At 32.9% G+C, this 126,967-nt stretch overlaps 1 protein-coding gene across 1 annotated transcript; it reads right to left on the reverse strand.

Annotated features, from left to right (window-relative positions):
- Window positions 1-48,790: 48,790 nt before the first annotated feature.
- On the reverse strand, window positions 48,791-106,521 carry LOC129218508 (runt-related transcription factor 1-like). Its single transcript, XM_054852798.1, has 6 exons — window positions 106,146-106,521; window positions 98,411-98,521; window positions 68,815-68,843; window positions 66,394-66,568; window positions 50,339-50,485; window positions 48,791-49,614 (listed from the first exon to the last, which is right to left on the reverse strand). The coding sequence occupies exons 1-6, from the start codon at window positions 106,519-106,521 to the stop codon at window positions 48,791-48,793; spliced, it is 1,662 nt and encodes a 553-aa protein (XP_054708773.1).
- Window positions 106,522-126,967: the final 20,446 nt, after the last annotated feature.

Below are 126,967 nucleotides of genomic sequence, written 5' to 3' on the forward strand. Positions count from 1 at the left end.
CTGCTTAAAACCGTTATAACTTAGATGGCAGCACGTGTTCATCATTTAACAGCACGGTTAAAATACAAAATAAATTGAACTATGCTTTCGAATGTAGTAAAAATGTGACAAGCTATTTGTTTTTTAGCAAAAAGAAGAAAAAATATATATTTACACCCCTTCATATTGAGATAGTATTTTATTTATTTGTACAAAAGAGTAAAAAACTCATTAGAAGAATATATATTTCAATATACGATTTATTATTTTTTTCTGAACAAAAACAATTCTATTGTAGTCTGAAATCTTAAACCTTTTACTTATATTTTCGCTTACCAATATGCTTTAATTTTCTTTCCAGAGCCAAAGCTTCAAAACCAAAACCCAAAAAAAAAAAAAACACCGTGCAATTTCGAAGTAATTTAGCACAAAATCACTGAGTGTTTTCATATCAGCAAGGAGCATTTCCTTCTCATAGTTGTTATCCATTTAATTCAGTGTTCATGTAATGCGCGATATTTCTCTAATTTTTTTTGTTGCAGATTGTCCGGACGTGGGCCCGAACACGTAATCTCCTGGTTAGGAAGAGAACGCTCTGCCGATCAAGCTACTCAGCTCTGTCGGTCATAGCGCAAATTAAATTTATAAGTTTGACCGAAAAACTTATTCCGGTTCTTTAAAACAGGTTTTTTCGGCTAAAAGAAACAATTTTCAGACCTTGGGTCTATTTTTCGTCAGTAGCCAGCACCATAAGCTATAAAATAAGCCGTAAATCAAAGAAATCGATCAAGAATTGAAGGAAATTTGGCGTAGAAACCAAAAACAGGCTACAGGAATAATATATAAGGATATTTAGTATGCATTCCCTTGTTCTGATGAGCATTTTAAGTCTTTTTGACATACTCTTCACAAGGTTTACACCATTTCTTAACTTTTAAAAAAGGAGGTAAAAAATTGTTTATACTCACTATTATATATACTCACATACACATACTCATTAATTACCTAAAACTAACTTTAAATATAACAGAACACACTAATAAAAATAACTAGTGGACTGTTAAGCTGATTGAGGTTATGTTCCTGGTAGGTAGATAAACAAAGAACTAAACAAAGCAGACAGTGCTGCCACCTGCAAGCATTAATTATGCTAAAAAAAACGTAATAATCAGTGTACAGTATGTACTGTACTTTAACAATAAAAATAAATAGTATTTTAGAGCAAATAGTGTACAAAAAACAAACAAAAAGAACCTCTTTAGTCTAATAATTTGGCCAGTACTGTAAATAGCTTTTCGTGTATGTGTGTGTGTGTGTGTGTGTGTGTGTGTGTGTGTGTGTGTGTGTGTGTGTGCTATAATTTGATCTTTTGATTTCCAATGTCTAAGATTAACTTGGTTGGATATACAGATGAAATTAACTATCAGTTCCAATCAACAAAGCTCTTGTGTATCCCTTCTTTTCGTGAAAACATACTTCGTCACATGTAATAGATACGTTGCGCGATTTTATATTTTAATTGGAGTTGAAGTCCCGCTTTCTCTTTTGTGTCATGGGGCGCTTGTGAACTGTAAATTTGGTGTTATTACAATAGGCTGAAAATTGCCGGTAAAGAGGCAGTCAGGTGCACGATCAAATAACATTTTTAAAACAGTTGATTAGTAAGTAGATAGGCATTTTTGCTGTGTTGCAATATGTAATTTGATTTTCAATGTCTTAAATTAACCTGGTCAGATGAAGATGTAAAAATAACATTTTTTATCCATTCAAAAGAGCTCTTGTGTATCTCTTTCCATGAAAACATGTTAATTCACTTGTAATAAATACTTTGAATGGTTTTATATTGTAACTGGTGTTGAATTCCTGTTTTCCTCTTGGTGTCATGGGACGTTTTGATGAACTGTAAATTTGGATTCATTACAGTAGGATGAACATTACCGGTAAAGAGACAGACGCTTGCTCAAATAACATTGTTAAGAGTTGACCAGCAGATAAACAGCTATTTTTATTGCGTTACAATGTGTAATTTCATTTTATATGTGTTAAATTAACCTGATCGGATGAACAGATGAAAATAAAAATCAGTTCCAATCAAAAGAGCTGTTCTGTATTTCTTTCAAATGAAACTACTAAACATATTTCTTTTTAAACATGGATACTTTGTAATGGATACTAAATGCATTTCTTTTGTATTAGATAATACATAAACATGTAATGGATAACGAATAAATACCTTTGTGCTTTAAAATTAAATGAATGAATTTCCAACGTTTAATGCACAAAAAATGCAAATTACTGCAGACATGTGTTTCGAGGTTACAATTAACCCTTTTTTCAATGCAAAGAAGTGTGAGCTTTTGGATGAAAAAATAATCCGAGGAAAGATATTTCCTCGAATGTCTCAGTCAAACTTTTTGAGCAATGAGCCATTTTATGCTTATGTGGTGACAACGTCTTTGTTGTAGCAGACATTGTATTATTATTGACTATTATCATTGTCTCTTTCATTTGAATACATATTCTAAAGTAACTAATAAGCTAAGACTTATTACAAAGCATTATATAATAATTCAAGAAAATTTATGACAATATTTGTATTTTTTTAATTGAATTCAGAATTCTTTATTTTTGCACGTTAGTTCTAACATAGATGATGGGGCACTTGTGAAAACAACGTCTAGAGGCATATGTGAACTGTTCCCATATCTTCGCCGTAATGTTAATATAATGTAGGAGATGTTAAAAAGTGTACAAATATTTACAATTGTATTTTTTCAGCAATTAGTTTGTAAATTTATTGATAATTATTATTATTAAAAAATTGTGAAATATTTATTTATTTATTATTATTATTATTATTATTATTAAATAATTTATTTATTTGTTATTATTAATATTATAATGAAATATTCATTTATTTATTTATTTATTATTATTATTATTATTATTATTATTATTATTATTATTATTATGAAATATTTATCTATTATTTATTATTATTATTGTTATTATCAATTTATTTGTAACTAAATAGTTGGTCGACAATTTAATGTTCTATAATACTTACGGAAAATAAAACGGCATAAAATATTTTCATTTAACTAAAAACTAATGTTTAAAATCATTTTAAAATACATAATCATATTCTGTATGAAACTTAAAAGCAGCATGTAATAAGAAGGTCTTTACATCGGAAAAATTTCTTTGTACTATGTAGTTTTATGCGTTTTTTTTTTTCTTTTTCTTTTTTCCTTTTCTATTTAGTGATCGGAACAGGAACCTTTCAAAGAAATTGTTAGATGCGTTTATGTTCATGATTTTTCTTTCAATTGCGATGCTTGTCTGACATTTATTAATTCTGTTCACTTCCCGGACTTTTTCACACGTGTACTCCTCTCGGGGCATATGTAAACAATTGAAAACATTTTTTTTTTAAATACTTACCATTAAGTAAAGAATTTTGTTTTAAATCTCAAAAACTTCAATGGCGCAAAAAAAGACTTTTCAATCATGGGGACATTTTGTACTCTGAGAAATTGATAAGATCTTTTGAAAAATAAAGAAATGAAAAGAAAAAAAATCACATGTGCCTCCTTTCCGGATGGTTATTCCTCACTTAATTTTGGTGTCATGAAACGCTTTGCGAACTGTAAATTAGGCTTCATTACAGTAAGACTCGAACTGCCGGTAAAAACGCATACAGGTTTGCGTTCCAATAACAATGTAACCGTTGACTCTAGTAAGTAGATTTTTTCTTGCAGTTCCTCAGCAAGCAAAAAAAAAAAAAAAAAAAAAAAAAAACTTAAATTATATTAACTTAGAAATTATATTTCATTAAGTTCATTCGAAATAATTTAACTGCTTAGATATTTTCTTTTACATGAAAGAGATGCTTTCCATTTTAATCGGAATTTATTTCTCATTCCTCTTTTACAGTTACTGAACCTGAGGCACCCCGAACTTAAATTTTTGAAGTGAAACTTTTTATTGCGAGGGCTTTGAAGCTCTGATCAGCAACATTTTTCGTGTGACGGAAGTGACGTAGTTGTTTTTTAATTGTTGCCAAAAACAATGAAAAATAATAGTAATTATTATAAAGTTCAAATGCTTCTGCTTTTTAATTGTTGCCGAAAATAATGAAAAAAAATAGTAGTAATTATGAAGTTAGTTTGTTAAACAAATTAATTTCAAGACTGAACTTAAGCAGGCACATATTTGTGGAATTAAAATTTTCAAATACACCCAAACCTGTTTTTATGCTGTGGATAGGGATCGCATAAAAAAAATCGTGCGCAAAAAGAAAGTTTGAAACTTTACGAATAGCTTTAAAAAGTTGTTTTCGCAACACAGTTAAAAATTATTTTTTTTTTTATGCTGTGGATAGAGATTGCATAAAAAAAGTCTCACATAGAAAATAATCGAAAAACTTACAAAACAATCTTTAAATGAAATCAAAATAAACCAAGTGTTGATAATTTTTGCCAAGTAGTCGGACAAAATTTCCCGAATAAGGAAATTTTTGGGAGGTCACAGTGACTTCCCATCCGGGTGCCTATGTCGCCACTTGAAGATACTACCTCGCACTCGTTTGAAAAATAATTTCGTCAATTGAATCCCAATCTGATTGAATTTTAATATACCGCCCAAAAAAAAACCTCATGAAAAAAGTCGCATAAAAAAAGACTGCGTAAAAACAGGTTTGGGTGGGGGTGTAATGCAGGCTTTTCTTTTTATTCATACCAAAGCATCAGTTTAAAAACGTAATCCACATTGCTTAAGTTCAACCTTGAAATTAGTTTGTTATTAACAACATTAACTTTATAATTACCGTCAACTTTCATTGTTTTTTAGCAACAATTAAAGATCAGAATTCGAGTGTTGTTTAGTTTTCTCGTTATTTATAACCTATTTTTTTCATTACAATAAACAATTTTTTGTGAATATACTAAAATCAGAGCGTAGCATGAGAGAAAACGTGTGGGGGAAGCAACAGTTCAGAATGTAAAAAAAAAAGATAAGGAAAAAAATTCACTTCTATCGTACATTGCTGGAAAAAAAAATTGCATCACCCTTGCATTTTCGCAACAATGGGATTATGTGAGACGTTTTGGTTGACCGATTAACGGAGAATGTATGTGAAATTCTGTAAAACTTATTAAATAAACAATTAACAGCAGGAATCCGATAATTGTTTACGTAGATCGGGGCTGTTTCCGGGCCAAGGCAAACTGCGGACCCCTTGCTCATTTTTCCTTTTCTGAACCTGCGTGTGAGTTTGGAGAAAAAAATTACTTAACATGTCAATTCAAGTCTAATGGCAGGATAAAGGTTTCAAAATTATTACTTACCAGTTTTGCCCTATGGCACAGAGCAGAATCATAGTGGAAAATGACGTTCGGAACTGAATTAAAGTGATCCCGGATAGTAGGAAGCAATTTCTCCTCCAAAATGCCAACATACACCTGAGTGTTTACTGTTCCTTGCACAAAGTGAAACCGACCAACTCCTTGATCAGAAATACATCCCCAAATCATATGGGATACGAGATGCTTGACTGTGTGTTGAATGCAGTCGGGATGATATTCATCTCCTTTGCGGCGCAGGTGATGCAATTTTTTTTACCACCACTGTAAGTCTTTACGACGCACAATTTCAGTTTTTTTTGAGGGGGGGGTGCTTAAACTTTAAATTTGTCGATGGAAAAATAAGCAAGCATATCTAATGAAAAGATACATTAAGCATCGTTGTAAATCCTTTTTTTAACAAATTGCAATTTCGCAATCATGTCACCAAATTGATGAATGGTCTCTATTTACTAAATTTTGTCGTCAGAAAAAATTTACCAAATAGGAACTTTGGGAGGTCACAGTGACCTCCTGTGACCCTCCATCGAAGCTCCTCTGCATGGAACGCTTGCAAACTAATTTTGGCTTTATTACATTAGGATAGAATTTGCCGGTAAAAACGTACTCAGGCGTGCCGTCAAATAACATAGTTGAAAGTTGACCACAAATAGATTTTCCCTGGAAAGCTTATAACGCTTTAACGACACTGTCGTACTTCAATTTTAAAGTCCCATCTTTATCTATTTTAAACTTTGAAGGCCCATCTTGACGGATTGCTACTAGTTAAAACTAAAACTCATCTACACCAATATTTTATTAGTCAATTTCCAATCACGAAAGAACTCTCGGGTTTAAACTGAAAAATACCTCTCAGCACACATTCTTTACTGCGACAGGGGGAAAAAATCCTCGCAAAGTCAAAAAGTTTGTGCACTTCAAGGCAAACGAAATTATGATTTCGGTGTTCCCGCCGGAACGGAGTTTTAAAAGTCCGCTAACGTGATTAACAACGATTTCGCCGGAACGAAGATGTTGTCAGTTTGAAGGGGGAAGGGGAAAAAAACAACAGAATTTCAGGAAACAGATAAAAACCAAAAGAAAAGAGCAGTCTTTAAAAGGTGCCGCTGACTTAAATGAATGTGTGTCCGCTCCTGGGCCGGACTCCATTTCCTCCTCTGATCCGATTAAGAAGGGCACCTTCCGGAGATCATCCATCTGCGAGTGGAACGCGTTTTTTCCTCCTCTTCTTCTTGCTCCTAGTCTTCCTTTTAAAAATGACTTTCGCTCAAAGCCGGTCTGAAAAGATCTCCAGAATTGCGTAGGTAGAGTTGGAACGTCTAAAATAGGAAGCTTATATATAGAAATAAGTCAAATGTGTCGGAGAGTTTTTACGTTTGGTCCTTTATTGAATTAATACTTGGAAAATATAGAATCAACTATTACAATTTTACACAAATACCGTCGATAGTTTTCAATACATCCTTAAAAAACGTTTTTTTGGAGTTATGTGAGTCCGAAAAGAGAGAGCCATTCGGGCTACTTTCTAAGTTGAAAATAAGCTAAAGATCTATGCACTATACTACAGGTTTAGTCATAATCAAATTAAGTATTCCTATGGAGTATGAAATTAGTTTTCGATATCTTATAGCCCAAGTTAATTCAACTTTTTTATTTCAAACCAAGTGGTGTGGATAACAACGCGGTACATAAGTTTGTCAAACTGGATAACAAATGAGGTAGCGAGAAGCAAAGTAGTGTAAGTGCCAAAATTAAAATTTTTTCAAAGTGCATTTGGCAGGGGAACCTCTTCTTTGTCTTGGGTCAAGAGATAGTACTTGTATCCCTGGTAGCTGCTGCTATACAGCATGATTTTTAAAACATTTCAATGAAAGCATACTTAGGATTTAGATTTTAAACCAGGGTTGCCAGGTTTGGCTAATATATTAGCCATTTTGGCTATTTTTTTTAAATCACAATTGGATAAAAAAATCGAAAGCATTAGCCTTACTGATCTACATTTTGCTTAATATTTCTCACACATAACAGGATCAAGAAATGTAAAATTTATTGATTAGAAGATCAAAAGGAATACCATGTTAAAGTATGGTGAGAACTTGGGAGAGAACTTTTGGTAATTTTCCTAAATACTCACCAGGTTACCCTGCTTTAAACAAAACTTTTTTTTAAATTAGAAACTTTAAAACGTCCTCTTATATCCATTTTCTTCTCACTGCCTCAAAAAGTATTATATTTCAGGTATTTTTAGCTTAAGAGGTCACAGGGTTCATGGGCCTTTTTACCACGATGATTGAAGTCATGTGGTACTTGTATGAAATTTTTGTATCAAGAAATTGAATCGTGCGCAAATTCTCAAATGTTCAAGGAAGGAAAATTTGATTCTACCTCAGAGATCTGAGTTTCTTTCCGAATATCAACGTAGAAGCTTTCCTGATCACGATCACTTAACCATTTGAAAAGATAAACAGTCAAGTAATTTTCAACAATGGCGTTTCTCGCAAATTTTCTTAACTAGGTACTTTAATTTCACCATGATAGTGAGCAGTGACGTATCCAGAAATTAATTTAAGGGGGGGGGGTCATATTGTCACCGTCATGAAAGAGTCATTTTTTTAGTTTCAGATTACCACTCGGTACAAACTATATAAAAAAAAATACTTCATCCATTTTATTTCTCCTGTTAAAAACAGTTCCAGGGCGGATTTTTTTTTTCCTTAAGGAAGTCTTAAAAAATTTTAGGATAAAGATCTTATAAGAAAAGTTGTTATTTTTATGTGATTTTTTTTGTTTGCACTTATTCCTAATTGTAAAAAAAAAAAAAAAATCTAATTTAACAATAAAGTAAGAAATAACGAAAACATCGGAGAAAATACATCCGACAAAAGTCATCCCTTGTCGGATGTCTTTTCATCCGTAAGCTCATTTCTTTTGCATTGAAAAAGGCGTTCCTTGTAACGCCGAAACAAGTGTCTGCAGTAATCTGCAGTTTGCTTTTTGACGTCGTTATTTCTTACTTTACTTTTCAGCACAAAGGTATTTATTTATCAAATTTAACAATGCTTGACAGTGTAGCATATTTTCATCTTTTCAACTCCTCCGCCCTGCATTTTACATTTGAGTTATCACCCTCCAAGTTCCAATAGCAGTGTGAACTCCATTTTGAAAAAAAAAAAAAAATCTTGGCGGCTGCATACACCAGTTTTGGATACACTACTGATGGTGAGAAAGATGCTACACATGTACATATGGAGCCTCCTTACATCTTAAATACAATATCTCCCTTTTTCTTGACCTCCGTTTTATACTTTGCCAGCAATGGAATATGGACTCTTGCGCAAGGCTGTTATTTCTCCAATTACAGCCATTTAATTGTCAACATTAATATCATTCTGCTGACCAGAATTTGAATTAATCAAAAAACAAGTAAAAAAAAATCGAATCAAAGACACAATTTTAACATAGGGAGCAATGTAAAATTTAAGGGAACTAAAAATTAGCTCTAATTAACCAACAATTATTTTCAAGTTCGAATCGGAAAGAGTGTGCTTAATATATACGCACTGTATGTATGAGTACATGTATTGACTTTTGCATATCTGACGTGTTTCCTGCATCGCCGTTTCCATAAAATTGGTTATTTAAGTAGTCCTCCTCAGGCCGGGTGAAAGTCTGCGACACGTGACATTCTGGCACGTTTCTGGATTTCCGACCTGCCCACACAAAAGAACTGAAAGAGAAGGGATCCGAAACGCACTTTTCTTCTATCCTCTCGACGCAACAGTTGACTTGTGTCCGCGCGTGCGGTAATCCGCAAATGGAGACGCAATCCTTCTCCGGAGAGGCGTGACTGGAACTCGGTCGCCGGGATCCGCATCCGATCGAGAGCCTGTGATTCCTCCCACCTGCGGAACCGACTCTTTAAACCGCGAGACGAGAGCAAAGTGTGAGGAATCAGTCTTAGGGCTTCACGCGCTGGTTGGGAGTAAAGGCTCTTAAGACTTTTTTTTTTGTTCATCTTGTGCATGTGGCTGCAATTAATACATGGAAACGTTCTTTCGAGAGGAGGTGCAGAATTCGTTATTCATTATGATATTCGATTTCATTTTCGAAAGAAAAATCTATTCCGTTAAAAAAAGTTGTTCGTGAGAATGCTGGTTTATTTATTTTTTGTTCAGGATTAAAAGCAAAAAAAAATTAACCACTATTAGCACTTCAGCTATAGTTTTATTGTAAATAAAAGAAAATGTACTTCCTCTTGAACCATTTCATGGCAGAAGCCTCTTATTTTCAGTGATTTTAAATTAAAATTTAATAGATATTTTAGATTTTTTTTTATAGATTTCCTTTTTTAAATCAATACAGCACTATGCTTTAGTTTAAATACTTATTTTTGTGATTCCTCCACATGCGGAACCAACTCTTTTAACCACAAAAAGAGAGCAAATTATGAGGATTGAGTCTTTTGGATTTCACACGTTGTTTGGGAGTAAAGGCCTTTTTTTCCCTCTGTTCTTCTTGTGCATGTGGTTGCAACTAATAGATTGAAACATTCTTTCGAAAGGGGGTGCAGAATTCGGTTTTCATTACGATATTCAATATCATTTTCGAAAGAAAAGCCTTTTCCGTAAAAAAAAATTGTTCATTAGCCCGCTGATTTATTTGTCATTTATTCAGGATTAAAAGTAAAAAATTTAACCCTTATTAACGACGTTTCAAGCACTTCAGCTATAATATTATTATAAATAAAAGAAAATCTACTTTCTCTTGAACCATTGAACATGGGAGAACCTTTCTTTTTTCAGTCAGTGCACTTAAAATTTTAATTGATATTTTATATTTTTTCTATAGTTTTTCTTTTTCTAATCAATACGGCACTACGCTTTAGTTTAAATACTTTTTTGTGATTTTTTCACCTGCAGAACCGACTCTTTAAACCGCGAGAAGAGAGCAAATTGTGAGAGTTGAGTCTAAGGGCTTCACAAGTTGTTTAGAAGTAAAGACTTTTAAAACTCTTTTTTTCCCTAACTTGTGTAGTGCATGTGACTTCATTAACCGACGGAAATAGTTTTTTCGAGACGTGAGTTAGAATAATTTGGTTTCTATTATTATATTCAATAGTCTTTTCGAAATTAAAGTCTCTTTCGTTAAAAAAGTGCTCATTTATAACGATGACGATGATTTTCGTGAAATAACTCCTCACTTGTAGGCGTTATTAATTCATGATTAAGAAATTATTTATTCAAGATTAAAAGCAAAATTTTTAACTATAATGAAAGAAGTTTCAAGCATTTCTACTACAGTTTTGCTGCAAATAAAAGTAAATCTTTCTTCTTTTGAACCATTACAAAAAAACATTTTTTTGTTCTTCATTACTCTTTTTGACCTTCAATTTCAGCATATATTTCATGTTCTTTCTCTACTCATTCATTTTTTTCAGCCAGTGAAGCGCTATACTGTAACTTAATTTCTTTTTTGCAACTAAAAATTTAAAGCTTGAAGAAAAAACATTTAGAATCTGTACGAATAAAATGATTCAGATAACTTAGAAGTTTAACATTCACGAACTGAAGTATTTTCAAAAAAAATATCAAATAGCTGCAAAATAAGAAAAATGTTTTTATTTGGCGTTCCCTCCCCCCTATTAACAGATTTATAAATCCTCAACGTGATTACCCCACGTATAAAAAAAAAACAACAGTTAAAATTATCAAAAATGAAACCAATTGACTCACTTTATTGTTCACCTTTACTCCCTTCTTTCCCTAGCCCCCTTCGCACTTTTGCAATCACATAATATTGCGAATAGATTCCGATGACCTCTTGATACATACTCTCTTGATGCAGCATTATTCCCCATATTCATATGTTATCACTATTAGCAGAAATTTTGCCTCGTAGCAAATATTTTGTTTCTTCAATAACAGATGGAAAAAAAATTCCATTGATGGAAAATTGAAAATTGTTAAAATGATCATGTCCTTCAGACGTTTTAACCTCTTATGAAGCAACTCAGTTGGTGAATCTTGTGCACAAAATGGAAGCACCCAAAACCTAGCGAATCTCTAATACTCCTTGGAAACCAATCTACTGTTTTTTATTGACTTGTTTGTCATACCATATATGCAAGGGGTTTAATCCCTGCTTTGGGCACGTATTGAGCCCTTACTCGCTCAAACTACCGCTAAAAAGGCCAACTACTAAAAACTGAACATCACTCCTTAATTGATAAATGTAATATTTTCAACAAGGAAAAATATTTATCATCTACAGAGGAAACCAATTTACTGTTTTTTTCTGACTTGTTTGTCATACCATATATGCAAGGGGTTTTATCCCTGCTTTGGGCACGTATTTAACCCTTACTCGCTCAAACTACCGCTAAAAAGGCCAACTACTAAAAACTGAACATCACTCCGTAATTGATAAATGTATTATTTTCAACAAGGAAAAATATTTATCGTCTACAGAGGATCACACTTCAAGCATTGTTTTCAATTCATTCTCAGAAATGAATCCTCTAATTTCACGAAATTTTTGTCGTATCCGACAAAATGGCTTCATGAAGAATACTCCGTTGAAACCTTTCGTCCAATTGAGTAAGCGTTTCGTCAAACTGACGAAAATTTCATTAGTTTTGAATATCAGTTTCTGACTGAGCGAGGAATGAACTGGCGTAATGACGAAAGTTGTCTAACGATTGAAGAATCCTCGAAATTGAGCGATTTATTTATTTCAGAGAATTTTCGGTTCAAAAATAGTCTCACCAGTTTGGTTTGAAATAAAAATTTTCCGATTGGAAAATTTCTGAATATGAAGAATAGTTGCGATTTCTCAAGCAGATATTTGATATAAAAAAACATTTAAAATAACCTACGAACAGGAATTTACTGATACTTTGAATTCATATTGACTGACTTTTCTTGTAGTGTTTTTTTTTTTTTTGATTTATGAGTTCAAGCTTTTGCGTTACTTATTATTTGAGCAGTTGTCTGTACAGTTTAGTTGACAAACAGTGATGAACTATCTCAAAAACGCTTGCATTAAACATACGAACGAAAAAAAAATCTTTTAGCTTGGTGCCTGGATTTTTAATACTTGCTCCAGATTATGTGTGCTGGTTTTCAAATGTGAAAACAGATTTTCTCTATGAGTTCTACTTTATGAGATTTCTCTTCTTAAAATCATAGTTTTTGCTTCATAAGTCAAAGTTAAGAGCATTTGCGCACAATTCAATGGAACAGTAAAAAAACACTCTAGTTATAAAAGTTTTTCTAAACTCTTCGTATAATTGTCACATTATTTCTTGGTTATGCGTTTTCAGTGCTATTTTGCTGTTACGCTTTAATGAAATCCAACAGCTGTAACAAAAGTAAAGAGGCAATATTTGCACAATCTGCCCTTACAGGGTCGGAGAGATTGCGCACATGGATTGGGGAGATTACTGTAAATAATAACTGCACATTCAATTTTTAGCAACACTAATTACACTTAAAATGACATCATTATAAAGTGTTTGCATACAACCTTTATTATAGTGGAAATAAATGTTTTAAACCTAGCCACATAAATGACTCAGAAAAGGCACAATTTTTAGAAAAGACTCAGAAATTTACGAAAAAAATTAAAGATACAAAACAAGGACCGTCATAAAATTTACAAAATCTTACTAAGTTTCGTGGTAACTTGGTTAACTTAAAAGTTGTCCACTTTCGTTTTTACAGTACAAAGTTAGCCATAAGCCTTATTTAACATGCTAACATTAAAAGCGCAACTGCCGTATTTTTTAAACAAAACTAGATGGGCACAAACTAAAGCTATACTGGTTTTAGCGCATAAAATAATTATAAAATCAGCTTGATAAAATCCTGCCCCAAAATGTGTGCTCTCCTGTGTCATCAACCTTCCAAAGCTGACATCCAATTGTCTCATGGGACAGCTGGTTAAATTAACCAGTTAAAGCACACATGTATGAAACTATGTAAAAGTTTGAAAACTTGTTCATTGGTGGCAAAATGTCTAAGAACATAATTAATACTAATTTTATTTTCTCTGTGATGTTTTAATCTTATGCGGAAAAATAACCTTACACAAAGAAGAAAATACAAAGCCATAAGGGGTTTTGCCGTTTAATACATTTTCTCGTCAACTCAACTCGATAACGATTTCTTGATGGACTGCTCAGCTTACTTCATTAAATACTGCACTAATAGCAACTTAGTTTATTAAAATCAACCTTAAAACCCATCGCCACTTAAAAAGAAGAAAAACGCGCATTAACACTGACGAAGGGTGAACATTTTCCCGAAAAAGAGCTCACGCATCGTTAACCGTTCAGCGTTGGAACATTTTTTTCAGAAAATTGAAAGAGGGAGAGAGAGGAAAAAAAGGGAGGTGTGAAAAGTAAAGAAAAAAAAACTAGCACTTTAGTAAAAAGTGAACGAGGATTTGACCGAAGAATTTCAGTTATAAAAGTAAGAAAAGTTTTGTAATGTTGATAAAACAAACACATGATGAACAAGAAAAAAAAGGGAAAAAATCAGAGTTAATGATTTTCTTTTTATTATTTCTATCAGCAAAAGTGAAGGGGAAAGGGTATAAAGATTTGGGTAATTCTGATGAAAACAGAACAAATCACGTGTAACACTTTTGAATTTTATTGATCAAAATTTATTATTTCCACCTACTAATAACTTTTCTTATTGATTCTCCATCAACTCGTACTCAATAAAGTATCTATGATTTGAAGATTATGAATTATTTTTAAATGTTTTTTTTTTCTTTCTAAAAGGTTGAGTTAGAAACAGAACCTTTGCAGACCTAGTGTGATCCCCCGATATAGCATCCATTCTTTCATGTGGCACCAATGTTGGCGGATGCCACTACCACAAGAATTTTGAAATAAAGTTTTCCCACTAGATGGAGACACCTATGATCTATTCGATGTGAAACTGCACAAGAAATATGATCTTTCTAAGAGCACTCACTCTTAGTCAAACGAGTACTCGAGGATCTTTTGCATGCCGCAGATTTTTCTGCCATGGACACTGTCGATTTTTTATACCTTGAAAATCTATCGACTGGAGCCAGGTTCAAATCTGTGACTTTGGGCGTAAGATACTAGCGTCTGACAGCTATACCACTCTGTCGGATAAAATGTTTAAGTATTTCAACAACTCCATTCAACAGTGTGGACAAAAAGTTCTAACCACAAATTTAAGTAACAACACCAGAATAAGCACGAAATGAAAGAATGGTTCCAAACTTATTCTATGCGAAAATTCAAGATTTTTTTATAAAAAAAATCATTAGAAATGTAATAGCGTGGACATTCAACTGCTCAAGTTAACTGTCCAAGAAGAAATATTTAGACTCAATTTGTTTGTTAACAGTAGACTTCAAAGTTGCTTACTAAGCAGAAAAGTTATACTACTTAAGTCTTCTGCAATAGGTACAATAAAATTATTTATTTTATTTTCGAAATAACTGTAACTGAGTGGACAGTGGGAAACACACAAAATATCGAGACGTTAATAAAAAAGCATTTTTATCAGAGATTTTTTCTCTCCCAAGCTGTACTACAGCTTGATTTTTACGTAAAAGATATGAAAGTACTGACAATGTTTATTGTTTTAGCACACTCTTAAAATAATTTATAAATTACTAATGTAAACAGTTGATACTTGATTACACAACTAAATAGAGAATCAATGTAAAAAGAAATATTAATTGGTATTAAAAAATCCAAAGTCTGATAAACGTTTTATGAAGTAAAGTTATTTAAAACTTATTTTACTGCAACACTGACCTAACATACAAGGATTATGATATTGCTTTTCCTTTAATACCTCTTTTGAGATCAAAACGTTTTTTTATTTTTAATAACTTAACATTATTTTCAATGACTTAATTTTATTTTCAATGTGCCTCTGACTAGAGGTAACAGTTTCTTCAAAACGGACAAAAAAAAAGAAAAGTTGAGTTACCTATTCATTCAAAACCAAAACGTGTAAATATTTAGTTTGAAAAAAATATTATTAAATAAAAACAAAAAACTCGACTGCGTTAAAAAATAAATAAAAAAAAAAACCCTAAAACCCCAGTAGTTTAGAATGTTATTAAATTCTACTGAATAACTACACCATTGAAATATTTTTGTAATCGATACACACATAAGGTGAATCATAGTCTCAAAAGCAGAATGGAAGGATCAACAGTCGGGGCCCATTCATTTTTGACCACTCAAGGAACCCCGTAAAATTTGAATGGCCCTCGACTTTTGATCCTTCTATTCTATTTTTGAATTTATGATTTGTCTTATGTGTATCCATTGTAAAACTATTTCAATGGTATAGCTATTCAATAGTACTTAATAATATTCTAAACTACTTGGCTTATATTTCGTTCTTTTCAGTTTTTTTTTTTTTTTTTTTGGTTTTTACTGAGTCGGTTTTTTTTATTTTTATTTAATAATTATTTTCTATTTTCCACTTTTTAGTTAATTTTTATTGATTCATATTATGATAATTATAAGACGGTAAATTTCGCGATCTTGTTATTTTATTTGAAGAGTTTATATCGTGATGATTATTAATTAACTTGCGTTGCTCTAAACTACTGATTACTAGTCTCTCTAGGGACCTAACTCGGCTTAAAGCTACATATGCTTGACCTTTAGTGAAATGTGCGAACTTAAGTCAACCACAGCTATGTAAACAGCCTGCATATAACGGAAGTTTGGAAACGTCGTCAGTCAAATCTTTCTCGCAGAACCAAAAAAGCCCGTCAAGAAAGTACACGTAGCGAAGCTCAGTCCCTTAAACCACAACAAAAGCAAATGCATCATTTTAGAGATGAAAATTGAATTAGCATACTATGTAAACAAATAACTCAGGTAGTGAAAACGCTTCCTGAATTTGTTGCAAGCTGTGTCGAACGCAGGTAGCGTGCGACACGATCCTGAACTGACAATATGGCAACTGGTTGTTGATATGCAGAATTTTGATTACTGACATGTGTTTAGTAACACTCCCAAGGTTAAGACAAATCGATTAATGTAAGAGTCATCAAAATTGGCCAAGGCGTTTAGCCTCTACAACGCCAGATAGGAACAAACAAACATACATACATACATACACACATACATACACACATAGAAGTATAAACAAATTACCCTCCTTTGCGTTGCGCACGCGCAGTCGGGCAAAAAGTTCCTAACATTATTTCTTTTGACTATTCTACTTTCCTTTCCTTCCAAACTATTCTCCCTCTAATTGCTCTTTTAACTATTCATTAAAAACAGATGTGAAATTTTGTTCCATGAAATGCATTGTCCTTCGTAGAGTTTACGTCGTGAGCAATGGGAATAACCTAGACTCAAAAACAATAATTATTGTATTACAGTAAATTTTGCTGTTTGTGTTGCAGTATAGTGTCTGAGTTCGATATTAAATAGAGCAATACCCCTTTCACTTCCACAGCGGTTCAGTCACTCGGGGCTAATTCCGCTCCCTTCCAAGGTGTGTTCTGCCATTCAGACCGATTCAACTTTCCGCAGCTTCAACGGTTCGAAAATTCGAAAACTGAGCCCACACGTGAGAAAATATAAAACCTGTAGGAAAAAGAAACTCCGCCGTCTGAAAAGAAAGTGCCGAAAAACACCGCTTGATCAGCTTTCGAACTTTTAGTTGGCCGATGGGCATCGAACGAACGTGCTCGAAAGGCTCCTTCCTTGCGAGAGGCTGCAGGGGGTTCGGCGCAATCATATAAAAAACTGCGAACGATTTTTATTCGGTTGAATGAAACTTGTTTAGGCGCTCTCTGATTTCAGAAAATGCTGTAAACTCGGGAAAACTCTATCAAACTATGCTACTTTCAAACAAGTTTAGACTTCCAGTCGGGTTAATTGATCTAATATTTCAGAGTGAAAGAATGTGTCTATTTTCATTTATTTATTTTTGATAATCATGGCAGTAGACGCATATCAATTTCACCCAAGAGTCCAGCTTCTGTTAGTACTTAGGAAAAGGCTACTGTAAGTATGAGAAAAGCTACTACAAGTATTTGGGGGGGGGGGGAGGAAATGACACTCACTCATAACTAAATATTGATTCTCAGTTCTTTGAGAAGACTTTATTGACCACCAAGAGTTGAACATCAAAGTATGATACAATCGCTTGTGGCCGAAATTTGACCACTTGTGCTAAGTGTCTAGCTATCGCTTTGCATTTCAATCCGAAACATAAGTATTCTTCTCGGAAGCATAAGACAAGCATACATATTTTCCACCGACGTAAGTTTTTACTTGTTTACTTTTAAAACTAGTTTTTAAACTGTATTTTACTAAATGAAAAAATTCAAAGCTTGCAAAGGTTTTGCAAACTTACTTGCGATTGGACCTTACTTGTTGGTTTCTTTTTTTCTGCAAATGAATCCTATTGCAATTATAAATGCGAAAATCATAAACTGAATTCTAGATGTCAAAATTCAAATTGTATGTACTGATTACAGAGGCTACTAGATATAGGGCAGAGGTCATTAAATATATCCCAATGATCACTGAATATGCAGTTCAGAGGTCATTGGATGTAGCTCAGAAGCCCTTCGATACTGTCCAGAGGAGTTTGTATTATTAAGCGTAGGATAATAACAAACTGATCCGAAATTCTCTTACGGTCAAGTGAGAACAGTTATTCGTGATTTCTGAAAAATGAAGAAAATATGTTTTTAGCATACATTAACTTAACTGCTAATGTTTATGAACAATGTTCTTAAAGAAAAATGTCTTAGATGTTTTTCTGCAGTTTACGATTGTCCCCTCTTAACCGACTGAAGTAATATGTTTTGTAAAACCAAAGATTGAGGAACCACTGCGTGTACTGACAATGCAAAACATCCACTGTGGAAACATTGCTTCAAAAAGAAAGTTATGTCGAATCTGAAATTTCACAAAAAAAAAAGAGAGAAAGAAAAGAAAAGAAGAGTGTTGCAGCTATAATAAAGCAATTAAGTAATTGTGTTTATTAATCTAATTTGCTACATAAATAGTTAATTAAGCATTTTTTCTTAGTATGTATAAAACATGATGCACATTATATGTTATAAAATACTTAGCGCACAATTTTAAACACTTTCTGCAATATGTATTAACCTTTGATTAGAAAGCTGTAAAATGAACGAATATTGTTGCCACTAGCGTGACAGAATTTAATTTCGGAGGAGAAGAGGGAGTCATAGGTCCTTACATATAAAATTCCATGTTGGGATTGATAAAGTGGGTGAAAAGAAAACTAAAGGTTCTTCGTGAGGGTTGACTCTTAAACCCACCTAACAGCAAACATTAAACATAAATGAATTATTTGACAGACTTGTAAGTTTTTCTGGTAATGCAAAATACTACCACCTCCTCCTCCCCCTCCCCGTTTATGAAATATTTATCAGTGACGCGTTTGTTTTGTGCACGACCTTTCTGTCTTTTCTTTTGAATTGAAGTTGAAGGACGAATAGGAAATTTGGAGGCATATTTTATTTTTATCACTTAAAGGTAAATATGACTATACTGCACATATATGCACATTTTCAACTTATCACTGCTCACATTTGTTTTGCTAGACATGTACCTTTTATCTTTCATATACAGTGCTGGCCAAATTATTAGACTGAAAAGATTTTTTTTTGTACACTATTTGTACTAAAATGCAATTTATTTTACTGTTAAAGTGCAGTACATACTGTACAGTGATTATTACGTTATTTTAGCATAATTTAATGCTTGTAGGTGGCAGCACTGTCTGCTATGTTTATGTTCTTTGTTTATCTACCTACCAGGAAAATAACCTCAATCAGCTTAAACAGTTCACTAGTTCTTTTTATTAGTGTGTTCTGTTATATTTAAAGTTAGTTTTAGGTAATTAGTAAGTATGTGTATGTGAGTATATATAATAGTGAGTATAAACAGTTTTTTAACACTTTTTTTAAAAAATAAGAAATGATGTAAACCTTGTGAAGAGTATGCCAAAAAGACTTAAAATGCTCTTCAAGAACAAGGGAATGCATACTAAGAATTAGATAATTATTTCACTGTTCGTTAATGTGTCTATGGTTATGTAATCAATAAAGAATTTGCTTTTAAAACAATCTTAGTCTAATAATTTGGCCAGCACTGTAGATAGATGTGAGTAAGAAAAAAAAATCCTTGGGGTATTTAATCTGAATTTGTGGATGAACTGCACCCCGCAAAACTTCGGGAGATGCTCAATGTGTTGGTGAGGGTGCCGCGAGGTACTTCGGGTCACTCATTAATTAGCTCCCACAGGTTGGAACCTTTATCAAAGTATCGTTTATCCATAAACTAGGCGATCATGTCTGATCCGCACCACTCCAGAACTATCTGAAATAGTTGCAAAGTTAATGCTAACCGGGAATAAAAGGATCCAATTAAAAGAAATCGAGTTCTCTGTTGGCTCCCGTATTCATCCCCTCAAATCATTCTTATTCGCTGCACCAGATACAAAAAATAAAAAAAAAATAAAAAACCATTTCTCAAGACCTGACGGTTTGAGTGTGTATTTTTCCGATATGCTCCTGCGTCAATTAATTACCAAATTCTTTCCTCACTACTTCCAACTTTTCCCTCAAGAGTTTTTTTTCCCCCCTCTGCATTTTCTTTAAGCCGGCAATTACCGGCTTTAGTTGGAGGAGCGAAGAGCGAAAAAAACGCCTTACATATTTTAAACGCCGAGTTAAAATAATTCTGCGTTAAGTGGCCAGCGATTACAACTCATTATGTTTGTAGCTCTACCCACCTTACTTATCATTTGCTTTGTTAGCTGAGATAACACCCAGCGCCTCATAGCGCCAGAAGTAATTAATTACTACTTTGATTTTTTTTCTCCCCTTTTTAATTGCTTTTTTTCCCTCTAACCGTTGTTAACGTCTTTCCTCGTTTTTTTGGGAATAATTTTTATTCTTTGATGATCCTTTTTTTTTTCCCTCAGCAGGAGATTGTTCAAACGATTAACAGTTAACTACGCATCAGCTTATTAGGGTGGGAGGGAGGCGGGAGAACCCCCCCCCCCTTGTGTTTGAGTTAATGAGTGTTGGTTTTAGTATTATTTCTATTAAGTTCGGCGTTCACGTAAGAGCTCGATGCCTCATTTTTAATGAAGTACGTTAAAACCTCTCATTAACAATGTTTTTCTTCTCCTCTTTTTTCCGGAAGATTCGTGCGATGGCTATTTTTTCAAGATTCCGTCATCTGCCTCATTCTTTTTGCATCACTTTTTCATTTAATTTTTCTCTCTTGAATAAAGCTTTTAATACCTCGATAAGACGGAGCCTAAAATATGAACTGATACACCAACTGCGTAATCACACTCATACATTTTTTTTAATCAAGGACGTTGTTTATCTGAAAAAAAAAAACAAAACTTTTTTTTCTGTCTATTTTTCTTCTATTTTGCTTAGAATACATCAATAGACTGCACTTGCTTTAGAAAATTATACGATCCTATTACGAAGAATTTTCATAAACTCATGCAGTACTTTATCATAAAAGAATTCTATACTCTTAATTCTGAAAAAAAAAAAAAAAAGAGAAAGAAATCATTATTCTTAATATTCTAAACCTGAGCATTTCAAGTCCGTTAAGAAATCTAAAATGTTTTATGAATCATCAGCTTCTGTAAGGGATTCCTTCATTTATTCAATTTTCTTTTTCCTTCTTGAATGAAGCTTTTAATAACTCGATTAGACAGAGCCGATAAAATAACGTAGCCTATAAAATATAAGCTGATGCACCAACTGCTTAGCAAGCCTGACCTACGAGCATTACCTGTTATACTTTCTGCGGCAGCAGGCAACTTAAGGTAAAGATGCTTCTCAAGAAAAAAAAGGGAAAAAATTAATTTGAATTTTGACATCTTGAATTCAAATTATGTTTTTCGCAATCACGAGTGTGTGTATGTAGGCGTGTGTGTGTGGGGTATGTGTGTTTGTGTGCAGGCAGTGCAGGGGATATGTGTATGTGTGCGTAGGCATATGTGTTTGTGTCTGTGTGCAGGCATGAATGTGTGGGTAGTTGTGTGTATGTTTCTGTGTGTGTATGCGTAGGTATGTATGAATGTGTGTATGTGTAGGTGTCTGTATGTATGTGTTTGTGTATGTGTGTGTAGGTGTATGTGGTTGTGTGTGTATGTGTGCGTGTGTGTAGTTGAGTATGTATGCGCGTGTGTGTAGTTGAGTATGTATGCGCGTGTGTGTAGTTGAGTATGTATGCGCGTGTGTGTAGTTGAGTATGTATGCGCGTGTGTGTAGTTGAGTATACGACGTAGATCAGCAGTGGACGGAATTTAAGGATAAACTTGCTAAAACCGTTGGGGACTATGTTCCATTTAGGAGAAAAGGTGTTAGTACCAAAATTTGGCCCATGTGGTTCTCCAGGGAGACTAAAGAAGCTCTTAAGTATAAGCAAGCCACTTTTCGTAAGTTTAAAGAAACTGGTCAGAGTGCGGAGAGGCTCCAGTATGGTAAGGCAAGGCGAAATTTTAAGTATTTGGTACGGATTCAGAAAAGGGAATTGGAGCAAAGGCTGGCAGATGACATTGATGGGAACCCTAAGAGGTTTTTTGCTTACGCTAATTCTGGGAAAGCTCGAAACAGTCAAATTGGGCCTTTGGTTGATGAGTATGGAAATTTAATCCAAAACGATAGGGATATTGCAAATGTTCTAAATAACTTTTTTTCCAGTGTGTTTAACGATAACTGTATCTCAACAGTTGACACTAACATGACACAAGCTATTATACAGCTTGAGGATTTTGTATTTTCCAGGGAGGAGGTCTTATTTCATTTGAAAAAGATTAAAGCAACTAAAGCTCCGGGACCAGATAATATTTATCCAAAAATTTTAGTTGAATGTGCAGATGAATTAGTGGATGTTATTTTGATTATTTTCAATGCTTCTTATAACTCGGGGACGGTGCCAGAGGACTGGAAGCTGGCTAACATAACGCCACTCTTCAAGAAGGGGTCTAAAGGTATTGCTGGGAATTATAGACCTGTAAGTTTGACTTCGGTGATTTGTAAGATTTTCGAAACTTTGATCAAAATTAAGATCATGAAGTTCTTAGAGACTAATAGTCTGTTGACTAGTTTGCAGTATGGTTTCAGGAAAGGTAAATCCTGTACTACTAATTTATTGCATTTCTACGACAAGGTTACCTCAGCTTTAGATCACAAAAAATGTGTGGATGTTGTTTATATTGATTTTCAAAAAGCTTTTGACAAGGTACCGCATGTTGCTCTTCTCAGCAAGTTAGCTGGCATAGGAATAGGAGGAAAAACTTTACTTTGGGTTAGAAATTGGCTCACTGGTAGGAAGCAAAGAGTAGTTGTGAGAGGAAATCATTCTAATTGGAGTGATGTTTTAAGTGGGGTTCCTCAGGGATCAGTTTTAGGGCCTCTTTTGTTTATTATATTTATGAATGACATCAATGAAAATATTTCTGGAAGCATGAATTGTTTTGCTGATGATGTAAAAGTTATGGGGATTGTCGAAAATGAAGAACAAGTAAATCAGCTTCAAGAGGATTTAAATCATATTACGAAATGGGCAGATAAATGGGGTATGGCAGTTAATGTAGGGAAATGTCAAGTGCTACACTTAGGTCATGGAAATAAGCGTATGAGATATCATTTACAGGGTTCAGTCATAAATCAGGCAGAAAATGTTATGGATCTGGGTATCTTAATAAATCAGGACTTCAAGTTTAGTCAACAGTGCAGTATTGCTAGTAACAAAGCCAACAGAATGCTTGGGTTTATCAATAGATCTATTTCAAACAAATCTAAGAAAGTTCTTCTGCCTTTATATAGAAGTTTAGTAAGACCTCATTTGGAGTACGCTGTTCAGTTTTGGTCGCCTTATCTGAAGAAAGATATTTTTGTATTGGAAAGGGTTCAAAGAAGGGTAACTAAATTAGTAAGGGGACTCTCAGATTTAGATTATGATACCAGACTTAATAGGCTTAACATGTATAGCCTGGAGCAAAGGAGAGTCAGAGGGGACATGATTCAGTTATTTAAATTTATCAAAATGAAAGATGTAAATGGATTAAATTTTTGTGGGGAAAGCAGGACAAGGGGTCATTGTTTTAAGCTATTTAAATCTCAGGCTAACTTGGAAATCAGGAAAAACTACTACTTTAGCAGGGTCGTGGGCACTTGGAATAGCTTACCGGAAGAGACGGTAATGAGCAAGGGGGTGGATAGCTTTAAGAGGGCCATTGATCTTCATTGGGGTCTAATTAATTGACTAGGACCAGCCTAGCTGGGCCCAGAGCCTGTTGCTGGTCGTCACATTTGTATTTGTATTTGTATTTGTATGTATGCGCGTGTGTGTAGGACATGCATGCAACCTGTAGACGGCTTTCGCTATAGGAGCAGCATCGTGAGGAACCGGTCGACGGTGATGGTGCGGAGGGTGGCGGTGGGAAAATAAAATGATAGGACGCCAAAAACAGTCAAATGAAAGCAATAAGCAATCGTGATTGCTCAAAAAAACGGTGATTCTAAGAAAGAGACGTATTCAGACAAAACATTTATTTATTCCTCTAAAACAGAAAATCCATTCCATAGCAGATTTTATTAGCAATTTTTAATAACTGAAATAATTAACTCTGAAATATTTTCACTATTTACCATTATTATATGCTTGGATCACCAGTAGACTGAATCAATGCATTTACAGTGTAATTTACTTTACAGAGAAAAAGTCCTTACTTGCACAGAAAGACAGCTTACAAAAAATATGTTATTACTAGCTGCGTGCCCGGCATTGCACGGGCTACTTAAAAAATGAAAGAGATGTCCAATTGATGTTTTTGTATTACTCTGACATCAGTTTCTAAAGCGCTAAGGAATAAATAAATACGTGTAATGCAAGGTTTGCAAAACACCAGTAGAGCATATTTTTGGCAGAAATCTCTTTAACGTTAATCATAGTTATCAATGATACAAGTTAAGAGTATTTTCAATAAGCACAAAAGAAGAAAATATATGCATTATCAACTATAATCTGTACTCACGTTAAAATGAATTACATCTGATAGACTAATTTATGTACAATTACAATCAGCTTTTTGCATAAAATGACACACACTTTTTGGTTGATTACGTGAAACTGAAGCACCAAGACTAAATAAATACCAATAAGCATAAATTTAATACCAAGTCATCAGATTCCAATTTAGCTTTAATTAAAATCCTTAAAAACAATAATTTTTGTTTAACTCTGTTTCACTTAAGGAAATCCAAACAATCTTAATTTAACATGTCCTTTTAACGTTACAAACTGTGTTTCAACAGGAAGGAAAAAGAGATATTACAATTCGAAAACTCACCCATGTGACGGGAAAAAGTCCAACAAAATAAACATAATTAGTCACACATCCTAAATGCATCAAAATATGAGGTCGGTGAATGATAAACTTACACTACAATCAATAAACATAGCTAAAGAAACAACTTTCATATGCTGAAAAGAGTTAAGAACGTTGAATTTAAAAAATAAAAAAAAAAGACAGACGATAAAATAAAAGCTATGTCCGAATAGGGCAACCAATTTTAAACTAATTTAAAATGAAATTCTAGATGGAAACGTTGTTTTAAGATTTGGACAGCAGCCAAAAAAATCTCTTTTAAAAGAATTATTAGAATTTTACTTGCTCACCCATATGCAAAATGGCAACAGGAAAGAAATAAAAATTCCTGAACAACGTTATGTTAATTAACGTTTTAATTACTATCTTCGCTAATGAAAGTCGCACAATTACGAAATTGGTCCTATTGTTTTCTTTGGAAAATTTCGAATTGATCGGTATCTCGTTTGACTCTCGACTCGTAGCGGTTCTCGAGAAGATAGATCTTCAGACAGACAGACAGACAGACGCGAACAGATTTTAATATTATAGTGGATTTTTCGATTCGTCTGCTTAGCACTTCACGCGACGCGTTATCTTCTTTCGGTACGTTAAACCTTACCATTTTAACAGAAGGTAATGAGGTTGTTTCCTTCAGTCAAAAGTACTACTTTTGGTCACTGAAATTGATAAAATGAGTAAAAGAAAAAAAAACATAGACCCAGAAAATACTTTCATTTAACCAGCAGAATTTTTTAAATTAATTTTTTAAAATGTCCGATTTTGAAAACAAGGCGTGGTCTTAATGATGTCACAAATGATGCAATTTGGCGCATCTTTCTATCACGTTTCCACGTTATGATAATCAAGAAGCGAATTAAATATTGCACTCTTCGCTTGCTATCAACCATATCGTTGCCAATACACGTGAGTCAAGATGCGAATTAAATATTTTGTTCTGTGAATGGCAATACTGAATAACATTTCATCATTTGTGACGTCACACGACAGAAATGAAAACAATGAAAACGCACCGATTCAAGTAATTTTTTTCAAATATTAAACTTAAACAAATTATTTGAAAAATGGTCAGATCCTATTTTTAAGCATGCTCTTTCAAAAAAAATACTTTTAAAAATTTGGAAACGACCCCATTGTTCATTGATATTTCAAGTGGGGGGGAGTGATTTAATATTGCGAATTGTGCAATTTGAATGTGCTTTTAATTATTGTGAAAAAAAAAATCTGTTTCGCATTCACTACGGATGAGGAATTAATGTCTTGCATTATTCTGCCGTGAGCAGGTAAGGGGCAGTATCTGCAGAAATGAGTTTTAGAGATATTTGAAGAAACGCGTTTTTGGATTCAATTATTACCATAGAGAAATGATGGAACAAGACGGTTTTTTTCTCACGCTTTTTTTTTCAGCCGAAATCAAAAAGAATAAACATTTGACATGTTTTACATCATTCTTCTTTATATTCATTCCATACATTTGTTAAGGTATCAGATAAAAATACCTATTGTACTTTAAGGCATTATTTATGTCCAATTTTTAACAACAAAACTATTTCTTTGTCAAACAACATGATTTTTTTAGGAGAAAAAAACCTCTAGTATAAAACATTTTTGTAATTTATGTAATATTCATCTATTTTTGTTATATTATGATATAGTTTTGTATGAACTTATTTGCACGAACAAAATTTTTATTATCCGATTACTTTTACACTCAGTTCAAATTATGTAAACGGACCAGTTATTCGAAGTCTATGGCAATGTAAATTGTTTACTGAGTTTTTGTATAAAGTCTTTTAATGTTGGTATTTTACATTGTTCAGTTGTATTTATATTATTTACCTTTATGTGTATTGCCTATTTGTTTGTGTATGGAGTCAAAAGGCAGAACTGTCCACGGGGCTCCAATAAACTGGTAAAGCATTCAGTGATAGATACGAAGGACCCTGGTGTAACATTAACATTGCCTTGTAACAAAAAGCTCAGATATTAATATGAAATTTAAAAAAAAAAACTTTTTCTTTAAGTTGGAATATTTTTCCTTAATTTCGAGTATTATTTAAGTAAATGTATTTAATAGTGTCAATACAAAACTTTTAAATCCAATCTGATGCTTATTCTAAGTTAACCAAGTACTTTATTAGAATATAGTTCAACCAGTTAACGAGCACTTAAAGGGCCGTCCATAAATGATGTGACTTTTTTTCAACTTTTTGATCCCCCTCTGTCAAAAAGCGTCGTACTTCGCCATGCACGTTGTCACATGTCACGCTATTTTTCACAAACATATTCGAAAAAAAAATTGCGTGATGTCACACTTCTTGTTACTACTTCCCTCCCTATTGTCACAAACTGTTACAATTTCACGAACTCCCCCACCCCCCGCTCAAAGCGTGATATAATTTGTGGAGAGACCCTAAGCACAAATTCATTTCAGAATTGAGAACAGTTGATATTGATCACATTATTACTAACTAGGGGTTCGTCTACAGATTGGTTGATTGCAGAAAGAATTGTTTGAGAGTAGTTAATTGCTGTTAGAAACACGGACAGTTTTTCAAAACAAAAATGGTTTATTCCTTGTTATCTGAATAAAATAGAATTCAATCCTAAACTAGTCGATCCAAAGCAACTTTCCTTCAAGTTGAATAACTAAATTATTATGAACATTTTGAGGCAGAAATTTGAAAAATCTAATTACTTTAATCAAAACGATTTTTTTTTTAATTCATTTTCTTCCTATTCAAGTTGCATTTGGGGAAAATTTTTTGCTCATACAGAAAATTTCTAGCCTGGTGGTAAGACTCTATTTACACGTCATCTTCCAAAAACGTTTCCAAGCATCAGATTTGGATATTTTTAGGCTGGACCCCCCCCCCCCCTCTCCTCATTCACATACTCACCCATCGCGCCTCGGAGAATTTATTGCTACATCTCTCAATGCACTGAAAAGTTATATAATAGATCATTTGAAATTTTCGATTGAATTTTTTTGCTGCGGAAAAAGTATTTGAATGTTTTAAAATGAACGCGTGCATCTGAGTTCGCAATCTTCATGCTGTAGAATCAAAAATGATCTACTTACTGCTTCCTAGCTCTTGGAACGTTCAGAGCATGAGGCAGATGGATTCCTTCTTAAAAACGAAAACAAGGAAAAAAAAATCTAAAAAATTGGAGAAATATTCTAAGTTATGGAAGATTAGGTGGCGTCCTCTATCGAGGGTAATTGTAATGAGAAACGATACATCACCGTAACATAAATATGGAGTCCTCTCAACACTTGCTCCCCGCTCCCCCCCCCCTAAAAAAAGGCAGGAGGGAGAGCTATGACGGACATGAGAAGAGCAAATTTTTCACACAAGGTCCTCTGAAAACAAAAGTATGAGGTAATTTAAAAGGATTTATTATGTCAAACACAGAGAGTTTCTTAATTCAAAAGGGGAAATAATTAGACAAGGAATGTGAATTTACTGGTGTACAAAAGACATAGATATCCAGACAAAAAATTTTAAAACAAAGTTTTTTTTTCATCAATGTTTTACAATATTTTACAAAATGTTTTAGTCCATTTTTGTACGAATGTAAAATTTTCCATATATTTTTCCCTTTTCATTTTCTTACCTCTCTTTATATATATATGTATATATATATATATATATATATATATATATATATATATATATATATATATATATATATATATATATATATATATATATATATATATATATATATATATATCATAAAATCCAACAGAATAGAACTCCTAATTTAGGAGTAAGTTACCGCCGCTAAGGCAGAACTACATACAATATACTAGATCGCAGGGTTATCACATCCAGAGACTGCAGTTTCGTTTTTATTAGAAGTGCAGAAGAAGACATTAATTTTTTCTCGGTGGAAAATAGGTTATGAATGAGTAAGTAGTTTTCTGCATTTTGTAGAATGGATTTACAAGTACTCTACTAATCAAGGACAAAACTTGAAAAATTTATTTTTGTTTTAAATAAAAAAAAAAAAACAAAAGATGATTCTTCAGCTATTTTAAATATTAACATGCAAAATACTCCTCTCCACCTCAAAAAAGAAAAAGAAAAACCACACATTTTTTTTTTACAGAGCGTAAAAAGCAGCACACATAATAATCAAGTTGTAATTAATATTATTTTGATTAAAATAGTTCCGACACATATTTTAGCAGTGTCACAATTAAACAATTTGCCTTTTTTTTTTCCACCGTTGAAGTTAACTATTCAGTCATATTCCCATAAACGGTTTTCCATTTTAATTTGAATACCCTTGGTTTATGTTATGTAAACTATTTTACTCGTGCACATTTTTTTCTCACCAAATTTAGTACTAGCTAAGTAAAAGGACACCACAATGGTCATCAAGCAATTGTAACAGTTATGCTATGTAGCAGTAAGCTACTGCCCCTAAACCAGGGCTAGGGCACAACAACATGCAATATACCAGACACCCGGTTATCACATCCAGAGACTGCAGTTTCGTTCTTATTAGAACAATTCAGTCTGGATTAGTGAATAACCCAGCTGGAGGCAGATGTTGTCTCATTAAAGCTGAGAGTGTCAACAATCTGGTAAGAAATTTATCTCCCTTGCAAGAGTTCGTAGACATGGTGCGGTTCGACTGATTTTAAGGCAAAGCATGGTAAAGCAGCAATAAGTTACTGCCCCTAACGGATGAGCTCTAATAAAAACGAAACTGCAGCCTCTGGATGTGATAACCGGGCTGTCTGGTACATTGCATGTAACTCCGAAGTTTTGGAAGCATTTGAAGAAAGAACCATGTCTGCTAAATACCCTGGTTTCTCATTTTAAAAAAAATTACAATTTATTTCATATTTGCATAAAATGTAATACATTGTGTAATAAAGAAAATTTTTTATTTATCTACCTCTGACGAAAGCTTGGTGTCTCTATTTCTTTTGACGTCTTTGACGTCAGTATCCACTTTGAGATTGTCTGTTACGAATCATGTCACACTTCCCAATTTCCGCGAATACGTAATAAGAAAATGAACACACAACGTATTCTCTTTTGTAAAACTTCCTCCGAAATTCTGCTCTATTTTTGACCCTCCCCCCCCCCCCGCTTTTCTTTTTCTTTTCTTTTTTTTTAATTTTACTATTACTACCACTACAAGGATTTTGAAAAATCAACCATTCAACTTAGACACAAGAAACTGCGCTTTTCCTAAAATGTCATTGAAACAAAAAGGTAAATTTTTGTCAACCCCTTCTCACCGTTAAGTCTTCCATTTATTTTCGGGTGTTCAAAAAGTCCACCAACACATTTTAAAAATTCATAGAGACGCAACAAATTGTCATATGAATATGCGATTTGTAAAATAATACTCTCTCCTCACAGGCACAAGAATTTTGTATGACATCGTAAAAAAAAATATGGAAACGGAAAAAAAAGGAAGTTATAAGTAATCGCTGTATCGTCACAGTAGAAAAACAAACATCATGTGAGGTATTCAGTAAGTTGCCGCCCTATAGCCAGAGCTAAGGCAGAAATACATAAAATACACCGCCAGCTCAGTCAATTCCAGCCCGGTATTTCTGCCCCCGCCCTCCATGTATTTCTGCCTTAAGCCAGGCTATAGGGCAAAACTTACTGAATATACTAGCCTTGCCTTCAATATTCGAGTTGAAACGAACCATTGATTCGGTCACTTGTCTGGTCAGTGCTAATTCTTGTATTAGCTACCAGTTTGTTTGGCACTCTAGGCTTCCTTAAGAGGTTTTCCTCCTCCAGCTCGGTCACTTTCCTATGCTGGGCTGATGAGTGCTAATAAGCACGAAACTGCAGTCCTCGGCTGGAATTGACTGAGCTGGCGGTGTATTTCATGTATTTCATGTCATGTGAGGTGTTTCATCATTTTATTAAACAGAAAGCAGTTCCTTAAGTTACTGTAGAATCACGTCCGGGTCACCACTGTAGCTTTAGTGTTGTTGTTGATTCAGTAAACACTATCATCTGACTCCATATTATTTATTAATCTTACAATGATACACACCAAATCAAACGCGTCTGTTCGATCGCCGAATTGTTTTCATTATACTCCTTCTCTCCGCTCGAGTTGAGTTGCTCGCTCGCAGGAATCAGTGACTTCACTTCACTACATTACCATCGAACCACATCTAAACGGTACTCAAGTTCATACCATGCCCACAAACGGTGCATACATTGAACTCTGTAATTAAAGGCATTCCGTTCTGTTATGCAGTTATTTTCAAACGAAATTACACATCCTCATATGTATAATAGTCAAAATCACTGATCGAGTAACGCTCTGACGTCACCAGCAATGAAATTATTTGTAACCATGAATGGTTTTATAATGGAGAATGTTTATTGAGTTTTGTATACATTTTTACGAGAAGACTTCGATAGCTGTGATTCTTGTCTTTCTTTTTTCTTTTTTTTCAAATGTTGCCAATTTTTTGGCACCAAAAACAGTAAATGTACCTTGACCTCGCTAATTTTGCCAGAAATGAACATTGAATTGCCCAAAATTATGCGACCCAAAATTTCAACGATCAAAATATCCCCAAACAGGCAGTTGCTACACTCAAATGAAGAAGCAATTTTCACCCGTCATACCTTGATGGGGTGATCTTCTAGTTCATAATAAGAGTACCCCCCCTTCTTTAAAACTACTTATTAAAATTCTCTTTCATTAAAGAACTTGAGACAAATTAATGTAACTAACATTTGCCAAAAAAATATGCAAATCAAAATTGTACAAAATCTACTTATGGCAATCCACAAACTGAGAATGAATAAAAAATATAAAAAGATACACTAAAATTTATACACTAAAATTTATACAAAATTATAGCTCTTAGAAATACGAAGCTACACTTTATGCACTTGGATGCTAATTGTTACAGAGAAAACTTCTTTATTGACAATATTTGACAAAATTCTCACAAAACTTCACTGCCGAAACTTCCACCAAAAATCTCTGTAAAACTGTTTTTTCTGCATTAGTTCGCAGTTCGGCAGGAGATATTGTACTCTAAATCAGCGTTTCTCAACTTGTTTTGACCCGCAGACCCGCAAAAGCTTTTCACAAAAACTCGCCGACCGGTGATGTTTCTTTCTTTCTTTCTTCTTTTTTTTGTTTCCTTTTTCTTTCTTCCTTTTTTAGATATTTTTGTCAAAATAATAATAAAAAAAAACCTATAGGTTATCGTGAACCGTTAAAAACCTGTGATTTTTTTTTTTTTACAGATCGGTGAGGACTTTTCCCTTTTTTCCCCCTTCCATCTTTTCGTTCAAGAAAGTATTTATGACTCGGGGGCCGTTACAAACTTGTGAAATTTGTTGCCAATGGCAGAGGGTTTTCTTTTTTCTCTCCTTTTTTCCGTAGTAAAATTAAAAATAAATGAGTAAATAAGTATATAAATAAAAGTTTACTAAGTATTAAAGAACTGTTACACAAATATTTAAATGGTAAGATAAGTAAGTGTCGTAAAAAATATACATGTGTAAAAAAATTGCTGAAAATAATAGAAAATTGTAAAATTTAATCCTAAAGTTCACGCAAAGGATGTCGTGTAGGATATTATTATTAGTATTATGGAGGGGTGTTTTTTTCTTAATTTTATTTATTTATTTTATTTCTGTTTGTTTCTTTTTTGTGTAAGTTTTTTTCCTTTTTTTTTTTGTTTGTTGCGTGGACAACCACAAATTTTTGAGGATCGGTCAAATTTTTCTGCAGGTCGTCGGTGCCAGTCCGTTGGACTACCGGTTGAGAATCGCTGCTCAAAGCGAAAGTTATATCCTTATCTAACTGAATTGAAAACTTGTGGATAAAAAAAATGTAACTTAAATACCGAAATATGTGCATTTAAATTATAATTAGCTGCTACTTTCTGAATTTTATTTTATTACTCTTTCAAACTGTTTGCAATTTTGTGTTAAAATTTTGCTTTACTCGTATTGATAGTACATGATCTGATTCTTTTTATCTTAAGAGCTTGTTCATCTTTCGAACCGAAAGTGCCGCACAGTATCTTCATGTATGCGAATTGTTGAGGACATAAAAAAAGTTTGTATCAAAACTTCACAAAACAAATAAAGTACATGAATAAATATAATTAACTAAATTAAATTAATGAAATAAAATAAAATTTAAAAAATAGATGAATTAAATAAGTAAAATAAATTAAATGGATTAAATAAATAAATAGGAATTTTATAATTTTTTTCAAATTGCTACCATAATTACACACGCATTTTTCTTTTTCGTTCTGGTAATATTCCAATGCAGTAGTAGTTCATGTGTTTTCATTCTTCAAAATTTATTCCAGTGACCGAGATATTACTCCAATCAAAGAGCGATTTTTTTTCTTTTGGCAGAAATTCATTCATGAGTAATTTCATGCATTATCGTTTCGTATTAGCATTTGTTATATGTGCAGTTCAATTGTAACGCAGTTTAATAATATCGTAAAATATCTAATTAAATGAAAGTTTACCATAAGTAGCACTTAAAAGTTAAATACTGATTGTGATAAAATATATTCTGAACGTTAAAATAACTATTGCAACTCAGCAATCACAAGAACTCAAAGAGAACATTTTTGAGCCTTATTCACTCTGCGGAATTTAAAATGCCAAGCTTAAACATAAGACTCACTTCACTTTAACCGTACCGTTGGAGCTGATCATGGCTGCGCCAGTCCATTTACACAGACAGAGATAGGGATACAGTCATTCCAACTTTTCCAAGGGAAAGGAAATAAAGGATTTATTCTCGCTTATCGGGTTGTCCCCTCATCATTCAAAAGTCTTATCTCCACCCGACCCCTCTCCGAGGCGTTTAAATAATCGTAACCGTCACCTAATCTTCGTCGCAGCCGAGAAATGTTAAATGCTTTAATTAAGCTACACTCGTGGTGGTTCAATTTTTGTTTTCTCTTCGCTTGTTCTTTTTCTGAGAGTTGCTCACGAGGGCGTAAGACAGTGAAATAAATGGCTGTCAGAGAGTTGAGTTAATTTAGATATCTCGACGTGTGTTTTGTCAGTCCTTTCCGTGGCGTTTTTGGCGAATGTTTGAGAGCGGGTGAGAATTCATTAAAATTCGAACGAGGTTTGGTGGATTGCTGCCAAATGAAATCTTTCCAATCATCTCCCTCTCCAGATAATTTCAAATAAGAAGTTGTAAGCAAGGAAGTGCTGAAGAGTTCTGATTCTTTTGAATTTTACTTAGCAGCTTTTAGAAATTCCAGTAATTATTTTTAAATATCACCAATTGAAATGCTTGGTGCATGGCTTGAGAGATCAAACTCTAAATCAATTAAATAATAAACTAGTTGAAATGTTTGAAATTTTAGTTTATGAATAAAAAAGTTGGAAAAAGCAATTTAATTTGCACAAAAAAAAAAGCTTGAAGTTGACTCGTGTTTCTGGGATCCGGTATGTTTGTCAGTCCATTTGCATTATATTTAGCTTCCTTAATTTTTCATGTACTGATACAAACGCCAAACAGAAAGCTGATGACACTCATGAGCTTGAATTTGAGAACTGATTAAAAAAGTTCCCTTTGATATTTGTTAAAGGTTAAACTTCCGAAACTTATACATAAAACTGAAATTGAGGAGAAAATCGAAATATTCATAGTACTATGAGAAGTTTAAATGACCGAAGAGTAAAGATTAAGATAAGCGGTCACCACCCACCTCGTGGAGACTAAATAAAATAATTGGGAACTAAAAATATTAGCATCATTCTCCACCCAGTCGTATCTTTATCCATGCCTACAATTCATTCGATTCATGGTGGTACCTACATGATTCCATAAAATCACCTATGGTCATGGTTGCTAAGGAGAGAATTCGGTTCCCAGATGGAAAAAATGGCGTTTGGGTTGCATGAGAAAATTTTTTTTAATCCTATTTATTCTGGTATAAACATCAGTTTATAAGGCGATGATACGTTCCGAATTTCCCTGGATAATTCCGAAGTTTTAGTCCTCTTCTCGATTTTTTCTACTTTTTTTTTTGTCTCGAATTTAAGATATTTGTCTCTAAAATTAGTAGTGCTGAGATCAGAGTGGGTCCGGATCCTCAAAAAGGGGCGCAATCAAAATTCTCTGAAGACGCGTGCCAATGGGGTTATGACTGATACATTATATCGAGGAGTAACAAATTAATATAAAGCAAAAAAAAAAAAAAAATATTAAAAAAAAAAACAGAAGAAATGAACTATGATATTTTTTTAAAAAAGATTATAACGAAAAGTGAAATTGTAAATAAAATTTGAATATAAATTGTTATGTATTCGTCATTTGATTAAGTACTTTAACTTTTCGAACGAAAATAGAGGGGCTCCGGGGTTCTAATTTGTAAACTTTGCGAAATTGCAGCTCTAAAAAAGCTGTTTGCGAAGATGTTTGATGATATTAGGGGGAGGAAAAGGCTTCGGAGAGCTTTATTTATTTTATTTTATTTTTTCTTTACTGAAGTCTCTAGAATACACGATTACTGGTTATCTTAGGTAGTGTCAAGAAGAGTATTTTAGGATCTCTTCCTCAATTATCTTCATATTGAAGCTTCAAAACCAAAATTTTAGACACCCTTACATGATGTTACGGAAAGGGAAGTTTGGGGCATACCCCGGAAATTTTCTGGAATAGAAGTTTAAAAAACACATTTGTAACGACCATTTTTGATGACGTAGACGGAATGCGGTTCAGAACTCTCCCTCCCCGAAAATATTTTTGCATCCAAGGTCTAACACAATTTCGACGATTTTTTTGTGATGTTAGTTAGGGGAGACTTTTGTGAACCTCAACTGGATTTTTTTCGAAATTAAAGTTAAAGAAACGCAAATTTTAAAAATTAACAAATGAGCTCACGTTCAATTTCTAATGCCGCCCCGTGGTTTGATTTCGTATCCTCTAGGCGACAGTTTTTTCTTTGGCGACACTGATGTCGCATATTCAATTTGTTAAAATGCACTGCTATATATCTCTGTGAGATTTCTTTTTCTAGTAAGAAATTCGTTAAAAATAAGTAGAGAAACAGATTCACTGGTGAACGCTTTGTCGATTATATTTGAACGGCAACTACTATTGACTCTCCCAACATGAAAAATCTTTTTGATGCAGTTCTAAAAATGCAGATTTAGACGATCTTCGATGATGTTAAGAGAAGAAAAAAAAAAAAAAAAAACATGGACTTGAGGGCTCTTCTCCTTAATTTTTGAAATTGAAGTCCTTAAAAAGCATATGTAAGCCATCTTAAGTGACATAAGGGGAAGGAATGAGATTGAACCTTTTTTCTCTGGACGTTTTTAAAATTGATGTTCCAAAAGCGTAATTTTAGACGATTTTTTGGTCGAAGGTTTGAGAGCCTTATGCTCCTGGCAATTTTTCAAAATTGTAGCCTTAAAAACACGATTGTATGCCATCTTTGATAACATTAGGGGAAGAGATGGGATTTTAGAAATCTTTTATTGCAATTTTTGGAAACTGAAGCCGCAAAAGCAAACTTTCAGACGATTTTCGGAGACATTAGGAAAACCAGGGCTTGGAGGCTCTTCCCTGGAAAATTTTCGAAATTTCAAAATGGAGAAGGGGAGCGAAATTGCTACAGAATCAATTATAAATCTTTCACTGTCAATTTTATTCTCAGTGGAGGCAGCTGTATAGTGTTTCAGTTGACAAGGAGGGTGCACCTGCCCTCGGGCAGTTGGGCAGGCTAGCCAGTCTGAACCTGAGGGCACCTTTGTGACCATTTAGTAATACATTATTTACCCCAATTTAGTACTTACATTATTTACCCCAAAGTATTTTGAAGCGTCACAAGCACTTGGGAATAATTTCATATTTAACAAGTATAGCTTTTTTTTAAGTAAAACAATTGAGGCAGTGAGAAGCAAAGGGATGTAAGTGGACATTTTGAAATTTTGAGTAAAACGCGTATAAAGATAACATCCTAGGTAGGCTTTCATTGATTTTTTTTTTCTAAATCATGCTGTATAGCAGCAACTATCAGGGCTACTAGTACCATCTCTTGTTTTTAAGTAAAACAATTGAGGCAGTGAGAAGCAAAGGGATGTAAGTGGACATTTTCAAGTTTTGAGTAAAACGCGTATAAAGATAACATCCTAGGTAGGCTTTCATTGATTTTTTTTTTAAATCATGCTGTACAGCAGCAACTATCAGGGCTACTAGTACCATCTCTTGCCCCAAGACAGAGAAGGGGCTCACCTATCATGTGTACTGGTTATCTCCAAAATTTTAATTTTGCCACTTACATCCCTTTGCTTCTCACTGCCCAAATTGATTTACTAATGTCTAAACAATGAATACATAAACTAATAGTTACTGCTTGCGCTAAATGATGTTTCGTAAACAATAAAATTTCAATACAAAGTAAAACAAATAATTTTGTACTGATAATTTTGACATTTCTACTTTTCTCATAATTTCTAGTTTTGGCTCCTATATCGGAAAATAAACTAAACAAATGAACCGTGAAAAGTGTTTGCCCCCCCCCCCCCACTTTCCCCCCTCCCCAATTACGACTACTGATTTCATTGTCTTTTCATTTATTCATTCAACCTTTCATTTACTGATTCTATTGATCAAAAATGTTTTATAATCGAATAGAAAATATTTCATTCGAAAAATTTTTTTATTTTTCACTTTGCCCCATAAAAAAGAATTCAAAATTTTCCGCTTTTTTTTTTTTTTTTTTTTGAAGATTCCAATTTACTGCAAAAATAAAGAATACTGTTTCAACAATACAATGTTCTTTTTTTGTGTACTGTAATTTTCAAAACAAATTTCCGATTTTTTCATTTTGAAAAACTCAGTCATCTTAACCAGTTCACTTTGTCCCATATTTGTAGGGTATATTCATCACCAAAATAAATTTTGATGAAAGCTTCGCCGACTTTCTTAAGATCAAAAAATAAAAAGATTTTCAAAGAAAAAGTCATGCATCAAAGAAGTATGAGGCTATTTCTCCAAAATAATTTCCAAAGAATTAAAGTTAAAAACTTATTATCTTGTTATTAAAATATACATGGTTTTTATTTATTCCTTTATTTATAAAAGGAAAAAACATGTATTCCTATCAAAAATTTAAAAAAAATTAAAAAAAAAAAAAAACAAAAGGAATGAATGTTGATTTATTATAAATTTTGCCCAGTGTACCATCTTCATTAAAAACAACAACAATGATAAAAGATTTTATGCGAAAAACAAATAAAATATTAACAATTTGAAAATTTGTGTAAAACGTCCCGAAATTTGAAATTTGATGCTGCCATCTGGTGGGTAAAAGGAAAGACTCAAACAGGTTCCATATGTGTAGGGATATGTGTTGGCAGTTAAAACAACTTACGTGTTTCAAACTGACCAAACTGGAAATTTGTTTTGAAATTTACAGCACATAAAGAAATAAAAATATATTTTTTTAAAAACTTGAATTAAAATATTATTTTTAATTTTTCGCAGTAAATTTGTACCTTTAAAATAAAACAAAAGGTGGAAAATTTTCAACATTTTTCTTTTTTTGTATGGTGCAAAGTGAAAAATAAAATATTATTTTAATGAGATATTTTTTATTTGGTTATTAAAAATATTTTTCATCAAATGAATTTACAAAAAAAAACGAATATGAATTAACAGTGAAGCAATAAACGTATAAATAAAACAACAAATAGATTTATTATTATATGCGAAAAAATAAATGTGTGAACAAGATAGTGATTTAATAATTGAATGAATAAGTAATGGAAATGAACTATTTGACTTTTCCCTAAAACGACTCGACAAATTCTATAGAACATTTAAAATCAAAACATTCCTAATATTAACTGAATAAGTGCTTTAATTGACATCAGAAAATCCCAATTAATATTTAAAATGTTAATAACAACTTTATCATTATATTTTAACACAAATTATTTTTGGTAAACCATAAAATATAAAGATATATGTATCGAATATCGAACATAAATTTCATTTCTATTTTCTTTTATATTCAAAGCAGGTCAAAGCAGGTCAGAAGCAACTATGTGCTTAAGAACATAGTTAAAATATTGCTGTGTAGAAGGCGAAGGACACTGAACATATTTTACCGTTTCACTTTGCCGCTATTTCATTTTACCATACTTTCCTATACCAATAAACTTATGTAATTGTTTGAACTCTTCATTATCATTCTCAAAAGTTGCCAGCCGAAGGTTTGGTTTTGTCTTCTTCTTCTTCGTCTATATTTCTTTTTCTTTTTTTAAGCACAACTGAATAACTTTCACCATTTAACCTTGACCCGCAATTTCATTTTACCCCACGTTCCCCAACTAATAAGGTTTATGCAATTGTTTGAAACCTTCGTTGTCATTCCCAAAAGTTACCAAAATAAAATTTGATTTTTCTTCTTTGTACCTAAGCTGCATTAATTATGAATTCTAGTCACACATTATTTCTGAATTTTTAAGATGAAACCGTTGTCAAATGTAATAATTGAATACCTTTGATTTTGGTTGTTTTCGTATCCTCATATTTAAAAAAAAACTGGAGCAGTAAATGGTTTATGTAGCTCAGTTACTGGGGTTTAGCTCAATTGAGGTGATACCTATCATCAGATTTAAACGTAAATTTTTCTAAACTGTAAGATTTAAAAAAAAAAAAGGTATTCAAATTTAAAAAAATAACTCGTTTTTAAAACTGGCCCTTCCTTTGGAGTCTCTTAGGCATTGCTTGTGCATAATGCACAGCGTATTTGCGATGATAAATAATCTGTTTAAAAGGAATCGGATTCTCTCTATGTATGAAAACTTTTACAGAAAAAGTTTCTTAAAGAAATTGTAAATGGTTTTGTAAAATTTCATAGTGATGCCAAATCAGTGGTAACTGCACGAACAACTAGTGAGCGTGCATGAAGTAGTAGTAGCATTTTAAATCCCATCAGAATGACAAAGATGGACGGGAAAAACGGAACCAACGGAATTAGCTATGTAATTAACTCTGTCAAAGAACTTTGGATACGAATTGTATTCCGTTTTAGTTCTTTTATAGTTTTCAAGCGTCAAGAATCAGTTTTTTTTTTTTTTTTTTTTTGCATATTACATTTTACCGCGTTGTAATTAAGAAACCCATTCTTTTAAAATTTTTAATTTTAAACATTTAGCTTGCTTTCATTTATTTAATTTTCAAAATTTGTTGCCGCATTTTGAATTTACTTTTTACAGATTTCAAAAAATTTTCAACTGTAGTTCATGTAGCTTTACAAAATCTACATTAACGTAATGTTTATTAATTTTTATGTTTTCATGCTTAAAGTTTTATGTTTGCATTCATTTTCAGAAAGTCAACATTCACTTCCTTTCTCCACTTTCTTTTTTCAGACTAGTTTTTCATGCGTGGTTATATTTATCAGTTTGAAAAAGTTAGGGTAGATACATCATTCCCACTTTTCATTTATTTTTATTTAACTTTTTTTCATTCAATTTCCAATTTTCAAATAGACTTACATTAGACAATACAGTGGAATTTGAGTATGATATTTGTCCTGATCTTACAGACGAATTTGTTTTGAACGAATTAAATTGTTAAGGAACTTTGATGTAAAATGTGCACCAATACAATATTTTTTATTGGATTATTTGAGGGAGTTTTTCGTACAATTCTTATCATTGACGCCTACGGGACAGATAAAACTTTTCGACGAAGTAAATTACACTTAAAGTTATTTTTAGTACGGAAATAAATCGAGAAAATTAGAGATTAATATCAAGGAGAAAAAAACCCGTTGCTACCGCACAACATAGTTCAAAGATTTTTGGCAAAATTTGGAAGTAAGAAAAAAAACGACTTCACTTATTCACGTATTACATGGAGGAGTAGGAGGGCGCACTTTTCGAATCGTCGATGTTTAGTGTTCTTTATTGCTTCTTCACACTGTATAACTTTGGACTTCATAGAAAGGTATTTATCAGGAAAGGTTGAACACACATTGAGAAGAAAAAAAATGGAAATGCGATTCGACTTTTCTATTGAAAATTATCTTTGATTTATTCATTTATAACAGCAATAGAATATATGATTTTCTTGGTTTGCAGCAATGATGAAAAAAATGGATTTATTGATGAATTTAGTGAGTTTAAAAAGCATTATTTCGGTGCCCCCCTTCCCCAGTTTCGCCGACATGAAGTTTCTTTCCCCCTGTTTTTCAGTTCCTATCATACTCTTTGATATATTTAAGGGGGTGGGAATTTTGAATGCTGGCGAAACTGGAGATAAACCATTATTTCACATACAAAAGATGATGGAAGACGATTCTTTTTATATAAAATTAATTCCAATAATAATTGAGTTATATATTGTCTTTTATTCCAAATCTTTATCTTTGTTTATTTGTTTTTATCTCTACATAGTATAAAATGAAGTCTCCAAAAAGCGTCTGTGTGTTTGAACGTGCAAAACTCGAGAACACCTGGACCGATTTCGCTGAAATTTTCAGTTTGTTTCTTTTTGTCCAGAAAAGGATTGCATATCAGCTCGAAAAAAAAACGATAAATAATTCTTTTTTTATTCCAATTCACGCCCAATTTTCACATAAATTCCCGAATATGGGGGTGAAAAATTACTTGCACATATTAATATTACTTACATATCGTTGGAAAGGGTAGAATTTTCCGCGTTACACACTTTATTTCAATGCTCTAACTTTATTACGGTAGGAGTTATTTGCATTTTTAGCTCGAATATTTTTAGGCTTTGCTGAAATTTACGTACTACTTTCTTCGTTAAATCTATCAATAAAAAATGAAAGAATTGTCCCTCAGTTTTCTTTTTGACACCATTGGATAAAGAAATATTTTTTACTTCAGATCTATCTAGACCTATGGTCGAAAAACTAAGCTTCTGTCTCCAAAGGAAAAAAAAGCTGCAAACCTTTTTAAATCAAGTTTGAAAAATCTCATCTCCATTCAAGTTGTTAAACATTTTGTTTTCGCGTTTCCACGGTTACGCTTTTTGAATCCATTGTTTCTTTCCATCTTCCTCATTTTAAAATCTTAAAAGTATTTTAATATCTGTCGTCCTTTTTTGGAAGGAAACTTTTGCATGATGTATTTTTATGTTTTATTTAAGCCTGATTGTTGAATACGTCACTTGACACAATTTTTATTTTCAAGGTAGACTCGGCAAAGCCGAGCAACGCAGCTAGTTAATTTAATTTAATTAATTTATTTTGCATGGATTAAAGAGATCGATTGTAACTTCAATGCCATTTGTTGAAAATTAGATGCCTTTGTTAGATATTTAGTTTTAAAATTGTTCTTATTTTACCTATTTATTTTTATTAACCTATTCAGAATAGAAATTTTGCACTAGAGGAAATTTCGTTCTGCAATTTGCTGTGTACATTTATTTATAGAAAAAAAAAACCATTTGACTATGAAATGATTCTATTATAAAACTTAACATTTGTAATTAACTGAAAGCAGGGTAAGCTAACAAACTTTATATTCTTTTTAGATTCAAAAATAATCTCCTTTTTATCAGAAATAGACGAACTTTGTTTTCAGAAAATTATTTTAGGTGCTAAAAATGTATATTTGAATTATTTTTGAACATAACCATATTGAAGAAGATATGTTACTAAAACTGAAAAATCGATGTTTGTGTACAGGAAAGCAGGCTTGTTTAGTTCTAGATGAATGTTTTGCTCTTATTTTGTCTTTTACAATTATTCTGCAGCAAAGAAAAAAATATTCGTTTGGCCCACGAGGTTGAATCCCGAAAAAGATGCACCAATCTCAATAAGAAACGAAGTTTCTATTTCAAAGCGTTTTTCGTAAATAAACAGTGTAGTTTTGAAGCAAAAGTGAAATTAAGACAGTTTAAAAGTTTTGTGTGTAATTACAAATTGCTATTTATATACACCTGACCTTCTTTGACGTTTCTTGATTTTTCGGATGGTTATGACTACGAACATAAGTATTCATTTTAATATTTAATTAGGGAGAATAATTTTTGTCATCATGGTTACAAATCGTTTGCGTTCATTCTGGGCTTAGTTCAAGCAGACTTTATATAAAAAAAAAGGTTTTTTGGTATAAAATTAAGTTTTTGCAGGAAAAAATACATGTCTAGATGAACTTAAACAGCAAAACTTCGTCTAAATACGAAATTCCCAGATTACTAATTCCCATCATTTAAGATAGATAAGAAATAAAAGCACATAACGTTATACGCTGTAACTAATCTACATGATAAGTGTAGATAATCGGCCAAAAAATCTTTATTTTTACTATCGCATCCTAATCACCATTTACTTTTTATGGATTTGAATCATATTACCTTATCTAGACAATCACCTGTTATAATTTCTTCTCCACTTCCATTCCATTCCATTTGTAAAAATTACGAAACCCAGCGAGTAGGATCCTCTCGCGATTCGTGTTTGCGAAAAACGTAGTTTTTGAGTTCAAGGCTTCAAAATTCAAATGAATGCCAGGGGCTGAACATTAGATTTTTTTTCTTTTTTACTTCACACTACAGCTAAGATTCTAGTAATCCACTAAATATAGGATATTCTAATCATTCAATAGTAAAGTGGAAAGTAAAATAAGAAATTAACTGCGATGTAGGAGATGAATTTTGCAAAGTGCTACTGAATAAATATTTTATATGGGCAGATGAATTTCACAAAATTCAAACTGAATAAATATTCCATATGGGTATATAACATTAACTATTATTACATTTTATTTATTTATTTTTCGCACATTTTGTAATTTTCCGTCTACATACACTGCAACAGCACACACACACACATACAGAAAGCAGTTCAATTTAAAAGGAAAACCACTTTTTGATGGAAACTTTCCCAGTTTATCTCTGCTTTAGGGGCAGCCGGAAGACAACCCAACTCCAGATCAGATGATGAGAATCGTTTATAAAACGCATATCGGGCCGCTCGAAAATGCAAAAGCGCCCTCGGTGACAGCTTTAAAAATGACTTCGGGAAAACAGGGGGATGGAAAAGATGTTTGCGGACTGGGAAGGTCCGTATCGCGCCCCCTGATTGCCCATGCCGTCTGCTGGGAGTTGGGGCTGATAGTTGGGAAGGACTCAATTTCGGAGAAAGTGAAGGAGCATTCACAAAGGGAAAATCCTACCGTCCTACTAGTAGAGTTAAATTGGATTTTGCGAGAGAAAGGTATATTTTCAGAGGGTAAGAAAAAAAGGAGATCAATACAGAGTGATGTCGACAAGGAAAGACAGCATTTTTATTTAGTATATAAAGAAAGGAATTACCTCTTAATGTTTTTGTAATTTCAAAAATGACTTAAGAAAAATGCATCTTTGTTTATAAATAAAACATTTTGGTGGAAATTGTTACTACGTAGCTCTCCTAAAAGCTGTTTTGAAATGTATGTGTGAAGTATACGTTTGCATAAGTTTTCTTATCTTTTCCCCCCTTTTCTTTAAATCTAGTTTTCTGTAAAAAAAATTAACTGAAATAAAAAAAAAAAAAATTTAAATTTTTGAAAAAAAAAAAAACGTGTTAGAAACCTAAACATATGAAGAAAATACCATAGAAAACAAAAAAAAAGTTAAAGATAACTAATTAAGTTAAGAGCTCAACAAATACTGAAAGTAGAAACGTTTTAAACTAGGTTTGCCAGATGGAAATTTTTTTATAATGAATATGTACACAATGCTGTTATATTTTGGTTCTTCCTGTTCAAAAGTTTAATTCTTCATGCAATATTTTATTTAATTATTACAAAACTTTCTTGTATTATTGTCTACATAACGTCCATGCACTAAAAACTATCACAGATTTCTGGAAGACATATATTCAAAAAAATGCAATACTTTAACACCTTATTTAAAGCTGTATAACTAATTTTATTGTCAAGAAGATTTGAAACACAAATATTTCTATTCGAGAAATACATTCGAGAATTTGACTATTCTACTAATAAAGTTAATGATGGTAAAACAGCGACATTCTGTGGTGTATTTTAGAGTTAATAAGAAAAAACATCGAATGAAAAGTCAGTTTTCGGGTAAAACATTTTATTTCACTTCTAATGACTTGTAGCTCTTAGAAAAGTTCCTTTGTATGAAAGACAAACACAATGAATCTTCCGTAAACATCAGAAAAGTAGACAATAAATAATGTAGAAACATGATTACTCTTTCACAGAAATGGATGTCAAGTCTAATATAATAGAGTGCATAAAGTTATATCTTTTTTAAAAGTTATTGATAGGTTCAAGTTTTTCGATAACACTTTTCAACTATATACAAAATAAAGCTGCATTGGAAAACTTGGTTAAGATTTATCTTTAAAAAACAAATGGTTCACCAGCAAAATAATTACTTGAATAAATGTATACAAAAAAATACACTGAGGCTCGATATTAATAAAATCTAATGAAAAAATACAAATCAAGTAAATGTGGCTATCACTAAAGTCTTCTGTATATTATTTAGCCAAAAATATTTCAAGCCTTTGCTTCCCTGCATGAAAAGTCAAGACTATTCAACAATTAGTCATTTATTTTTTAAAAATCGCTTTTTATAGTATCACAGATAGGAATAATCTTCATACAAACATCTTTGAATGTCAAATTAAATATTATCAATACTTTAGTGAGAGTAAAAACTCGAAACAATACAAAATGTCTAATTTCAAATATAATGAATGCATTTCAATTTTAGTATTATTTAAATGTCCTTCAACAATTAATATTTCTAGCTAAGAAGTAAAAAAAAAGAATTAGCACGATAACACAATGGCTTGTTGTCAACATAACACGTAAAAAGAAAACGAAGAAAAAAAATTTCCACAAAATTGTGCTATTGGAAAAAAAAAACATACTTTTACTGTAAAAATGTAACCGTATTGCTCTAAGTATACATTACAAAAAAATAAGTAAATTCTTGACTATTTTTTTAATCCAATTATATTTTTGTACATATATAAGAGTGCATTGTTGTTTTATATGCTCAAACCCTTACATTTTGCCACTGAAACGTTGATTTTAAACTTCGTTACAAAAATGTATTATGTTCAAGAAAAATATTTCTATATCCTTGCTATCTTGTCTCTCTCATGACTAACATTTTTTGTCAGTTAAAAAAAAATAATAATAAATAAATTTTATAAAACATAAAACTCTGTAAAGTAGCAGTTCTGAAATTTACAACAGGAAAAAAAATGTTAAGATTCTCGCAATTACTTATTGGATGTTCTTGAAATAAAATATATAAAAACTACCAATTTTTAAAAATCAAAATTTATAATTTAATCATTCTATGAATCAGCATTCCCCCCTCCCCCTAATATATTTTATTAAACGGACCTGAATTCTTTAAATTTTGAACTTCATTATGTTCTTATGCTTGCCCAATTTAGTTGAAAGAATATTGCATTCAAGAAGAATCAAACACGTTCAAGAAGAATTAAATACGACATTTAGAAGAATTTCAGTGATATTTCTTCTAAGAAAGCAATTCTGAAGACTCGATTATACTCCAAATCATTTATTGCGAACTGTTTGTTATCACTATCCCTTATCAGACTTAAACAGAAAGGAAAAGTGCTGATATTGCGTGAGCAATCTGAGATGACATTAAACAGCAGGAAATGTAATGAACATAAATCAGCAAAATCATCCCCTTTTTTATGCAATATTGTACACAGGTTGTTTTTACAATTCAAAATTAAATATCACGATAATTAAATGTGGAGGAAAGAGAATTTGACATTTAACGAAATTCTCATAAAAAGATGATTTCTCTGACCTTCCACTTAGCAAAACGTAGAGATATACCCAAGATATACCCAATCATGATTCTCTCTGTTCATTGGAAAACATTGTAGACATTGCTTTCCTTGATGAATCCATATTAAACCTCAAATATTCGGAAAAAAATTTCTGTATTCTTGCAGACAAAAAAAATAGTTTAATCAGTGCAAAATATGCCATATTATAAAAGTAATGGATCTTTACCAATCAAGTTCATACAGTAATCCAAAAAACATAACAATTCATTTTTTAAAGAACAGTAACCATTCACTTTTTAAAGCATTTATCGTAGAAAAGGACGATTTCGAAAAACGTGGTCATTGAAAATGTTATTGAAAGTATTAATGCACCAGGATTTCGCTTGGATGTGCTGCCAATTTTTAATCCATGTTAAATAGCGTACAAAAGGAAGCAGTCTGCACAAAAGGGATGTAAATGAACTTTTAAACATTTTGAGTAAATCGCCTTTGAAGTTCAGATTCTATGTAGCCTTTCATTGATTGATTTTCTTCTAAATCATGTTGTGTATAGCAGCAACTAACAGGGATATTACTATCTCTTGTTCCAAAAGAGAAAATTGGTTCCCCTCCCAATGAGGTCGTTTCTGAAATTTTAAAAGTATTTTTTTTTTTTCTGAAAGAGCATGCTTAAAAACATAGACTCTGACAATTTTTTAAATAACTTCTTCAAGTTTAATATTTTTAAAAAATTACTTAAATCGGTGCTCTTTCATCGTATAACGCTTCTGCCGATGACATCACAAATGATGAAATGCCAATCAGTGTTGCCATTCACGGTCCAAAATATTTAATTCGCGTCTTTACTCACGTGTATTGGCAACGATATGGTTGATAGCAAGCATAGAGCGCAATTGTAATTCGCTGCTTGATTATCATAACGTGGAAATGCGGTAAAATGATGCGCCATAGTTCATCATTTGTGACGTCATAAAGAACACGCCTTGTTTGAAGAATCGGACATCTAAAAAAATTAATTAAAAAATAACTGTTGGGGAAATGAAAGTATTTTCTGAGTCCATTTTATTTTTTTGCTTATTCTATCAATTTCAGTGACAAAAACTACTACTTTTGATTGAAGGAAACAACCCCATTGTACTGGTGAAATCCAGATTTTTAATTTTAGCACTTACATCCCCTTGTTTCTCACTGCTTCAATTCTGTACCCCAAAACCGCACTAACGCAATTCCAAAAAACGTGATTTTCCGTTTATTTGTGCATTGTATGTAGAACCCCATTCTGCATCGAGCCATATCAACGTAATCTTTACAAAAAATCCTTTAATAATTTACCCGTGTTAAAAGAGCGCGAGTTCGATCCCTTGTATGCAACAAGCGACCGTTTCTCCACTCTCCTGTAAAATAACGAATGTAGGACTTACGTCCGTCTGGTTCTAAGGTACAGAATTTCTGTCACAATTCATCTTTTGATACGGTTCGTTTAAGAGGCATACCTATATAGAACTTAATTTCTAACAAAAGAAGTATGGAAGCCCTAAAACCTTAAAAGGTTCTTTTAAAGTGTAAATAGCATAATTTCCGTATACTAACAATAAAAATTCACATAAAATTGTAGATAAGTGCAGAGCCGGATTTACAGGTTCGGGGGCTCGTCGCAATGCAATTTCGGGGCCCTCTTAGCTATCACAGAACTATATAAAACATTTATCATGTGCATTGTTGAATCTCTTTTTTTAAGGTCTCTTTGGTCGCGGAAGGGCCACTTGCAATTGCGACATGGTAAATCCCCCACTGGTGCAGGAGCTGAGCTCCCGTGAGGTCATATGAAAATTAAGCCCTGTATAAAAATAATCAATAAAAATTTTTGCTAACGAATGTCTTCACTACAAGAACAGAATAAAGCACTCGGTGCACTGCACACACGTAGCCGAAGAAAGATGCATTTTTCATTTCTCCCATGGTATAAAAAGTTTACTTTTAGTAACTTAATTTTGCACTTGTTTACGAACTCAACAACAGTCATCAAATGCGAAATACAAATAAATAAAATATGAACACGATCAGTTGCTGGTTGGTTAGAAGTAGACAAAAATACTTAATTTTTAATACTCCTTAATAAAGTAGTGAATTTTAAAGGCACTATGTGAAGAGCTGTTCTTTCATAAATTGGTAAATTTAAAAACGTTTATTGGTACTTTTGAATCAATGCATCAGCAAGGCCTCCAAATATCAGATGATAACAGAGAGCTTGAGCTCACAGTCGATGACACTGATGATGGTATGTTTTCAAAACTGCTTGTACTTGCTATTTGTTCAGTATGCATCACAGATGGAAAAGACTCAGTCGATGGAATCGCGAATGAAGTTGAAACTGTTACTGCAGGAACCGTAGGAGTCCTTAAACCGGGCTCGAAAATATCCAATGAGAAAGAAGTCAGATCACTGGTTGGGGTTGAAGATAAAACATTGGCAGCCATAGTCAAAAGACCAGGAGAGTACTCTGAAGATGATGTGTAAAAGTCAATGGAAGATGGCTTGAAGGCGAGAGGTGAAGATGAATCCATGACGGTGGATGACGGGAAATTGTAAGAAGGTAAACAAGAGGCACTTCCTGGCACTGGTGGTGGCTCGGACCGACTTGGGATAATGGAAGACGCAAGTCCACCAGCTGCCGCATTACTGTTGTCTTGCAATAATCCCTGAGAACTAGGAGCGAAAAACGAAGTCGAACAGTTTGGTATCTCTGAAGAATAGCATGGGTACATAGATGCAGAGGTTGAAGACACATAAGATGACTTGTAAGAGTTGGTATTTTCCACAGAAGTCGCGGTAAGACCTAAGTCAAAAGTTTTATCACCGAAGATGTCTTGACGACCGAAAATATCTTGCCGAGGAATCTTTGAGGTTTTCTCGTCGACAGTGGTTTGACCCGACGTCAAGTTTTCATACACAAGGTCCAAGTTCAGAAAGTTGCTGTCAAGAAGTTGCTGTGATGTAGATGAAGCTCCAACATCTAACAAACTCGATGTTAAAGCTGAAATAAAAATAGATAATCAAATACACATACTTAAATGCAGATGCAATATAAAAAAGTTAACACTTGAGTGCAAATTAGACATAATTGTTGTATGCTACTTAAAACTGCAGTTGAGCTCACTCAATGGGGTATCGGTTAAAAAAATATCCCTCTTAATGTAATAAATTTTCAATGAACCAGATCATTATAATCTGTCCTTTTGATCCCGGACATTGGAATATCCCGCTTACTAGAATAATTTTTCGTAGCAAATTAGTTATTCCATTAAGCGTGTTCGACTGTACTATGCGCAATATTACGTTTAATTCCCATTTAAGTTTAAGTTAGACATGTTATTGTGAATGCGTGCGCACGCTGTCTTATTTATACCAAAAAAAAAAAAAACATCAAAAATGTTTAGAGCATATTGAGATATTTAAAATCGTTCAGTACAAAAATACTTGGATTCGTTCGTATTAAAATTGAAGCAAAACTTTTGATGAGAAACACTGTTGAAGAAATCTCAAGATAAAATGGAATCGAGACTTTCAAGCTCCGAACAATAACAAACATTATTGTTTTAGTAATTGACCGATGTTTCTCTTCTTTTACGTAAAATGCATGAGCTAGAGCTCAAGAATCTAAAAAAGGAATAACTTCGTGCCTCTCATTATATTTCTGATAAATTTCTTTTTATCTAATGAAAAAAGGAGTAGATATAGAGAATACTTTATTTCCCTACCTGAAGTAGATGAGGTTGTAACAATGGATGAGACAGTTCCCCCGGACTCACCACCTAGGACGATAGGCGTGGATGGCATCAAGTATTGTGGCTGAGAAGGGCCAGGAGAAATCATCCACGGGATAGTAGAAGTTGACGAAGATACACCTACACGAAAAATAATAGATATATTTATTTAGAATCAAAGGTAAGGTTGGATAAATTCAGTATTTCAAATTACAGAGGAATTAGTGAACGAAGTTTTTATAATAGGTGAAAAAATAGTTTTTATAGAAAAATAACCAATTTTTAAGGTTGCTGCAAAATATTAGTTGCTATTTGAATGAAACTGTGACAGTAGAGCAGGAGCAGCGAAAGGGGGGGGGGGGGTGCAAACACTCCCCAGAGGCAACGGTTTTAACATAAATGCAAATTCTAATACAGTAGTTTATGCATATAAAAGAGCTATTTCGATTAAAAAAACAAAAAACACCTTTAGAAACTATTTTCGATCTAAAAATTACATCCAGAAGGCATTTTTTGATTTAAAAAAAAAAACCTTCAGAAGGTATTTTCGATTTAACACTCCCCTCCAAAAGGTAATTTTTTATCAAAAAAAAAAAAAAAAACCCTCCAGGAAGTATTTCTGGCTGCGCTTACTGTTGACATAAGTTATATAGTAGCATAATTATTTAGATTTATCTTCTAATTACCATTTGTTGTCTGGAATTATAAAAACAGAAATAAAATAATTATTTAAAAGCAATAATGAATTATAATATGCATTAAAATAAATAAATCATTAAATTCTGATATTCTGTGTACTTTGAGGTGACAGCGATGGTTACTCCAAAATTGAATTCTTTAAGTATTTGTGAAAATATATTCGGTTCCGTTGAAATAATTTAAACCAATGAAAAATAACTATTCTTAGATTTATTGAAGTGATTTGTTTCACATAAATGAAACTAAAGATCATCGGGATGCTAAAGAATTATTTTGTAATCATTCTGCCAGGAAAGAAGGCTGTAAAATTGAATGAGTAGTATAAGCAAATAATAGAACTAACTGAAGTTTCAAACACAATATCACTTTTCAAAAAAAAAAAAAAAAAAAAAAACACACACACAAACAGCTTTTATTACCTTTCTGAATAATGAAAAACATTATTTGTAACCATACACCAGTAGATATTACAGTGGTGGCGACAGGAAAGGCGAAAAAAAGTTCCCTGACTTTTCCCTGATTAAGTTCACTGAATTTCCCTGATTTACGTTACCATGGATAATGGTTTTCTTCCTTTACCCTACCTGAAAACCATTGCATATTAAATAAAATAGTGTTTAAAACGTTTTAAGTTGTTAATTAAAAATATATTTTGAAAATAAGCTTTTTTTTTTTTTAGTAAAAATAGTATATTAAAATATCTATGGAAAAATATTATAGGAAATCTAAAACAAATACTCTTTACTTCCAGTAACATGTTAATATAAGAATTCTAAGAAATTATTTCAACCACTCTTAAAGACATATGTAATTAGGATAAAACTGAAAAAAGTTTATTTGGGAAATAATTTTGAACTGAATTTTCAAGCAGAATAATTGTTGCTGCGAGAATAACAAGTAATTGTGAAAGTATAGAAGTAATGTAGTTTTACTTATGTAAATAATGGACATATTTATGTAAAACAAATTGGAACCTTTTTAAACAATCAGTTATATTGAGCTGTTCTCTAATCAAGAACTTAGGTTTTAATGAAGGAATACAGCATTTTAACTATTAAAAAACATCAAAAATATTTACTTATGTACACAACTCAATTTCAAATGATTTCATTATTAGTCGAAAAAAAACTTTTGTAATCAACAACATTGAAATGTAAAAAACAACAATAATTAATTTCAAAATTTATAGTGTATAAACTCGGTTTTAAAATAAAAGAATTTCAAAGTCTGAAAAAAAAAAAAAAAACTTCGTATAATCTAAAGCTACAGCGAATAATAAAATGGCAAAAAGCAAAGTTGATTTTCATTTAACGTTCAATTTTAGCAATTAAATCGAAAATGCTAAGTAAAATATCTTTTAAGCTCTTAGCAGTATCAATTTAAAAAAAAAAAGATTTTTTTTTCTTAAAATTGTGATTACAGTACGCTAGCTACTTCAAGACAATGATTAAAGGCAATGGAGCAAAGTCTTTAAATGGCGGCTTCCTCTTTGCATGTAGGGTTGTTTATTTTACGTAGCATGGAATGCCTGGCAGAAAAATTCAAACTACGTAAAATAAACAACTTTACAGACACAGAAGCTTAGGAAGTTTACCCTGTGGTTAATAACTAAGATTCAATACTTTGACCTTAAGGGGGAAAATGCACAAACATGTGTAAGTGTATAATCGCACCGCAATAATTTTATTTTTTTTTAAACAAATAATTGGCGGAAAATGCATAGGAAATAAAGGTATTTAATTTTGCAAAGCAAAAAAAAAAAATTTTTTTGTCTTCATTTGATCAATTTTCCCTGAATTTTTATAATTTTTTCGAAATTCCCTGATATTTCCCTGATCAATAAAGTTCCCTGACTTTTCCCTGATCTCCCTGATTTCCCCGATCTGTCGCCACCCTATATTACTCTGGGCATACCTCAAGAATTTTAAAGTTATTGTCCTTCATTTTTGTCACAGTTTAAAAAATAAATAAATAATAATAATAATAAATAAATTTAAAAAAAAAAAAAACAGAGATGCTGAGAAAATGCTAAAGAAATCACAACTTATTGTGCGTGAATTTTTTTTTTTTTTTAATTACAACTATCCTATTGTCTATGATTAGATGTATCTATTATTAGAATTGAACTTAAAAGGGCACTTATAAAATGTGATTTAGCTTTTGAAAAACGTGATATTAATGAAGTCGAAATTAAACATTTTTTGATTCAGGTTCTATGTTTACTAATGACTGAATCATTTATGAGAAATTGCTCCTGTTGTGATTATGCTGTATTTTCATTAATGATGAAATCAAAAGCACTCCTGCCTTCATTTCTTGTAGAGCTGAGACCACTCAACAAATTTTCAGAAAAAAAAAAAAATCAACTCAGTCTTGTATCCGTAAAACCATGGTGACATCCAAAGTGTACTGTAATGTCTAAATTTTTGATTTGCGAAAATATGCAGAGTATTCATAGCACTATAAATCAGGAGTTAACGCTTTCCCGAAGGATTTATAACTCTTCCATGATAACATAAAACCCCGCTTGTCACATAAAACCAAGTTTTGTTTGGCTGACTAAAGATGTGCATTGTACACGATCATAACTTTCTTTATGACGAATTCATGTGACTTTACTAAAATTCTAATCTAATACGTAACGAGCTACAGAAATTAGTAGAAATATTTCGCATACAAATGAAACACTCAGAACATTAACTAAGCATACTAACCGAAACCGCTTTAGAAAATGTAAAACTACTTCGGTATTAGGTGAAGTAAGCTATCACATCTTTATCTTGTAACATGTTTTTGCTTTTCTTTTATAATGAATGAATACATGCTCCCTCACAGCAAACCACATCAACAAAAAACAGTGGAGGCGAACACTTTTTATGGGAAATTCATTTTATTTTATAATAAAAGAACCAGTAATAGAAATTACAAAAAAAAAAAAAAAAAAAAAGCAGAAATGTAAAAATTTTCAGAACATGATTATCTGTTTTACTTTGTACATCTGTTTACGAATCATTTTGCCCCCCCCCCCCTTTTATGGGAAATTTAATTTATTTTAAAATTAAGGAACCAAAACTAGAAATTACAAAAAAAAAAAAAAAAAAGCAGAATTTTCAAAATTTTCGGAACATAATTATTTGTTTTACTTTGTACATCTGTTTACGAAACATTATTTAGCACAAGCAGTAACTTTTAGTTTATGTATTCATTGTTTAGATATCAGTAAATAAATTGTTTTAGTAAAGAAGCCACACTTGGCATAATGAAGTTTTTACCAAGTGTTTGCGACATCTCAAAATACTTGGGGATAAATAATGTAAGTCTAATTCATGTCTAAGTTTCTTCGAGGGAAGTTATTGTCATTCATCAAAATCTTAAGAAAACCGTGAGTTAAGTTGTTAGATTTACATTAATTTCCAATTATCTGCTCTCAAAACCAGCCCAAACAAAATTTTGTACTTTTTTCCTCACTTTTTCCTGCTTTTTTTTTTGCCCCCCCCCATTTATGAGCCCCAATCGCCGTCTCTGACAGAGAAGTAGTTATTCTTAGATTCATTGAAACAAGTTGTCTTACATAAATGAAGGTAAAGATCTGTCGAGATGCTTAACTCATTATTAGGTAGTTTTTCTGTCCTAGAAGAATGCCATAAACTTGAACAAGTAGTATGAGAAAATGACAGAACTGACTGAAGTTTTAGAAAGAATAACTCCGGGAGAATCAATAAACTCAGAGTAATTCTGATTTTGCATGAACAAGAAAACAGCTTCCCGCCTACTATACATAGCCAGAGAGACGAGACTAATGAGGACGCCTGAGTTTCACCCTTGTTGTACAATTGCGAAAAGTTTACGACAAACGCCCGGCAAATCCACTGTCATCCCATCACACAACAATCAGAAAGGGAGACGGAAACATTAAAAAATAGTGACTCAAATGTGATGATTCAAGAGCGCCAAATTGACTCCACTCAGTAGACAGTGCAAAGTTACAAATTACTAGAGTTAATCCCGGCGAACGCGTGGCCTAACCCATGTTGCCTACCGCAGGAGCAAAAGATGTTAGAGAAAAAGAGCTCTCAAAAGAGACTATGTTGTACGAAATCCGCCCTCTTAATGATATTTTTTTTTCTTCACTCCATCTTTCCCTTCTTCGATCCATTCCACCTGTCTCTCATATTTTTTCATGCCTGATATTTCTGGGCTGCGGTTTCGAGCCCGTCGTCAGAATGGCGGGAAGGATGACGGAAATGGTAGAATTCTGATTTTTTTTTTTTTTTTGTTCCACGTGCTGGAGGCACCGGCTTGTTTTGAAGTTGATCATGGAGCACCGGGAATCTCCACGACGACCCCGAGAGGAGGCAGATGAAATCAGGTACTGCGTTGCAATTCGTGGAACGGGCGGCGGCGACCCGCCGAAAGGGTGTTATTTACGGCAAATCACTAAGCATCCGGTCCGAGGAGGGTCGCGACATTAAATATGAAAGGATGGTTGCAACAATGATGTGCAGATAGATACCGAGATAACTCGTTTTGATTCAGTTTTGCTACGTTTCAATCACGGAACTCTATTTTTAGGCACTGTCACGAAACCATTGCGTATATTTTTCATTGTAAATATTCTTCGAAGTAGCCTACAGACTACAGTAGTGTTTTTCAACCTTTGGCCCGCAAACAACTTTTATGTGGTCCACGAATAGCTGGAGAAAATTAATCTATATCATTCTTAGAGTTGTGTCAAGGACGTAGCCAAGGGGGGGGTCCATGGGGTCCGGACCCCCCCTTCCCGAAAGACTACTGTCTGTTTTTTCTCCGTTGTTGCACCTCACGACAACAAAAATTTTCCAAAGAGAGAAATTTTATGAAAACCGGTATTTTCCCCTTAAATATTCCCATTTATCGATAATTTTCCCGCGTCCGAGTCAATTCAGAACACGAGAACCTCGTGAAATAACTGCGGGTTCCGAGTTGCCGCCGGTCTCTTCCTGTGTCGCGAAGAATCCGTCCGAAAACGACGAATTTCCAATTCAACCCAACTGGGTTGTGACCTTGAAATTCGGCCCCTCTCCCTCAGCCCACCAAATTGCCATCAGCAAAGTTATTGAAAACAAACATTCCCCAGTCTCATTGGGGTGGTTTTCTTTCTTTCTTCTTTTCGTTTTGACTCTTTTCCCGTTTGGACTTGATTTCCTAGACACATGCTGCACGAAGGACAGCCAGAGTGAGGTGCATCCCTGGTGAATTAGTAATTGAAATTCCTATTATTTTCTGTTTTAACACACAGTTTTTTTCTACCACGTGCTTATAGGAAACATATCTTGAACAAAATTGTAATCAAAAGAAAATTAAGTGTACATAAACTAGGTAAGTTGTAGTGTTTCCTTTTAAAGTTTTCTTAACAATACGAGCAATTTATGTGTTAATATGTTTTCCCATTTAAAAACTAAGTTCCGACAGCAACGAAAAAAAAATTCTACACATTTCGTGTGATTGAGGATGAGAAAAAATAAATATTAATTATTAATTTATTTTTGAACTTTATATTTTTGGTATGATTTATTTCAGATTCATTTTATATTTTGATTAATAATCTTATTTAAACTTTTAGTTTATTTTTAACAATAATAGATTACTTATCTCCCCGGAAGCTTACAACTTTTAAACTGTAATCCTGAAAAGTTCGTTTTTTTTTTTCTGTATCGAAATTTTATGAAGCGAAGAATGAAATTGAAAATTACTTGAATATTTTACTGTAATCAGTTTATGAAATTGCAAGTTCGGCCATATTAACACATGTAATTTAAAAGTAATGATTAGAAATTCGTACTTTTAAATCTTACTGAAATGTGAGTCTATGGTCCCAAGAGAAGAGCAGCTAGTCATTTTTAACTGAAGAAAAAAATCTTTCTTCGATGTTGTTCCGTTTTTCAAGAAAAGCATATTTGTATTTGTTTCATTGGAATAAATTTTCTGATTAGTATTTACCGCCTTTTTACTGAGGAATTATTTAACAAGCGTCTATGCATCCATCATTAGTAAATTGCGAAGGTAGCATTAAACGTAATAAAAAACGGACATGTGCATTTGACTATAAAATTACTAGGTGAAAGTTTCTGCTATTTACTGCGCATATAATTAAAAAAAGGTCAATGCGAGGTACATTTTCTTGTGTTTTTCACGTCTATATTAGATTTTTTTTTAAACTCTTAATTTCTTCAAGTTGAAATTATTTGCTATTTCTTGCAATAGAATATCTTTTACTAACATCACATAAAAGAAAAAAAAAAGTCAATACCTACGTTATAAAATATGATATGCTTTCGAGAATACATGATGATTACAAAATCGCTCCTAGAATGGAAGTTATACCAATTTGAAAATGAAAGAATCAGAAGTGTTATTATTGTTAGATGAATTTTGGAAGGTAGATTTAAATCATTACTGGATTTTTAACCACAATCATTCTGAGATTTTTTTTACAGAAGATTGTCTTTAGGCTTTTGAACATGAGATGACTGTTGAGCAAAAAATTTATAAACTGAGGCTATAAGAAACCTATAAGTTTTGATTTCAAAAATTGGCTAGCTTTATGCATATTACATATTGTTGAAAATGTATCTAATTTAATGCTACTGTATTATCGCAATCGCAAACAGGACGAAGATTACCTTAATGATCAAAATTTGACGTTTGACTCCAAATCATGGAATTTTCGAGTCGAACACTTGCTTACTGCTAATAAAGACAGTAAAGTAACCAAGTTATAATCAAATACTGACACGATAATTCGTAATAGAGTATATTGCCATTTTCCCTGTAGTTGTTTACAATTATATTTTTAATTTGAAAAAGACTGATTTGTACAGAAGTTTTTTTTGTATTTGGCAGAATAAACTGAACTCGTGCTTGGTGGTGAGATAGGTGGGTGCGATGCCTCCTCTTGATCTTTTAAATGAAACATTAAATTGAAAACATCAGAGGAAAATCGCCAATAATGTTTAAATCATTCATGACCTTATAAAAAACATTTATAAAAAGCAATCATTTGCATTTTTTCCAAAATGTTGTGAAAATAAAAATACATAGATGCTTAATTTCATTCACCATACATTCCACTACTCGACAGGTAAAAGATCTCTCAGGTATTCGTTTGGCTTGACAAAATTAAACCCCTAGTGCAGTTTCGCACCGAAGAGAGCTCAAGTGTCTCCATCTGGTGGAAACTCGGCGTCGAAATTTCCTGTGCAGTCACATCCGCGCCTTAATGGTAGCATTTGAAAGACTAGATGCCATATCGGTGGTTCGCACTAGGTCCGAAAAGGCTAAAGCCTCTAACGAAGCCCCATTAGAAAGAAAAAAAAATACCATAACGGATCCTAAGATAGCTTATTTTACCAATTCGTTTTGCAAAAAAATAATAATAACGATTTAAAAAAACGGCAATGCGTTTTTTTTTTTTTTTTTTTTTTTTTTTTTTTTTTTTTTTTAATGATTGCAACAAAGGAAGTCTCCATCCGTCAAAGAGTTAATAGTTTGTTCAAGTTTTTAAATGATGGTTAGAAATGATAATTAGAAAACTGATAAAATTAGAAACTTCATTCAATTTCGTATAATCAAAAGAATGTTATAAAGTAGATAAATAAAGAACTAAATAACAAATAAATACCTTTGTGCTGAAACTTGGATTACTGATTATTTGAAATAAAGAACTAGTTCAAGCTTTTTAAATGAAACCTTGCTAATATTTTAGTCGAGAGGGTGGTTGAATTTTGCCAGAAATCTTGTTCAAATCGGACAGGGTGGCGGAATTACGTTATATTGCATTCATAGTTATACATTCGACTCGATAGATATAGATTTCTTTATTTTTTTTTCAAATAAAATGACTTGTACATATTTTGTTGAAATATATTACAAAGCTTTAATATTTTATTAAACTATTACCTGCGTTTTCCAAGTAATCCATAGAACAGTTTTCGTTTTCCGAATTTCTTTTATTGTGAACTTTTTATTAATAGGAATTATATCACTCATTTTCAAAGCATCAGAACAGAGGAAGCTTATGTGATGGAATTTTTCTATCCATGTATGAAAACTTAGTATGGGAAAACTTTTAGTTTAATGTTAATTTTATAAACTGAGTAATTTTTTTGCCACTTAATGTAAAATTTTTGTTAAATAATTTTTTAATAAATGCTCTATCAATTTCAATTATTTAATTGATTTTAGTTAATTATCATATTTTAATAATTAGTTTTAATTGGATTTATTTTTTAACGTAAATATGAGCTACTAATTTTGCTTTAGCATGCCTCCTCTTTTGAAGTTCGTGAAACCTTGGCCCCCCCCTTAACAAAGTTCTAGCTACGTGCTTGGTTGTGTGTGTGTATCTAAATTTATTGCAGAAAACTATTGGATCAATCTCGTTTCACTTAATATACAGGGGAGCCCAGAATTCAAATTTTTGGAGACCCGAAAATTCTCAATTTGCCAAATGGAACTCTAAATTTTGTCGAATAGAGCTCTAAATTTGCCGCATCAGGAAATTTTCGGGAGGTCACGGTGACCACTCATCGGGGCGCTCCTGCTATTATAACTGCAGTCAATATACCATTTCTATCGTTGTGGTCTGCTTTGGATTCAGAAAGGTACCAAATGGTCCTCAGTAGTAAAATGGTTAAGAACCACTGAATTATACCGCTCTCAGGGGAATCGTGGCAACCAAAAGATGAAAAACAGCATCTGCGCATGCTGCCAGCTGCATCAACTAAGCCGATTCACAGAGGTGTTCATCATAACCAAGAGCGATTACGCACCCCTTCAAATCTTACGCAGCACTTCCCTAAAAGCAAGACTCCTCCCCTAAAAGAGGCTATGAACCCTTAAACATTCCCTTTTCCGCAAAAAGAAACGAATGTCATGGACCTCACTCGTAGGTGGGCACAACTGCAATGTAGCAACTAGCTTAGAGAAAACCGCATTTAAGTTCTTTTCTCACTGCAACATCATTACTAAACATAGCTTCAACTCGGCAAGTTAGTTTAAGAAAAACGTAAAATCTTATTCTAGTAGCAAAGTATTAGCGGCTTCCTTGGTAATAGACATGCAAAATGTAAATGGGCAAGCAATTTTATCGTTAACAAATTTCAACAATGGTTTTCACAATATGAAGAAAATTAAAAACAATATGAACAAAAACATACAATGAATTAAAGCATCAAAAGAAGATTAATATCAAAAAATCATTGACCAGAACAGATATAAACAACTGGATTGGTTATAAACATCGCTTTTTTGTGACAACTTTTCTTCAGCTAAACAAGCTAGTAAAAATTTAATAAAAATAGTTCATGTACGCTCGACAAACAAATTCTGATACTATAATGCAAAGATCGAATTAATTTCAAAATGCACATGATGTTTCTACGTAAACCATTCTAATGTTTTAGAATGAGAATAATTCAAGAAATATTGTAAATTTTAACTCAAAATAATCAAAAATAGTTTAATATTATAATTCGCAACTTTGTCACCTGTCAAAGCAGACGGAATTCACGGAATAGATTTCGTCCCCACCTGGGGGAAAGTCCCATCCAAGCAATGATCCAGGTCACTTTCTTCTGGGTCGAGAAAAACGCAAGAGTAGGTCACAGGTGTCCGGTGCGAGGGTCAGCGGTCTCCTTATTCCTTTCCGTTTCGGAGAACGAAAATGAGGGTTGGAAATCCCCTCCAAACCGGAATCAAATATATATTCGCTCATGAGCGAATTAGGGATTTATGCGAACGATAAAACATGTAGATGATTGCGTTGCAAAAAATGTGGAATACGGAAGTATATGCCTGGACAAAGGCGGATGGTGCACCAAAGAAAAGGGGGGGGGGGGGTAAAGAGGTGTGTGTGGGCGGGAGGAGGATTAGGAACTGCTCTAAAGATTTTTTTTTTCTTTTCATTTTTGTTATCTATTTTACTTGGGCTTTATTGTACAAACTTGTATACTGCGGTGTGCGGGTAAACGGCAGTATTGAGTTTTCGAGACATTTGTAGGAAGGATATACCGTAAGGAAATCTTGGAATTAGACGTTTTTTTTCGCGCCTTTTTTTCAGCGGAAACCAAACAAGCAAGCTTGTACAATAAAGCTAACGTACAATAGATGACAAAAATGTTTAAAAAAAAATGAAAAATGAAAAATTTGCAGTTACTGCCTTTTACCTACACACGGCGGTATATATTTAGTTTATGCTCAAAATAAAGCACGAAAAAAAAAAACGTCATTCAAAGATTTTACTTTTGTTTGTGGGGTTTCAAAAACTCGTTTCTTCAATTATCTCAAAAAACTCATCTTTGTAGATACTGCCGTTTACTTGATCACGAAAGAAAAAACAATAGTATTTGAAATGAAACTCGTTTTGAAAAAATGGCAGTAGAAATCAAAAGACACTGAACAAGTTTATCAGTCCTTGTTCTTGAGAGAGAAAAAAAAAATCCTACGCTAAAAACCGGGAGATTACAAAGACAATTAACGAATCAATCACTCCTTGTGCTTGAGAAATGAAACGAATTTCTTATGCCAAACAGTGGGAATGACGCAATGACTTCGAGCAATTTAATCAGTCTTTGCTCTCAAGAGAGTAAATGAACTCTTCATTACACCATAAGTTGATACCAAAAGCGAAACAAGAGACTTCTTATTCTTAAAAGAGGAAATCAACTTCTCAAACACAAAAGTGGCGGGGTGGGGGCACAGAAGCGCCGAAGAAGACATTAGTTCGTTCTCAGAGGTGAACAGATTATGAAAGAGAGAGAAATTTTCTGAATTTTGAGAAATGGATTTTTACTACTCTACTAATCAAGGACAAAACTTCTTAAATTTATTTTTGCTTTAAATTAAAAATCTGAAATTTATTTTTCTCATGTTTAATACAGTGAAACCTGTGTGAGTTGACCACTTGCAGTGCACTACTTTAGTGGTCTACTTAAGCAGGTGTCAACTTACAGAGGTTGATTTATATGGTAATGACTAATTCCGTGCTTGAAAATAAAAGCGGTCAACTTAGATAGGTGATCAACTTCAAAGGTTATACTGTATATATTATCAACATGCAAAATCTCCCTAAACCCCACCTAAAAATAAACAAATAAAAATTAAAAAAAAAAAAAAACGAATTTTTAAAAAAACGTAAAGAAACAGTACATATAACATTTAGATTACAGAGAATATTAATTTTGATTAAAATAGTTCCGACACATATTCTATTAAATAATTTGCAATATGTTTTTCCCCGGTAGTTGAGTGTTCCGTCACAGCCATAAAGGTTTCTCAATTTTAATTTGAATACTCTTGGTTTATATTATGTAAACTATTTAACGTCGAGCACATTTTTTCTCACCAGATTTAATAGTAGCTAAGTAAAAAGACACCACTATGATGATCAAGCACTTGTAACAGTTATGTAACAGTTCAGAATATCTTTATACAAAACCTATTCAATTTTCAATAGTAACTCAAAACTGACACTAATACGAAAAATGTTTATACGCAACTCGTTCCCTCTCTATCTCTCTTTTTTTTTTTTTTTTTTGCATAAGTTGTACCGAAAAAAGTGATCATCAAAAAGCCCCAAGAAAATTCATGTTACTCCACTGAACGTATACAAAAATAACGAACCATGTTGTCCTCAAAATTCAAGTGCCTGACAAAAAATTTGAAATATACTTTTCTGTTCAAATTCTTTAAATCATAAATTCAATAACTAGCTCAAACAGAACTGATGTTCCAGGAAGATGGGGGGCCCTAACAGTTCTTACAAGAAAATGAAATACCGTTTTAGGATTGCTAATGTATTAAAACAAAAGACTGTGGGGGTACCTCGCTGTGCCACTGGATTCAAAAAATTGAAGAAAAAAAAGAAAAAGAAAGAAAGAAGGAAAAAGTTTAGTATTTTTGTATACTATGTTAGATATAGGGGGCAAATACTTTTCTTCCTCAAAATTTCAAACTTTAATGATTACATTTCACTAACTGAGCCTTTGACAGTTAAAGTTAATTTGAAATTCTTTTTTCTAACAGTTCTGCCTGAAACAACTACAATTCCTCTGCAGCTTCTATTAGTCCATCTAAGCAAAATGCTAATTTTAAATGTTATCTAACCAAATCTCATAATAGTCAACATCATGCTTATGTTTTCAGCGATGACACGGTGCGAGGAGTCTTTGAAAATATTCCACTTGCTCAAACATATATTGTTCAAAGCTTTTTTTATCCTGATTTTCTCAAAAAAAAAAAAAGAAAGAAAATAAAAAAAGGAAAAGGAAATTACACACACACATATAAATAATATTTTTTGAAAAAAAAATCACATTTCGTAACAAAATGATACATGATAGAGATATGAATGAATTTTATTTCGGAGAAAAAGTTGAGTATAAATGCTAGCCTGTCCTGATGCCAAAGCACCATAATGGTCAAAAATCACGAAAATTCGTTTAAAAAAATAGCGGGAAAAAGGATTGAACAAAACACCTCACACGACAGTGCCGGAAAAATCTTTAGCCGTATCAAAGTGCTGAGTCATCGGCGAGCGAAGGGCCTTCTGAAGGCTACAAATCGGCGTGGGCAGTGGATGGAGAACAGGTAGTCTTGCACACCGGAAATGACACACGATCGGCATCTGCCGTTCTAAGGAAGCTCCTCAAAACTCAATTGAAAGATCTGTCATCGGTTACGGAGGATGGATCCCATCACACGAAATTCCGAGCGGGAATGGTGCTCGCAATTAGAATGTCAGTGGTTAGATTAAAGGGAGGAAACCGGATTCCCATTAAGGTCAGCAAAGTTGCCTTATTGTTATCCCTACAATTTCTAGGAATAACATTTGAAAAGAAGTGTATTTTGCACGAGAGGGAATGTAAAGCCATTAATTCTAAGCAATATGAATAGAAGGTTTTAATGGCAAGAGATTGTAATTGTAGTAGAATCAATTTTGTCATATTAAAACATTAGATGTTTACAAAAAAAAAAAAAAAAAAAAAAACTCTTTTGGAAAAAGAGTTTTGTCAATTTCAGGCACTGCAGATGGTATACCTAAATTGCTACCTCTTTAAACTTCATTGTTAAAAGTACTGAATGGGTCTAGTGTTTATTCAACTATCTTTTCACATTACTATTATTCATCTTAATGAGCAAAACGGTTCGGCTGAAAGCTTTGTCCAAGTCTCTCTCTCTCCTTTTCTATTTTCCGTTTAATTCTTTTTTTTTTCAAAATAATAGTAAAGGAATAAAATAAAATATGCAGATAATTTAATTGAGAAGTGAAATTTTCAGATAATTTTAATTCTCTCGAGTGAACTTCTTATCGGGAGATTCAAAATTGGCTTCCGAAGATACAGGTTTTACTTTTCTTTAATTCTTATTCGAACAGATTATTATACTTACGATACTTTAATCTTCCTCCAATTTATCCAGCCTCAAATAATGTGATTTGTAAGAAGTTACACATTAGATGAAGAAGAAAACATTAGATTAAGAACACTCATGGTAAATTCTCGGCCATTGCGACAGTGGCAAAAAAATAGCCATCTCCTTTCGGAGCATGTTATTGATTCTACATAATTTATAAGTAACGTATCCTCGTGGTTTTTGCCAACTGCTTGGTTATTGATCGTGATTGCAATACCGGTATACCGAATACCGGAATTTTGAGCGATTTTGCGATTTTGAAATACCGGTATTTGCTGAGGCAAAATACCGATATTATCGGTATTAGCTGAAAATAATCAATATTTTTAATTAAAGAGTTTTCAATTTATCTTATTAAAAGTATATACTTTTATTTTAAATATACATTTCTTTTTCAATGATACAGAACCAAAATCAACCTGTTGATGTAAAACTTTGGCTTCAAAAGCACAAACTAATAGAATATCATTAAATAAAAGCAGCAAAAAGAGTGCAAAATGATATTTTCATTACTAGATGGTGAGATGAATCGCATTTTCGTGCTCTTATGTGCACCATGTTTTTCTTCTTTTCCATTTCCCTGATCACTCATTTTCCCTTTTGTGAAAATTATTTTCAAGAGTAATTTCGAATTAATTTGTCCCACAAACAATTTGTTCCAACCATCAATTACAGAAATACTTCATTTATTTATTGTACTGGTTTCTTTGATAAAAGCTTTTTTCCTGATAGAATAACAGATAGTAATTTGTTGTCACCGGTATTTGTTTTTTCTCCCGTCTCGCTATTTAGCTTTATACTTGGCAATATAATATTTAGAAATTATATAGTGTCTTTAAAATTATTATAGAGGTAAAGGAATACCAAACTGGAACATAATGTCAGACATTTGCATGATTATTATTAAATTATTTTGAAAAGAAAACGAAAACGATTAAAATAAATTAACATGATTAACACAAATTTAGTTAAATTCCTCCTGAATTTCATACAAAATTGCTAATAAAAGCAAATACAAGCCCATCCTGGTCAAGAGAAAATCGTTGAGGATGATGTTAACATTGGAAAAGTATCGTCCCTCGAAGAAAAATTACAACAAGCGATAAATTCAATAATTCAATATATATATATATATATATATACACACACACACATATATATATATATATATATATATATATATATATATATATATATATATATATATATATATAAAATAAAAATAATAATACATACAATACAAAAGAAACTGATACACACACACAAGAGAATTTTTCCAAAAGAATACGCAAGAGAATAAATTATTTGAAGATGAAGGATTATATTTGAAGGTGAAGGAGGCAATTGGAGGAGGTGTATCACGCGTTGTTAACAGTAGCGACCTGCGTGAATTTAGAAAGAGTATTTTCAACTGCAGGAAAGTCGTGCACTAACATAAGGCTTAGAGATAATTCAATAGAGGCATTAGGTTTCTTGCTATTGCTGATTTTTAGTTATTACATGTGTTCCTTCATTTTATATTTGTTCACAATACGTTTTATAGATAATACAATTTTTGCACAAAATTCATGAAGTGTAGCAACGAAACAATATGTTTTCGATCATTTTCTGAGAAACTTCTAATACCGGTAGTCCGGTACCGCGTTTTAAAAATACCAAATACCGGTACTGGATTTTTGGTCCGGTAATGCAATTCCTAGTCGTTGACATGCTTTCAAGTCACCAAAAACTTTTCATTTAGAAGGAGATTTGTTGATTGCACTATGATGTCTATTAACACAGACTAACCCTCAGTGTGTAAGTTTATAACTATGGTAACAATATCACAAGAGAATTTTTGTCGTTGTCTCAAGAAGTGAATTTTGATCATAAGTATGTACATTGAAAGAAAAACTTACTATGCGTAGTGACTGGTGTGCAGTGTGGAATTTCCACGGGATTCCACTGTTGTTCTTTTTTTACTTGAGTCTCTCCCCACTCTGAGGGTAGAGGTGGATCCGAATGTACTCTTTGGAACTGTATAAGTTCCACGTTGGGTGAGCTACTACGGCTGTGAGGAGAATAAGACTTCAACTGCAAAGGACCTGAAGAGAGCGAAAAGAATTTCAAATGAAGAGTTATTTAAATTATAATTCCATTACACATACATAGAATCGTCAGCATTTTCGTTAAAAATGGCAAATAAAAGCTTCGTCCCCCCCCCCCCCAACCTCTTTCTCGGGGCTTAAATTTAACGGAAACCATGGGAGTTCAATTCCAGTACATCTTTCCTTTTTCCGTAACATTTTAGGTTGGACAAAATTGCTGACTATGTAGGCATGAATATGAAGATAAATAAATATGAATAATATTTATATTACTTTATTAATTTTTCATTACGATGAATAATTCATTTTGCTCCTAACTGCAATAGAAACCATGAAAATTATCAGTGATGCATTCTAATTGATGTGCTCTCTTTTTTTGTTCATAAAGAGTACGTTCGATGAAAGAACATTGTATTTGTTCTTAAAGGTCATAATTTAGGACCCAACGGTTATGGATTTTAATTATAATATTTAGAAGTGACAGCTTTAGAGGCTTTTCAACTCTAGTTTATGAAGTTTTTATTTCCTGCTTGTGTTTGAGAAGACAATTTTTTTCTGTATAAAAAACCTTTCACTGATAGCTTGGGTGTTCTTATACATTTTAAACCATCCTCAACGGACCCACACCCTCCCTTACTCTCAGAATCCAGTTCTGAAGCCATTTCCGTTCCAGTCCACATGCTTTGCATTCCACAGGTGTACCTCTCCCCCCACGTGCACAAGGTCGTGCGATTGCGTGCGAGGACGGCCGGTACATTCTCAGATCCTTCCTGCACTCCACGCAGCGGGAGTGCATTTCAACCGCACATGCGGATGCCTCGATCTTTTCTCATCAGCTTCTCCTCCTCCGCATCCCTCCTAAAGCATCTCAGGCAGAGAACAAAACAGGTTATTTGTATTTCAAGTCCATTTCAGGTCCGAAAGCCGTAGCAAGTAACAAAAATCTAGGCTGCATTAATCGAGGCCTTTTATTTTTAAAATATATTTGACATTATATAAAAATAGTCATTGAATTAATTTAAAATATAAATAAATAAATAAATAAAATTGGATGTGGTAATCAAGATAAAGATTTCATGGTCGATATCCGCTAGTACACTTCTCATAAAGATTGTTTACAGCGTATATAGTTATGGTATTTATATTGCCTTTCAATCTTAAATGAGGGGAATTAGTAATCTGAAAATTTTGTATAGATGAAGTTTTGCTGCTATGTAGGTGGGGGGGGGGAGGTTCTGAAAAAAATTAATTTTACACAAAAAAACGCTTTTTTTAATGTTAAATCCGCTTGAGTTGACCCTGAAAAAGATATGAATAAAATCAAACGATACACGATTTGATCTATGACGACGAAAATTTCGCTCTCTAAATCAATTCAAGGTTGCCAACTGATCCGTGTTTTGCGGAGTTGCTCCGCAAAAATGGCGGAACTCCGCGGATCCACAAAGAAGTTATTTTGCTCCGCATTTCCCAGCCGAACGTTTTCAAGCTTATATTTAGCTATTATCATTTCAAAAATGTAAATATGAGGAATTAAAGATGCTTATACTCAAAGATTGAAATAGTGTTTGAAACTGTTTTATAAATATTTTTATACTAGTACTTAAAATGATTAATAAAGCTCTAAAACAATTTTAGATAAGCGGTTTTAGTTATTTTTATTGATTTTTATACAAAATACCTAACTGCTCCGCAAATTTTTCAAATTGCTCTTCAAAAACACCACACATGCTCCTCAAAGGCTGGCAACCCTGCAATATTAAGGACAACCGTTGTCATGGTAATTTGAAAATCAGAGCAACTTCAACTTTGGTCATGTAAGGATATTAAGCAATTCGTGATAACTATTTAAAAAAAAAAATCAGCCAAATATATTAACTAAACCTTTAATAACCCTTTAAATAAAATATGTAACATTGGACGTGTCCGAAGGTCTATGAAACTGTTGGATCTGCTTTAGCCTTGATGTGTTTTGTTATTGAGTAATTCACGCTATTTCCGGTTCATTCCATTTGTACAAACAAGAAACCCAGCGAGTAGGGTCCTATCGCAATTCGTGATTGTGAAAAATTTAATTTGAATTCAAGACGTCAAAATGGAAATGTGAATGTTGCATGTTTTTTTTAGATTGAATTAGTCACGTTAATTTAATTTTCGTGACAGTGAGAACTGTTGCTGCAACACTGAAATTAATTTTCCAACACAACTTTTGCAAAAAATTAATGGCAACACCAATTTCAGGGAGACATTCACAAACCTCACTAGACGAGAGTAACTACATAAAGATTTGTGGAAAAGACATTTGTGGAAAATTAAAGCATTGAGGCTTTGTTGTGTCTGAACTATTATCTAACAAGGAGCCAAAGAATGACATATTCAATCAGACGGCTCAGTTTCTTTTCTTTCTTTTCTTTTTTTTTATCACTTCCAGTGATAATGAATTTTACGAACTTACTATTGGAGCAGTAACTCACGTTGCTAGATAATTCGGAATCTTATTGTTTACAATTCATCGAAGAACATCGGCGACAATCTTCCAAAAAGGAAGTGACTGCGAAGAGAAGTTCGCGTAGCCCAAATAACATTCTAATATGGCGAGCGTTGACAGACGAATCTTTGCTTTCATTTTCTCACATAAAAGGAATAATGAAAACAATCAAATAAAAAATGTTTGGGTAAATGAGACGGGAACAATATCATGTGATTCACTGGTACATTATTTCATTTGCAAGAGCTTCCGTATCTTTTATCAGTGGCGTAGACGGGAATTTTTCGTGGAGGAAGAATGAAGAGGGAGGGGAAGCAAGAGATTATCATTTATAATCACATACAGGCGCAAAAATATTGAGACATATGGAGGGATAGAGATATAAATAGAGAGAGATGGATTTATCTTTGCAGGGCGATAAAAAAAGTCAAATGTAAAATCTTTCATTTTTGAGAAGTTTTACCTACTTTTATCATAATTATCAACTGTATTGTTCATTTTAATGTTTATCTAAAAAACAGTCTGTTATTTTTCTTTGTTCATTTTTCAACCCTAGGACTATTTCTTCAGCCCAAAGAATATTGAAGAGTAAAGAAAAATAAAGACACATCTGAATGAAAGGTGATCAGTAAAAATGACTCATGTCATGAAAAACATGAAAAGAAATTACTTTATTTTAATAAAAATAGTACTGATGCTTGAAGATAGAAATTTGTTATGTATCCCCCTAATAGTAAAACAATTGAGAGAAATTTCGATTTACAGTATGCTGCTCAATATTCAATTCGTCCTCCTGTAAAATGTTTATTTATTTTTTTTTTTTTTTAACTTGTGCTTCTTTTACCGGACGCAACAGATATATGGATATAGGAAGAGATCGATCGATAGATATTGATAGATAATGATTAGTTTTAAAAGGAAAAAAAAGTTGAAATTATTGTATACAACTAATTTCATCGTTAAATAATTCTGACGAAGTTACTGTAAAGCTATTTTTGAAGTTCTTAAAAGTACTCCTTCTACATTGCAATATTCTATGCAATATTATGACAGAAATCTTGTGATGTTGGGAATCACAATGGGGATGTTTTTAAACAAAAAGGAATTTTTTCGCTACACTAAAATTTCATTATTTTAATTAAATTAATTTACTTTGTATAAGTTTTATGACGTAGCTCAAAGTTACCCGGGGGCGGCAAATAGGGAGGGGGCGAGTGGGACGGCTGCATCCCCAAATTTTTTACTAAGAATAATAAAAAAAAATGGGTTCATTCAACTTAGATAACTTAGAAATACATTTGCCTGCATTTCCAGAACAGAAAAAACTGATGGGGAGTAATTGTTTGCCTTAACTAAAGAAGTAATCTCTTCATATGGGGTGTCAGGCTAGGCCTAGGTCGGCACGGCATACGTGACCAAGAAGATACGTACGTGACAGGGCAAAGGGGCTACGTGATCCAAAAACTGCATACGTGAGTCCCTAAGCCCTCCGTGTTGACCGAAGGTTAGGCACCCCCTATAAATAGGACCCACCGGAGAGACGGAGGAGAGACCGAGGAGAGAGCGAGACAGTTGCGGTCGCGGGGGCTGCCGGTTTTATTACAGGACCAAGCTAGGTCCGGACTGAACAGGAACGGGAGAGTTTGGGCCCGTAATCCTGAAAGAGACGGTACTGACGGGAGAGATTGTGCCTGTCGTAAAGCGTGGACTGTGACGAACGGGAGAGTAGTGCCCGGGTCCCCAAGTGGAGTTACAAAGACTGTGAAAGACTGAGCATCATATATGCTATCAACGTGTACATATGTGAATAGTTGTTGTGTACATAGATATAACTAAATAAACCGATAATTAACCGAGAATCTGTGTGCCGTGGAACCTAACTGGCGCAGCACGGCAGGACTTTCATCACCCAAGAGAAAGTAAAGGATCTCTGGGATCATCCGCGGTTGCATAGAAGACTGAAATGAACGAGATAAAGTATTATATCGGTGGGCATCTGCTGTTGGATTATTGACATTCCTGAGAAGGCTATCTGATCTGCGGCGCTGAGACATCGGACGGTCGCTTGGACCTACTAGGATGCTGAGAAATACCTGGAGGTGACGTAGAGCTTATTGTTGGACAAGGAGCAGCGGAGAGAAGGAAGAAACCCCGAAGCAAGTGTTGGATCACCGAGAACCCCGTGCGAGAGCTCCAGCGGCTGGTGTAGGGTAAGTCCCCAAATTTCTATCTGTCTGCTTTTGGGGGTTCCTTGTATGTCACCGGTATTAAGAAGTCAGAGTAAAAATACTAAGATGTCAGTAGACGCGGGAAGAGATAGTGAAATTCAATTAAGGTTGAGAGAAATTGAATTAAGGGAAAAAGAAATTGCATTAAAAGAAAAAGAATTGGAAATTAGAAAGTTAGAATTAACTGAAGGTAGTCAAAATAGAGAAAAAGAAAAGGGTAACCCGTCAGATAATATAGAGAGGTACCATAGAGTACTCAAATCATTGATTCCACCTGTACCTTCGGACGTGGGAGATTTGCCTTTGTTTTTTGAAACTATAGAAGGGGTGTTTTCCTCACAAAATGTGCCAGATGAGTTGCAGGGACGGCTAGTCGTACCACTGTTAGGCTGTTTAGTAAGGCCGTTGTTTGTAAATTTAAAAGCGGAAGAGCTTGACAAATATGAAAGGATTAAAGAGGAAATTTTAAAGCATAATAGGTTGACCCCAGATGAGTACAGGAAACGGTTCGATACTGCGAAGAAAAGAGTAAATGAATCCTGGACGCAATTTGCGGATAGGTTAAACTCTTTGTGGGCATTCTACCTAAAAAGTAAAAATGTGGAAACGAAGGAAGACGTGAATAACATTGTCGTAGTGGACAGATTAAAGGCAGAAATGCCATGGGAAACAAAAAAATATCTTGGGTTACAGGAAAAAGATGATGGATTTAAATTAAGTGAGGCAGCTTACTTAGCCGAAATACATGAGAGGGCGGCAGAAAATACGTTAGCAAATAAAGGGAAAATATATACGGAACCAAGGGAAAGAAATCCTATGAGATGGGAAAGAAATAATAATACCGGGAAAACCTGTTATAAGTGCAAACTAGAGGGGCACATAGCAAAATATTGTAAAGAAAATGAGAAAAGAGTAAAGGCACAGGAGGTTAAGGTCATTGATGAAAACAAGACAAAAAGGGGGCGAGTGTCAAACAGGGTAGATGAAAATAATAAGGTTGTAGCTCACGTAAACCGGGATTTCCTGGATAGTAGAGAAAGAGGAAAAGAAAATATTGTGTCAGATCTCGTAAAAGTTAAGATTAATTATAGAAACAAAAAAATAGAGGGAACTATTGACAGCGGAGCACAGATATCGGTCATCAATGAAAAATTATTGCTAGAAAAGGATATTAACCCTAGTGGGAAAATCTTATTACAACCCGCATTCGGCAAGCATATAGAAGCTGACCTGATAAATATTCCCATAAGCTTAGAGAATGAATTCAATAGTGAATTAAAACCCGAAATATACATTACTGTAGCCAGCACACCAAAGTTGAACGGTAGTTTGTTGCTAACCCCGGGCGATTACGAAACGCTGAGAATACAGGCAGATAGCCTTTGTCCGGTTAAGGGAGAAAGCGCGGAAGAAAAGGGGGCTGAAGAAAATGAAGAGTGGGGGATTTGCGCTGTTGACATTGACGTGCGAGGAGAGGAGAAAACAGAAAACCCGCAAATCGCTGATTGTGATATGGGAGCACTGTCAGAAAAAGAGAAATTGAAAGCGCAACAACGGTGTTGTCCTACATTAAAAGTAATGTGGGAGGAAGTTAAAAAGGGAAAGGGAAATTGCATATTGAGTGATGGTATCTTATATAGTAAGGGAAATGTGGGAGGAAGCAAGGTTGAGCAATTAGTCTTGCCGTTAGAGAAAAGAAAGAATGTCATGAAATTAGCGCATGAATCAGTGTTTGGAGGGCATTTAGGTGTTCGAAAAACGGCAGAGCGAATCAAATATTCCTTTTCTTGGCCTACAATGAATAAGGATATCAGAGCGTATGTAGATGGATGTGAGGACTGTCAACTTAGAGGGAGGATAAGGACAGCGGATAGGATACCTATAACACCTGTCGTGAGACCGGAACTTCCGTTTCAGGTAGTGAATTGTGACGTGCTAGGACCACTAGATATTAAGTCGGGTAGAGGGCACAAGTATGCAATGACACTAGTAGATCAACACACCAGATGGCCGGAGTGTGTGCCGTTAAAGGGACTTACGGCTAAAGAAATGTGTGGGGCTTTATTGACCATTTTCTCTAGAACAGGGATACCTCAAACGATTTGCACTGACAGGGGAACAAATTTCACAGCAGAACTCACTGAGGAGTTTCTTAAAATATTAGGAACCGCGCCAAGATTCTCTACGCCCGGGCATAAGGAGTCAAATGGATTAGTGGAAAGATGGAATGGCGTACTCAGAAACATGTTATATCATGTAATGAGAACAGACCCTAAAAACTGGGATAAGCAGGTGCCATTCTTATTGTGGGCATACAGGGAAGTGCCGAATGCGACTACTGGGATAGCACCATTCAAGCTATTGTATGGGAGAGATCCGACAGGTCCATTATCGATATTGAAACAAAGCTTTACGGGAGAAGAATGGGTTCCAAATTTGAAGAATCAAAGCGCAGTGAATTACTTGTTAGATTTAAAGAAAAATTTGGAGGAAGCAGCAAAAGCAGCCCGACTGACTGCAGAACAAAATCAAAGTAATATGGCGAATTATTACAATAAAAGATCAAAAATGAGAGAGTTTGACAAGGGAGATAAAGTGATAATATTAATTCCGGATAGTACGAGCAAGATGTTAGCTAAATGGATTGGTCCTGGGGACATAGTAGGCAAAGTGCCACCTCATAGCTATATAGTGCAATTGGGGGATGGATCTAAAAAGCATGTGCACGTAAACAAACTTAGACCTTTCAAACAGAGAGTGGATACCGTAGGAGTAATTTTTGAGGAAGATAAGGAAATGGGTGAGATTAGCTGTGTACCAACGAAAGCAGATTGTAGAGAAACAGGAGAAATTGGGAGAATCATAGAAGACAACTGTACCGGATTAACTAAGGAGGAAAGAGTAAGACTAGGCAAATATCTGAATAAGCATAGAGAATTATTTAAGAATAAATTGCAAACAGCACAAGTAGGAAAGCATGAAATAAAACTAAAAGAAGGGGCAACATTGGGAAAAATTCATAGATATAGGGTGCCTGAAGCATTGAAGGACGAAGTTGATAAACAGGTACAAGATTTACTAAGGGAAGGGTTGATCCGTCCTAGTAAAAGTTCCGAAGCTCACCCGATAGTATGTGTTGCAAAACGAAATGGGGAGATCAGGCTTTGCGTGGACTATAGAGCGTTAAATGCTGTCACGGATGCTCCCGCGTTTCCGATGGAAAATGCAAAGGAACTAATTTACAAGGTAGCGGAGGCAAATTATATAACAACTTTAGATTTGCTGAAGGGGTATTGGATGATACCGCTGGATGAGAAGGCGATCCCGCTTACCGCTTTTATGACGCATAGAGGGGTATATGATTGGCTGGTTATGCCATTTGGGTTAATAGGAAGTTCCGGTACCTTTCAAAAAGTTTTAAATGAGACGTTGGAAATTCATAAATCATATGCGAGGGCATACATAGACGATATCGCCATTTTTACTAAAGGAACATTGGAACAGCACTTGCAGCATATAGATGCAGTGTTGAAAACTTTAAAGGACAAACGGTTAACGGTAAATTTAAAAAAATGTAACTTTGCGCTTAGATCAGTGAAATATTTGGGACACGAGATAGGTTCAGGGAGGCATGAACCGGATGCCGAAAAGATAAAAGCCATAACAAATTTGAAATCCCCGACCACAAAGAAGGAATTAAAAAGTGTTCTAGGGTTATTTAATTACTACCGCGATTACGTCCCGAAATTTGCAGAGGTGGCATTGCCACTCACTGAGCTGACAAAGCGCAGGGTACCGGTAAGCATTCCATGGACGGTAGTTGAGGAAAGAGCCTTCCGGAAGTTAAAGGAGCTGTTGTGTGAAGCGGTAGCGTTGTATACACCGGAGGTGGGACGCCCATTCTTAGTGTACGCGGATGCTAGTGACGTAGGGGTCGGCGCTTGTCTAGCACAGAAAAGAGACGAAAGGGTGCATCCGATTGCGTTCGCGAGTTCAATATTCAGTCGGGCACAGAGACGATGGGCAGTTGCCGAAAGGGAGGCATATGCCGCTATGTGGGCATTGAAAAAGTTTGAGGTGTGGACGTTTGGGGCGGAAGTAGAACTTATCACCGATCACAACCCCCTGACATTCATCACACAGAATGCATCTCCCAGTCCGAAGCTACAGAGATGGGCTCTCGCGTTGCAAAGATATAAGTTAAAAATCACACATAGAAAGGGTGCATTGCACCAAAATGCTGATGCTTTATCAAGGCTGGCACTCAAGGAAGAAAATGGGGATGGTGACATCCAAGGCAACCTCTCAGAGGGAGATAGGTTTGGGGGCTACCACGATAAAAAAAGGGCAGGACTGTCTACAGAGCTGGTCGCCCGGTAGCCAGTTTTGGGTGGGGGGTGTCAGGCTAGGCCTAGGTCGGCACGGCATACGTGACCAAGAAGATACGTACGTGACAGGGCAAAGGGGCTACGTGATCCAAAAACTGCATACGTGAGTCCCTAAGCCCTCCGTGTTGACCGAAGGTTAGGCACCCCCTATAAATAGGACCCACCGGAGAGACGGAGGAGAGACCGAGGAGAGAGCGAGACAGTTGCGGTCGCGGGGGCTGCCGGTTTTATTACAGGACCAAGCTAGGTCCGGACTGAACAGGAACGGGAGAGTTTGGGCCCGTAATCCTGAAAGAGACGGTACTGACGGGAGAGATTGTGCCTGTCGTAAAGCGTGGACTGTGACGAACGGGAGAGTAGTGCCCGGGTCCCCAAGTGGAGTTACAAAGACTGTGAAAGACTGAGCATCATATATGCTATCAACGTGTACATATGTGAATAGTTGTTGTGTACATAGATATAACTAAATAAACCGATAATTAACCGAGAATCTGTGTGCCGTGGAACCTAACTTGGGGTAAATACTTCAAAATTGTGTACTCTATGTTACGATGGTGCATATTGTATGAGATGTCCGTACAGTGTTGAGACTGTGCAGTTTTTACGCGTAAACTCCATGTCATTTTACATAAATTTTTATGCTCATATTATAACTTAATATTTATCTGTAAGTATGCATTGATGCCTTGTACTACAAACATTTTAACAACTCGATGTATTATAAGCTTTCATGGAGACTTTTGTAAAGATATGCTATTTTTGAAAAACATCAAAAAAAAAAAAATTGTTTCACGTCAACAAATATATCTTGAATATATCTTGAGGCTCTTTACTTGACAATCTCTGAGTGACACAAGATGGTATTCAAGAGTTGAATCTATAAAAGCTCCCCCCCCCTTTTCTCCCCCGGAGAATTACTGGAAAGCGACCTTTTCATTGATAGAGTATCTGAAGTCATTTTAATCCGTATGACTTTGTTTGAATTTTTGTTTACTTTATTTATAATGCGGAGCGTTTCTTGAACAATGCTACACACTATCGTAAAAATTTCAATCCGCTTATCTTAATTCTTGGATTGATAATTGAGGCAGTGAGAAGCAAAGGGATGTAAATGGGCATTTTCAAGTTTTTTGCAACTATACTTTTTAATGATGCAAAATAAATACTAGCCCAATTTAAAAAGCTTTCTTAGTTATTTTAAAGAGAGGAATCTGAAGGAAATGTGTTTTTTTACATAACGTTCTTGCTTCCATTGTTTTTTGAATGTTTCAATCAGGTCAGTCATTTGAAAGATGGCTTTTGTGAATAAATTGCAAAACCAACGTAAATAAAGTACAAATTAACACGAAAATACATCATATAGCTATTTCAAGGCTACAATGGAGGCTCTTCATCAGTGCAAAAAACTCAGCACACAACCAGAAAGTTGTGGGAGAACTGAACGTCCACCAATTTTGAATTTTGTGTCAGGAGGTTAGAGAATTACTTTCGAAGCACAATGAGGCAAGGAAGACCTTCATCTTTAGCTGTACTGGCAATAAAGCAAAACGCAGGATATTGATTAAATATAGTTACAAAATTGTCTGTTCTTCCTGACTCCAAAAATATCATATTAAAATTTTACCAAAAAATAAAAACTAGTACCGAGATGTTTTGTGAGCTAACTTATTACAAAATAAATTTTAAGCTTCAGCCGTAAAAATTTTAGTTGTTCTTAACAAACCTAATTATTCTTAACATTAAAACCATTTTATTATCACTTCTTGTTAACCAATAGGAATTTTATACCGTACTGAGGAAATTCATGTTCAAGAAACTTGACCCTCCAAACGAAATGCTGAAATGCCGCCCCTGAAGTTACCCTTGAATAGCTTTGAACCAACTGATAATTCATTCTCAACGTATTTAATATGTATTTTTTTTTTAATTTTGGATAATAGCTCCATATTTTAAATGTTTCATCCGTTTAATACCAGGAAATACAATAAAACCATTAAACTATGAGAGAAGACAAACGTTTCAATGTTAGTATTCTTTTTGAAAAATGCTAGTTTGTTGTATTTGGTTTCACTTCAAGGAAGAAAATACGGTTGATAGGTAAGACTTGATAGATTGAAATATAAGTTTTTACTTGCAACACAATTGTTCACACAATCAGAAACAAAATATGTAGGTAAAACAATCCACAAATACGCGATAACAACATTACCACCCGAATAACATTTTCTTCCAAAAGATGTAGTAAACAGAAAACATCAAAAATTCTTAGAGTTGGTCATAAAATAATAATATCCATTGAATATTCTTGTTTTATTTTTATTGGGCTTTGAAATGGTAATGTTTCAATTTGCATACGTTGTAAACTCGCTATTTGAAACAGTGAATGGTGGATTTTGCGGTTTGAAAGCTGTGGCAATTAACGTAATCGTAAAGATAACTTTTCGTAAAGATAGGTAAATATATCGTAAAAAACGATTTCTACTGTGTTAACTATTTAAAAGATAATTTGCATTGTTTTCAGATTCAAATATTTTTAACATTTTTAATACTAGTACATCATATGCACTATTATTTTTGTTACACATTTAGAAAAATAATCAATAATTCAATTATATGGTCCAATGATTAATATTTCTCTTAGCGAATAAACATCTATATTTCTAGCTTTGATACAATTTCAAAAATTTACGTTTTTTATTTATCTTATTTGTTTTTCCTTGTTTGACATTTTTCATTTCATTAAGCTTAAATTACCTACAACATAGCTAATTTTCATTAAAAAATAAATAAATAAAAGACAAACATATGGAATGTAACTTTTTTTTTCTTCTACTTTTTCACTTTTAAAGGTGCTTCAGCCAACAGGGTATTAAAAAAATTGCGGTTTTTATTTTAAAAAAAAGAAAGAAAGAAAGAAAAGAAAATTTGTGTTTAAATTTAATTCTGATTCTTTTGATTAACGTTAGAATTATGGGAGGGGCCATTTTGATCCCCAAGCACGCTTATTTTGCGGTTTGCTCCTCAGTATTTTCATGAAAAGCTTAATCATTTTTTGACTTTTCTTAAATCATCGTGCAGCGTAATAATATAGTTTTCAAGATTTTTTTTTAAACCTGAACTATAGGTTTATACTTAAAAGCGTGGGGAGGTATCATTTTGATCCCTTTGAGAAAAAAAGAAATCCAAACACAGTTACTAATGCTGAAATATAGCAGAAACAAAAATGCCTCTTGAAATATATCATTGCAAGAATTAGAAGAAATCATAATGTTTTTGTACATAAAAGGGAACATTAACCGCTAGTTTCTGAAATGCAACTGGAACAGCGCTGATTATTTTAAGGGCATTTTAAACTCTTTTTAAATACTTCGATACATATAATTAAAAACCAGTGATGTTCCCATCACTTTTTCTGACTTCAATTATACTGCCAGAAATGCGATCATATACATAACATATCATAATATGAAATTTTTTGAATCTTGAGGGTAAGCGATATATGTCTAAAAAATGTTTGAGAGTATGCGGCTTTTATGGAGTATACCCTATGGGAACACCCCTGTTAAAAACTCTATATCCCTTATGCATTTATTGTAACTTACATTATATAACAAAGCAACTGAATATCAGTCTGAAATCAAAATAATTGAAGAATATGCGTCAGAAAAATTCTCTATAAAATGCTTTAACGGTTGAATTGTTTTCATACAGCTTACATGAGAATTTTTTCCATTCTGAATAATACTTAAGTGGTAATTATTATTTTTTATGTCCAATAATCAGACAAGTGTTTTTTGCAAAAGGTAAAGAATCATAAAAGTAATTCAAATAAGTTTTTTTTAAAACTAGATGTAATTTTAAAATTCTTACTTAACATTGCAAACAAAAACTGAAAATTATTTCGATGCTACTTTAAATGTTAATGTACAACAGTTACGTTGAAATAATAGTTTATTCTAATATTTTATACTTATCATTTAAAACTTCGTATAAAATACCAATCCTCAAATAATATTTGTAAAATATTTTTTGTTTTTGTCGTTTCAAACATTAAAATGTAAAATGCTTCTTTATTTGAATGCTTTAAAAAATCATGATATTTTTAAAATATTTGATTTTAACCAATGTATTTGAAAGATATTCGTTAAAATCAAATATGTAAGGTAAAAGCACGAGTAATGGCCACAGTGGGTCTGAAATATTAATTACCTCTCCTGAAACTCAATGAGCGAATTAAAGCCCAATTCTTTCTTAATCGTCCCATTTTCTAAAAATGCCAGAATTTCAATTTGTTCAATTTTTATCCATTTTTTCCCCAAACCTCAAATTTGATCCAGTAGCGGCCTCTCCAAAATCTGAAAAATTCAGTAGTGGCCATCTGACATCCTCCCATCCGAAGAATTTATATTACTTTCTTTAAATTCAAATAACTGATGAATAAAATTGATTCAATATGATAGTTACATTAAGTACCAATACATTAATCACATAATTATTGTTTATTTCTTTCTTCAAAGTATACAAGCAACATTGAAGTGGCCACTATTGAAGCACTGGTCACTACTGGTGTGTTCACCTTGTATACAAAGCATCTGATAAAAATCTTAATAAAAATATCCTCTGAAAGCTTGAACCACTGACTTGTATTCAAAAAATCACCACACCTAACATTTTTTTTTATTAAATCATTCAAATCGGGAGATATAATCGAGTTTTCGATGAAGAAAAAGTGAATATGATCAAAACTGGGCGAACAAGCTGCGTTGCATGATCAGACGCAACCCTTTCTAGGAAGTCGGCCAGCAAGACAAAGCGAGAGCGCAAACAGGCTCGTGCCGAGGGAAGAGAAGAAAACGATCCCTCTCGTATTCCCCCGTGGAGAAAGAACAAAGATGTAATTCTCTCAGACCGTGAAAACTTATTCTTTTAGACGCAGAACAGGGAAAAAGATATCGGACTCCACACAAGAAGTCCTGATATAAGTTTTACATAGTATCACTGTTTAATGCTACTTTATAAACACAGTTGAATTGCGAAAAAAATTTATTAATGGAGAATTTATGAAGGGATGAACACTTACCTCACCTGAATATTGGGGTTATTCCACCGTCACGTGATCGGAATGGGTTAATCCTTTTTTTTTTTTTTTTAGATTTGTATATATGTATATAAATTATCTCAGGTTAAAAGTTAAAAAAAATCTGACCAAGAAAAAATAATACACTGCGTGAATTGTTAAACTCTGAGAACTCGCGCTGGGATCTGAGTCACCCCAGTCACTTAAGACCAGGGTTAGTATAAAAACCGTTTTTTTTTAAACCCCAAAAAGACCGTTTCTTTGGTTTAAACCAGTTTTTTTTTGGTTTTTATGACTATTTGTTATGAAAACAGTTTTTCTTAAGAAAAGCATGAAGGTTTTATGAATTAATTGTTAAGGAATGTTTAATATTCATATTTTTACCTAATTTCTTCGTAATTAATTAAATAATTAAGAGTAAAATCTTGTAAATTCATTTCCTCATACTTAGAGATTTCTATACGAGAATATAGTTTGAAAATCTTTAACTATTATAAAAAATACAATATGTAAATGGGTCTTGGTATAAATATTCAAAGAGATAATTTACTGTGATTGTTCAGACATTATTAATTGCAAATGACCAAGGATAAATTCTTGCAAATTAATTTCCTCATAATCATAGCAATCTGTTATAAATAAAAAATAAAACTAAAATTAAAATCGGGCATGCTTAAACATGGAAAGTATTTTGCAACATCTAAAAATGAATCATAAGTCTGATGTTCATTATACAACTTTAAAAATCAAAAGATCAATGCATACTTTGTTTAAAGATTTTAAATGAAATTACAAATTATGTAATTTATTTACCTAATGAATCAGTGACAACAATTATAGAAACAGGACAAGTAGGTTTTAAGAAAATCATTATGTTTTCCATTGTGGACATTATTTCTCCTCGTTTAATGCATTTAGGAATACAATTTTTTAATCAAAGAAAAAAAAATTCATTTTAATCAAAAAGCCTCAGTACAAACTTAAATGAAAATACTCTTTTAACATATTTTAATAATAGAGACTGTCATAAAAATTAATGTTTATTGATTCTTCCACCATTCATACATGCATCGGCGCCGATGGTTCAACAATTTAGCCATCGGCATCGGCATCGGCGGCCGATGCTAACTTGCGGGAAACATCGGCCCATTGGCCTTAAAAAACATCGAAAAGCCGATGGAATTGGCCGATGTTTTTTTAAAAAAAAAACGACCTTTGCTGTTTTACTTTTTAATACAAAATAAATGGAGTTGTTATTTTCATATAAAATTATTTACTTAAATTTCAGTATGAATTTCTATTTTTAGTCATCCCTAGAAGAGTTTTTAATACTACATTCAGGTACCAAACAAGTTAATTATTGCGTTGTTTCTTGCAGCAGGATGTACGTATCTGTCATAAGTCATAACTCAAAAAGGATAATCTGTAGAAGGTTCAAGTTTCGTATGTGGGGTCTGCGGATGTTCTAGTTGTGCAATTCCCTTTTTGTTTTCGATCGGGTGTTCTGAAAAGCCTGTTTACTCATTTTTTGTGGCTATTTATTACTTATTTCAATGCAAAACTAATATAGCGTCTCAGACTGACGATCATTTTTTTGATATATTGCCGAATTGGAGACCATGGAAACAAATATGAGATAGCGAAACCGATTTTTGTGTCATTTTATTAGATTCCCGTTGAACCGACGGTAATTTTTAATTTTTCGATATTTGTAATATGAATCACAATAATGCAGTCTTTTCTGTATCGCTTCGGCGGAGTTACAAGTTTAGGGCCCGTCGAAATACATTTTGGGGATCACAGAAGTTGAAAAACATTTATCATTCGCATTTTTGTAACTCATTCGGTGGCCCTATGGTTATGGGGCCTGTCGCGCAATTGCAACATTTGCTATATTTTAAATCCGCCATTGCACGTCAAAACAAACTCGGGTGCAAGTTTTGAAAGGGTTTTCTGCTCAATGTTTATGATTATTTTGAACTCTATTTTTACGACTATTTTTTGAATTTCCGAGAACACTTGCATGCTCCTCCTCACACTCCCTCAATTTCTGAAATTAAACTCTAGTTGTATTTCTGAGTTGTTTAAAACTAACACCATTCATAAAATTGGAGATTTTTTTTTCAAACTTTATCTATTGTTTAGAAAGAATTTAGGGCATTAATGTAAGAAATTGATTGAAGACGTTTTGAATGGTAACATAATTCGCAAATCAAAGGGACTTTTGACTTTTTTTTTTCGGAAGTGCTGAAGTAAATTCAGAAACTCTTCCGAGGCGTTGGTGGTAGCTGTTCTTTACTAAAAAAATGAGGCAGAGGTTGGGGCCAAAGTGTGATTTACTCCAAAATCAGAGGGTGACCCTCCTAACCCATCCTCGTCGTTTCAAGCATTTCTTAAATATTTAGCGATTATTTATTTTGGTCAAGAAATGTCATTTTGCGTATTTATCATACTTGTTTCATCTATATTTCGTAAATTGCCATCTTTTTTGCACCATTGATAGCGATTGATTTTTTTTTCTGTTGTAAGTAACTATTTTTATGTATTTATATAAAATCAATGAATAAGTTATTTTCGTTTTTTATAGAAATGTTTCAAGGATTTTCTATTATGCAATTTTTCAAATTTCAGAAAATTATTGTTAAATTGAAACATTTAATTTGAACTTGTTTGTAAAGCTTCATAAAAGATTAAACAATCAAATTGTTCAATAATATGTGTGCAAACATCAGATCAAGTAGTATATGTATTCAGTTATTAACTTGGTGTAAATATTGAGTTTGTTTATTGTACCTGCGTTTTAAGAACCTTGCTCTTTTCATGGCTATTTTTTTTCAGCAAAATGTATATCACTGTTATAACTTTTCTATTCATAAATTTTAAATAAGTATAAAAATATTACTATTTTAATTTAATATTGTAATTTATCTGTTACCTTTTTTGTTTAATTTGATGACTAAAAAATGTATATGTGCAATCTTTCCACTTTCATTGCGTAATTTGTTGACGGTTTCATAGTTTTATTCTTAATTTTTTTTTGAATGATTAAACAACGTAAATTAATTTTTTTTAACTATGTTTAGTGTACCTAAATCCATACATTATTACAACATTACTGAAATCTTAGTTATATGCTCAGTTAAAAAAAAAAACAAATCAATTGGTTATCAAACAGTCTCTTTGTTTTTCTGCCTTCTTTTGTTGGCTATTGTTCTTTCTCTTTCATCATACAGCAGTCAAAAAAGGAGAAGCATAACTACACCCTATACAGATTGTACGTAGTACGATGCCAAAGTTCGGGGACAAGCTGTATAAAACCTTAACCAGAATAGTTCACATTACCGAAGTACATCCACCTTCAAAAGGTCGCCTTAAGGGACTATGTACTTCTGCCAGTGTTCATATAACTTTTGGAAACACTCCCGGAAGCCATTTTTCTCTAGCTTCTATGATGCAGCTTCATCTTCTCCTGACGGAAAAAAGCGGCGTCTATGCAAATGTTTTTTTTTTTTTTTTTGCTGGGAACAGGTAAAAGTCACACGAAGCTAAGTCCGTCGAAACGTTATGTTATTTGTTTGTCATATCAGAGTATTGACCAATCGAACTGTGCATCCTCAACATGAAAGTCGCCTTCTTCCCCACGATGAAGTTAAAGCAGCAGCGCAAGAGGCCTTACAGGAATTTGCGAAAAATGTCTTCCAGGAGTGCTTCTAAAAGCTAAACGAACGTTGGCAGAAGTGCATAATCGTTCAAGGTAACTATTTTGTAGATAGATATATGCTTCGGTAATGTGAACTATTCAGGGTAAGGTTTTATACAACTTGACCTCGAACTTTTAGATCATACTACGTACGTATAAGTTTTCAATTTACTATTTCATAACGTTTTTGAGTGACGCAAGTTTACGCGTATGAAGACATCACAAGAGAATTTGCGATAATTAACTGAGGAGGCGTTCAAAATGGATATTTGGTTATCTATATGTTCTTAGGTACATATGTATGTACAGATGTGCCGAAAAAACTTGTGAAGTATAAATTTGGTGATAGTAAAATAGAAATTTAGGTCGAAATCTGATTTTTTTTTTTTGTGATTACAATTCTTTATTCGTAGAAAGGAAGTAAAGTGAAATGAATCAATGATCCTTTAAATCCCTGACAATCTTATCAATTTATTTCTGTTTGATTTTTTTTTCTATTTTTTTTTTGCCATCGGCCAACGGTATCGGCCATCGGCCATCGGCAATCGGCCATTTGGAGGAAAACAATCGGCCATCGGCCATCCTTGAACAATCGGCCAACAATCGGCATCGGCCCATCGGCCAAAAAATGCCATCGGTCAAGCCCTATTGAATATTTTCTATTTTCATAATTTTATATATTTTCTTTTCCTGCTCTGAGTGCATCGTCTAGCGGGGATGCAAAAAGTTGTGCAGGTATAAGCACAATTTTATGCCATCTCTAAGTGTTCTTGGACTTCTTTAGTTATTTTTTTTTCTCTTGCCATTTAATATTCTAGTGTTAAGATAATTTTACGCAATGGTACATAGTCTATCTCAATAAATCTGAAGCAATGAAGCAAATAAGGTATTATATGAAGTTTTGGTTGAAATATGCTTTTTAGACTATTTTGAAATGGAAAAACTGAAAAATAATGGTAATTAAAAAAATTATAAAAGAACTACTTGGATTTTTATACATGTAATTTTAGAAAACCTTAGTTGGTCTGCCTAGTATAATTAGTTACCTCATAGGAAAGCCGCATCGATTTCCAAAAAAGGAAAAAAGCAAAATAAAAATTATTTAGCAAACTTGCATTACCTTAAACAACAAAAGTTTCTAAATTTATTATATCTGTCATTTATATATAAAGCTTTGCTAGTTACTTTGCATTTAGATTTTACTCTTTGCAATAATATGTAAAATTTATGAAAACATTTGGGGAAAGCAATGAAATTTTTCAAAAAACCATTTTTGAAAAAAAAAAAAAAAAAAACAACACTTGGTTTAAATCAAGGTTTAAACAATAGTTTAAACCAAACAACCCTGCTTAAGACTTTATATTTTCGATTGTGCAATTCAACAGATCTGAACCCGACGTCCAGTAGCTTAATTTTTAAATGTTTTCTTTCAGGAGAACCTGCCGGTGGTTGGTGTTTTTCGTTTGTTGAAAACTGAAACTCTTTTTTTGCAAGAAAATCTGCAACCTGGGACCATATCCAACTGGGGGCCAAAACTCAACAAAATCAATTCTTAGGCATTCTTATTTTATGACGATTAATAAGAGAAAAAAAAATAATAATACAGATAGAAATTTTTTTAAAGATTCAAAATTAGTGGAATGGGGGTGGGGAGGGGGGATTTTTGAAAGTTTTGATTAATAATTACATAAAATGTATCAAGACTTGTTTTTCTCTTATGGAAACAAAAGTAAAAGAATAGGCAAATTTCTATTTGGTATTAGTATCTGGATGGTAAGTAATTAATTGCATGAAAAACTCTCTTTTACTGGTGTTCAATTAGATAAGAATCCCTAACAACAAAAATTTTCCCAAGAGTTTCAGTTCAAGTTTAAAATAAATACTTTGTTATGAACTGAGAACAAAAAAATTTATGTGTTTCGAGTGAGTGTCCCGTCAAAATAAAGTAAGGACCATAAACATGAAACTTAGTACGCAGGTGTAGTTTTCGCCGATCTTTTGCACCTCATCGCCAGATTTTTAATAAATTAAGTTAGAAAAGGTTTGTTTTATGTGGATACTTTTTATCCCAAAGACTCTGAACTAATTTTTATGTTTTTCTTTACGCATTGTTGTACATAGGGAAACGGAATTGTTAAGAATATGCAACAATGAACTCCATTAACAATTCAGCCTAAGGTAGAAATAAACATACATTGTTGAGTTATGAAAAAATTAGTTGTGTATTTATGTCACGCATCCCGAGAAAAAGTTATGGCTAGAAACATGAAATTTGGTATAGAGGTGTAGATTATTTTTATAGATAGATAAAAATTTATACATAGAGATTTTGAAAAACACGATGATAGGGAACACTTGTACTCTGAAAATGTTTTCTTGAAACTAATATTTATATGGGCAAGTACATATTAATAAATATAGAAAGAGCAATAAATAATAAATTAGAGTTAGACAAACACAGATTTACAGTTACAGAATAGGAATGTTTTTCTGAAATTAATATTTATATAGATATAGATTAATGAGCGAAGACAGACAGGAGCGCGTACAGACATTTTGGGGCCCGTCACAAATGACTTTTACGGGCCCTCTCCATATTGGTTACCCTTACATCCCTACATATATTTCACCAGCCATTTTAAAAATCTCGGGCCCCCTTCAGGCTCAGGTCTGGGCCAACAGGTGTCCCTTCTCCCCCCCCCCCCGTTTACGACCCTGAAGACAGACAGAGATACATAGACAAAAAATATAGAGATCGATGGGCGTAGATAGATAAATACAGGTATAGATATACGTAGATGGATAATGTTTTCTTTTTTTTTTTTGAAATTAATAGATATACATATATATTGATCTAAACATACAGATATGTATACAGAGATATTTATATTGATTAAAACAATTTTTATGTGTCTTTTTATTTTTATGCATCTCATTCACTTCTGCACTTTTCTGTTACTCCCATTGGCCGGCGCATAAGTGAGAAATAATTGAAGTCATAAAATTTTCTCTTTTTGCTTTTAGTTAAACATAAATTTAATTCAGAACACCTATTTTGTTTAGGGGAAAATCACTCCCAACCCCTTTTCAAAGCAAGGGGCTCTTTGAATGCATCTTCCTAAATATAAAAACTCATTTTGAATTCATTGGAAAGAATGTGCCTCCAGTTGACTCTTGATTAACAAGGTGCAGGGCGGCAACTGTAAAAGTTAAACCTGCAGACAAGCAATTTGCCGCTGTCAATCGCTGGCGCCGAACGTGCAATCATAATCCTTTAGTGGGATTCCCACAGCATTTTCTTTATTTTCTTCGGTTGCATTGTTGGATTTTGATCAAGAAAAAGAGGCGGGACTTCAAACAAGTGGACAGGTGATTTCGTTCTGATTGGATGCTGTGCAGGATCTAAGAGTATGATGGGAGGTTATTATGATGAGGATGAGACACGGTATAATATCGTTTGCTTCAGTTTGAATTTAGGATGGTTAAACCTGATGATCTACCACCAAAATAATACAGGGCTAAAACAGTTTTAAATCACTTAAATGTTAGCAGTTGTTTCCTCTAAAGCACTAGTTTCTTCAGCTGTCAAGAAGATTTTTTTTTTATTCAATTATGTTAAAACTTATGCTACTTATAGTTGCAAAATTAAAATTATCAATGTAGGTAGTCTGGTCAGTGAATTGAACTCTGAGCACCTTTCAGAAATTTACAATATCATTAAACATTTTAGCACTTGGTTTATGGCATTAAAAACATGCTTATTGATGTCAGTAACTGCTAACCAAAAACAAAGAATACTTAGGATTATGCTTCAGGTTTTTTGAGGGTTTAAATAGAAAAAGGGCACTAACCCTGTAAATGAACATTTGCAACCAGTGTACAAGCACAACCTTTTTTGGTAGTTTCCTTGAAATAGTATAGAAGGAAGTTACTGTTGCCAATTCATCAAAGAAGAAAGTTTTGAAATCTTACTTTAAAAAACAAGTAGCGAAATATTCATTCACTGGTCAATCTATCTATAGTGCACAAACTCCTCCTGTAGTGAAAATGTAAACAATATTTTTTGCGTGAAGTTTCTTTATCCTAACCAAAAAAAAAAAAGAAAAAAAAAAAGAAAAATTAAAAAGCTGTGCTTTCAATTCAAAAAGAAATGCCGCTGTAAGGAATTAAAAGCCAATTGCATAATAACGAGTAAACTATTTAGAGTTCTTTTCTCTCTCTCTCATTGGAAAAAAAGTAAAGATAAAATAACATAGTTGAATTAATGTTTTGGCTATTTCTTTTTCCTTTCCATTTTTTTAATGCGAGAGAACAAGAATATCAGTACCCCCCCCCCCCTCGTATTGTGTTATACATGTAATGTCTTCAACGAGATGATATACTTTTTGTTGTATGGGAATTAGTTGGTCGACAGTCAAATTTAACCAAAAAAAAAGTTTTGTACAATTATCAAAACAGCTAATTAATTTCACAACCTGGAAGATAGCGCGGTACATTATAATTTTTTTTAAATAAAGAGACCGTTCAACTTTTCTGTTACATGCATACATAACATTTAATTTCGATCCCAGAGAGCAACTTCTAGTGAAATTGAGAAACTCTCAAACTAACCATCAAGAAATTCCATCGAAACACGCAATCTCATTACGTTGGTAAGGTCTTTGCAACTCTTTATGCAAATGCATTTTCAAAAAAGGTCGCAAGGGAAATCCTACGCTTGGGGCTATTTTCGACAACCACTCGACTCTGCAAATATGAAAAAAACATTGAATATCTTACATATCTAATCGGTACTAGTGGTTACATTTAATGTAATTGCAATCATTACAACGGTTCTATTACTACGGTTCTACCATGAACCGAGACTTACCATGTTTTCTAAGAAAAGCAAAACGGCAAGATGGAATTTCCTGCGGATGGTTTGATGATTTGTAAAAGTACCTTGTAACCTGTGATCAGTGTACTTATGAAAGACATTCGAAAAAAAGTATTCATCTGAACAAAGGAAACAGAAGGGGAGGAAATATTCAGGGAATTATTCGACTTAGACGAAAATATGAATTTTCAAAACCCCTCCAACACCAAGTAAAAAATATAAAAAATCTTAAAGTACACGGAAATCAGGAAACAAAGATCTCTTTAAAGGTAAACATATAAGTAAATATTCCACATTCATTTTGAGCGAGCCTAGGAATCACCATTTCGTCATACATTCTTTCCTAGGACCCGCAGGTTTACCTTTATATGCTCTGAACTTCTATTTTAGCATGTTTTTACACTTTCTGCACCTCACTAACATCAAAATTAAATAAACTGAGAGTCACTTCATGTTATTATTAAAATATCAAAATTGTAATCATAGATCTGTAGAGCAACTCCGAGTTCTAACACTTTTAGTAGAGAAAAAATGCTTTTACTATCCCTATAGCGGAAAAATTAAGAGTTTGTCGACGGGAAAAGAAAAAATTTAACTTCTGTCAAAGGAAAATTCATTGAAATATAAAAATTTGAGAAAAATTAAAGCAAAACAATAAATCTCAAGACTTACTCGTTACGAACACAGCATATTAAAAAATATAACTGTGGATGTTATGTGAAAATAAGAAAAAAAAAACTCAAAATATATTTTGATGATTTTGTCAACTCAAAACAAAACGTCCTTTTTTCTTCGTATATTTCCCTATGCAAAAATATAAATCTATTTTTTATGAATTAACAAAAATATCAATTAAAGGGGCAATTATTATTTTTTTTTCGGAAATCAGGTAAAAAAAAAACTCATTTAGTTAAAATTTTGATACGAATCTAATAAAGAGCAGATTGTTCTGCGTCAGATTTTTTTTCCAATATTACTTTTTTAAAGCTTCTCCGCTTATCAGGACTGGAGATGAAACCCCTTCAGCTTAAATTCTAATACTCTGTCACTAATGAAATTTAACCTTTCTTTTGCTCATTTCATTTTCACAGATGATTCGAACAACTCAAAGATTTCAATTTTATCTACTATCATTCTACCTATGCTTTAACAAATAGGCATATAGCCCCCCCCCCCCGCAGTTCTGATTTTTTGTTTCTGTTTTTGACATTTTTGTATCCGTTATTTTCTATTTTTGGAACATTGTTTAACTTTAAACGCTATGATTTAAATTTTAAAATACAATGTTACAATTGTTTAATAGAACGTTTTAATCGAACCTCGTTAATTTGAGCTCGCTTAAAACGAATTACTGCTAAGGCGAGCTTGATTTGAGATCCCCGTCCTCTCGTTTGTTGCTTATGGTCCTTCTGATTAAACGAACTACGGTTAAGACGAATTGATTTAAAAGTCCTTTTGTGTTCGTTTTAACGAGGTTCGACTGTATTACAATTGTGCACATTTCTTCGAAAATGTTTGGTACGATGTTTGCTTCATGGTATCATAATTTAACATTTAAAGTGATTCGATTCGTTGCTGTTCTTTTCTTATGATATTTAGTACGAATAAAATGTCTGAAAAAGTAGTCTAAAAGTTATGCAAAACTATAGTTTTGAGAAACATGCGTAATTATCTATAGAACATCAAAATTCGAAAAGAGTAGTTTCCAAAAAAATAATAATAATAATAATAATAATAATAACTCCTGACAGGGATTTGCCAGTAAGCTTACGAATCTGGCTGTAAACTTCCGATTTTTTTAGTGCATCTTATTTGAACAACGGTAGTTATTCTTTAGTAGAATTTGCAAAAGATTTATAACTTTCATACTTTGATGACGGTAAAATATTAAGGATGTGTTATAAACTTTTAACTATTGTATTTCAATAGATGGTAAACATAAAATCAACGTTACAAATCGCAAGTGAAATTGAAAGTAATTGAAATTAAAATTGCAATAAGGAAAGAGAGGATATGTGTTTGTCTGTGTACGTGTAATAAACAACTTTTGAAAGAGTAGTTTGACTCGAACAAAGCAATTTTTTCTCAGAAAGATCTCCGTCAGGAAATCTCATTTTCCTGTTCCATTTCTTTTTATCTAAGTTTTTTTCATTCAAATTTGAACAGTTTTATGAGGGTAGGAACATTAGAATCTACGGGTAAGTTTGAGTTCTACATAAAACCCATTCGAACAGACGATTTCGAATAAACTAAGCAGGAGCTACTTTAAACATGTACTGTACACTAAAGTCTTTTTCTGATTTGGTTGATCAAAGGGAATTTTTCGTACACTTCAACACTTTGCAATATTGGCGTCTTCGGGAAAAGCTTAAACCATTTTATTTAAAATTTAAAAAAAAAAACTAATTATTCAACCGAAAAATTTTTTTAGAACTAAAAAATTAATAAAAGTGCAGAGATTTCGAATACATTTATATTTTTCTGTTTCAATCCAAATAGAATATGTTAATAAAATTTGAAATTCATTGCTTTAAACTCAACATTAACAAAAGTAAAAGATTCATAGATGGAGTCGAAATGAAGTGAATTCGAAATATTTATTTTTCATACAATATAAATAAATAAACTTAAACAAAACAATTCTATCCAATTCCATTTTTGATATTAATGACTATTATAATGAAAAATTTAAATTTTAAATCTAAATTTTAAGGTATTCCTTTTTGTTTAATTTTTAGAAGTGGGGGAAAAAGAAGCAAAAATACTAATGTAACAACCTTAATATTCAATTCCTTTGAAGATTTAACATTTTGCAGTTGTGACCTTTTTTTTATTTTGATACTAGCCACCTGCGGCGACCAGCTGGTCCGCTTTTTACGCCATTTGCCTTTTTACGCCAGGGGTGCCGCCTTCGGCGGCTGCTTAAATAAATTTCGTGGCGGTGTCAATCAATCTATATCATTAATAATTTGAATAAAATATTTTCTAGATCTGTCTCCAGTTTCGTCGTTTGGAATATTTTTAAAGTAGGGGGAGGGGAGACACAAACGACGTACTCTTCATGCAAATTTGGTCGAAAAATAACAAAATGCACTTCCACTTTTATGTGAAAGCATTGTTTTTCCAAAGTCATGGTGTATGTGGGGGGGGAGGGGGGCATTGACATCCAATGTGCAAGCAGCCACCTACGGCGGCTGTTTGGCTAACTTGTCATTTACCTTTTTACTTCAAGTTTGCCGCCTTCGGCAGTTGTTTGAATAAATTTGGCAGCAGTATTAATCAATCCATCTCTATCTTTTTTTTTTTGTGCCATTCACATTTTTACGCCAAGATTGCCGCCTTCGGCGGCTATCTACCTTTACAATCTATCTCTACATTTTCTTATCCATCTCTATTTATTTTGACCTCCTCACCCATTTCCTAATAAAAACAGAGAACACTCAAAAAAACGCTTTTTTTATTTAAGTAGAGCAAAAAAAAAAAGCTCAAATTCCCCGTAGTGTGCAAAAAGTAGTGTTTGACAAAGATAAAAAAAAATCTCGCTGTTTTTATTGAATTAATGCGCACAACTATGAAATGTAACGTAATATAGATACAGCGAAAGGTCCAGCTTGGGGGGGGGGGTGGAAAAAGAAATAAATGCAATCCCTAAATAAAATAAAAAAGGAAAGAAAAAAAGCAAGCGCTGCCGAAAAAACACGTGGTCATCACGTCAGAAAATGTAGAAGTAAGCTATATAGTAAAAAAAAAAAAAAAAAAAAGATTAACATTGCTTGCGATTAAGATTCCATCGTAAATATCGAATCGAAACCCAAGTAGTGACGTCACAGGCATAAAAGATTGAAGAACGCTTTTTTCGACTGATGCGTGAAAGGACATGATGTGTTCAGCATTAAAAAATTGTAAAAAAAAAAAACTATTGCGTATTTTTAAGAACTTTTTTCTTCTGAAGAGGGCGAAATGTTTTTACTATTACCAACTTAAATTTCAGAAATGAGGCTTTGATACTTCTCGCAGGATGATATTAGAAAAAAATAAAACTCAGAAAAACATGCAAATTAAAGGTTTTTTCAAAAATTCATAAAAAATACAAAAATTGCTCTATCTTCAAAATTTTTTTGTTCATTATATTTAAAATTAAATTTCCGACACTATAGTACCAAAAATATTTGTCTGGCGAGATTGGTTCGGGGTCTGTGAGGTTAAAAGTACTAAAAAGTGCTAAAAATCACATAAAACATTAAATAACTGTTTTTCTAATTAAAATATCAAAAATCGAAGCCCGAGGTGCACAACTTCAGCAAAAACTACACCTGTATACCAAATTTCATCTTCCTAGGCCTTACCGTTTTCCCGGGATGCGCGCCACACACACATTTTATTATATGTATAGATAATTAGTAAATATTTTACTTTCATTCATACTTAGCATTCTTTTTTTCGTTATATCGATAACGAATGAAGAACACAAGAATTTGGTTGTTTTTGGCCAAAAAAGATTATAAGATGATGACATATTTCTGTTCTACTTTCAATTGATTTTAATTAATTTCTTAACCTATCACATGATTAAATTTTACATTAAGAGAAATTTTGTTATGAATCTGCATTTTGCAACACAATGAAAAATCGCCCACAGATTAAAAATGTTCTAATCAAAAGTAATTTCATATCGTTTACATAATAGGTAATAACCTTTTTTTTCCTTATCAAAATTGATTTATTTTACTTTGCGTCCGTTAATCGATAAAACTTAAAATTGTCTGTTTAAAATCATAAAAGCCTAAACATACGAGAGAGATAACGAGAAAGAGAGAGAGAAATAGATAGTGACACAAATTTAATGTTGATTCACGGGAAAAAATGGGCTCGTTCAGTTTTAGATCAGGGGTAGAAGTGACCGAATTGTCACATATAGGACATTTTCCACAAAAAAATATAGGACAAATATAGACACATTATATGAATAATTTTGCTATGAAAAAAGAAATAATACATATCATATATTATTTAGTTATTCTTATCAATGTTTTTGTTTCAAAAAAAAACCTCAAACAAAATTATAACTTACATCTCAAATGACTTTCCTGTAGTTGAAACAGTAATTTTTGAAAAAAGTGTATTTTATAGACTAAATAACTGAACAAAATTTGAACAAAGCTGATTTTTATTTTTCTTCCTCACTCATGACCCAAGTACAAATTCCACTATTATTTGATTCTATATCTAAACTGAACCTTTTACCACTTCTATTAAGAACAAACAGAGCTTGAGGAGGATCCTCCTGACGTTTTCTTCACGCTTGAATGTTTTAGCATGCTGCCTCAAATGGTTGCAAAATGACAAACAGTTGCAAAAATGGCAAAAAGCGGTAAAATCATCTTTTCCTTTAGTGCACATGCACCAAAAGTTGTACAATTAATGTCCTCCTGGTTCAATCACTCCACACAAAATTGTGTTAAGCGATGCGATTTCGCCATTATAATTCCACTTAATACAACTAACTACATTTTAACGTCATAAGGAACTAACATTCGATGATCCCAAAATTTTACAAAAAGAAAAAATTGCAAAAAGAATATTAGAAAATTCCAATTAGAAAATGCACTGAACACAAAAATATACCAACGATTTGATTTGATTTATGGTAACACACATTGGGGTATATAAGCTATTCTCAGCGGAGAAGATTTTACCTCTAATAATCCACAACCTTTTTCCATATTTTATTTCCAGGAAAATACACATGAAAGATGTAAATTACATAGGAATAAAAGAACACTCATGGCACAGACGGGAATCGAACCTGCGCCTCTCTGCTTACAAAGCAAGTTGGCGAAACCACACGACCACCAAGGCCCCTATACCAACAAAAGCGAAAACCCCAATGATGGAAAACAAAACAAACGGCTGTTGCCCCCCAAACGCAAAATTCTAAAACCAACTTCAGGCTTAGTTCTCGAAACTCCACCAACTATAGAGTGATGTCACATTGCTGTAGCCAATGAGAGAAGATGCCTGTTGCAGGATTTAGTCAGTTGCGTTTTTTAATTTGAAATTCGTTCGGGCACGTACTTTCAGCGAAAAATCCGATGTCAGAAAGTTTATTTACTGTTCTTTTTAAAAGATATATAGGGTAAAAAAAGGAATATAGAAAATATAGGACATTTTTGAAAAACATAGGAAATATAGGACAATTTTGATGCTTTTTCTGAAAATATAGGAAATATAGGATATATAGGACTACTTCGACCCCTGCATAAATTTATTGCTTGGTTTTGAACAAGCTTTAAGAAACTGGTTACATCTGAATGAAGAGGCAGTCTTAACTTGATTAGTGAAATTAAATAAACAACAACAAGTTCCAAGAAGTGTAGAAGAAGTCTACTTGAGATAAAACAAAACTGCTCTCTAAAGATTGATCACCCCAATAAAAAAATATTCCATGTAAAGGTACCGTGGGAACTACTTTCAGATTAGTCTCTGACAACTGTACAAACTTTCGCATCTGCGAATTTAAACTATTCACGTGTCTTATAATCGTAAAAACTTGTGTTTTCTTCATCGAAATCGCGACGCATATCATTTTCATCCGAGAAAGCTCATCTGATTTCCGGTCTGAAAATCTTCGAAGTTGAAGAGGATAGCATGTGTAAATACGGCATTTCCTGGAATAGAGCATATGAATTCCAGAGACATCTCTATCTTACAAGTATTCGTATAGGCTAGCGATGGTGAACCTAAGGCCTTGTTGAGTTTTTTTAAGAACCAGCCTTATCTTTTGTACTTATTTCATTCGGGAACTAAAAATGTTCAACTTTTGCATTGAATCATTTTCCAATGTAAATCGTAAGTTATGTAACAAGTGTAAATACGACATTTGTGGAATACAGCCTGTGAATTCCAGAGACACCTCTGTCTTTTAGGTACTCGTATAGCCCAGCGATGGTGAACCTGCGGCATTACTGAGCTTTTTAAGAAGCCTCACCTGTTGCATTAATTTTAATTCAGAAACTTAAAATATTCAACTTTTGCATTGAATCAGTTTCCAATGTAAATCGAAAGTTATGTAGCATGCGTAATTATGACATTCGTGGAATGGAGCATATATGAATTCACGAGATATCCCTACCTTATAAGTATTCCCCATTAAGCCCAGGGATGGGGAATCTGTGGCCCTCTTGATTTTTTCCCCCTTGAGAAGCCCTACCTGTTGAACTTTACTTCATTTGTAAACTCAAAATGCAGAACTGAAAATAATCACTGAAACACTATATCGACCACTTTTAAACAACTCAACCGACCACCCGCAGTTGTGGTTTTATAATTATTATTTTTCCCAAAACAATTAATTTCAATTTCGTCGAACTTTGTGATGTAAAAACGATCTCAAATTGTCGTAGTATTCCGTGTTATGGGTGAAAAAGATTTGAACGCTTAGGGTTTCGAGAAAAAAAGAAAGAAATGCGAAGCTGTGAAAAGAATTTAGAGCGCTGCTAAGAAGAAATTGAATGGCAGATTTTTTTCAACGCAGAAAGATACTTAAGAAATTCTGATTAAAACGTCCAATGTGATACTGATCAGATTTGACATTATAAAACTAATTCATTAATAGTGGAATCATTCTAAAAGAAAAAAAAAGACATTTCATTCTTTTCTGTTATTTTAGTTTTATGCATAAAATTACAGAATGTAGACTTCGTTTTAAAAATTTAAAACTTCTCATTTCAATAAACATTTTTTGCAAAATTGATTATTTTACTTACACGTATACTTCAAATCTTTTACAAAATTAATGGTTGAAGCAATATTGATTCTTAGATTTCCGATATTCCATTTTTTAAATAAATATTCATGAGTACATAGTCTTATATGCCAACGTTTTCTTTCACAACTTACCTTTTAGTGAGTAGTGCCTTTTTAATTTCAGTAAAGAATTCCTGGATAAAGTGGCAACTAATGATAAAAAAGTGACTACAAAACTAAATATATCTACCTTTATAGGTCTATTAAAATTTTCAATTTCTAAATTGAACCAGTATATGAGTTTTCACACAATAACTGTTGCACTTTTTTCATTCGTTGGAAAAAAAAAGTTCAATTTTAAAATTGAACCAGTATCCAGTATTAATTGAAATACTTTTTAATAATTGTTGCAGTTTATTTCACTCAAAAACTTAAACATTCTTAATTTTTATTTTGGCGTATGTACATAATAAAGCTATTATTAGAATTGTATACTATAAAGTGATATTAACCACACAGTAGTTTAATATGGTCATCAAAACTTAATATAAAACTCTATAGATTCTGCTATTGCGACGTATAAGCCAGCTGCAAGTTTTGATGCATTTAAATGTAAAATGTTTCATCCTCCATAGGGTCAAAGAGACCTTCGAGTTCTCTTCGGTCACGGTTACGAAACCTCGGACAACTGTTTTCGCTCAAGCAAAAGTGTTTTATTTGTGCCTCACGACGTTGGTTTTATCCTAATTTATTCCTTACATATCATTGCTGCACACAAAAACTGTCAGACTTCAATTCTACGTTACATTGGCAATGCTACGCACATGGAAATCTTCAGCTGAAGAAATACAATTTTTAAAGCTAGAATAAGCTTTTTCAACAAGGACGGATCCAAAAATTTTTCAAGGGAGGCGCGATTGATTCTTATTACTTACTTTTTACTATGTATACTGATTTTAAAATATTGATCACAAAGATTTTCGACTTAAATTCCGAAACAGTTGCGGGATATTGTCCCAAACCAAAACCTGCCTTCCTCCAACATCGATGAAATTTGTGTAAATTTGCATTTTCTAAACTTCATTTTCGAAAAGTTACCGGTGGAGAGTCCACCGGTAGTCTCAAGGGAGGGCAGTCGCCCCTCCCCTGTATCCGTTCCTGTTTCTCAATGCTATAAACATTCCTAAGATGTTGGGAGAAGGGGTCTGAACTCAAGAACCAGTCTTATGCATACACCTCTGATAACTTGGATTCGAAATCAAACTAAAATGCTGCACTGAGCTCAATCAAAGAATGTATTAATGGTTACTCACGATGCGGGTGGCTCTTGGTCCTGGGCTCCCTTGGTCCATCCACCGTGATCTTGATGGCCTTGTTGTAGGTGGCCACTTGAGGGGGATTCGTCTCGATCGTTAGCGTCAGATTGAAGTGTTTACCTGAATACAAATTAAATAAAAAAAGCTAAATTATGTAATTATCATAATTATACGAACAAAATTTTTAGAGAAAGGATTAAGGAAGAGCGGATCAAACTTTTAGTTTTAGAGGAGGCGTTACGGCAGGGAGGTTGTCCTAAACATTTTGATCCCATGCCCTCCCTTATTGTAGTGTCTCATTGTACAACGGCTCACATAAAATAATTATTTTTCGTAAAAGCAAAAGCAAGTGATAATATTTTTTCTTTGTTTATAGTTTTGAAAAATGTAGAAAATGTAATAATAAAGTGTAACAGCTAAAACAGGATGTAATTTCTTCACCAGAAAGGCATAACAGTTATTTTCCGCCCTGATTTGAAGCTCTAGCAATTACTTTTGAAAAAAAGAGATTTGGTATATCAAATTGTAACAAGATTCAAAAATTTATTAATCGAAAAATGTTGCAAGAATCATGAGTTAAGATAAGTAGCGTATACTATTTGTAACATAAAATTAAGGCAAGTATGGCTCAAGAACTCAATCGCAAAACCATTTCTATTCGTAGATCTCAAACTAAAAGGTGGATTTGTTTCGAATTCACTTTTATTGTAAAAAAAAGTCTAGAATATGCTTTTTCGAACGTTTTGAGTTTAGAAGCCAACGACACTTAAAATAATTTTTTAGTACCGAAAAATGGAGAAAACTGCAAAAATTCTGAACATGTTTAGATATTTGTTTGAAACAACATACAAATGCTATTAATAGAAATCAATATGCAGATTCTCGTAGATAATAAAATAGACGAAAATTTGAAGATTGATTGACTGAATCAAAATTAAGACTATTCAAATCGCAAGGAAGCAAATTATGTTTCTCAATCGAGGATATTTTGAAATCACCACCCATATTTATTTAGCGTACCTTTCAGACTATCGTTTAGAATTCTACAAATTTCAAAAATGTTATCAAAAAAAGAATTTATCTGAAATTTATGAAATAAAAATTAAACACAGCTATCGGACCACCCACTCCCTTCCCCCTGCCCCTTTTTAGAATATACAGCTTGGCGCCTATGGGCGCGGGGGCCAGATCGGTCTCAGTTTGAATATGTTTACTAGCGCCACTACTAGTACAAAAAAGAAAAACAAAAGACAAAAGAAATAGAAGAGAAAAAAATCATTTAAAAAGCAGACTACTTTATTCTATTTCTAAAATTGTCAAATATTTCGTGAGATAATGCCTGAAAAAGTTGAAGGACACTATTCTAAAAAGAAAAAAAAAAAAAAGAAAGAAAGCAGGGTGCACCAGGAATGAGGCTTCTACCAGTGTAATGAGGCTGCTAAAATTATATTCTTGTGTTTCTGCCTTGAAGACAAAAGGGGCCGCTTCGCCGCGGCGACCACTATTCCACATCCCCTAATTACCCCTTGCGAAGAAAAGGGGAAACAAACAGGGCAAAAACCATTTTGGTGTTTTCCCCCATGAGAAGAGAGTGATCATCTGCTACATTTACTGGTTAAAATAGATATTAACTGACTATATAATGCTGTCGTTAATTTTTCAAGATATATATTTTATAATTATTTTATGTAATACTCTAAATAATATTATGTCGAGGAAAATATTATTTAAACAATATTTAAGCTATAAAGCCTAGTAAATGTTCAGATCTTTGAAATGTAACTAACGAAAAAAGGAATCAGTCATGATCAAGGCCTGATAGCAGGGGCGCCCCGATAGGCAGTCACGGGACCTTCCAAAAATTTTCTTTATTCGGTAAATTTTCTTGAAAATTAAGCAAATTCAGAGACAACAATGATATCCTTTTTTCTTTATATATTTTAAAAATCTTATTTAATGATGACCAGTATTTTCCTTTTCATTATGCAGTCCCGTCATTTTAAGGCTTTACAAGGGGGTGGGGTCAAGAGACCCCCCTCTCGTCCCATCTACTGTTAAATGACGGGCCTGATTAGATGTTATGTATGTATGATATGTGTGCATTCATTCGGGAAAGAATAAGTTTCATTCGGGAAATCGATAATTTTTTCCCTTCCCCAAAATTTTAGTTCGGGGCGCCCGCCCCTGCCTGATCACAGTGGTACCTAAGTCATGAAATGTTCAAAGGAGAAAACATACTTGGATGAAAATGTAGCTGTTTTTAATTGCAACTTTTCAATAGTTTTTAAATACAACAAAGGGAAAACTAATCATGGGCGCGGAAAACTTTGACGGAACCTTAAATTTCCTATCTGCAAATCATTTTGATTAAAATATTCTTTATATCTACATATATAATGAAATTCGGAGTTTTTGTATGCGTTTGTGGAGAGCTTCCTGGGAAAGAGAGAGAGAGAGAGGGGTAAACGTAGAAACATGAGTTTTGGTAGGCGGGTAATTTTGGTGGACACCTTTTGATAATTTTTTAGTGCCATTCCACGGAAAACGGTAATTTTGTCCCGCACGTGACGCTTCATATATTTCTTAAAAAATAATAATTTAAAAAGATGATGAACAAAATTTTGTTGCTTAAGAAATCACAAACGCATGTGTGACTTCTTAAGCAAAAACTTTCTTCAACAATTATTTATTTTTTATGAAATATAGGAACCGTCACGTGCGGGACAAAATGACTATTTTCAATGGAATGGGCATATACATATTTTTTTTTCCAATGGTTTAAATAATTACTTCTCAACTAATGAGATATGTTTCCTTTGCGTTGAAACCATAGCTTTCAAAATCTACAATTTGTTTCGTCATTGCTGTATTAATAGAGCAAAAATATTAGCTTATTCATAAGCAAGTTACCAGAAGTTGACTTTGGATGTCCCGCACGTGACGCATGTAAATAAATTTTATTTTAAATAACATAATTATTTAATAAAAATATAATTGTGTCAGGAGTATCTTTGTATGAAATGTAAAGATTAAAAAAATTGCTTACCCCTGTTTCATTAAAATATTAAGAGATATGACGAAATGTTAATGAAATTTAAGCGTATTTTTGTCCCGCACGTGACGGTGGAATGGCCCTTTATGTAAACGGTATACCCACGTTTTAGCACACAGACTTCGAAATAATTGCACCAGGGAACTAATTTTCAAACCAGAGTGTAGAAAATAAAATTTCAAACTTTTTTTTTTTTTGACAATTTTGTGCTTTTTATCAAGTTTAGAAAAAGGCGTTTTGTTAATATGCACATATCAAACACTAGAACCCTATTTTCGAAACACAACTGAAGTGTGAGAGTTTTGTCATTTAATTTTGAAGAGTTACAAGCTGTATTGTGTAAAATCTTAGAGCAGGAATAGGTAAATGGAGGGCGCATGTCCAATCATTGGCTAAGCAAAAGCTTAAGCAAAAACCTTGGGTCACTTGACTCAACAACGAAGAATGGTTGACACGTTTTGCGTGCCACTAGCGAAAGAAACCTGATTTCTGCCATTGCCTTTCTTTAAAATTTAACACATGACTTGGAGTCTTTTCTTAACGAATGAAAGTCTTCACTCCCTCCATTTTTATCTCTTCTCCATGTGTAAAATACCACTCTGAAAATTGTATCTTTTACCAATTCTTTCTGTGGTAGTGATAAAGCTAGACTAAAATTTTTTAAGATTCAATGAGTGAACGAAGCAAGTTCCGATTGCGAAGCGATCCAATGGTCACTGCAAGCAGTTCGAAGGTTATAACCTCAATAAGTAATTAATTTTATTTTCAAAGATTTTCTTACTATTAACTACGATATTTGTTTGTCTTTACATCGAAATATTGCTCAAAGTAAATGATAATAAAAATGTTACTTTTAACTTATTTATTAAGTTTTTAATAAATATATACATATATATATATATATTTTTAATTTGTAAATTTTACAATTCGTTGGGCCAAAAAAGAAATGAAAAGCTGCCGTAGCCTAGATAGATAATATATGAATAGTTTAAAATTTACAAATGAAAAAAAGGACCAAAAAGTTTAAATAAACAAATAAGGGGAGGTGGGGCACGTTGGTCCGTTTTTTACTCATAATTTTTTATCCCATCAAAAAAGCAGTTCAATTTTCTACAATAAGTTTCACTCAATACTTCTCAACACCACAGATTATTTAGAAAATGTTGAATTGATATTTTTTTATTGATCTTTTATATTGATTTTTTAACGGAAACTTGTAAAGTGGACCAATGTGCCCGACGGGTTGGATACGTTGGTCCGCCTGGTGAGGCGCATTGGACCGCATAACTCAAACAACATTTGTTACAATTTTTTAAAAATTTTTTTAAAAAAATTTTAATTTAAATTTTTGATAAATACTACTATCAAATGGGGTAACCTCCTTATTCTCTTTTGTGTGTAGAGTGAAAAATATAAGTTTTAAAGATCAATATAACATATTAAATTTATTTTAATTGATAAATCATCTTTAATTAAGAACAGCAATAAGCACTCACCATTATATATAGTACACACATATTTTTTTAAAAAGAAAAACCCATTATTGAATATTCAGGAGACAATTAATGCAGATTCAAGTTAACCAAAGATGTGTTAAATGATATCTGGGAATATAAAAGTGCTACTTCCAGAGCTTTGGAAATAGCACTTTTCTTGGACTGGGTTTTTTAAAGGATATAAATCATATGTTACTTTTATGCAAAGTTGCATCAACATTTGCTAGGTGGGAAAAGCTCTTTTTTTCTTCACTGCATTGCATGAAACAACTCCAAAAAGAAAAGAATCCTGTTATGCCATATATTTCAAAGAACAAGTACAATAAAATTGAGAGCTTCAAGTTAGCATATCTATGTGCTCTAAAATCAAATATAAAAAATGAAATTAGATAATCTTAAGTAAAATTATACTTTTTTGTTCCTTTAATCAATTATTCGTTTTATTTTGTTTCTATGTAGAATGCTTGTTTAGAAAAACAAAAAAAAAATTTTAATACAGGAACTTTATTGTATTTCATACTTTACTCTTAAAAAACTGTCTGGAAAATTTTAGAAGTATTTTTGAAAATATAAATAGTAAAAAAGTGCAGATATGAAATAAATCTTTTGGTAAAAGTAATTTAGCATAATTTTTGCTAAATAATTTTAAAATATATCTTTTTTTTTTTTTTTTTTTTTGTTCTTTTCCCTACGTTTTTATTATTATTATTTCGAAACATGTGTAAAATGAAATGAAATGAATGTATAATATACAAACAAGTAGAACATTGTTATAATTATTGTGATTTAAGAGAAAAAAAAAGTTTTTAAATTACGTGGGGTAGGTCCAACGTGCCCCGCAAAGAGTGGACCAACCTACCCCACATTCTTGGTCTGAAAAAGTGATGTCATTTTTTTTTTCTTTTTGACAAAAGATAAAAAAATTACCAATAATTGTGAGTTAAAAGAACTTACTTTAAGAAAGGAATTCAAAAATTTTTTCACATAATCATGATGAAAATTACTAAAAAAAATAAAATTATAGTTTTCTGAAAATTACCCAGGAGTACTGAAATAACACTTTCTGGAATAAAATTTGTTCAATATATCTGTAACATGTGATTCCATGATAGGATTTGTAGAACTATAGGTGCTGTTTGTTGGTCATACAATAAAATAAAAAATATTAATAATATTAAAATAATTGAGACCGATCCAACGTGCCCCATCTCCCTAAAATCGTACAGCAATTGAAGATATAATTCTTGTTGTCTCATTCAGAGAATTATCTGGTGTTTATAATCACTACTGCAGATTACCTTTAGTTTTTGTAACTGGAATCTAAGATGGTGTTTCAAAATTTTGCAAGCACATTAATAAAACTAATTTGTTTTTGCTTGAAATTGTAAGAACAAAACAAGACCGAAGTTTTTCTTTTACAATAAGTTTTTTTTTTTTTAAATTACTTTAATGATATTTTTTACTAAATTATAAGAGCTTTTTCATGCTTCAAAAGAAAACAAAATCTATGTAAATTTTTAATTCGCACGAAGTTAAAATAAAGACGTTTATGTTTAAAACAGATATTTTAAATATCTGCTTTCATCAGAGTGGATGGAGGGCACCAAGCGATTAGGATTTTGATGCTAGCTTAAAATCTCTACAAATGCTTTTAAATTCATTTTCTGTCCAAAAAAAAAAAAAAAAAAAATAGTAAAAACACCCTTCTCCTCAAAAAAAAACCCTTGAATGACAAATTACACTTTTCTGTCAATTAGGGGGAAACAACTACAAACCAAATAATGTCTGAGTTGGTAAGCACAAAAATCATTTGAGAAAAATTTCAATATAAAAACTTAAAAAAGGGACATTATAAAAGACTGTTACAGACTCAAAAATTATTGCTCTAGTTTACTGCTCATTTAACAAATTTCAATGAAAAACAATATCTTATTTAAAGCATTCAGAGAGAATTTAAAAGCTGTAGTAAAAAGTAAAGTTCAAATATTTTGTGCGCATGCATTTGATTCTGAGGCATTAACCATAACATATTTCAAAAAAGAATAATTGCACCCCTTGGAAGTCACTAAGTCTCCCTCCTTCCTTTCCCAAAAGAATGCGCTAATGGGTGAGGAAGAGGGGGAGAGAGAGAGATTCAGCAAAGAAGGTCGGTGGTTAAACCTCTTACTAAGTTAATATACATGTAAGTACAGCTATCAGGGTCACCCAAACTTTTTGGGAAGCGTAAAATTCTGAATTTACAAAAAGCAATTCTGAATTTTACCTATCGATAAATCAGTCCCGTCAAATTTTTCCAAGGGGCGGGAAAGAGGGAAAATGGCCTCTACTCTACACACTAGGGGTGCCCCCCCCCAAGTGCAATGGCATACATTCCCCCCCCCCAAAAAAAAAAGAAAATTCTCAATCCTCTTTAACTTTTTTATTTCTAGCTCTCTCTTTTTCTTTAAATTTTTCATGTATTTATTTATAATTATCATTATTATTTTATCAGAAAAGTTCTGTGCTACGCCAATGACATATGAACACACACACATACAAACTAAATAAACTAATGAAATAAAATGTAAACAGAATAAAATAAAATGAAAAATTAAAAAAAAATCGATAAATAAATTTAAATGAATAAATTTAAAAACATTTGAAAAATCCTCCCCCCCCCCAAACTTTTGATGGCGCAACTTGCGCCATAATCACCCCACGTGGACATCCCAACAATTCACAGTATTATGGATAACAACAAAAGACACGCCCACTAATACACAAACACAATGATTTTTCGACGCCAGGTGAGGGCGGTTTCCGTCTTCTAATAACTCAAAAAGATGAGTCAGAGTAAAATACTATGGTCACATATCATACTAATGTTACACCTAATGAAAAGGGAAATTAGACATCAAGGGCGCCCCTATGCAAAATTTTAAAGGGGGGGGGGCAGAATTTTTCTCTATGGTTTAGCAAAATATTTTCGCCATGGAAACCGTTTTCAGCACAAATTAGATATTAAAATTTGACATTTTTAATAACTTATTCATTAATAGCTGGAAAAGATTGTTATGACTCCGCCTCCCACTCCACCCGGGCAGAGAAAAATTTTGACAGCGCTCCTGGCGAGCTGAAACTATTTTTCTTGAGTCAAATTGAAATAAAAATTCGGCCCCCCCCCCCCCTCCCAGCGGATAAAAAAATCAACACTCACCTCTGCCACTCCTCCCGACGAACCTCAAATCGTTGAACTTGGCGACGTTATTCTTGAAAACGGCCGTGGCGTTCTTGAGCTCGCCGCAGAAATTTTCGTCGTTGCCGGCTTGCACGCGCACCGCCGTGCCGTCGGGCACGTCGCCCAGGCAGACGACTCGAAAGGCGGTGGGGAGCGTCTTGTTCGAACGCCAGTGGCCGGGTAGGGGGCTGCACGCGAAGCAGGGGCTCCCCGTCCGGACCAGATCGCCTGCTTCGGGCCCCAGAGACGCCAGGGGGTCGAACGGGGCGGCGAGGGCCGACTTGCTGTCAAAGGTCGGAGGGGGCTCGCCGCCGCTCATCAGTCCGAATCCGATGGGCTCGGCGGGCAGATGCATTATGTGGTCGGGAGGACCGACAGACCGCAGAGAGAGGCGTCCGACGATCGCTGCTTCCAGGCTGCGGTCGGCCCACGTGGATCAAAACACCGGCACGTGACTCAGGGATCACTTCCGATGCGCCCTCACAACACCCTTGATGTCCACAAAGACAGGGGCATGAAAAGATCACAGATTATCACAAATCTTCCGTAAATATCACAAAGAAGATACTTCTCTCAGTAGCAACACTTGAATATAACTCCAAAAGCTGCCAAAACACCAACTAAAAATGTCAAATAAGAATGCGTACGAACTGTCTGATTACTGTCACATTTCAAAACAATCCAATAACACACTTGTTGTCTCCGTTAGTTCTGAATCTTGGAATGTTTAAAAAATTCCTTTAACTGTTTCATAAACACAAATTATTATCGGCATGTGTCAATCACAATTTGATGAGTCACTTCACACTGGAGCACTTGACATAAATAAGACCGCAACACGACATACGTCGGCGAGTACATCTGTTGAAATGAGTGAAGAACAAACGATATTTCGCATATAACGCATTTCGAACAGGCCCTCGGAGGCTATTGCGCAAGGCGTTCGAATACCGGGAAATATTGCACTCGAGCTATCATCTTCGGGCAGGTTCTCCGAAGCAGACTCCATTAGTATTCTTCCGCGAACTACTTTCGCGCCGCGAATGCATCATGCATTTTCATCTAGGTAATGGTTCTGCACGGCATTACAGCATTACAGTCACATGATGTTGAATCTTTGGAACTCACGACCACCCAGCGAAAGCGCACGCCGCCGGAAAAGCGTTCTTTTCGGTTGGAACTCTTTACTGTTCTAAGTGCTTTATCCGGTCAGGTTTGTCATTCTTGCATCCATGACGTCATGCTTTGGCTGGTTTCCAAGGCAACGCGTGGAGGCTCGTAAGCGACCCACTCAGAATGCTCTTCTGTGTAGCCACGTGGATGCGTAAAATGACGCAATTCCTGTTTCATTCATAAAGTTGTTTTCATGAATGAAAGCTTTTTCTTTTCTTCTTTATTTGTTTCGTGTTCCGTAGAAGGTTTAGAGAATCGGAGTTAATTATCGGACTTATCAGTGATCATAAAAAAACAACGCATTTGGTAATCTGCAACCCTGACATTTGGATTTCAGCAAATATCTGACATTTAAAAACTTGATTACAAAAAAACAACTGAAGGAAAATCCAAAACATTGCATCGTTTAAATGGAAATATATTTACGCTTGTTTTTTTTTTTTTCAGTAACGTTTATCAAATATCAGTAAATATTCCCACAATATTTATTGTTTTTGTTTTATTGTTTCTTTTATTTGTTTATTTTTGCACAGAAAAGTATATTTTGTTTCCTGAAAATTATTCTATTTGTAAAAAGGTGTGTCTGAAATAATTTGCAACCCAAGCCTACTGAGGGAGAAATTAAGCTGATGCTTGAAAATCAAAGTTGGTAAACGGGAAAGTAGAGGCTCATTTAGTTCTGGACACTGATCAGCAGGGAAAGAGATTGATTTTTTATTTTAAATTATTGTTATTGTTTTAATTCTTAATTAAGTTTTAAAAAAGCTATGTAAAATTATTTCTTTTTGTTTAATATTCGTGAACAAACCAGTTAATATTTATTTACATTCTTTTTTTCTTGAATATTATGAGTGAATTAATTTATTTGTAGTCTTTTAAATCATTTAAATTCAGCTATTTTTGTACTGTCGTATACGAAACAAAGACATTATTGTATTCATGAAAAAAATCTCACTGAGATTTCAACTTATGTTTCCATTTTAAACACTCATGAACAAATCTGATCAATCTGTTTTCCTTTGCAGAAACCACCAGCAAGTTTGCGCATGCACCAAGTCTGCTCTGATTTTATCAAAATATGGGTGAAAACCTGGAAGCAAAAGGATGCAAATTAGAAAGGAAAAATAACGTGTTCAACAGTTCTTCCAAAGTAGCGTCTAAAAAAATAGCAAGTGCGAGCGGATAGTGCCCATCCTCAACCAATGGCCCCTTTTTAAAATAGAATCGATCCCAATTGCTGGTTTTGGTTTTCGAGAACGGACAGTAATGTTATGACGTCTATACGCAGGATTGTATGTTTGTTCCCTAGAGAAACCGGAAAAAAATATCACTTTTGGTCAACAAAATCTATTTCGAGTAGCTTTGCCGTGACGTCAGTAAGTATTTGTATATTTCATATAACTCAAAAACTATTAGGCATAAGAGACTGAACATTCGGGAGAAATACCTGCACAACTATTTACAATGTAATTTAGTTAAAAGCAAGAATGAACTATTAACTTATAAATGTCTTCTTAGACTTAATAATATAAATAATATTAAATAAAGTGTGGGGAAATTTTTCTTTGCCCTTCTAAATTGATAACATTTGTCTTGAAACGTAATAATTATAAATCAATAGCTATATAAAGGAAATAACTAATGTTATTTGAAAAAGGTTTTGAAATAAACAAACAACGAAATTTCATAATTTGTACATACGACTGAAAGTTCAAAAAAAAGTAACTTTCAACTTGAGTTTATGAAATGTTTTAGCTTCTTATTTCAGAACAATATTTTTCGAAAAAATTCCATAATAGTGGATTGCTTGCTCCAAGATCTTTTGGGAAGTCCTTTTCTCATCTGCCGTGTTTTACAATTAATATTTATCAATTTATTATCGTTCGAAATGTGTTTTTTTTCTTTGTGTTACTTAATTTAATTATTGACTGTGCTGCAATTATTATTTTTTTTTTAAATGGCAGCGACAAAAGAAATTAGATAGAATAAAGGAAATATTTTGATGAAAAATGAATTTTTTTCTCGCCCGTTGACCGCGTATATTTTTACGTCAACAATTGTTCTTACTTTACTTATTTCTAATTTATTCAAAAAAATTTCAACAAAAATATTTGCGAAAGCTGATAAATATTATTTGATTATCCGGGGCAATTATTCGATTAAGCGGGGATCTTTAACATTACAAATTTTAACGGATCGTTAGACAAAATTTGCCGAATAAAGGACATTTTTGGAAGGTCACAGTGACATCCCATCGGGGCAGCCCCTGGGAAACGTAGAGAAAAGATACTTAAATTTTATACACATTCCATCCAACTCATTTAGGAAGGAAGGATCTCCCGGGAAGAGACGGCCGACAATTTTTAGATTTTAAAACGATGCTTTTCGCCGAACTGGTAATCGAGAATGACTTTTGCTTCCCCAGAGTTGATTTCTGTTCTTCTGAAAAATGTGCAAGGTTTTATCGAGAAAAATTTGACATTTCATTCATATGCAAGGTGCACTTCAAGAGAAGAGCTTCATTCTGAAAATAAATTCCGATGTTAGCGCTAGCTTCCAGAACTATCGCAAGGTCGCCAGGAAAAATGCGAAGCAATTTGAGAGGCTGCCAGCAAAAACGTTCCACTTTGGTACACGGGAGTTCGCATGAAAAGAGGATCTGCTTGGCTTTGATCCACGTCCCAATGGAGTCCGTGATAAACAATTATCGCACAAAAGGGTAATGGCACTAGTAGAGGTGTAAAAGTCTAGATCTCAAGAAAGAATATTCAAGAGTTTTCTCTCAAAACTTAATTACAATAAGAGCAATACTTTTCACATTTTACTAGTGATTGCAATACCGGATCAAAAATGCAATAGTTGATTCGAAAGATTGTTCATCTTTATGCTAATAAGTGTTTTTTATTAGTATGGCGTTTGTTTTGTAAATCATAAAATGCAAATAGATTAGTGTACCATATTAAAATATTGTGCTGTCTTCCTTGAATGAGTATTTCTTAACGTGTAATGATCAACATCACCTACGGGATTATTCTATTGCTGAGAACTACAGATGGAAACGGACCTAACAGGTAAGCGACTTTGTTGTTCTTACCTAGATAGAATTAGAATTGTCTAAATCAAAGTAGTCTAATTAGAGAAGGTTATGTTTTGCTACATAAATATATCAGAAAACATGAAATAACAGTCTTTCAAAAAGTATAATAAATTGGAAGTAATGATTTTTGAAGTCTTTTTCTTTGGTATTTTTTTATTTCAAGCATATTTTACACTGTTAAAAATATCCTGATATTTTACGGTAAATGTTATCGCATCTATGTTGTCAGTAACTTTTAAAGTAAAATCCTATTTTACTGTAAAATTTTGCGGTGGAGTAAACGAGTTTGAGTTAAAAAACGCAAATAGCTGGATCGATCTCGATACCTTAGTATTGGCAGGCGGCTTTGCTGGCCACCATACCAGTTGGGAAACAGCGATTGAGGGGAAATACAGTGTTATGTGCTCCACACTGTGAGTCACATGGTCTATCAATTGGTCTTTCAATAGTTCAATTTTTTTCGGTGCAATTTACTATACATTTTTTCTGTTCTGTAAACACTCCATTTTGCAGAAAAAATTACCATAAAAGTTTCTTGAATTTTTAACAGTGTTCATATCAAGTTATTATATAGTAGGGTATTTTCTTCGGAAAAACTTTCATTTTGGGCGACAGTAGCGAAGCAAAGTTACTGTCATCCAGGACTTTATTTAAATTGAAAACCTCCGCCATGTGGACGCTCCTTTAAATGCCAGTAAAAAGCCGGCCATTCCGAGAGGAAAGAAGTAGATGTCTAAAATTACCCCAACATTTATTATTATTATTTTAGTATCTATATATCTAGTATATATATATATATATATATATATATATATATATATATATATATATATATATATATATAGTATATATATATATATATATATAGGCGCAATATATAGCCTATAAAGGCTCTAGCGCCATTAAACATAATAGAACCATTATTTATTTATTTATTTATTTATTTATTTTTTACAAAACAGCGGACCGTTACGATTTTAATGTCACTCTAGTCAAAACTAAGAACCTATCATTACGTTCGAAATAAAATCTCTTCAAAGATGAAGAAGAAATAATCACGCTTGCCATTTTCCAGAAATTTAGTCTAATATTTTATTGCTGAAAACGTTTGAATTTCGCCCTTTTTTATCCCTCCCCCGCTTTTCCTCCCCGAATTATTTCTTTTTTATTCTTAAGAAAGGTGGAGAATTAGTTCAGCATATAGGCGGCACATTTGTAAATCCACCTGTATTTAACTCCTGAGTCCAGCCTAAACAAGTCGCCACCACTTGCTTCGAGCTCATGAAAACCAGATTTTTTTCTGAAAAATAAAGCCGTTCGTTCAATTGAAGGACTTCCATCATTGATGCATCTTCATTCTTCATCATCAGTGCTGTGCGGTTGTGGTAGTTTGATATTATCCGAACCAGACGACCAAATCCATAACATTTGCAAAATGGTCTCTTTTATTTTTCTTTCGAATTGTTGTTACTTATGGAGATTTTTTTTTCTTCTTCTTTGTTGGTAAGTTGCGGAGGAGTAAAGTTATAATGTGAAAGTTTTCAGAAAAATTTTCCTTCGAAATAAAATAAAATCCTTTTCTTTTAATTAACACGTAATTATACAATTCACATTAATAACAGCAATTTTATATTATATTAACCTTTTTTAAACTGTTAATTTTATGTTTTAGTTGCAATAAAATTTTTTGATAGCTACTTTTTTGTGGTTTACAAAAATGGGGCGACGAGACAAAAAAGGAATGGTGATTAATAAATGTGCTCCTACTAGGCATTGGCGATCATAAAAATTTCTCTAGCTTGATTTTTATACTCCTGTTCACTGGATACTTTAATTTAAAAATCTTTTATTTTTCTCAGATTGAGTAAGGATAGAGAATAATAAGTTAAGAGGAGGACAAATTCTAGGGACAAAATCGAAAATCAAGATTTCTAGGATTTAAGTGATTTAAATTAGTCATAAATTGATTTAAGTTACTGGTATACATCAATTGATTTAAATAATTGACATCTTGATTATGGCTCGACCGATGGCATTTTTTGGCCGATGGGCCGATGCCGATTGTTGGCCGATTGTTCAAAGATGGCCGATTGTTTTCCTCCAAATGGCCGATTGCCAATGGCCAATGGCCGATGCCGTTGGCCGATGGCAAAAAAAAAAAAAAAAAAAAAAAAAATCAAACAGAAATAAATTGATAAGATTGTTAGGAATTTAAAGGATCATTGATTCATTTCACTTTACTTCCTTTCTACGAATAAAGAATTGTAATCACAAAAAAAAAAAAAAAAAAAAAAAACAGATTTCGACCTAAATTTCTATTTTACTATCACCAAATTTATACTTCACAAGTTTTTTCTGCACATCTGTACATACATATGTACCTAAGAACGTATAGATAACCAAATATCCATTTTGAACGCCTCCTCAGTTAATTATCGCAAATTCTCTTGTGATGTCTTCATGCGCGTAAACTTGCGTCACTCAAAAACGTTATGAAATAGTAAATTGAAAACTCGTACGTACGTAGTATGTTCTAACAGTTCGAGGTCAAGTTGTATAAAACCTTACCCTGAATAGTTCACATTACCGAAACATATATCTATCTACAAAATAGTCACCTTGAACGATTATGCACTTCTGCCAACGTTCGTATAGCTTTTAGAAGCACTCTTGGAAGACATTTTTCGCAAATTCCTGTAAGGCCTCTTGCGCTGCTACTTTAACTTCATCGTGGGGAAGAAGGCGACTTTCATGTTGAGGATGCACGGTTCAATTGGTCAATACTCTGATATAACAATCAAATAACATAACGTTTCGTCGGACTTAGCTCCGTGTGACTTTTACCTGTTCCCAGCAAAAAAAAACATTTGCATAGACGCCGCTTTTTTCCGTCAGGAGAAGATGAAGCTGCATCATAGAAGGTAGCGAAAAATGGCTTCCAGGGGTGTTTCCAAAAGTTATATGAACACTGGCAGAAGTACATAGCCCCTTAAGGCGACCTTTTGAAGGTGGATGTGCTTCGGTAATGTGAACTATTCTGGGTAAGATTTTATACAGCCTGTCCTCGAACTTTTGCATCGTACTACGTACAATCTGTATAGGGTGTAGTTATGCTTCTCCTTTTTTGACTGCTATATGATGAAAGAGAAAGAACAATAGCCAAAAAAGAAGGAAGAAAAGCAAAGAGACTGTTTATAACCAATTGATTAGTTTTTTTTTTTAATTGAGCATATAACTAAGATTTCAGTAATGTTGTAATAATGTGTAGATTTAGGTACACTAAACATAGTTAAAAAAATTAAATTACGTTGTTTAATCATTCAAAATAATAATAATAATAAGAATAAGAATAGAACTATGAAACCGTCAACAAATTACGCAATTAAAGTGGAAAGATTGCACGTAGACATTTTTTAGTCATCAAATTAAACAAAAAAGGTAACAGATAAATTACAATATTAAATCAAAATAGAAATATTATTATACTTATTTAAAATTTATGAATAGAAAAGTTTGCATTTTTCATAAAAGCTATAACAGTGACATACATTTTGCTGAAAAAAAATAGCCATGAAAAGAGCAAGGTTCTTAAAACGCAGGTACAATAAACAAACTCAATATTTACACCAAGTTAATAACTGAATACATATAATACTTGATCTCATGTTTGCACACATAGTATTGAACAATTTGATTGTTTAATCTTTTATGAAGCTTTACAAACAAGTTCAAATTAAATTTTTCAATTTAACAATAATTTTCTGAAATTTGAAAAATTGCATAATAGAAAATCCTTGAAACTTTTCTATAAAAAACGAAAATAATTTATTCATTGATTTCATATAATACATAAAAATAGTTACTTACAACAAGAAAAAAAATCAATCGCTATTAATGATGCAAAAAAGATGGCAATTTACGAAATATAGGTGAAACAAAAGTATGAGAAATACGCAAAATGACATTTCTTGACCAAAATAAATAATCGCTCAATATTAAAGAAATGCTTGAAACGACGAGGTAGGGTTAGGGGGGTCACCCTCTGATTTCGGAGTAAATCACACTTCGGCCCCAACCTCTGCCTCATTTTTTTAGTACAGAACAGCTACCACCAAAGCCTCGGAAGAGTTTCTGAATTTACTTCAGCACTTCCGAAAAAAAAAAAAAAAAATCAAAAGTCCCTTTGATTTTCGAATTATGTCACCATTCAAAACGTCTTTAATCAATTTCTTGCATTAATGCCCTAAATTCTTTCTAAACAATAGATAAAGTTTGAAAAAAAAATCTCCAATTTTATGAATGGTGTTAGTTTTAAACAACTCAGAGGTACAACTAGAGTTTGTGATTTCAAAAATTGAGGGAGTGGGAGGAGGGGCACGCAAGTGTTCTCAAAAATTCAAAAAATAGTCGTAAAAATAGAGTTAAAAATAATCATAAACATTGAGCAGAAAACCCTTTCAAAACTTGCACCCGAGTTTGTTTTGACGTGCAATGGCGGATTTAAAATATAGCAAATGTTGCAATTGCGAGAGAGGCCCCATAACCATACGGCCACCGAAGGAGTTACAAAAATGCGAATGATAAATGTTTTACAACTTCTGTGGTCCCCAAAATGTATTTCGACGGGCCCCAAACTTGTAACGCCGCCGAAGCGATACAGGAAAGACTGCATTACTGTGATTCATATTACAAATATCGAAAAATTAAAAATTACCGTCGGTTCAACGGGAATCTAATAAAATGACACAAAAATCGGTTTCGCCATCTCATATTTGTTTCCATGGTCTCCAATTCGGCAATATATCACCAAATGATCGTCAGTCTGAGACGCTATATTAGTTTTGCATTGAAATAAGTAATTAATAGCCACAAAAAATGAGTAAACAGGCTTTTCAGAACACCCGATCGAAAACAAAAAGAGAAGTGCACAACTGGAACGTCCGCAGACCACCCCACATACGAAACTTTAACCTTCTACAGATTATCATTTTTGAGTTATGACTTATGACAGATACATACGTACATCCTGCTACAAGAAACAACGCAATAATTAACTTGTTTGGTACCTGAATGTAGTATTAAAAACTCTTCTAGGGATGACTAAAAATAGAAATTCATACTGAAATTTAAGTAAATAATTTTATATGAAAACAACAACTCCATTTACTTTGTATTAAAAAGTAAAACGGCAAAGGTCCTTTTTTTTTTTCAAAAACATCGGCCAATTCCATCGGCTTTTCGATGTTTTTTAAGGCCGATGGGCCGATGTTTCCCGCAAGTTAGCATCGGCCGCCGATGTCGATGCCGATGGCTAAATTGTTGAACCATCGGCGCCGATGCATCGGCCAGGCCGATGCATCGGTCGAGTCCTAATCTAGATAAGTTAAGACATTATGACTAATGTACGACATAATCATTTCGCTAATTCTATCTTAAGTTAAAACGGCATTTTCTTTTGAATCTCTTTGGATTCTTCGTAAAAAAATTAATAGTTCATTATCTTAGCCCGTCTTCATTTGATAGCTTTCACGTACCCGAAAGGGGAATAATTTTTTAACTTTAAAAGTAATGCACTATCGAACTCGCTTATAACGAACCGCGATATTTACTCGTTATAACAGAATGGTCGTCCAAGACGGATTCGAGAAAATGAAATCATCAAAACTAAAACACACTTTTGCATTTTAATATTTTATTTTTGTGCAGTGCCAAAGAAGGTTTTTGATCATCTTATTGTCTCTTTCTTGAGTTACTATTTTTCGAAAACTACTCATGGTTTGAAAAACATTGTCCCCCTAGCTTCGAAAATATTTACAGGTGTTTCTGGATATCAAAAGCTATTGGCAATGTAAAGGATGGTTTAGCTTGAAATTCTTCGTCGTTAACGGTATCACTTTTATCATTATTATTAATTATTTGCTTTTATTTGAATTAGAGTTTTTTTTTTCTTTTTTTGCATTATAGTAATGTCTTTTTTTGCCATTTATTTTGGTACTTCACCACGAATGGTGGTGAAACTATTACTTCATTTTCCAAAACGAATTTTTTGAACGAAGTCGTTCAAGTCCAACGACCACCCACCTTTATGATCCTAACTACATAATCCACTCCCTACCTGAATTTCACGTTAAAAGCTCGCCCAACATGGTCAATATTCTTTCTCGTTGATTTTTGAATTCCTCCATGTTTTAGTGTTGTACAATTTTTGCTTTGTCCCAGGTTTAAAATATCTGCAGATTTTGTCCTACTGTTTTCGTGACTCCAAACAGAAGAAATACTAATATTAAAAAAAAAAAAAATAACTGAAATTATTAAATTAAGCAAAATACTAAAACGAAAAAATTATATCCTTCTTTCATTACATTAAAATGTTGCTTAAAAGACTTAATTGCTTATTTTACTTAAAATAAATTAAAATTTTGAAGCTTCTTTTCAAAAGAAAACTTTAGATCCGTTTAAAATAGCAGAATTATGTTCAATAATCATCATTAGGCACAATTTCAAAATTTTGTCTTGGAAAATCGCTTTTCAAAGAAGGCATAGTATAAGGACTCAACTTTTGACTGTAACGAACATCGTTTATAGTATAAGCAAACATTTTTTTTCTCTTGCTACTTGCAACGCCAGAATCTTTAGTTCCAGTTAGAAAAGTATTTTTGTTGATGATTCTTCAGATGTGTAAGCTGTATAATGTGTCACTCATCTCGAACCACAAGAGGTAATAGTAAAAATAATTTATGATAGTTTTCTATTCATTTAGTAAATTTTATCAATTTATTTATTAATTTTTATTTAAATCAGAAGATTTATCTAAATAGAAAAGCCTCATCTCCACTCACTCTGATTCTTTTCCGCTGATATTTAGAGAAAATCGGCAGAAAAACCGTCATAAGTGAATGTGAAAATGTAAACAGTTGAGTTCTGGGGACCTTTCCCGCAAATGTCTCAAGTATGAAGTCTAAAATGTAATGTTAATGCAAAAGAATACGACGTAAGTAAGTGGCTGGGTCAGGCATATATTCGCATGATGAGCATCTTATTTTGCTTTTAAGTAGTTCATATATTTTCTAAAGCACTTTTTTTTTTTTGTCAAAAGTGTCAAATTATTTTGTAACTATGCAACAAAAAATTTGTTTTCGCAGAAATGTGCATACGAGCAAATACAGATTCCCTTTCTGTGTAGATGAGTGCGCTGCTTTCTCATTCCGGAAAATCGATCTTCCTCAAAGTCACTGAACCGACAACTATCTTTTCCGTTTTCCCGCCAGATTAAGAAACAAACGCACGCAATTAAAGGACCCCGATGACTTTCCCGGGACATTCACCGAGCCCTGCCCTCGTTCTGCAGCCCGTTGCAACTCGGATGTGCAAGGGCGCCGAAATTCCCCCATATTAAACAGGTAGGACCGCTCGTTTAGGACTCAATTCTGACGTCACCGGTCAACAGTGAACCAGTTTCTCGGCCTTATTTTGCGAGCGTCGCTTGAAAACACTTGCGAAAGAACGTTTTATCCCACCTACGTGATCGGGGAAACATCGGAACGAGTACTGATTTTCGAGAAATGTAAAAATCGGGCTGCAAAGGAGCCCGGCCTACTTCGAAACCCAAACAAGAAGCGAAGTTCAGGGTCGGAAAATACGTCACTCACTACGTCGTCTTCGACGAAAAAACAACTTTCGACAAAGAAGAACTGCATCTAAATAAGTTTCAGTTTTATTTATTTCGTTTTTGTCTTTGGCAACGTTGCTTCTATTGTGTTCCGTGGAATCCCAGGGTTCCATGAAAAGTCAAGTAAGAGTTCCGCACTCTTTTTTTAAAAATTCAAAATGATCTTCGGCAAAAATAAATTCCGAGTGAAGACTTCAATCAAAATTTTCCAAATGAACAACGAGGAAAACATCAAAGTTAATTGTGCATTAAAAATTCAATTGAGGCAACGAGATGCAAAGGAATGTATGTGGACATTTTCAAGTTTTGAGTAAAATGCGTTTTCAGTGGAGGACCTAGGTAGGCTTTCATTGAAAATCTTTGTTAAATCATGCTGTATAGCAGCACCTACCAGGGCTACTAGTACCAGCTCTTTCGGGGGCGTGCACAGAAATTTTGGGGCCCGTAACAAATTACTTTTACGCCCCCGCCCTTCATATTGTTCACCCCAACGTCCCAACATGTATTGCCCCCTCATTAAAAAAATCTCAGGCCCCCTTCAGGCTCGGGCCCAGGCAAACAGGTGTTCCTTCTCCCCCCTCCCCCCGTGCACGCCCCTGTTGCTCTTGGCCCAAAAAAGAGGCGATATTCACGTACCATTTTTGTACTGGCTATCTCAAAATTTTTAATTTTGGCACTTGCATTTCTTTCCTTCTTACTGCCTCATTTGTTGTCAATGTAAGGGGTTTCGTGTAAAAAGTGAATATCAGATACTGTTCCACTTAGCAAATAAATTAGGAAATACTAGTCTATGGCAACAACTTTTTCTCTGTTTCAACTAACATTGAAAAGAATGGTATTGTTCTAAGTTTGATTCGAGAGAAACCTTTTTTTTTCCAATAAAAAAAAACACAATTATGTTATTCAACAGTTAACGCAAAATTTATTTTTTCCATGCTGCATTTTCATTGATTTTTTACTGCTGAAAAGATAATTGTTTTATTGCATAAAAATTGTTTATTTATGCTTATTTTTAAACTTTCAATGATATAATTTATTTATTATAATTTATTTTTTTAATATAAATTATTTTATTACTGAGTTTTCAACCATTGAAAACAAAAATAGCTATATGAAAAGAGAAGAGATCCGATTTTTTTTAAACCCAAAAGAAAGAGCTGCAAATGATTTCGTTTTTGATAAAAATTACCTATTTTAATGTACTTTCTATTTTTAATCATTTTTTTTTTCATTTTGAAAGCGACTAAATGTTTTTTTTTTTAATATATATATAAATACATTAGCTGTTTTTGTAACCTTTGAAAACGTACTCAACCGCGTTCTTCTCAGGTTCTAGCGTTGGAGTAAAAAATCTCGTTGATCAACGTAGAGAGAGAGAGAGAGAGAGAGAGAGAGCGAAAAAGAAATCTTTGTTTTCTCATTAGGATAATTATTGGCTAAAACACAAAGTAACTCACATTCACGTTATGTAACTACTAAAATAAAATGTCCTTGTCGTTTCTTTTCTCGTCTTCGTTTTCTTTTTTTTTCTCCTTCACCACTGCAGTAAGTGTAATTTTAAGGTGCGTTGAAACCATTTTGTTATTATTATTTTAAAACAAATTATTTTTTTAAACAAGTCATGCCGATAATATATTGGTTATCATAGGTGTCAGTGGCAAGTGATTCTTTGCATAAGATCTTTTTTTTTAATTTTCATTTATTGGAAATTTTAATCATGTTAAAAGTCTAGCAAGAAAATAAAATAGCATATGCTGCCGCCAAACAAGAAGTTTATGTAATTTCGACCAAACATGAGAGCAATGAACAAAACGAAAAATGAACGCCAAGATTTAAAATGGATCAAGGGTAAACAGGAAAAGTACCCAATTTTCTCTGTTTACCGTTACGTTTATATGTATAAGAAAAAAGCATTCATTTCAAAAGTATTACGCCTTACGCGCCTGTATGAATACACGCATTCATTCTTTTGAGTTATTAAAAACATTTATTATTTAACAGAAATAAAAGGAAGTAGGGGAATGTGGGGAAAAGTGAAATAGTTAAGATGACTGAGCTTTTTCAAAATGAACAATTTGAAAATTACAGTATATAAAGAAGGAACATTATATTTTATAATAAAAATTGCATTGAAACATTATTTTTTTATTTTTGGCAGTAAAGTTGAGTCTTCAGGAAAAAAAAAGTGGAAAATTTTTACTTTTTTTTTTCATGGGGCAAAGTGAAAATTGAAATATTTTGTATTCGATTGTGAATAGTATTTTTGAACAAGGTAATGAGCAAATAAAATGATAATTTAATAAATGAAAAGATAACGAAATAGCAAATTAATAAATTCATTTATTAATTAATGCACGAGGGAAAATACATGAGTGAATAAAATAGTGAATGAATAAGAAAATAAGTGAAAGAATGAATTAATAAGTGAATTGTTAAATGAAGAAATGTAAATATGTTACTTAATAAATGAATACGTAAATGATTTCGTAAATGATTGAATGAGTAAACGAAATGAACTATTTCACTTTGCCTTATCTACTTTGCCCCGCATGCACATGACTAATACTGGAAAATATTAACAAATACAAATAAGCTAAATTTTAATTAAATAAATACTACTACAAATATTAGAAGGTCCCAATTAATATTTAAAATGTTAATAACAAAAGCTTTATCATTTCATAATATCAAAATAATTTTTGACTTAACAACGAAATATTAGAATTTGAGTATCATTTTTTGAAAATTGCTTGTATTATCATTTGCTTTGATTTTCAGAGGTAAATTTTTTCTGACTGGAATAGATTACATACGTTAAGACATAGTTAAAATATTACTAGGTAAGTGGTATTAAAAGCGGAGTAAATATTTCACCATTTCTCTTTGCGCTGCTATTTCACTTTGCCCCACATTACCCTAGTATAGTAATAATCCACATCAGATTTTTTACAAAGTGTTTTGCAGTTTGTCCTGATTCTATTTTATTTTATTAAAAAAAAAAAAAAAAAAAAACAAGGGGTGTAAGAATGCACCTCTTCGCACCACCTACCGGCGCTTGTGGAGATACCCATGAGATTAATAATTTTCGTAATGTAGTTTGCTGTTTTAAAAGTATTTCGTGGTTAGTCTCCTTTAATCAATTAAATTTTATTTCTAAAATCCAGGGGTGAAAGTGCACCATCTTCCTCTGCTGGTGCTCATAGACATAAACATGACTTTAATTTTTTTCGTGATGTACTTTGTAGTTTGTCCATAGTTTAAAAGGAATGCATCTAATTTATTTAATGTAAATAATTGTTTAATTCTTTTAATTCAAAAAAAAAAAAAATTAAATGAATACTTTTTTCTGATTCATTTATTATATTATTATTATTGTTAATATATATATATATATATATATATATATATATATATATATATATATATATATATATATATATATATATATATATATATATATATATATATATATATATATATATATATATATATATTTTTTTTTTTTTTTTTCAAAATCCATGTGGAGATGGGTATTAGTGCACGACCTTGCATGCCCTGCCTACGCCCATGGCGCAGGTTCACTTCTTTTACGCTTTCTATGCTGCTTTTGTATTTTTCAAAAGGTGCTGTTACTTTTCCAGCACATTTATTTATTTTTTTTACACATTCAGATTCGAAATGATAAGTTGTGAGAGATATTTATTTGTAATTCTGTCCCCCAGTTTGCCTTTCGTAAAATTATACACTTAAATATTAGACGAAATAGCTTAATGTAAAGTGTTCCGAATGGGAAAACTCATTAACAGTTGAAACTGACTGCAAAATATGCCCTACCGTTTTCAGAAATAGAATTTGATAACGGATTATAATTCTCTATCGTTATCCCAGGTAGCACACGTTACGTATAAACGTTTAATAAACGTTTTAAAGCGGCTGTCACAACGTTATTAAACAAAGTGTGCTACTTAGGTAGTATTAGTATATTGTTGACTTATACCTGTATTTATCATCATATTACTTTCTTTCATATTTTTTAAAAACACATTTTCCACTTTATTAAAATTTAGAAGAAAGAAAAAAGCTTCCTGTTAATGGATAACTACCCTCATTATCTCTCCCGTAAAATAGCCACACTCTTTATACTTACATCCACAAAAAACTCCTTTCAATGAAATGGATGCTGCGGTCACTGATTTTCGATGTAGTTTTTCATCGTAACTGCTTATATTTTGAAAAATCATAACTGTTTTTTTTTTTTTTTGCATTCTTTTTTCCCCTCCGAATCATGTCTTTCATTCAAATAGAAAACATCGACATTCGGCATCGGAAAAGCATCGAATGCAAAACGAGTTCTCGTTTACGCTCACTGATACATGACCTTTAAACCAAGCGACCAAACATGTCTGCTCCGTCGGTTTGAAGTTTCAGATTTTACGGACGGAAGTATGCATGACGTCAATGCATGACTCATAATGAGTTTTGTTTCTTTCAAGGAAAGGGTGAGTGGGTGACGCTTCTGTTGGAAGAGAATTCATCTTATAAGACACTTTGTAACTTCTTCCGGTTTTCCCAGTAAACATCGGTACTTGACGCGACTTTGTTTTCACGAATTTGTTAACAATGCAAAATTAATGTAATTCAGAGGGCTCAATTAAGAGAGAGAAAAATCTCGGCCTCTTTGCTTTTGTACTTTTTTTTTGTGTTTTAAATGTCGGATATGCTAAATAAATAAATAAAATGACATTGAATGATAAAATTTCTGCTCTATTCCCGTATTAAAAAAAAAAAAAAAAAAGCATTCTGCCGTTGGAAGGTAAAGCGCAGTATCAGTAAAAATGAGCTTTTGATATGTTTGAAAAACGTGTTTTGGATTCCAACACTAAATGTAGGAATTCGACGTTCTTTTTTTCTCGCCTTCATTTTCTGCGGAAACCGAATAAGCAAAGCTTATGCAATAAAGCAAAAGTACAAAAGTTCATAAGAATACGAAAAAAATCTAAAGTTGCTGATTTTGCACTTTACTATTCCGCTGCAGTATTGAATTGACACTCTTTGCATGAAACCTGAGATTAATTGACAGATATTGATCGTGCTAGAAGAATAAGAGAGTTGAGCAAAAATCATTAACACACACACTAGTCCTAGGTGTATACTTCCAATTGCAAAAACGTTCAAAATCAGATGCTGAGTCAAGATATTGAAAGCTTGAAGCAAAAATAAAAGTGAATCAAAAATGCAAAATTTAACTTTTTATTCGGGCTTTAGGTCCCTAACTAATATTTCGGGAAATAATCCCCATGCACACATCCCAGCTAAAAAAAATCTGCAGAAAATCTTTAAAAAAAAATCTGCAGAAAATCTTTTAAAAGAATCTGCAGAAAATTTAAGCATATTTGGAGCATGCTTTCTAAAGAAAATCTGCAGTTTTTAATCTGTGGATTTTTTGCAGAAAGCATGTTAAAAATATGCTCAAATTTTCTGCAAATTTTTGGTACAGATTTTTTACTGCAGATTTTGTGAAGAAAGCATGTTCCAAATATGCTTAAAAATTCTGCAGATCTGTATCTACAAATTTTCTAAAGAAATAACGTTCCAAATATGCTCAAATTTTCCGCAGATGCTTTTTAAAAATATTCTGCAGAAAATCTGTAGATAAACTGCAAAAAATGTACCCAACAAATTAAAAATAGTAGATAGCATCTAATAACAAATGAAATTAGAGCAATAAAAATCCGAAAACATTTCAAATTTCGACATTTCTTTAATAAAAATGAGTAAATTCACTGCAGAGTGGTGTTTCATGTGCGTTTAATAAAACATATAATTAAAACTTAAACTACTCCTCAGAAATGAAAACTTTGATTTTATTAATTCAGAGCATATGCAAACTGAAATAACCAAATCAAGTTTGGCACAAAAATACATTGCTATGATTATAAAATTAGTACAATGTTTCAAGACAAAATAATAAATAGAACTATTTGTAAGAATTAAAAATTTTGCGAAATTCCCCCAAATTGACCATGTGGTGGAAAGTAATTAAATTAATTAGACTGGTTATTATTGAGACTAACACAATTTTTTTTATTAATAGAGATGTTGACAATGTGAATGTTTGCTCAAAATTTTAAGCCAATCGGTGAAAAAGTAAAAATTTCAAAAATTAAAAATATCAGATTAGGCATAAAGTTTCTAACTAACCTTAATATACTATACACTTATCAAACAATAGTTAATTTACTCAAATAATAATTGTTGAATTTTAAAGTGTCTTACCTTCTTGTAAACCGGGGCATGAATCCAATATATTTTCATGGGTTTCCAATGATGAAACTTGAAAATGTCTTAATTATTTGTTTCCGTAACGGAGGAAAAACAACACACGTCACCTGGTCGACCGGTCATCTGCTCTCGTAGCCCTGTGGCACCCGCATATTGCGGAACGGACGGTAAGAGGGTTGGCGTTCGATGCGTTTGTACTAGGCGGAATGCCGTTCGAGAACATTATTTCAAGTCATATTTGTTCTTATTTAATTTTAATTTCCTGATTTTTCTCCAAATGAGACAAATTTGACTCTGTTAAAATACGTATCCTTCGTGAAATTGACATTTTTGAAAGCCCTTTGAAACCATGTAATAACTTACGTTATTCAATATCGTTTTTTTTCAACAAAAAATGATGAAAAATTTCTATTTCATTTTTATTTGAGTCATTCAATAAAATTAAAATTGATTTTCATGTCATAATTATTTGTATAATACAATAAACAGACATTTTTTATATGGTAAATGTTTCAGACGTGTTGAAATGCTTTTAAACTTAAATTTAAGTTATCAAAATATAAATAAAAATTCTTGGGAAAAAAACTTTAAGTTATTTATTACTGATTTAAAGTAGAAAAACAAAGCAATTTGTTTGATTTCCTGGAAACTGGGAAAAAAAAATAAATAAATAAAATAGTGAAATAATGTTGAAGCAAGAACAATTAATAGAGACAAAAATTAATATTTTTAGTCTGTTGAACTTTAATTTTTCCATTTATTAGTATGATTTTATTACCTTACAAACATGTGTATCCACACATAACTATATTTTTTCAAGTAAATAAAAAAATATTGTTATACACAGCACATGAGAATGAATTTCTTCTTGTTAAGTAAATAGTTACTTGAGTTTTGTTTCACATCCATTGAAATAAAGCTGTAATGAGACAATATTATAAAACATGTTCTTGCAGAGAAAATGCAGACTAAAAATATCAGTTTCAATATTAAAAAAATATAGAACAGTCAACTTTTATGCTGTGTAGTAAAAAATTGCGCAAAGCAATTTAAATTGAAGTACAGATTTTTTTTTTTATTTTTTAATAAACATAAAAAAATCTACACACTATTTAGAGAAAACTGTAAGATATTTTTTTGTGTAGATTTTCTGTAGATCTAATTGAAGACAATTTACAGATTTTTTTAATTTTCAAAAAATTTGCAAAACATTTAGAGAAAACTAAAAGGAAAACTTTTTTGTGTGGATTTTCTGCAGATTATATTGAAGACAAAATGCATACTTTTTTTTTTGAATGTTCGGGTTCGGTCCTTTTTCGACCTAATTTGACTGGACTATGTCCACGACCACCAGATTAGTCTATTTGTCTCGAAAATACTTCAGTTGTTTGAAAACGTCTTAAACGTCGTTTTGAAATTTAAAACAGTTCAAACCGTTCGATGTTTTTTATATTCGACGTTTTGAACCATTGTTTCTAGCAATATGCCCACGGCTTTACCTATAATTGAAATCAAACGCAGTAAATGAAAGAATTTGGTAGGAAAAGGAAGAGAAAACTCCGAAATAATATTAGATGAGTTTTGTTCTGTAGAAGTACACCCCTGTAGAATAACAAGTCTTAGTTTTTTGTATTTACATTGACTATTTATTTCCAGTTTTTTTAAAGGATAAACTTTAATTAAAGTAATTTATGAGGATTTAAATAAATAAGATAATAATAATAATAATAATAATAATAATAATAATAATAATAATAATAAATGAAAAGTTAGAAACCGTATGCGCGTGAAAAAAACCAAATGAGGTCTTTTCCAATAAATGAATAAATAAATAAATAAATAAAAATGCCTCAATAATAATAATAATAATAATAATAATAATAAATAGAAAAAAATCGTTCTTCTTTCATGCGCGTGAAAATAACCATATGAAGTCTTTTCCAATAAATGAAAAATAATTAAATAAATAAAATTTTGCCTCACTTCAAAACAAATAATATTATAATAATTAATCTAAAATTTAGAAAAAAATCTTTAAACACACCAATAATTGAATAAAAAGTTGAAGGATGGTAATGTCACACTCTAGAAAATGTGCTTCTCAAATTCATTCTCCCCTAATTAGTGTATTTTCATAAAATCTGAGTTCAAAAGGTTTTATTTTCGCAAAAATAATGAACAAGAAATGAAAAATTTAAGTATTTAAAGATCAAAGAATAGAATTATTTAATTTGAAAAACTACTTTTACACAAATACATTAGCAAATAGTAAAAAAGAAATAAAAACATTAATCTTATGATAGATAGGTACTTATGTTATGCAAGGAAGTTTTGCCCTACCTTTTAACTTCCGAAAATAATTTTTATACGTATTGTGTTCCTAAAAATCACACGATAAATAATTACGATAGATCACGATAAATAATTTGATGAAATATTTATTGTTTTTAGCCCCACTTATCTTAAAATGTTTTAAATATGCAGTAATACATGTTGTCTACTCCAGTCATAAAAAGTTTATCTCTGAAGATCAAAGAAAGTGATAATACCAACAACTGTCAAAAATTGATACTCATTGTG

This window comes from Uloborus diversus, chromosome 1, assembly GCF_026930045.1.
Source record: "Uloborus diversus isolate 005 chromosome 1, Udiv.v.3.1, whole genome shotgun sequence".
Taxonomy (NCBI): Eukaryota; Metazoa; Arthropoda; class Arachnida; order Araneae; family Uloboridae; genus Uloborus; species Uloborus diversus.

Coding starts and splice junctions, on each gene's coding strand:
- LOC129218508 (XM_054852798.1), bottom strand. CDS start 106,521: ATGCATCTGCCCGCCGAGCCCATCGGATTCGGACTGATGAGCGGCGGC. Junction 98,522..106,145: donor CGTCGGGAGGAGTGGCAGAG/GTGAGTGTTGAT, acceptor ATTTGTATTCAG/GTAAACACTTCAATCTGACG. Junction 68,844..98,410: donor AAGGGAGCCCAGGACCAAGA/GCCACCCGCATC, acceptor ACTCTCGTCTAG/TGAGGTTTGTGAATGTCTCC.